The 122,745-nt window shown below is 50.5% G+C and overlaps 2 protein-coding genes across 8 annotated transcripts; one reads left to right on the top strand and one right to left on the bottom strand.

Annotated features, from left to right (window-relative positions):
- The first annotated feature begins 12,723 nt into the window (after nucleotides 1–12,723).
- RIMBP2 (RIMS binding protein 2) lies at nucleotides 12,724–72,961 on the top strand. Of its 7 annotated transcripts, none has more exons than XM_049769192.1 (22): nucleotides 12,724–12,799; nucleotides 30,708–30,823; nucleotides 39,870–39,983; nucleotides 40,700–40,804; nucleotides 46,024–46,074; nucleotides 48,936–49,119; nucleotides 49,330–49,472; nucleotides 50,017–50,093; nucleotides 51,497–51,606; nucleotides 52,817–53,626; nucleotides 53,873–54,024; nucleotides 54,214–54,663; nucleotides 54,924–55,067; nucleotides 56,605–56,760; nucleotides 58,082–58,642; nucleotides 59,807–59,921; nucleotides 60,631–60,806; nucleotides 61,593–61,761; nucleotides 61,861–61,961; nucleotides 62,528–62,599; nucleotides 65,859–65,993; nucleotides 67,946–68,503. In XM_049769192.1, the coding sequence occupies exons 4-22, from the start codon at nucleotides 40,703–40,705 to the stop codon at nucleotides 68,132–68,134; spliced, it is 3,897 nt and encodes a 1,298-aa protein (XP_049625149.1). In that variant the 5' UTR covers nucleotides 12,724–12,799; nucleotides 30,708–30,823; nucleotides 39,870–39,983; nucleotides 40,700–40,702; the 3' UTR covers nucleotides 68,135–68,503. The 7 variants fall into 7 exon arrangements, 6 of the variants coding, with proteins under 6 accessions (XP_049625149.1, XP_049625151.1, XP_049625148.1 ...); XM_049769194.1 differs by lacking the exon at nucleotides 67,946–68,503 and adding an exon at nucleotides 72,629–72,961 and having other exon boundaries at nucleotides 12,730–12,799; nucleotides 30,548–30,823; XM_049769191.1 differs by having other exon boundaries at nucleotides 12,730–12,799; nucleotides 30,548–30,823.
- An 845-nt stretch (nucleotides 72,962–73,806) lies between these two features.
- Nucleotides 73,807–97,239, bottom strand: PIWIL1 (piwi like RNA-mediated gene silencing 1). The gene is made up of 20 exons (XM_049768240.1): nucleotides 97,159–97,239; nucleotides 96,640–96,751; nucleotides 91,766–91,891; nucleotides 91,095–91,309; nucleotides 90,501–90,622; nucleotides 88,387–88,467; nucleotides 86,897–87,094; nucleotides 86,515–86,626; nucleotides 85,622–85,748; nucleotides 85,304–85,421; nucleotides 84,717–84,831; nucleotides 83,546–83,733; nucleotides 82,528–82,600; nucleotides 80,214–80,414; nucleotides 80,009–80,112; nucleotides 78,197–78,267; nucleotides 77,901–78,054; nucleotides 76,790–76,915; nucleotides 74,153–74,300; nucleotides 73,807–74,000 (listed from the first exon to the last, which is right to left on the bottom strand). Exons 1-20 carry the CDS (start codon nucleotides 97,237–97,239, stop codon nucleotides 73,884–73,886), a joined length of 2,589 nt encoding a protein of 862 aa, XP_049624197.1. The 3' UTR covers nucleotides 73,807–73,883.
- Between the last annotated feature and the right edge of the window lie 25,506 nt (nucleotides 97,240–122,745).

Raw genomic sequence — 122,745 nt, 5'->3', positions numbered from 1 at the left:
AACATTTTGTGGCCCGCGGCCAGCCTTCAAATATCGCAGTATTCGCGATTATTCACTTACCGAATAATCACAATAAAAATCGCATTAGTGGGGCCGGGCGGTGGCACTAACGGTAAGGTGCCTGCCTTGCCTGCGCTAGCCTTGGACGGACCGCGGTTCGATTCCCCGGTGTCCCATATGGTCCCCCAAGCCAGGAGCAACTTCTGAGCACATAGCCAGGAGTAGCCCCTGAGCATTACCGGGTATGGCCCCAAAAAAAAAATCACATTAGTAAGAAAAAAATTGCATTAAACATTCGCATACCCTGAGCAGTTCCGTTCGGGGTATGCAAATGTTTAATGCGATTTTTTGCAATTTTTTTCTTACTGATGCGATTTTTTTTTTTTTTTTGGTGTTTGGGCCACACCTGGCATTGCTCAGGGGTTACTCCTCGCTGTCTGCTCAGAAATAGCTCCTGGCAGGCACGGGGGACCATGTGGGACACTGGGATTCGAACCAATCACCTTTGGTCCTGGATTGGCTGCTTGCAAGGCAAATGCCGCTGTGCTATCTCTCCGGGCCCACTAATGCGATTTTTTTATTGCGAATATTCCGTAAGCGAATAATCACGAATACTTTGCGCCTAGTGCAGACGTCTTTTCCGTTGCTCCTGCCCGCTGTCCCTTGCATTATCGGAGGCCTAAGGGAGAGAAGTTTATTACAGAATTAGATTTTGTCATACCTTCATCATGACTTCATCAAAGCCTGCAGTGACAAGAAAGATTGATGATGAGCACAGACAATTTCAGGAAAAGTGGGAGATGCAGTATTTCTTTTTGAGCACAGGGGCATCCCCACATGTCTTATTTGCGCAGAGAAAGTTGCAGTGCACAAGGAATACAACTTGAAATGCCATTATTCAACTAAAGATGCTGAGGAATGTGCAAAATATCAAGGAAATGAGAGAGCCAAGTGGGTTGCCAGTCTTAAAGCATGTCTAATGAGGCAACAAGATTTCTTCAAGAAAGCAACCAAAGAGAATGTTTCATCAGTCGAAGCTAGTTACATGGTTAGTGAGATGATTGCTAAGGCAGGGAAACCATTCACAGAAGGAGAGTTTGTTAAAAATGCATGTTACAGGCTGCAAGTATTATCTGTCCGGAAAAGAGAGGTCAGTTTAGCAAAATCAGCCTTTCTGCCAACACTGTGGCAGAGCACATTTCTGACATGTCAAGTGACATTTATCATCAACTGTGTGAGAAAGCCAAATGTTTTGATGCATACTCAGTTGCTCTTGTCGAGGGAACAGATATAACAGACACTGCGCAGCTCACAATTTATGTCTGTGGTGTTGACTGCAATTTTGAATTGACAGAGGAGCTGCTCACAATAATTCCAATACATGGCCAGACCACTGCTAATGAGATATTTTGGCATCTGTGTGATGCCATTGAGAATGCAGGTTTGCCATGGAAGAGGTTTGTTGGAATAATAACCGATGGAGCGCCATCGATGACAGGGAGGAATAATGGACTAGTGGCACTTGTTCAAAAAAAAAAAAAACTTGAAGAGGAGGGTGTAGAGAAGGCCATTGCTCTTCACTGTATTATCCATCAGCAGGTCCTTTGCAGTAAATTCCTGCCGTGTGACAATGTGATGTCTGTTGTTATGAAATGCATCAACCAAATCAGATCCAGGGGCTTAAAGCACAGGAGGTTCCGTGCTTTTTTAGAGGAAATGGAGTCAGAATATGGAGATGTGCTCTATTTCACCAAGGTATGTTGGCTCAGCAGGGGAAATGTCCTCAAAAGATTTTTTGAGTTGAGAGAAGAAGTGAAAGCCTTCATGGAGAAGGATGGGAATGATGTTTCTGAGTTGAGTGATCACAAATGGCTCATGGACTTAGCTTTTCTTGTTGACATCACACATAAGCTGAATGTCCTAAACAAGATGTTACAAGGCCCGGGGCAGCTTATCAGTGCTGCCTATGACAACATGAGAGCATTCTCCACAAAACTTGTGTTATGGAAATCCCAGCTCTCTCAGACAAACCTTTGCCATTTCCCAGCATGCAAGGAATTTGTGGATGTAGGCATACGATTCAGTGGTGAGAAATATGTTGATGCTATTTTTAAGCTAGAGAAGGAATTTGATCACAGATTTGCAGACTTCAAAAAGCACAGAGCCACTTTCCAAATTTTTGTGGACCCCTTTTCCTTTGATGTGCAAGATGCCCCTTCTGTGCTTCAAATGGAGCTCGTTGACCTCCAATGCAACTCTGATCTCAAAGCCAAGTTCAGGGAGATTAGTGGAAAAGCAGACATGCATGGGCAATTTCTTTTTTTTTTTTTTTTTTTTTTTTTGGTTTTTGGGCCACACCCGGCGGTGCTCAGGGGTTTCTCCTGGCTGTCTGCTCAGAAATAGCTCCTGGCAGGCACGGGGGACCATGTGGGACACCGGGATTCGAACCAACCACCTTTGGTTCTAGATTGGCTGCTTGCAAGGCAAACACCGCTGTGCTATCTCTCCGGGCCCGCATGGGCAATTTCTGAGAGTATTGCTCCCCAGCTTCCCTGAGCTTTCCCGAATGTTCAAGCGCACTATGTGCCTTTTTGGGAGCACATATTTGTGTGAAAAGTTATTCTCCACATTGAACTTCAATAAGTCCAAATACAGATCTAGACTTAATGATGATCATCTTCAAGCCATACTGAGGGTCTCAACTGCCTCCTCTCTAAAGCTAAATGTGGTTCATATTTGTGAGAAGAAGCGCTGTCAAGTCTCTGGCAGCAAGGAATAGCAAAAGATGCCATGTTCAGAAGAACTGTTCATGATCTTCACTCAATGTTCTATTCATGTTCAGAAGAAATAATTAAAACTGTTAATAATGGGGCTGGGAAGGTGGCGCTAGAGGTAAGGTGACTGCCTTGCAAGCGCTAGCATAGGACAGACCATGGTTTGATCTCCCGGTGTCCCATATGGTCCCCCCAAGCCAGGAGTGATTTCTGAGCATATAGCCAGGAGTAACCCCTGAGCGTCAAACGAGTGTAGCCCCCCCCCCAAAAAAACCTGTTAATAATGACGTTTGAGGACTTTATTTTGTGAAATCCCTTATGCGGCCCTGCCTCACCCCTCTTTGCCTCCTGCAGCCCCAGGTAAATTGAGTTTGAGACCCCTGCTCTAAAGACTACCAAGACTTCTGTAAATCAAAACTGTTTCCTAGTTACTAATCAAAGTGCCGAGGTCTGGTTATTTCAGGTCTTCCTGATCAGTATAGGAATACTATAGGAGATAAGAATATGAAAATTACTGAAGAATCAGAGCATCTGGCCCTGAGCCGTGGCCACTTGGTTTTAAAAATAATCTTAGCATTGGGGGCCGGAGAGATAGCATGGAGGTAGGGCGTTTGCCTTGCATGAAGAAGGACGGTGGTTTGAATCCCAGCATCCCATAGGGTCCCCTGAGCCTGCCAGGAGAGATTTCTGAGTGTAGAGCCAGGAAGAACCCCTGTGCTGCCGAATGGGACCCTAAAACCCCCCAAAATAAAATAATCTTAGCATCAAGACAAAATCCAATTTAGACATGCAGTCGAAAGAAGGAAGGAAGGAAGGAAGGAAGGAAGGAAGGAAGGAAGGAAGGAAGGAAGGAAGGAAGGAAGGAAGGAAGGAAGCCACACAAAACACCCCCCCCCCCATAAAAAGGAATTGGGCATTCAAGCCACAAAGTTGATTTAGCAGACTTCGGAGACTTTGGGAAATTAGGGTATTGTTAAATCCTAGGCCCAAAGCAAGTGATTTCCTGGTAAAGATCAATAAGTATTGTAATCATTGTACTAAGGAGGATGTCAATGAATTCTATAGAATGTTTTGATGATTATCTATACATCACAGAAGCCACATGTTTTCCTGCTACGTAAACTATTGATCACCCCCGTCTTCCTTGCCAACTCAGAATGACTTGCTAAAGTAAATGTATAAAAACCCTGCTCTTTGAGTGAAGAAGAGGGCTAGATCCAAACTCATCTCCTGGTGTGTGGTTTAGGCCGACTCCACTGCCCATTCTCTTAGAAGACCCCACTGCTGTTCCTGTGTCCAGCCCTGAGCTCCTGCCCAGCCCTGAGCAGCCAGTGACAAGCCAGCTACCATTGCTGCAGACTCAAGAGTCTGAAAAATGGCTCAACCAGAGATTCCCCTGCACCTCAAGCCCTGAGTCAGGTGGACAAGCCAGTGCTGGCAGTCCAAGTTCTGGGCATTGTCAAATGGTTCAATGTCTGAAATGATTACAGATTTATCAACAGAAATGACACCAAAGAAGATGTCTTTCTTTATTGAACAACTATTAAGAGAAATAATCTAGTACTATCTCTCTCTAGTCCTCCAAATTCATCCTTCCTTCCTTCCTTCCTTCCTTCCTTCCTTCCTTCCTTCCTTCCTTCCTTCCTTCCTTCCTTCCTTCCTTCCTTCCTTCCTTCCTTCCTTCCTTCCTTCCTTCCTTCCTTCCTTCCTTCCTTCCTTCCTTCCTTCCTTCCTTCCTTCCTGCCTTCCTGCCTTCCTTCTCTCTCTCCCTCTCGCCCCCCTCTTTCTCTTTCCTATAAAAAAAAAAAGAGGGCCCGGAGAGATAGCACAGCGGCGTTTGCCTTGCAAGCAGCCGATCCAGGACCAAAGGTGGTTGGTTCGAATCCCGGTGTCCCATATGGTCCCCCGTGCCTGCCAGGAGCTATTTCTGAGCAGACAGCCAGAAGTAACCCCTGAGCACCACCGGCTGTGGCCCAAAAACCAAAAAAAAAAAAAAAAAAAAAAAAGAAACAATCCCAGGAAGATTCTGTGTAGTGTTGGCGATGGGGAGACTTCTGGAATTTGATGTCGTGAAATGAAAGGGGTCCAAAAGCTGCTAATGTATTCAGACCTTGTGGGGTGCCAGTGAAAGGTAGCAGATATTCTCCCAATTGACATAGGTTCTGTCAATTCCTTCCCCTGTCCTCGCTCAGCTGCTCCACCACCTATGGTGGCAGTGGCCCCAGTGGCGGGTCAGAAGCAGGCAGTGAAGGGGAGAGAGCTGGAGACTTTGGGCAGTGTCCCAGATGTTGACCTCTACCATCTTTCCTCTACTGGAGGTGCCTTTTGTGAGGACCTTGGCCCTCCAACCTGCAATAGCCTCTTGAGGAGACCCCAGGAGCCTAACATAGAAGGTGAAGATGGAGGATCCAAGCCCAGCTGAAAACCAACTGAGAAGTTGCTTTCAGAACCTCCTGCACCTGGGTTACCGCAAAAAAAAATTAACTTTCTTTTAGGTTAATCTCTTAATCTTATTTGCATCGGTCACTATAGTGCTGGTTAAATGTGTGTTCTTCCTATATTAGATTTTATAGCTACTGTTTAGTTCTATGCCCCACTCTAAAAAGAAAATTTTGTATCCAACTCTAGTGGTTTAATATTAGTTTGTACAGTTCTGGGGAAATCATAATGTTTTATATACATACATACATACATATATATACATACATACATATATATATATTGGTTTTTGGGTCACACCCGGCAGCACTCAGGAGTTACTCCTGGCTCCATGCTCAGAAATCACTCCTGGCAGGCTCAGGGGACCATATGGAATGCCGGGATTCGAACCACCAACCTTCTGCATGCAAGGCAAACTGCCTTACCTCCATGCTATCTCTCCAGCCATAATGTTAGATTTTTAATGGTTCTCAGCTAGTCTAGTGAACGTTTCCTAATTACTGTGATGTTTGATTTATATATTATTTAGTAACTTATTCTCAAAATTATGTTTGCAAAATATTCTTATGTTTTTGTCTGCAGAAATCGAAGGAAAAGAAACTTAGATACTATAGAATCTTATTACAGTGCTCATTATAAGAATGTTTTAGCAGGGGCTGGCGAGGTGGTGCTAGAGGTAAGGTGTCTGTCTTGTAAGCGCTAGCCAAGGATCAGAACCGTGGTTTGATCCCCCAGCGTCCCATATGGTCTTCCCAAGCCAGGGGCAATTTCTGAGCGCTTAGCCAGGAGTAACCCCTGAGCATCAAATGTGTGTGGCCCGAAAAACCAAAAAAAAAAATGTTTTAGCAAACTTATTTTCAAACTATACATATCTCCAGAAATGTTTTTGTGATTTTTCCCCCTAACTCCCCTGTTCATGTGATTTTTTTTTTAAAGGAAGTTTATGGAAAAGGAACTTAAATGTTCTAGATTTGTATTGCAGTGTTTGGTGTAAGAATGTTTAAGAAATTTCAAATTAAGTATATCTTCAGAAAGGTTCTGGGGGCCGGGCGGTGGCGCTGGAGGTAAGGTGCCTGCCTTGCCTGCACTAGCCTAGGACGGACCGCGGTTCGATCCCCTGGTGTCCCATATGGTCCCCCAAGAAGCCAGGAGCAACTTCTGAGCGCATAGCCAGGAGTAACCCCTGAGCGTCACAGGGTGTGGCCCAAAAAACAAAACAAAACAAAACAAAAAAAAACAAACAAACAAAAAAGAAAGGTTCTAATGTTTATGTTCAGAGAAGTCTATGAAAAAGTATTGTGAGATGTATAAGACAAAGATTCAAAAAAAGCTGATTGTTTTTAGAATGATGTATACTGGTTAAACTGATACTATTACAGCCAACTTTTACTGTGCATATGCAAAATAACAGCTACTTTTGTAAGTTCTGATCTGGGGTTCCCACCTCTTTCAGAGAACAACAGAACATGACTTATGTACCCCTCTCAATTTTGTGAACAAAAAGGGGCAGTTGTTAGGTTACACCTTCTTTTACCAAAAACAAAGATCATCCCTGGTTCCTTTGTATGTTTGTTTACAACTTGGATTTACTCCAAAACAGAGATTGTCTTCCTTATAAACCTGGGTGGGACTGGCTCAGGACAACCTGAGCTATCTGTCCTTATATTGTCCTTACTGCCCCACCCAGGGGTGGTCTCTGGACTCAATAAAAATGTAGTCTGGGGCCAGCGCAATAGCACAGCAGTGGGGGTGTTTGCCTTGTATGCAGCTGACCTGAGTTCTATTCCCAGCATTCCATATGCCCCCCCAATCTAGCTAGGAGTGATTTCTGAGTACAGAGCCAGGAGTGACCCCTGAGAGCCATTGGTTGTGGCTCTAAAACCAAAAATAAATAAATAAAAGATAGATAAACTTAAAAAAAAGATAGATAAAATTAAAAAAATGGCAGTGTTGGGGCCGGAGAGAGAGCATGGAGGTAGGGCATTTGCCTTGCAAGCAGAAGGACAGGGGTTCGAATTCCATCGGCATCCCATATGGTCCCCTGAGCCTGCCAGGAGCGATTTCTGAGCGTAGAGCCAGGACTGACCCTTGAGTGCCGCTGGGTGTGATCCAAAAAACAAAACAACAACAAAAAAAGTGGCAGTCTGGCAGGCAGGCATAAGATTGCCTGATTATACATGTTTTATAAATAGTTTCAGCTTGTTTCGATTCTTTCATGTGCAGCCTTGAGTTGGATTCATTCACCTGGGGTTGGAGATACAGGGCGTGGGGTGATTTTACACAGCATGAAAGTAGAAAGTCCACGTCGCAAGAGGGTTGATTCGGGCGACATGTACATGGGACCATGTGTATGAGTCAGCAGCATACACGTGTAGCATCTTCACAAGGGTCCAGGGACCAAAATGTGCCTTGTCTGAGCTTTTTGCAATGATCAATTTTTTTTTGTGCTATATCTTATGACACTCAGGGGCTACTCCTGACTCTGCTCAGGAATCACTCCTGGCAATGCTTGGGGGACCCTATGGGATAACAGGAATCAAACCTGGGTCAGCCATGTACAAAGCAAATGCCCTCTCGCTGTGCTATCACTTTGGCCTTGTAACCATCAAATCTTGACCCTGATGAAGCTCTTTCAGTGGCATTGCTGTGGCTACAGGCTTGAATTGGACAGACACGTTTGCACTTAGGTTTTGTCCCAGGGTCTGGAGACCCCGGGTTCCATTGGCCACGTCTGGGGCTTTGCCCTTGTGGGTGAGGTATCTGGTTCCTACCCTGAGCCACATCCCGTGCACTCTGTAGGCCCTGTGCTCCCTCTGCCCTGGCGAATCTGGCTGTCAGAGCTGTTTGGGGGATCCTCACCATGCCTTCTGGCTGGAAGGAGAGCATTCTCCCCTCTGCAGTCTGAGGCCTTCACTTACCTGTTCGAGCTTGACCCCAGCCCTGCTCCTGCAGCTGCTGCTCACAAGGTATGAGGCATAAGTCAGGCACGGGGGCAGGTGGGCATGGGTTGGCTGGTGGTTACTGTGGTTTTTGCCAGGTGGCAGCAAGCGGGTACCTGTGAATGTCCATAACCAAAGAACCCAACACTTGGATTCAAATGAATGTCAGAGGGGCCAGAGCGATAGCACAGTGGTAGGGAGTTTGCCTTGCACGTGGCCAACACAGGATGAACCCTGATTCGTTTCCTGGCATCCCATATGGTCCCCTGACCCTGCCAGGAGCAATTTCTGAATTCAGAGCCAGGAATAACACCAAAAACCAAACAGACAAATGCATGTCAGAACCATGAGGTCATGGGTTCATGGCAGTGCCCAATCCACCAGGAAGGAAGGTGCGAGTTCACCATTTAACCGATGATCAGGTTCTTATGGGAGGGAACCTAAGACAAAATGATGAGTATATTTTATTACAATTGTTCTCAAGTCTAAGAAAGAAAGAAAAGTTGTTATAAGTTTGAGGAAAAATGGACCTGATCAGCGCATCAGAACCATCCGTCATGAAGAGTGTCTAAACCCAAGTGGTCTCTGTCTTCTCTTGTGATAGGTGTGCACACAGCCACTGCTGACCATGACCCATTGGCTCAGGGACATCAGGGCTGACCTAGAGCTCTCTCGACTTCAGAGTGACTGCCACCGCTCCAACCGTCACAGCTGTGTGCATCTCCTTTTTAAGAGAATAGCAAACATTGCTCAAGAATCCTTCCCTCCAGACCCCATGAGATCCCAGCTCAGTCACTTGTCAGGATGGCGGGGAACAGCTCCACATGGGCTGTGGCTAGCTCTGGGCATGGCCAGCCTGAGCCATCAAGACTGCTGTTCTTCAGGGAAGTTGCAAACCTGCTTTGTGTGAGGAGAACTTCTCAGCCCGTGGCCCTCTGGGAAAGTGCACCTGCTGCCTCTGGCCATGCTATGAGCCCCTCCTAAGGTCACATGCCCATGGAGAAGCCCAGGCCCAGAGGCCAGGCTGGACATGGACAGACCTTGGAGAGGAAGTGGAGACCCCAGTGAGGGGCCGGTGTCTTGAGCCACTGCCGCTGCTATGCTGGTTTGGGAAGAAAACAGCGGGCAGAGAGGAGTCTCCCAGGGAGGACTCAGCCATAGCTCCACTGGTCTTGGCCTTGGAGAAACCCCCCACAGGCTAGCACTAGCCAAGAGTTTGATTTTGTTTGTTTGTTTTTTGTTTGTTTGTTTTTTTGTGGTGGCACTCGAGTTACTCCTGACTCTGTGTTCAGAAATCGCTCTTGGTGGGGTTGGAAAAATAGCATGGAGGTAAGGTGTTTGCCTTACATGCAGAAGGTCAGTTGTTCAAATCCTGGCATCCCATAGGGTACCCCGAGCCTGCGGGGGGCGATTTCTGAGCGTAGAGCCAGGAGTAGAGTCCATGAGCACTGCCAGGTGTGACCAAAAAACAAAAAGCAACAACAAAAAAGAAATTGCTCTTGGCAGGTTCAGGGAACCCTAGGGAATGCCGGGACTCGAACCACCGTCTGTCCTGGGTCGGCTGCTTGTAAGGCAAATGCCCTATCACTGTACTATCTCTCTGGCCCCTAGCCAAGAGTTTGAAACCCTTTTAGACTTTGGAAACTTGGACATGGACAGAAAAGCAGGCAGAATAGTATCGAAGTCCTCCATGTGGTCCAGACTGTCATCACCATCCTCCTTTTCTTTTTTTTTTTTTTTTTTTGGGCCACACCCGGTAATGCTCAGGGGTTACTCCTGGCTATGTGCTCAGAAGTTGCTCCTGGCTTGGGGGACCATATGGGACACCGGGGGATCGAACCGAGGTCCATCCAAGGCTAGCACAGGCAAGGCAGGCACCTTACCTTTAGCGCCACCGCCCGGCCCCACCATCCTCCTTTTCATCCTGTTTATGTTTTCATCTTGCCGTCTATCTGTTATCGATCATCTCCAAGAATCTCTCATTGAGATAGCACAGCAGCAGAAATTTACCTTGCATGTGGCCAACCCAGGATGGACTGGGTTCAATTCCTGGCATCCCATATGGGAGCCTGTCAGGAACGATTTCTGAGCACAGAGCCAGGAGGAACCCCTGAGTGCCTCTGGGTGTGGCCAAAAATCCCAACCAAACAAACAAACCAAGAATCTCTCATTGGGACCAGAGTAATACCATAGCAGAGAGTACCTATGCCTTGCACGTAGCAGACCCAGGTTTGATCTCTGGCATCCCATAGGTCCCCCCTCCCCACGAGCCTGCCAGGAATGATTTCTGAGCACAGAACTAGTAGTAACTCCTGAGCATGGCTGGATATGGCCCAAAAGCCAAACAAACAAACAAACAAACAAACAAAAAACCAAATCTGAAGTTGATCCTGCGTGTTCTGTTGCCTTCGCTGGTCTCGACCATGTGCTTTGGTCCCTCACTTTCTCTGGGGCCTCTCGCAGGCCTGCAGAGCTTTGGTTCCAGGTGGTGAAGAGACCTTGTCAGCCCTTTACAGGGCCACGTGGCAGTGAGGCCACAGTGGCCATATCCTGTCCTGCAGCTGCCACTCAAGGACCAGAGTCCACCGGGAGCATAGATGCATCTCCTGCAGTTGGAGCCTCAGCGACTTCCTGCTGGGTGGGGGCCCCTTGAGGACATGCACCTGCCCTGTGGAACCAGTGTGGCCCCTGCTATCCTCTGGGTGACCACGGCCTCTGTCATCAGTTCTGTGGGTTCCAGAATCTCTGCTGACCCCCAGCTCTGAGAGAAGAGCCTAGCACAGAGATATCCGCTTGCTGCTGCCTCCTCCTTTTCCTCCTCCTCACCGCTGGATGGCCCCAGGATGAGCTGGGTTGAACTGGGCCCCATGTGGGACTTTCTGCCCAAGGCTGATGCTGGTGGTGGTGGTGGTGGTGGGGTCACTGTGGCAGGAGACACCCAGCAACGTGCTTCCCAGGGCTGTTTGTGCTGATTTCAAAGAGCACCTCTGTTCCTGTCCCTCTGTGCCCATGTCATACCAGCAGGTGGGTTGGAGTCCCTGTCACACACTCAGGACAGTGGGTAGCTGGGGCCAGGCTCCTGGCTTTCACCCAAACTTTGCCAGCCCGGCCTTCCTTCTTGTTTGAGGGGCCCCGGCCTGCCCAGTTCCTCCAGGGCTCTTCCCTCTCCCCACATGGTACAAATTCCAGACAAACGCTCCTCTGCCTTCATAGCACCCGGTTAGATGCATGGCTGCCTCTACCCACTTCTCCCCCTTGACTCTTTTCCAGGACTGGTAGGTCCTTCAGTACAGGACTCGGGGGATGGCATGGGGGCAGATTCCCCCAGAACTCTAGTCTAGGATCGTTCCTGGAATCGCAGTCAGTCTCCACCAGTTGGAGAAGCCACTGGGGTTTCTCAGGGGTCTCTGCTGTTCACCCAGAGGACCCCCTCTGATGAGTCACCCTCAGCCCTGTGGGTCCCAGGGAGCCTGGTTGGGGCCTGCTGGAACCACCTTGTTGGATGAGCTGAGTGTCTGGGTGTGTTGGTTACAAACAGTGGGGAGGGAAGTGTGCGCCTTACACATTACATGTGATACACATGTAGGTAATTGCACACACACGTGCTGCCAGAGGACATGTGTAACCGAAAACACCTGTAATGTCTACACACATGGGCACAAGAGTACATGTGTCTGCTGTGGACACACATGTAGGTATCTGTACATGTGAACATTTGTGTGTATATCCAGGTACATTTATATAAATGTATAAGTGTGTACCTAGGTGAATATACATGTGATGCATGTCCAGGAGCGTACACATATGTTGGTATAGACATGTAGGTCCAGGTGTACAGATATGTAGGTATATGCAGGCATATCCATGTGTTCTCAGATGCATGTGTGTATATGTGTGTACCTGAGGGCATATATGTGGAGCCTCACTGCACGCACAGATGCGTATGTGTCTGAGGGCGTGTGTGTGCAGAGCCTCACTACATGTACAGCGACCCTGGCCCTGGCTCCTGCTCTTCGTTGCTAGGAGCTGGCACGTCTCTGCAGTTGCTGAACGGGCAGAGGGAGGCGCAGGGCACCGGCAGCCTCTCCCCTGCCTCCCTTCGGCAGGGGCTGGGCGAAGGTGGGTACAGGGAAGGGGTCCCCTCTCCTGGCATCTGGGCCCTGAACTGCAGGGGACCCCTCACCATCAGCAGGTGCATCAGCAGGCGAACCTCATGGGTCTGCTTTTCCCAGGGCTCCTGCCGCTATCCACAGCCCAGCAGAGCAGGGCCTGGCCGGCAGGCAGTCGCAGTGTGTGTGTGTGTGTGTGTGTGTGTGTGTGTGTGTGTGTGTGTGTGTGTGCGTGCGTGTGTGCGTGCGTGTGCGTGTTCCAACACCTGCTCGTCCTGTCTCTGGCCTGCTGCGTGGCGGCGACTCCCCTCCCCCGCCCCGCCGCCTCCCTCTCCTGCCTGCAGAAAACCGATGCATCATTTCCAGCCGAATCCAATCCGCCTCTCCAATGCCCTTTCGCTCCCTCCCTCTCGCCTGCCTCCCTCCCCGCCCTCCCTCCGCCCCCTGCTCTCCTTGAGCCTCCCTGGCCCGGCTGGTAATCCGACACAGACAGGGACAGGCACCAGCCACCAGCCAGCCGCCTGCGGTGTCTGCCGAGGTAGGTCTCAGCCTCCTCCGAATGCCCCTTCCCCTGGTCCCTGTGCCCCCAAGTGCCCTGCAAAGTTATTTTTGGGGTGGGTCGGCTGGAGGTCACTGGGTGGGTCTGCTGGGTGGTCAGAGCCAGGCTTCCTTTCACCAGGGGAGGTGGCCCGGTGGGTTGACAGGATGCCCCCAGCCCCCTGCTGCTCTTCCTCCTCCTTCTTTCTCTGCTTCCTCATCCTCCTGAGCTGGCTTGAGGGAGGCCCATTCCCTGCTCGGGTTCCTGTGGGAAGAAGAGATGGCCGCTTCTCTTGGGGTCCCTCCTGCATGCACCTGCTTTCCATATAGGCCTCTAGGGGAAGTTGGTCATCTGTGCCCCCCCAGGAGAGGGTTCCTGACTCTCCTCCGGGAGCTGGCTGAGCGGGGCTGGTGCTGCTCAGAACCTGTCAATTCACGTCTGGAACCGGACTTGAATAATTTGTGGGAGCAGATGTTACCAGCAGAACGGACGTGTGTGTGTGTGTGTGTGTGTGTGTGTTCATGTATGTGAGTGTGTGGGGGGGTGGGGACGGTGCCCGTGAGCAGGCAGCTGTCACTGGCTCTGTCAGAGGGTCGGGGGGCCAGGCGGGGTGCAGTGTGTGACTCCTGGAAGCCAAAGCTGTGTGTGGGGCCTTTTACTGGGGTCTCACCGGGCTGCACGTGGCCCTTGGCTTGCCGGTTCCTGTGGGTCTGTTTGCCTGTGGCAGGCTTGGAGGGCGATGGGGTGAGCGGGGTCCCGCCCTCGTCTGTCTGTCTCAGAGCCCCATTTCCTCCTACGGACCCATGAGACTCCCCATCCCTACCGGGAGCAGCTTGCGGAGGCGTTCGGAAGAGCTGCGGCAGCTGCTGGGCGGCAAGGAGCCCCCGGCTGAGCAGGGGTGACTGAGGGAGCCCCTGTGCCTGGCTCTGAGGCCCCTGGCCTCGCTGGAATGTTCTGGTGTCTCCCGGGCCCGAGTGTGGGGGGCCAGGTCTGGGTGTCTCGGGTGGGGGGGCTCATGGGAGACTGCAGTTAGGAGGATGGGTGCTCTGGGCCTCTCGTGTGGTGGCATGTGGAGTAGGGCAGCACCCCCAGACCTGGGCTTTGATGGGTGCTGGTGCCGGAGAAAGGCTGCAGGGGCCTCATACTGTGTGACATGGTGGTGTCTGTATGGGGACTCAATGCTGGCCTGGTGCATGCAAGATCAAGCCCGGAGCTGACCAAGCCCAATACTGGCCAAGTTCAGAGCTGATCAAGCCCGGTGCTGACCAAGCCCAGAGCTGACCATGCCGGGTGCATATAGGCCTCCTTTGGAGAGGCGGGACTGACCTGCCTAGCTGTCCCCTGTGAGGATGGACGGATGCTTCTTCTTGGAACCCAGAGGGGAGACACAGACTTCTAGAAAATTCTGCCCTTCCTCTGGCTCCTTTGGGATCAGATCTCTGCACCGTGAGCTCCTGGGTCAGTTGGGACCCACCTGTCTGTGTCCTCGTCTGAAAGGCAACCAGATCTGGACATGGGGATGAGGGTGTGTGGGCTCCTCCAGTTTCTCGGGGCTCCCTGAGCTCCTCAGTGCTACATAGGGCTCCCCTGGCTCCTTGGTGCTCTCCTGGGCTCCTCATTTTCCTCAGGAATCCTCAGGCTGCTACCTCAAATGAAGAGGCCAGAGGCCAGTCTCACACTCAACTATCATGCTGACTCCTTTCTCTCTCCATCCCTCCCTCCCTCCCCTTCCTTCCTTCCTCCCTCCCTCCCTCCTTTCCTTCCCTCCTCCCTTCCTTCCCTCCTTCCTTCCTTCCTTCCCTCCTTCCTTCCTCCCTTCCTCCCTCCCTCCCTCCCTCCCTTCCTCCCTCCCTCCCTTCCTCCCTCCCTCCCTCCCTCTTTCTTTCTTTCTTTCTTTCTTTCTTTCTTTCTTTCTTTCTTTCTTTCTTTCTTTCTTTCTTTCTTTCTTTCTTTCTTTCTTTCTTTCTTTCTTTCTTTCTTCCTTCCTTCCTTCCTTCCTTCCTTCCTTCCTTCCTTCCTTCCCTCTCTCTCTCTCTCTCTCTCTCTCTCTCTCTTTCTTTCTTTCTTTCTTTCTTTCTTTCTTTCTTTCTTTCTTTCTTTCTTTCTTTCTTTCTTTCTTTCTTTCTTTCTTTCTTTCTTTTTTTTCTTCTGTCCTTCCTTCACACTGATACGTACCTGCACTCACACACTCATAACTCAAATACACCTGAACACGCACATCTGTGCTCATTCTCACACATATGCCTGCACACTCACAAGTCTCACACACATCTGTACACTCCCACACTTTACACATGCCTCCACACTCACATGTTTACACTTTAAAACACACATATACCCATGCAGCACACTCATGCACACACTCAAATCATTCACACACATTCGTTCTCATACATACCTTCGCCCACATGCATACATTCCAATACACACATTCTCAAACTCACACATTTACATACTCGCACACTCCCATATTTTCAAACACACAACCCCAGAATACACATTTGCACACTCACATTTTCACATACACACGTATACTCAACCACTTGTTTATATACTTTCTTGCATACACACACACATTCTTGTTTTTTTTTGGGCCACACCCATTTGACGCTCAGGGGTTACTCCTGGCTATGCGCTCAGAAATTCCTCCTGGCTTGGGGACCATATGGGACGCCAGGGATAGAACCGTGGCCCATCCTAGGCTATACTTGCAAGGCCTTACCTCTAGTGCTACCACTCCAGCACACACATACACTCTTTTTGTTGTTGTTGTTTTGGTTTTTGGGTCACACCTAGCAGTGCTCTAGGCTCAGAAATCGCTCATGGCACGCAGAGGGGACCACATGGGATGCTGGGATTCGAACCACCATCCTTCTGCATGAAAGCCAAACACGCCTTACCTCCATGCTATCTCTCCGGCCCCACACATACACTCTTAAACACTGTACATACATAATCTCACACACTAATACACACATATATACTCACTAACACACTTTTACACTCACATAAACATACATACATGCTAACACACATACACTTCAGTGCACACAGTTGCACCTGCCCCCCCAGTGAAGTTGTTGAATCTTATTCTAAATGAGAGCCCTTGAGGTCCTGGGCAGGGTGAGGGCAGAGTTAGGGTCCTTTGAGGTCCTTTCATTACCACTGATAAAGCCTCCCGGGCAGACTTGTGGGACCCCCTTGAAAAGCTCGAGGCTCACTTGCTTCCTTAAGGCATTTCCTGACATGTACGTCATGGGCCTGGGATGAGATCAGAGGTGACAGGCAGGGAGGGGGGCCCCCTGTGAGGACACACCGGCATGAAGAGGGGCATTCTGGGGGTTTTCCCCTGAGCTGAGCTGGCGAAGGTCCTATACCCCACATTACCAGCTTCTAGGCTGGTGGGGAGACTTGTGCCACCCCCAGCAGCTCCAGGGATGTGGGCCCAAGTACTCACTACAGTCACAGTCACTGCCACGGCCAGTCATATCCACTGGGCGCTGGTCTAGGCCCCATGTCCCTCGTGGTCTCTGACCCAGGCACCTCCAGAGTGGCCGTGTCAGACGCCAGAGGCAGAGAGTCACTGAGCACCATCTGAGAAGCACGATAACAAAGTTATCGGGGCGAACTTGAGTGTTCACGGAGGGTCTCTGTTCAAATATGTCCGAGCTACTCAGCGTGGCTTTGGCTTTCCGTGTCCCTGCACCTAAAGCAGAGATGGTAGCTCCATGTGAGCCATTTTGTCTGTCACTGTCTCATCCACTCTCTTCTTTGTCTAAGAAGTAAAATTGAGACACGATGAACGGACTCCACACCCTGTTGGTCATGCCAGCTAGTTTGGAGTCCAAGTTTTAGGATCTTGGGGCAAATTGGGAATGGTTTGGACTGGGCATTGAGAAAGAAAGGAATAAAGCCCTTGAAAAGTGGGATAACACACCCCGAGATGGAGTGCTCGGCGAGACTAATTTCTGTGGAGTAGGGTTGGTGCTGCTAATAGTTTTTAATTAAAAATTAATAATAAAAAGGGGCCCAGAGAGACAGCACAGCGGTGTTTGCCTTGCAAGCAGCCGATCCAGGACCTAAGGTGGTTGGTTCGAATCCCGGTGTCCCATATGGTCCCCCGTGCCTGCCAGGAGCTATTTCTGAGCAGACAGCCAGGAGTAACCCCTGAGCACTGCCGGGTGTGGCCCAAAAACCAAAAAAAAAAATATTAATAATAAAAAAAAGGGGAGTGTGTTTGCCTTGTACCTGGCCTATCGGAGTTCAATCCCTGGCATCCCATGTGGTTCCCGTAGCCTGCTAAGAGTGATTCCTAAGTATAGAACCAGTAGTACCTCCTGAGCACTGTGAGGTGTGGCCCTCAAACAAAAACACACCAAAAAAGTTGATAAAGAGAACAAAGGACTCATAATATCTTCTTCATTCTTCTTTGCTCAATGCCGGGCAATTAAGATGCTGGATGCTCAATGGTCAGGCTGGGAAGGCACATGATACAGTAGGACCGTGTAGCTAGGCCCAGAGGGAAGCTTGTGTTGGAATGAATGATATTTTAGGGGTGCGAGTTGCCCAAGAACACTCAGAGGGTCCCGAGATCATGCTCAGGGAGATTGGCTAATCAGATCGGATGGTTCAGTACTCAGACCAGAGATGGGAGTCAGGCCACTGTTCCTCTGGCCCTGGGTTGCTCAGTGCTCAGATCCTGCAAGGTTATGTCTTGGGGGTATTTGAACTTGGGGCCTCACACACAGAAGACATGAGAGCCAACCTTAAGTTAGGTGGTGGTGATGTGGTGCGGTGTGGTGTGGCGGGGTCATGTGGTGTGGCATGTTTGTGTGTGTAGCTTCATTTTTCAGCCAATCATGAGATCCCTGACTGATGGGCATGTGCTAAGGGAGGAGGAGCTCCATTCTCTGTCTAATCATGAGGCCCCTGGCAGGTGGGCGTGACTGAGGGAGATCCAATCTGCGAGGCACAGGGATGCCCCAGGCCCTGATGTCTCAGACATGTTGTTCTCAGTAAAGGGCAGCAGAGGGGTGGCTGGTGAGTCTGGACAGCTTCATTCCTGATGTCCGGCTGTCCCCTCGTTTCCTGTCCCCAGTGCCTGGAACATCTCATTTTTTGGTGGAGGCTTCCCAAGAGGACATGGGGGCCTGTGACTCTAGTCGGCAATTCTCAGCCAACCGGGCAATCAGGGTGATGGTCACGCTCCAGCATTCAATGGGATCTGGGACCTATGGCACAGAGACCACCAGGGCCAGGCCAGGGTGCTCAAGGTTTCTGTGGCATGGGGGTTGGAGCCTGGATGGGCCAAGTACCTGGAAACTAGAGCCGCAGAAACTTCTCCTGCAAGGAACACCAGAGACAACGACCCCCTTCTACGTGTGGTCTCCAGTCCCTGGCTCTCCGTAAGCCTTGGAAGGCCGCAGCCCTGGGGAGGTGCCAGCCCCCGTCTGTGCTTCTTCCCTGAGGCCAGGAGCTGGAGGGCAGTCAGGCAGTGCCCATCTTGGCGTGGGCACCTGGGGAAGCTGGTCCAGGGCCACTCGACAGGGGAAGGAGCGCATGCCTGTCTCCACAGCCTACTTTATCCCGTCTATCCTTTCCCTGCACTGGCTCCACATTCTGTTCCTGACTCACAGAGCCATCTGGCACCCCAGCCCTGTCTTCCAAGCCCCCTTAGTGGTGATGTTCTAGCCCTTTGGGGTGCTGAAGTGGCGCCCCGTCAGCCTGGCTGCTGCCTGCATGCTAAAGGCTTTGGCCTGCATCCTTGGGCTCTGGCCAGCGCCCTGTATCAGCCGCCTGTTTCCTTGACTCTCTTACTGGGAGATACTCAGAGGCTCTGCAGGGGGCTAAGCCTTGACTCCTCCCATCGGACTTTCCTCTTACAGAGACCTGATATGGAGGTGACAGAGGACTGGAGAGGGGTCTGAGGGGGGATGGGTGCCCCTGCAGGGATGGTGGAGATGGTGCACAGAGCTGCAAGTGCTTTTATTTTTATGTATTTAATTTTTGTTTCTGAGTCACACCCGGTGGTGCGCAGGGGTTACTCCTGGTTCTGCACTCAGGCTTGGGATCCTAAGAGCTGCCAGGGATAGAGCCTGAGTCGGCCGCGTGCAAGGCAAATGCCCTCCCTGCTGTGCTAATTCTCTGGCCCCTGTAAATGCTTTTGGGGTCTGCAGTGATCCCAGGCTAGGATGTGCTGACCCCCTCTCCTCACCCTCACAGTCCTAGAATGTTCCTAATGACACATTTTCTGGCCTTTCGGGGATGTGTGTGGTCCTGCAGGATATTTCAGGGTGACTTACAGTGAGCATTGATCCTGATTTGACAGTAGTTGCCTGGTGATTGTGGACATGGGGATGGTGGCTGGGTGGCATATTAGCCTTGTCCTGGGCATCAGTTGGTAGCTCAGGTCCCAAGGGGGTCGTGCCCAGTTCACAGGCAATCATTTTCCCTGTGAATATGCCACTGGTGGCCACACCGCTGTGTGTAGCCCAGCTGCCTTTCCATCCCACCCGGCCTCGGTGGCACTGCATCCCACTGCTCAGCCTTTTGCAGCAGGAAGGCACAGAGGTCCAGCCTGTATTTAGGGTCCCTACAGTGGCCTCGGCTTCTCTGTCACAGAGCTGCTGTCTGTTATGAGGAGGCCCCTCCCTTGTGAGAGTCTCATGGCCCCCCAAGAGTGCCTGTGGGCTGGGTGCCCACCTCCCACCTGCCACAGGAGATCCTGCCAGACTGCCAAGGAAACGTCTGGAACAGACTAGAAAGTGCTTGGACAAGTCAGACACACCACACGCCATGTGAGGTTGGTCCTTCCAGATTCAGCGCCCCCGCTCGGCTCGTTGGAGGCAGCTTTCAGCCACCCTCAGACTGCTGATAGAAAACCATTTCTTCTCCCAGAAATAATCCTGCCAAGCAAATGACAGAATTAATTCCACGAGCCGTGTTGTGAGGTTGGGCCTGGCCGGGACACCTTTCTCTCTATCTCCCTGGAAATGTCCTTGGTAGCAGCTGGGAGGGTAGGAGCAGCTTCAGAGACAGGCCTCAAGGTCTAGGTCTGAGGGAATTTTGTGGAGCCAGGGTGTGGCTGGAGCCAGCACCATGCAGGGTTGAGGGAGGGGTGGGGAAGGAGTGTCCTGGGCCCACAGATCTCAGCTCAGTTCTCCATTTTATTTTAACTTTATTTATCGATTGGTTTTGGGGGCACACTCAGCAGTGCAAGGGGTTACTCCTAGCTCTGCACTCAGAAATTGTTCCTGGAAGACTTGGGGACCGTATGGGATGCCGGGAATCGAACCAGGTCCCTCCAGGGTTGGCCACATGCAAGGCAAGCGCCCTACTGCTGTGCTATCTCTCCGACCCCAGCTCAGCTCTCCTGACAGTCCATCTGGGACTCGCCTGTCCTGTGGCTTCTGCTCTGCCACCTTCCACATGGGGTCCTCGGGTGCCTCTCCCACTCACGTGTCTGGGTTTGCTCAACTGTTCAGAGTTCTGGAGAAGGTTCTGGGGGGCAGGAGAAGGGGGTGCTGCTCATCCCCCAAACTTCTAGTAGCTGGGCCTTCCTTCCCCTGGCAGAGACCGCGGCCTCAGTCCTCTCCCCATCCTGAAGGATCTGGGCTTCTGAGCTTTGGTCCCCAGAACTGGGGTAGGTGTGGACTGTCCTGCAGGGGAGTGACCCTCTTTTGTTTCCCGGGGAAGATGTCAGAGCTCTTTAGGGCGGATGTGATAGCATGCACAGGAGACTTTCCGCCAAGAAACCTTGTTTGGATCCTTGGGCTGAGACGTGATGCCAAGCTAGCAATGACAGGCGTGTGTGTGTGTGTGTGTGTGTGTGTGTGTGTGTGTGTGTGTGTGTGTGTGTGTGTGTAGCTGGGGCATGACTGGTGCCCCTGAAAGGCCAGGTGGGTCGAGGCTCACGTAGGAATTGCACTTAGGAATTCAGAATTGGGGAATTCCCAAAGCAGGCAGCCCTGCTCCCAGGCCTGGGGAGGCCCCACAGAGAAGCCTGGGACCTGCAGGAAGCACAGGGGTGCGGGCGCGTGCCTGGAGGGCGGGTGTGGTAATGGGGAGGGTCCTAGGGTAGCACGCGGCTGTGGGGGGGGCAGGACACGAGGAAGCACGAGGCTCTATGGGACGGGTCTGAAAGAATATTCACGTGGAGGGCCCTGAGGAAACTCATGTGACTATGGGGGGTGGGCCCTGAGGAAACATGTATGGATTGTTGGGGGGAGTGCTCTGAGGAAGCAAGTGACTTGGAGTGGCGGGCCTTGAGGAAACAAGTGACTACAGGGGGCGAGCTCTGAGGAAACGTGACCGTGGGGGCCGGCGCGCTTGTTGCAAGTCAGCCCCTGAAGAGGTTGACTGATGGAGGGATGGAGGATGAGGCCTTTCTCTTCCAGCTCAGAGCACGCGTCTGCCACCCTGTCCAGCCGATGGTTCTGAGGTGAAACGTGGGTAAACAGCTCGCAGACAGTCAGGCTTGTGGAAATATTAGCTTTTTTTTTTTTTTTTGGTTTTTGGTTTTTGGGCCACACCCGGCGGTGCTCAGGGGTTACTCCTAGCTGTCTGCTCAGAAATAGCTCCTGGCAGGCACGGGGGACCATATGGGACACCGGGATTCAAACCAACCACCTTTAGTCCTGGATCGGCTGCTTGCAAGGCAAACGCCGCTGTGCTATCTCTCCAGGCCCAGGAAATATTAGCTTTATTCGGTGGACAAGACTGAAGTCCAAAGACTCAGCCTCAGTTCCAGCCAAAAAGCCCCGGCCTTCCACAGACCCTTGTTTTTATCCCCCAGAATCAGGTACCACCCAATGGTGGGATCAGATACCACCCAATGGTGGAAGCAGAATCAGGTACCACCCTAGGGTGGGGGCAGAATGCCAGGTCACACCCTAGGGTAGGGCACAATCACCAATCAGGTTAGGGTGAGTAACATAGTAATCCCCTAAAATATTTACATACACAACAGGCGCTGAGGAAATGCGTGGCTGGACATGTGCCTTTGCCCCTGTGCTCTTACCTCGCTAAAACCGGGGGCTGGGGCTCTGCACCCTGACAAGGACCCTCTGGGGCCTTCCGCCCAACCCCTCGCTGTGCTGGGGTCAGTGTGAGTTTGAAAGCAGGAGCTTGCAGATGATGCCAGGGCCACAGAACCTTGGGGCAGGAGTGCTGCTGAGGCTGCTGTGTTGCACAGCTGTGGGTACGTGTTCATGGGCGCTGTGACCACACCCACACATGGACACAATCATGTATGGCAGGCCCGTGAGCACACACGTCCATGCAGGTATACACATGCCCGCTCATGTGTTTGCACCTGTGTGCAGATGCCTGCGTGTGTGTTCATGCATAATATCACTATCTTTGCATGTATTCATGTGCTAGCACATACACCTTTACACACCGTGCACATGTCCACCTTGTGTACAGGTGTGTCAACATGCCCGGTGCATCATATACATGTGTGTTATGTACATGTACACATGAGACATGAACTGGCCCACAGTCAGCCCCTGTCCTGGGCGTGCCAATGCCGCCTGCTTTTCCAAGTGAGGAAGACCCCATGAGCTTGGGTGGACGCTACAGTTGGTCAAAGGGTGGGTGTCCACCAGTGACACCCAGGGAACCTCTGCGTAGAGGGGAGACACATCCTTCCTGACCCACCAGTGTCGGGATGCAGACTAGTGACGCCCCCGGCAGCCAGGGAGGGAGGGTCCCGTCACACTGGCACAAAACCAGGACTGGCCTCGGATTCTAGACATGAGTCTTCCGGGCTCCAAGGCCACTGGGAAGGAGGTGTGGGTCTCAAGCCTATCCCCTTGGGCTCATTGGAAATGCTGGTTCCGCTTTCTCTAAGACCTTGTGGCGCTTTTCTGCCCTTTTCCTGATGGAAGGATCTATGGACTTCATTGTGGATCTTTTGAAAGTACGAAAATTAATTTAAGAAAAAGGAAATAATAGATGAGGCAAACTCACCAGGATTAAATATATTGATATTCATGGCTTTAGCCGATTTTACCTGGCTTTTTAGAAAGAAAGAATGGATGCATTGGGGGGGATATCAGGTAGTTAGTTGTAGGTAAGACATCTTTTTTTTTTGTTTCTTGTTTTTTTGTTTTGGGGTCACACCTGGTGACACTCAGGGTTACTCCTGGCTATGCACTCAGAAATCGCTCCTGGTTCAGGGGACCATATGGGACACTGGGGGATAGAACCACAGTCTGTCTTAGGCTAGTGCAGGCCTACCCTTGTGCCACAACTCCGGCCCCTTTGTAAGACATCTTTGTGTGCTTTTCACAGATGAGTCATCTGTGAAAAGGCCACCGTGGTTGCCCTGGTTAGGCTGTGTCGTCTTTCAGGTGAACTTGGAGAAGGGATGTGCTGGGTGCAGGGCAGGTGCGGGTGGCAGGCAGTGTGGACTGTCTGGCTTCTGCCCAGCCTTGCATGCTTTCCCTGTTTGGAAGGCCGCAGGCATTTCCATCAGTTCCTGTGTACTCTAGAAAAGTCAGACATGGAGGATGTGTGGACTAAGGATTAGGGTTCCCTGAACTTGGGGATGCTCAGGTTGAAAGGTGGCTTTGTGTGTGTGTGAGAGAGAAGAGAGAGTTTAGTGAGGCCAGGACGGTGGGCTGAGGTGGCTGCAGCAGGCATCTCTCCTCAGGGAGGTCCCATGTCCTGGCTGGAAGGCAAAGCCCCATTTGTCCAACTCTGTTGCGAGGGTGCTCACTTGGCCTCTGTAGCTCTGAGGCTGGGCTGTGGGGCTGGGCCCATGACAGAACCCTCTGCTTTTTGGCCTTCCTGCTTTGAGGCAGATGTTCTGGAGCTCAGCAGGCATCTGCTCCGACAACATCTCCACAGGACAGCAGGCCCCACAGCTCCCAACCCTGCCACACCCAAGGCAGGCTCTGTGTTTTCCTGACCTTTGATTGTGGCCAGAAAAGCTCTCTTCAAAGTCTGCCTGGAGACGGCAATGAGGAGAGAGTCTAGGAAAGGCTTGTTAAGAGCCTTGGAAAAACAAGCTAATCACCTCCACGTGAAGCCACTTCAGCGCTCACCTGGCATGCCTGGAAGGTATCCTGCTGCTGCTCTAGAAGCCCAGAAACACAAACAAGGAAATGACTGACTTGGTCATTTGAAGGATGTTTAATGAGTCCATTTGGTTAAGCCCAGAGGGTGCGGATGCAAGGGCTTGCTCTGAGGCTTTCTTTGGTTAGAGACCTCTGTGGTTGGTGCGCACGCCCACGTGTGTATGTGTGTGTGTGTGTGTGTGTGTGTGTGTGTGTGTGTGTGTGTGTGTATGGTGAGGTGGGGAAAAAAACCCCCAACATCCTCTAGTGGCTGTGTGTGTGTGTGTGTGGGGTGAGGTGGGGAAAAAAAACCACCAACATCCTCTAGTGGCTGCTTAGGACCAGGGAAGCTCAAGACTCACCACTGGGTGGTCCAGTACAGCTGTCTCCTGAGGGCTTTTTGGCTTCCAGCCTGAGATCACCCTAGGCTGCCTTGCCTGCTTTGGGGTGGGGACTCAAGAATGCAAACTGGGCATTTGCAACCATAGAAAAATCTTTCTCTTGTTTCTGGAGACCCAGTATGGTGAATTGCGTGCTGGTGAGAGCTGTATTCTGGTTCATTAAAGACCCTTTGAGCACCTTGTGGCCTTCCGTGGTGGAAGGTGTTAAATAACAGCCCTGGCTGGGGCTGGATGGTGAAGGGATGGTTGGAGGGGCCTTTTTCCTACAGCTCGGACTACGCGTCTGCCACCCCCTCCAGCCGACAGGTCTGCAGATCCAGGATAGCGGCGGGGAGAAAACTCACAGGCAGGTTTCAGGAGACATCAGCTTTATTCAAGGCTCTAGCCAACATGTGTGGCCCATCGTAACCTTTCAAACCATCTCCATTATTGTCCCTTCACATGTTTCAGCCATCTCCTCTCTTCCTGCTTTTCCTCGCTCACCCTCCCCCAATCTCTTTATTCTCCAACCATCCCATTATCATCCAGCTCCATCCAAGAACGTTATTCTACAGAAGGGACTAAGTGGGGCACAAGAGTCTCTTATAAAAGCATAAGGACTCTGATTTTATCTATCCACCCAGGGGACCTCAGTACTCAAGGGCCCGCCTGCCTCCTCCCACCGACACATGGGACTACGGGTTCCTTCTGTCCAGACTCCTAGCCACAGACTAATGATGCATCATATCAGCTCGCGGTGGAAAAGGGGCGAGGGGGCAGAGGGAGTCATTCGACAGTGTATGCGGAGCATGGCCCTCAACTCTCTGACTCGTTTTCTTGTTTGGGACAGGATGGTGGCCTTACAAAATGGCCTGTTCACTGGGTAGGGGAGAAGCACCCAAGCTTACTTAAATCATGGGGTGAGGTTTCCAGCTGAGGCTGAGTTTAGGCTGCAGGGGCTGGCTGACTGTGATTTAGTGCATCCCTGAAGATCTCAGAGTGGAGATGGGGGAGATGGTGGGGACAGTGTGGATGGTGGGGACAGAGGAGAGGACAATGGCTTGTCAGAGCTGCCCGAGACAGGCTGGGAATGGCTGAGACAGTGACTAGGAAGCCCGTAACTCGGATCTGTGAGGGGCTGGCTTGCCCTGGTTGGCAGTCCTGGTGGATAGAGCCTCTAGAACCAGATTCGGACTGAGCTGCACCTAAGGCCGCTTCTCAGGGGTCTGGGGATGGCCCTAGGTTGGGTGCAGCAGGAAGTGTGCAGACTCGAGAGTGTGGACCCTGGACAGCGAAGGCAGGAGTAAGTTGCACTTGTGCTCAGGTCCCTAGACTGACAGTTTGAACCTTCTCCCTTCTCCTTAACTGTCCGTTCACTGAGGAGTACCAAGTATAAAGAGTTGGGGTCCCATCACCTCCCTCCGGAGCAGATAGAATAGAGACTCAAAACGGGGGTGTGGGGGACCTGGGAGGGCTTGTGCACTGAGGCAGAAAGTGGCTCTAGGTTCTCAGCAGGGAGTTGCCCGAGCAGGAAGGAGTGCAGAGCCCAGTGCTCGCAGGTTCCTAATGCCAGGCCTTATGTCACTGGCGTGGGGCAGGCAGCTGTGTGTTGTGGATGTGCCACTGTGGGTGTCCTCCAAGTTCCTCTTGCTGAGACTCAGTCTGTTCAGCTCTGAGTGCCCCATCCCTGCTCCCAGAATAAGCCCCGTGCTGTTCTCTGAGGATGGAACAGGCAGCCCAGACAGACGGAGCAGGACTTACTCAGGTGTCCCATTAGGTCCGACAGCTGTGCTGTCCCTTGTGACTCACCAGGGTAGATGCAGCGAGTGTGTGCTCTACTGTCCTGGAGATCGAGTTCCTGTCCTGTTTAGCTGACACGGGGCATGAATAAATAAATAGGCTTCCTGATCTCTGAGTGTGGGGGAGAGACCGGGGCTGGGGGCGGGGGAAGTTTGGGTCCCTGTAAGGACCTTAGGGTTTGGGGACACTACACTCTGCAGTCAGGTGGGGGCAGAAGTGCAGTCTCTTGGGACACAGGTGGACTCTAAAATGAGGTTCTGTGCACCTTCCTGGGGCTGCCCCATGCCAGGCAGTTCCCAGGGAGCCCAGATCAGGGAGAAGCCTGTAGCCAGGCAGGATTCCTGGGGGAGAAGCTGAGGTCAGGAGCACCTGGGGTGAGGAGCTGAGGATGGGGGGTTTGGTGGGGAGGGGCTAAAGACGGGGAGCTGAGGACGTGAGGACCGGGGTGAGGAGCTGGGTAAGGGGAGGTCCTGGTGACACTTCAGCACCAAGGACAGCGCCAGAGCTCAGGCTACTGGTTCTGTGTGCGACCTTATCTCTGCACTGGACCCCGGAAAGCCCTTGTCCACTGTATCAGCTACCTTATCTCTACACTGGACTCCGGAAAGCCCTTGTCCACTGTATCAGTCAGTGCCCACTTGTCTGTGCATGAGCCTGTGTCCATGCCTTTTGCCTGTGTGCTTTCTTTTTTGCTTTATTTTATTGATTGGATTTTGGGCCACACCCAGCAGTGCTCAGGTCCTGGTTCTGTACTCAGAAATTGTCCCTGGGGGACAATATGAGGGACCATATTCCTATATGCTGGCAATCAAACCGGGTTCCTCCTGGGTTGGCCGCATGCAAGGAAAATGCCCTACCGCTGCACACTAGGATTCTTCAGAGGAACCAGGATGGCCGGTGGTGGCTATCTGGTTTCTGGTCTGTCAGAGAGAGGAGGTGCCCCTTCACCTGGGACCAGCTTTTGGAGTATTTGCTCCTCAGTCCTATTTCTTACTCCTGTGCCTCACCTTTGTGCCGCACCCTTGCCCCATACCCCTGTGCCTCACCACTGTGGCTCATCCCTCTCCTGTACCCCTGTGCCTCACCCCTCTTCTGTACCCCTGTGCCTCTCACTGCTGCCCCATACCCCTGTGCCTCACCCCTGCCCCACACCCCTGTGCCTCACTGCTGTGACTCATCCCTCTCCTGTATCCCTGCACTTCACCCCTGCCCTGTATCCTCTGAGCCTCACCCCTCTCCTGTACCCCTGTGCCTCATCCCTTTCACATACCCCTGTGCCTTACCTCTGAACCTCCCTTCTGCCCCATGCCCCTTTGCCTCACCATTGTGCCTCATCCCTGTACTGTACCCCTGTACCTCACCCCTGCTCCATTCCCCTGAGCCTCACCTCTTTGCCTCACCCCTGCCACTCACCCCAACTCTTCTCTGGCCTGGTGGTAGCACATGGTCTTTAAAGGACCACTCAGCGGCCATGTATCCTTTAAGTCTGAGGAAGGCACCATTGGGTGGCCCTGTAAAATGAGCAGCTAGAGTTGGAGATAGTCCAGTGATCAGGGCAGATCCCCAAACCTCACCAGGTATAGTGCAGGAGGGTCAGTGCAGCCAAGGGGGCTATTCCTGATTAGTGAAGCACAGTTGGGGGGCTGCCCCTGGCCTCACTGATATGGACAGAACCATGTCCTATGGCCCCTTATACCAAGCCACCAGCTCAGTGCCTAAGGATTACTGGGGAGCCCTGAGTCCTCCCCATAATATGACTGGGACTCACTCATGACTATGGGGAGGACCACAGGGACTCCCATAACTATGATGGAATCACATGTGACTATGCAGTGGACTGAGGGACTCCTGTGACTCTGGGGATGAGAGGACTGGGGCCACTGGGGGTCTCAGCCAGACTTCCTTGTCTGCTGGGTCCTGCCGAGCCCAGCTTGCAGGCATGTTTGCAGAAAGCAGACCCCGCTGCCAGTCTAGACATCCCTGCACAGGCCTTTGTGTGTCCCTGAAATCTCATTAGAGTCCAGCCTGAACCAGCATGAGCCAGACGCTCCTGGACAAGATGGCTCTGATTTCTTTAGGTCTGACAATGGACAGGAAGTTGATCTGTGGAGGCAAATTGAATCCTGGCCCCGTGGGCAGATAGATAAGGCTCCAGGCTAATACCCTGCTTGCTGCCTGCTCCCACCCCACACGCCTACGTCCAGCCTCCACACTTGCTTCCGGCTTTGGTTTTTATTTTTGGTAGGACCACACCCAGATTACTCCTGGCTCTGTGCCCAGGGTCACTTTGGTGAGGCTCGGGGGATTTTATGGGGTGTCAGAGATTGAACCTGTATTGGCCACAAGGCAAGTGCCCTATCTCTCTGCACCCTGTGCCCACAAATGTTCTATGCAAAGCTTTATTTAAACACTGTAATTTAGAAAATTGCTCATAGTACAGTTGTTTCAGGTATTCAATGTTCCAATACTGTTGTGTATGTAAATATTTTGGGGGATTACTATGTTGCTCACCCTAATCTGATTAGGTGATTGTGCCCTACCCTAGGGTGTGACCTGGCATTCTGCCCCCACCCCAGGGTAGGACCTGATTCTGCTTCCACCATTGGTTGGTATCTGATCCCACCATTGGGTGGGACCTGACTCTGGACTATAAGAGCAAGGGTCTGTGGAAGGCGAGAGGCTTTGGCTGGATGGAACTGAATCGGAGTCTTTGGACTTCAGTTTTGTCCATCCGAATAAAGCAAATATTTCCACAGACCCTTGCTCTTATAGTCCAGAGTCAGGTCCCACCCAATGGTGGGATCAGATACCAACCAATGGTGGAAGCAGAATCAGGTCCTACCCTGGGGTGGGGGCAGAATGCCAGGTCACACCCTAGGGTAGGGCACAATCACCTAATCAGATTAGGGTGAGCAACATAGTAATCCCCCAAAATATTTACATACACAACACAATACCAATCCCATCACCAGTGTCCTCAGGTTCCCAGTCACCTCCTAACCCCCAAAGCCCCTCTTAGCGGACCCAGGGATTGAACCTTGGCCTGTAATTTGTGAGGCAAGTGCCCTCCCTATGGAATCTTCCAGCCATATCATCTTTCTCATGAACCCTGAGGTGCTCCAGCTACTCTTTACTCTGAGTTGGTAGCTTAAACATATCATTCAGGGAGGAGCCATAGTGCTGGGGTGGCGAACAAGTTGGACACAAAGAGCCAAAATTTTAAACTGTGAGAGTCAGAGAGCCATACCACGCAGTGACCTGCCAAAACAGACAAACACACAAAACCATCTGATTTTAACAATAATAAATTAAACACATATTGCATTTTGCCATTTTGAGTGAGGGTCAAAATTCTGTTCGGCACCCCTGCCATAGTGCAACAGGGAGGGAGCTTGCCTTACAGGCACCTGACCCAGATTCAATCCCTGGTGCTCATGTGATCCCCAAACACACTAGGAATGATAAATTTCAGAACCAAGAATAATTCTTGAGCACTACTGAGTGTGTCCCCCTAAAAAAGGAAAAAGAAAAATGTTCAAAAACAGAAGTGAGGGCCCGGAGAGATAGCACAGTGGTGTTTGCCTTGCAAGCAGCCGATCCAGAACCTAAAGTGGTTGGTTCGAATCCCGGTGTCCCATATGGTCCCCCGTGCCTGCCAGGAGCTATTTCTGAGCAGACAGCCAGGAGTAACCCCTGAGCACCGCTGGGTGTGCCCCCCCCCAAAAAAAAAAAAACAGAAGTGAGGGGGTGGAGCCATAGCACAGTGGTAGGGGATTTGCCTTGCACTCGGCCAACCCGGTATCCCATATGAGCCCCCATGCCTGCCAGGAGTGATTTCTGAGTGCAGAGCCAGGAGTATCCCCTGAGCATAACCAGGTGTGTCCCCAAAACAAAACGAAACAAAGCAAAGAAACAAAACATAAGTAAAAGGCTGGGTGGAGAGATAGCATGGAGGTAAGGCGTTTGCCTTGCATGCAGAAGGACGGTGGTTTGAATCCCAGCATCCCATATGGTCCCCCGAGTCTGCCAGCAGTGATTTCTGAGCATAGAGCCAGGAGGAACCCCTGTGTGCTGCTAGGTGTGACCCAAAAACAAAAACAAAAAGAAAGAAATGAAAGGCTGCTGAGAGTTTGGTTGTATCAATTTGAAGGTCTACCAGAAGGAGGGAGTTTTCTTTCCTTGATGAGATTGTACACTAAATTTGGGAGTTTTCCTTTGGAGCTAGCAGCATAAAAGGACCTGAGTCTCGGAGACTCTGCTCTATTCTATGCTTTGCTTTACTAAACTGATTTACCCGAAGACAGTGTGTCTCCTAGACTGATGGCATCATTCCGGAAGGGAGGGACTTGTGTTTGCCAATCTGTCACCAGTAGGGGCCTTGATACTTGAGGAGTAATTTGTCCCCTTCACCCATTGTGGTCTCCGGCACATCTAGGCCTCTGCTTCTCCTCAGAGTCAAAGCAGGTTGTGCAGTGCCGGGTGTATTTCTGCCCTTTTCATACCAGACACTTGGGTGAGGGAAGGAGTGTGGCCCTGGGCAGCAGCAGGCTGTGCCTCTCACTCATTGGCTCTGGAGTTAGTTGGTGGCACAGCGGGGAAGGGGATAGCAGTGGATGGTCCGTGAGAGCCATTGTCTGCCAAGGACTGAGTGCTTCTCCTGCGCAGGATGGGCCTCCTCACCTGAACTGCGTGCCCTCCCACTGGCCTCACCCCATCGGCAGAAGACCCGATCCACAGCCTGGCCTCTTTCCGACACCAGGAACTCAGCAGCAGAAGCACTGGTGAGTCTGCAGGGGCCGTGTCCCTGTTCAACATGTGTTTAATGCCTGCTCCATGTGGGACTCCTTGGGAGGACGTGGTGATGGGCCTGTTCCTCCTGCAGGGGATAGTCTCGGGGCACAGCAAGGCAGGAGCCAGCTTGCGGCAGGAATCTGCCTGGCAGGGCTGGGGCTGAGGAGTCAGCAGGCTTTGAGACCGTGGGCCTGCCAGGGTGACAGCACCCAGCATGCTGCAACGCTGCCAGCCACATCCTGGCTGGAGAGAGATGGTTCGAACTGAGGCTGAACTGGGTGTTTGTGGTGGGAGCCTGGAGTGATTTGGGCTGAGGCACTGGATAGGAAAGAGCAGGCGTGAACAGGAGACTCAGAGGCATGTCCAGGGATTTGGGGGGAGGAGGTGTTGTCTGTGACATCAGCTCAGAGAAGTGCCACATGCCGAGATTCTGGGCCTTTGTGGCAGGAAATTCGGCTTAGGCTACACTGAGCATGGGGAGACGAGCTGTTACACGGCCAGTCCAGAGTTCAGCAGGGAAACCTGGGGTGCCCACTCAGGTCTTTATTTGGTGTTTGATTTGGGGGTGATGGTGGTGGAGCTGGGGGAGGAGATGACAGTGGGATGGTAGAGAAGACTGCAGAGATGGGAGAAGAGATGGAGGAGAAGGCGGGGTGATGGAGAACATGATGGCAGGGACAGTGATAGGGATGGGCTCCACCAGATGGCCTTCAGCTGCCTTTGGTTCTCCCCAATTTCCTAACTTCTCTTTTATGACTAAACTTTTCCTGAGATGATGCAGGAAGAATTTCTCTGTGAAACCCCACTGTGTGTACACTCGATTCCCTGCTTTTAAGGGGAGCTCGGGAATGGGGAGATGGCTGGAAAATATCTCCGATATTTAGCGCCGTTGTCAGCCCAAGTGCCGGTTTCCTCTGCGGCCCCCGTCTCTTCGGGCCTGTTTGCCAGCAGTCTCCCACAGGCAGATGGAGCTCCCGAGAACCTCAAAACGATCCCCTCTGAGTTGTGTCAGTCACGATCTGGGTGATTGTGTTTGGTGAGTTGGGAGTCCTTCTGGGCTTTTTTTGGGCAGATCTCTGCTTTTTGGCCTGGTTCTTTTTGTTTGGCTGTCCCGGAGCTGAGCTCTGAAGAACGGGGTGGATGCAAAGAATCTCCTGAATTTGGAAGGGTTGGATTTTTTTTAGGTTGTTGGCTGTTTGGCATTGCAGATAGCAATTAAGTGATAGCGTTTAAATTTAGCTCTTGTTCTCACTTTGAGAAGGAATGGATGTTAGAGTTACTTCACCAGAAAGGGAATTAGAAAACAAGTCCTCGTGACTGTGGGACAGATGGCTGCCGGGAGCGTGTGTGCGTGTCCTCCTCCTGGCCTTGGAGAGCACTGGGGGGGGGAGTTGTTCATGATTGTCAGTGTGATCTCAGTACAGTGTGGAGAGGCCTGATCATGCAGTCAGCAACTTCTCCTGGGCTACCTTGCTCGGGGCCTCTCTCGCTGTCCCACAGATGCTCACTGAAGAGCCATGTCTCAGACAGGACAGGGCCAAGCAGTCAGTGTCCTTGGGAATGTGCCCACATCTCCTTCCCATGGGCCACCCTGTGAGGTCTGGATTTTTTACTTAGACCTTCAGGTCCTGCTCCACGTCCTGTGCCCACCTGCGTGTGGTACCTGCCATGCTGCAAAGCAGGAGTTGGTGCCCAGTGGAAGTTGCACATATTCTCAAGAAAACCAAAATGACTTTCCTGCAAATTAGTGTCCCCTATTCCAGAATGTTCCTTAGACCCCTTACACTGGCTCACCTGCTGTCTGCCCACAGCCCAGTCTGCTCCACCCCGTTATTCCCCAGCATAGTAGGAGTGCTGGTCCCCAACCTTGTCTTGAGCCATCAGCCTGGTTGTCTGAGACCCACAAGGTGAGACCCTGGGTCTCCTGAGCACATTCGTGATCACCCACCAAAACCAGAAAAGTAACCTTTGCTATCTGTGTATCTTGGAATCCACAGAGCCTCCCACAGGGGCTGGACAGAGCCTTGGCAGGACCCGGGACTGTGGGTGTCTCTGTCTCTGGGGGAGAACCTGGGACAGGCAGGCTGGGGAAGCTTTTCTGAAACCTGGCAGCCAATCTAGGGTCTCTTGAGTGCCCACTCATAGCAAAACTGCCCATAAGAAAAAGATGTGGGGCCGGAGAGATAGCATGGAGGTAAAGCGTTTGCCTTGCATGCAGAAGTACGGTGGTTTGAATCCCCGCATCCCAGATGGTCCCCTGAGCCTGCCAGGAGCAATTTCTGAGTGTAGAGCCAGGAGTACTCCCTGAGTTCTGCCAGGTATGTCCCAAAAACCAACCCCCCCAAAAAATGTGCTGACGTGTCTATTGGGAAACCAGTCTTGATTGGAAACAAATGTTGCTGGCACTTGATGGCTTCGTAGTGGCCAGAAAACTCCTTTTCCAGCCTGTCACTCTCCTGACACCCATACTTGAGGAAAATGGGGGCAGTTAGATGTGAAGCAGGGGCTTTAGGGGGACACTTTTCCTTTGACCTCAGAAGGGGTCCTATGGCCGCCTCTAGACCGAGGTGATGTGATATGACGTTGCTGCAGAAATGTCTGGTTCAAAGGCTCAGAATGTCTTTGTTTCTCATGACTCAAGTGCTCACGTGATTTCAGTTCCATTTTGCTCCATCCTGCGTTGTTATTTGACTAGACAAATTGGGATAGATGGCTATGCAGAGTTTGAGGTCTTGCTACTACTCAGTGGTGTTCATGTCCCTGGACTCCTGCGGGGCTCCTGCCCTCGGCTCTCTGGCATGATCAGAAAGTGGCAAGCAGAGGGCTATGGTGGGCTCACTGAGGGATTTGGGAGCTGTTGGAGACCCACACCTGTGGCAGTGCCATCGGGACAGTAGCTGTGACTAATCTGTCTTCCAGCCCTGGAATGTAGGTGATCTGCCCTTTTGTTGTCTGGGATTCAGGAGAGGATGTAGAGGTTAGTGCATCTGTCAGGTTTCTTAGGGGCCAGAGAGATAACATAGTGGGTAGGGCTCTTGCCTTGCATGTAGCTGACTCAGATTTGATTCTCAGAATCCCATAAGGTCCTCCAAACTCAGGAGTAATTCTTGAGTGTAGAGCCAGGAGTAGCCACTGAGCACCGCCAGGTGTGGTCGCAAAACCACTCACCCTCAGACCAAAAAATAAGTCAACTTCTCACGTTAGCTGGAAGGAGAGTTAGTTATGGAATTGGAGAATGCCAGCAAGCATGGCTTCAGAATGGGCTTGATCTAGGAGCTGCATGTGTGTGTGACAAACGTGTCAGAAATATGTGCATGATTCAAGAATGTGGGCACAGGGCCCGGAGAGATAGCACAGCGGCGTTTGCCTTGCAAGCAGCCCATCCAGGACCTAAGGTGGTTGGTTCGAATCCCGGTGTCCCATATGGTCCCCCGTGCTTGCCAGGAGCTATTTCTGAGCAGACGGCCAGGAGTAACCCCTGAGCAATGCCAGGTGTGGCCCAAAAACCAAAAAAAAAAAAAAAAAAGAATGTGGGCACAGAGTCAAGACTCTGGTTAAGGGGCCCGGGCTCAGAACGACACCAAGAGGGCCAGGGAGAAGGGTCTGTGGTGGAGCACTTACCTCCCACCCGTGAGACCCTTCGTCCAATCCAATCCCTGGCACTCGGGGTGTGTGTGGGAAGACTGATGTCAGCCCAGCAGAGGTCGCCAGAAGAGCTCATACACTGCCTTGAGCAGCCTTGGACCCACTGAGCTGTGGGCATGAGAGCTGCTGCCAGGAAGGCTTGTCCTTGTCCTGGCCAGGTACCACACACAGCAGCTACTGAACAGCACCAGGCCAGTGCGTGTGGCCACTGTGTGGGGTCCCGGCTCACAGGGATTTGGCACTGAAGGACATCTTGACTCTATAGGGTGAAGAGGTGTCCTGAGCTTTCTATTTCCTGTGATCTTGGAGAGCCCTTATCCATGTTAGGGATGCCCCAGCTGTCTCCCCGGAATAAGCCAGCAGTGAGTGAGGGCAAAGGGCGTCTCCAAGTCTCCCGGGAGAGGCAGGGCCTAGTAAAAAGTGGCATTTCCAGCTGGCACAGGGCTAGCCCTGCTTGGCTATCTTGTGCCGGAGTGTCCATTTGTGTCCACATACTGTGAGTACCTGAGTCTGACCAGTAGGTGAAGGGATGGTGGCAGGAGCGCAGGAAGGAACGAGCTCCACAGATGGGGAGAAGTCGCCCAGTTCTGCCGATTAGGTGCCGTACTAGAGGAAAGTGTCCTGTAGAGGACTTTGTTGTGTGTTTTGGCCACACCCTGCAGTGCTCTTGGTGGTGCTTGAGGGAGCTGTGGGATGCCAGGGACTGAACCCCGGTCAGCTGTTGTGCAAGTCAAATACCCTCCCCTTATTATCATTCTGAGCCCCAACAGAGTAAAAAAATTTTGGGGGGTCAGACTGGGTGATGCTCAGAGGTTACTCTTGGCTCTGCTCTCAGAAATCGCTCCTGGCTCGGGAGACCAATTGGGATGCCAGGAATCCAACCCAGGTCTGTCCTGGGTCAGCTGTGTGCAAGGCAAACACCCTACCACTGTGCTATCGCTCTGGCCCCCAGAATAAAAGTTTTTAATGTGGGGATTCCTCAGCTAGAAGAGCATGAAATGGGGCCCTCAGAGGTGTCTGGGGAGGATGCGTGGATGCTTAGATAATCTCACCTTTCCCCCTGCATTTTGATTGCTATGCATGCCGGCTTCTAGGTGAGGTGGCATTTCTGGGAACAGCCCTGCAGCCCCCAAGAGCCAGTCTCAGCTGCCACGCCCTGGCCTGATCCTTTTCTGGGGCCGACTGTGTTCTTGCAGTTTGAGTTTGAGTTTGCTCCTTGTCTTGCTTTGCTTCTGTGTCCTCTGCCCCCAGGGACCTCTGCAGGGATCACCCTGGGCCTTGCCTCAGCTAGGGGCACCCTCCTCAGACTGGCTCAGGCTGCTGCAGGTGGGGTCCTTCCCTCTGTTCCTGGTGTGGGTGGCCACAGCCCTCACTCACCTTGTCTTTAGAACCCCTGGGATCTCCTGTGTTCAGTCTGTGCCATGGCACACAATGTCCAGGCTTCATCAATTTTATTTTTACTAGCACATGAGCATGTGATTTTCCTCTATTTGTCTTTTTTCATCTAGATTGGCCAGCTCTGGCCAATCTGTGAGGTAGGACTTCACCTTTCTGAGCCCAGTTTCATTTACTCAAAGCCAGAATCACCTCCTGGCCCAAGTGTCACCTTTTCTTAAACCTGACAAGGCTTTCCCTGGGCTTATTGCCAAGGTCTCAATCCATGCCTGCCGCCTTGGGCATTTGAGTTGTTTCCCTTGGGGAGTAAGGCTGGAGCTGGGAGAGAGGACGCCCCTTCTGCAGTAGACAGAGGGAGCAGCAGAGGGTCCTCAGGGCCTGTGACCATGGCCTGGCCACAAGGGGGATTGGACATTCTAGGACCCACCTGGGCTGTGTGTGTGTGTGTGTGTGTGTGAGAGAGAGAGAGAGAGAGCCCTCCTGATTTCTGAGTATGACTGAGAATGAGTGTGTGTGAAAATAAGTGTCAATGTGTAAGTATGGCTGTGTGTGAGACTGTGAGTCTATGAGTGAGTGTGTGTGAGTGTGTGAGTGTGAGCAGGACTCCTGAGCATTCCAGCTGTGTTGTGCAGGTCTCGGGTTTCAGGTCTCAGGTCACTGCTGTGACGAATTTGAGTGCCAGCGAAGTGGTTCCGCCCTATGACTTCAGGAGCTGCAGGTCAGGCAGGCCGGGGTGCTGGGAGTCTCTTCTGTCTTCCCCATCTCCTGACCCTTCCTCAGCTCCTGGGGCCCTGCTTCCCACTCCTGGTTATCAGCCCTGGGTGAGGCAAGAGGGAGGGGGTTATCAGCCCTGGGTGAGGCAAGAGGGAGGGGGTGCTGCAGGGTTTCTGACAGGCACAGCTCTGGGTCTGAGGCACCACCCAAACCTGGGCTGTGATTCCCACAGGCAGAGGACAAGGTCTCCCTGCAGGCATAGCCTGGGATGCAAAGATCCTGACACTCACCCTAGCGGGTCCAAGCCTGGGGCGGTGAGGCTGGCCTTGTCCTCCCTCTCACGAACAGGATGAGGCCACCTGGCAGCTGGCAGTTGCCGTGGAAATCCAGCTCTGCTGCATGTCTATGGGCTGTGCATGCTTGAGAGAGAGAGGAAGAGAGAAGAGAGAGGACAAAGAGAGAGAGACCCTGCAAGGTCAGAGTCACAAAAGCAGCCCAGTCCAACTCCAGTGCGGCTCCAACGCTGCCTTGTACAGGCCAGACTGAGGCTTCATCCCCTGGAACTGGGCAGTGCATGTGCTATGCATTTCCTGCAGGAAGACAATGTCCCTGACACTGGTGACATGATCGAAGGGGGCTTAGCTTTCTCAGTGGGTCCCTTCCATGCTGGGATGCCACTCTGGAGACCCCTCCCCGAACATGTCAGAGGGGCCCAGCTGTGGCCCCGCCCAGCATCTTCCAGGAGCTAAGGGGTCCTGGGCAGCAGACAGCTTCCCTGGGCCATGGGGGTATTTGCTGTGGGTTCTCTAGAGCACTGGACACCCCCACCTCCAGCAATCCCCATGATGCTGCCTGAACTAACCCACCTTCACAGGCTCTTCAGAATAGCATGTGGTAAATGAGTTTAGATATTTGTGAAGTAAATCAAAGAAAAAGCCACACTGTCACCAGTAGCTGTTCCTATTGCCTTTTGAGGGGTACCCAGAGGTGCTCAGGGGTGCTGCTGGCTCAGTGCTCAGGGCTTGCTCCTGGCTGTGCTGGACTGATTCCCATTTCACAGGTAGTCCTTTGGGTGGCTTCTCTTCCTGCTCTGACTGGAAGGGCAGCAGCTATGTGCCTCTCCCCAGGGATACAGGATATTCCAGGCAAATGGGGCCCAGGACCACACTAGGGCCCTAGTAGGATGGGGAGTTCCCTAGGAGTCATGGCTGGAGCAAGTCGGAGAGATGGGAAGTGTGATTTTCCCACAGGGTCACCCAAACCTGGGACCTCTCCAGCTTGTCCATGCTAGCTGGGCTGGTACCAGAGACATGGCCTGTAGTGGCATCATTCTGCCTTTAGTGCCAGGGGGCATTGCCAAGTGCCTTTACCACATGGGACTTGTCAGATAGGTGGCCCTTGGCCTCCCCTTTCTTCTTTCCTGGGCTACTGCAGAGGCTTGACCCATGCTGACGATCAGCACCCTGGACAGGGCTTGGGGACGGGCCATCCATCTCTGCTCATTTCCTTTTTCTTTTTCTTTTTTCTTTTTTTTTTTTTAGTTTTTGGGCCACACCCAGCAGTGTTCAGGGGTTACTCCTGGCTGTCTGCTCAGAAATAGCTCCTGGCAGGCACGGGGGACCATGTGGGACACCGGGATTCGAACCAACCACCTTTGGTCCTGGATCGGCTGCTTGCAAGGCAAACGCCGCTGTGCTATCTCTCCGGGCCCTGCTCATTTTCTTTTTTGTTTTTTGGGCCACACCAGGCGGCACTCAGGGCTTACTCCTGGCTCTGCACTGAGAAATCACTCCTGGTAGGCTTGGGAGACCATGTGGGATGCCGGGAACTGAACCTGGGTCCGTCCTAGGTCAGCCACATGCAAGGCAAACGCCCTCCCTGCTGCGCTATCACTCCAGTCTGCTCTTTTTCAATTAAACTGCGGCCTCAGTGGGCTGTGTGCCATTGAAACACTGCCCACTGGGTGATGCCAGACCCTTCTCCTCCCTCCTTAGTAGGGTGCTAAAGAAACTCTGCTTGTTTTGGCCAAGACCCATAACAACATGGCTGTTCCCCATCAGGCTGGAGCAGGGAGGGAATTTGCTTTGCATGCAGCTGACCCGGGTTTGATCCCTGGCATCCCATATGGTCTCTTGAACACTCAGGAGGAATTCCTGCATGCAATACCAAGCAGGGCCTAAAGCCAAAAATAATTACAATACTGTGATTTACCAAGTTATTCATAATATAGATGTTCCAACGTTCAAACACCAATCCCACCACCAGTAGAATCTTCCTTCTACCATCTGATCTTGCCCTATCTCTGGAATTGTACCTGGGAACGATATTCATTTCCTGATTTGATTTTACTGATTTATTTTCCTTTTATACAAGAGGGCATTTGTGTTAGAGAAAGTCTGCATGGAAGCACTTTGTCCCTGCCTCATCTTGGGAAAGTGGGCCTCAGCCTCTGTCTCTGTTGGTACCTCAGCATGGCCTGTGGCATCTTGCTTCTGCCACTGCCTTGGCAGGCTGCACAGACCTGGCTAATGGGTACAGCGACTCCCAGTCTCTCCCAGCTGCACCTCTGAGGCTCTGGCATGGCAGGATGCAGTGAAAGTTCTACAGCTGCCTGGTCTGGTTAATCCTGTCGGAAGCCTTGGGGCTTCCTGAGGGCTTGGAAAGATCAGAGCAGATCCAGAGTTCTGCCCTGCCGGCACATCCCCATATCCTGGACACAGACAACCAGCATGGGAAGACACAGCAGCAAAGGAGAGAGCTGATGTGGGTGACTGGAAGGACCGGCATGCTCGTCTTGTCATTCTTTGGAGTCAGCAGGACCAGCTAGCTACTTGCCCACGAATGTCGTTTTCCAAGCTGCATGCCTCTCCCAGTCAGAGGGAAAGGACAAGTTGGGACATATTTGCATAACTCCTTTGTGTCAGAATATTCACTCCAAGGGGACAGAAGATAGTTTAAATTAGGATAAAGAAAAGGAAATTTTGGGTTCAAGTAACGGAAAAGAAAACTCCCACCTTCAGGCAGGGCATGACCTAGGTGCTCAACTGCTAGCCCCAGGAGGCTCTTGAGCAAAGAGCCTATTTTCCCGGCTTTGTTCATGAGACCCTGCCCCGAACCCCCACCTTATGTGCTCTGCTTCCTAGCTAGTGTTCCGGCTTCCCCATGCCCCTTCTCAGTGGCTTTAAGGATGGGGCGAGGAGGGTGCTCTGGGTCTGGAGGCAATGCAGCGCAGACAGAGCCGGTTGGCACCTCTGAGCAGCCTGTCTGGCCTTCCTGCCATAGGTGAGAGCAGACGATGCCTGGCTTCACTCCATGCACCCCCTAGTCCTGCGAGCGCTCCGTGAGGAGAAACGTCGGGTCTGAGCCACGCTGGAGAACCTTGAACAGGTCCTCAAGGTAGGGCAGGTTCCTGCTCCCGGGGCCTTTGGGCTGGGGGGCTCCATGTCCAAGCTCCCAGACCCCAGGTAGACCGGCTACTTTCCTGTCCCTGAGCTTAGCTGGGAGATTAGGTTGCCAGGCTGGAACCACCCAAGGGGGTTCTCCTTTGCTGCAGTCCTGGTCTCCTCTTTCCCAGTGTCTGTGGTGTGTGTGGGTGCTGGAAAGTCAAGAATCACAGCAGGGAGCCTCTCGATGACCTATTGATGATCTGGTGCCCCTCTCAGGGGCTCTGCGGGGACTCAGGTGCAGGAGCATCAGGGCTGGGGTGACACAAAAGGGGGTTGTTGGGTTGGGCTCAACTCTGCGCCGGCACGGGCTGAGATCCTGTCCTAATGTCCGAGGGCTGCTCCTTGATTCTGCCAGCAGGGCCAGAGGTGAGTGTGTGTGTGTGTGTGTGTGTGTGTGTGTGTGTGTGTGTGTGTGTGTGTGTGTGAACGTATGAGTGTAATGTGTGTTCATCGCCTGTCCAGCTAACCCATGGTAGTCCTGTGATGGCGAGGAGAAGCCTCTCCACTGCTCTCTGCTCTGTGCTTACTCTGGGGCTCGGCTCTTCCTGTGGTTGCTCCGTGGGCAGAGAGCCGCAGCCCCAGAATCTCTGGGCCTGGGTTGCCCAGTAGCTGTCACAGGATGGCAGGAGGCCGGCACCCGCTGAGTCCGACTGTCTGTCCCCACAGCACATGCGAGAGGCCGCGGGGCGGCGGCAGCAGCTGGAATTGGAGCATGAGCAGGCCCTGGCCGTGCTCAGTGCTAAGCAGCAGGAGATCGACTTTCTGCAGAAGGTGAGCCAGGCCATGGGGGTGCTGGGGGCACAGCGGGGTGGGGGCTCCCACCCCCGGAGCAGGTCATTTGTTCCTTTGGGGCTCTCCTGGGTGGACACTGCAGTGGGGTCTCATTAGCAAAGGACCAGCACCTGGGCCCAGGAGGAGAGGGGTTGGGGCCAGAAATCCAGGGAGGGGTGCAGGCATGTGCCCTCATCTCTAGGGTGGGGGGCAGAGCAGCCTCCTTCCTTGTTCCTGGAGCAAATGAGCCTCAGCTTCACCAGGCCCTCCCAGAGCCAGAAGCTGGACAAGACTGGCAATGGTGGCAGTGGTGAACCCCCTCCCTGGGCTGGGGCTCCAAAACACCACCGCTGACCTCTGGAGCAGAACTCTGGCCCCCCAAGAGCTGAGTGCTATCTCCATTCACTTATCAGGCCAGGATTCAGGACAGGTTTCACAAAGCCAGTGCTTGTGACACAGAAGATATTGCTGGGCCACGATATGGGGTGTGTGTGTCGCTCTCCCCTTGGGTCTGTGACTCAAGCCACCAGCAAGTGCCCTTAGACCTGTCTTCTCTGGACTCGGGAGGCTGCAGAGATAGATCAGCCGAGGCACGCATGGAACTTCCTGTGAGACTTTGAGGATCCGGGGCCATGTCTGTGGAGCGGAGGGAGCAAGCTGTGAACCACCTCGCTCTCTCTCCTCAGCCCTGCAGCCTGCTGGCTCTGCATGACCTGCACCTCATGAGGGTGACAGGGAGAGGGACAGCGCTCAGCTGTGGCTTTTATGGGGGACCAAATGCCATGAGATGAAGGTTCTGCACCCATTTCTAGTGATTTCCGCAGACACCAGCATGCCGTCCTTGCTGGCTGCTTCAGTCATTCCCGGACGGATGGTCATTGACCTACTAGGAAGGGAAACAGGCTCTGATGGACCATTTGTTTAACTGAGGACTTCAAGCTGTCCACAGCTATTCTAATGGGACTGGGGTCAGGTCAGAGCCCTGGTGCTATGCGTGGGATGTGGGGTCATTTAAAAAAACACACACACAAAAAAAACACACACACGAAAAAGAAAGATTGAGAAGAAAACTATAGACCTGTATTCCAAATGAAGAGATCCTTAAGAAAATATCCGCCAATGGAATCCGGCAAGCCAGCTACTAGATCATCCACCACGATCAGGGAACATTTATCTGAAGGCTGCAGGGATTACACATAAGTAGACACATGTCTGTCAGCGCAAGACAGCACATCGGCACCAAAGAGAATAAATACCAGGCGGCTCAGCGTGAGGAAAGATAAAAATCATACGATCATATCACTAAAGGCAGAGAAAGCAGCTGACAAGACCCAATCCCATTCATGCTTAAAAACCCCTCAGTAAGTGGGGATAGAAAACTCTTCCTCAGTATAGTTAAAGCCATTTACCACAAACCTACAGCTAACTCCATACTCAGCAGTGAAAAGCTGAAGTCCTGCCCTCAGAGACCAGGCTCAAGGCAAGGCTGCCGCCCTCATCAGAGCTCATGGGAGAATTCCTGACTGCAGCAGTTCGTTAGGTAAGAAGGAGATTTATTTATTTATTTTTTTTTGGTTTTTGGGCCACACCCATTTGACGCTCAGGGGTTACTCCTGGCTATGCGCTCAGAAATCGCCCCTGGCTTGGGGGGACCATATGGGACGCCGGGGGATCGAACCGCGGTCCTTCCTTGGCTAGCGCTTGCAAGGCAGACACCTTACCTCCAGCGCCACCTACCCGGCCCCAAGAAGGAGATTTATAAAGGGATCCAGGTTGGACAAGATAAGGCCAAACTACCACTGTCGGCAGAGGTCCTGAGGCTAAGAAGTCCGAAGGCTACAAAGACCTCCTGACAGGAATGTGTCTAAAGCGGCGAGTTTTCACCTTTAAAATAATGTACTTTTGGGATTTATTTGGAAATTTGAGAAAACTGCCTTATGGATTGATGGTCTAATAAAATAAAGGAAAAATTAAAACCATTAAAATATTAAATTCTAAAATTCTGGAAACAAAAACTCATGCAGTGAAATGCCAGGTTACAAAATCAATACTCAGAAATTCATGGTAATTTATGCAAATCATGAGAAAGAAGAGAGAGAGAAAGAAAACAAACCCATTCATAAGTACCTGGGAATCAGCCTAACAAAAAAGGTGAAATATTTTTTATAAAGTTAACGATAGATCTCCACTGAGGGAAATAAAAGAAGACACAAAGGAAATGGAAAAATCCTTCTTAGTGGGTTGAAAGCATTTATTTGGTCCAGATGACTAGCCTACCCAAGACAGCATAGGTAACCAATGCTGTCCCTATAAAAATACCCATGATAGTGTTTAGACACATGGACAAAATGCAGTTGAAATCTACATGGAGTAATAATACCCCCAGAATAGTGAAAGCAATCTTAGGAAGGGTCCTCTTTCCCCGACTTCAGAGTTTCCCCTCTATAAAACTGCAGTAATGAAAACAGCGTAGTCCTGGAATAAAGACGAACTCAGACCAGAGGGTAGAACAGAGAGCCCAGAGACAGATTCTCAAGGATACAAATGGCTAATCTTGGACAGAGAAGCAGAATTTGAGTTGGAGCAAGGAAAAAGTCTTCAACAAATGCTACTGGGAAATCTGGTCAATGAAGTGTCAGAAGTGAAGTCAGACCCCTGTCTCAAAACATGCACAAAGGTCAACAAAAACGGATTAAAGTTATTGATAGCAGACATAAACCTAAGTCATGTTGAGGAAAACATAGGCAGAACCCTTCATGACATTAATCTAGAAGCTTCTTCAATTCAATGCTATTGGCAAACAAATGGAGATAAAATTAGACAAATGGGATTGCATGCGATTAAGAAGCTCCTGTGCTGCAAAAGAAATAATGGTGACCAGAATAAAAACACTCATAGGATGGGAAAGAAGATTCGCCACTCATCTGACAACGGTCGACATCCAAGGGATGGGAAGCACTTGTAGAACTTAAGCAAACAGTCCATCAAAAATGGGGAGAAGGGACCAGAGAGAGAGGATAGCAGGTAGGACTCTTGTCTTGGATGGGCTTGAGCAGATCCTCAGCACCCCATATGGTCCCCTGGAGAGGGACGTCAACTAGAGTGGCCCCAAGTACAGAGCCAGGAGTAAACCCTGAGCACCTCTGGGTATGGCCTAAAACAAAGCAAACAAACAAACAAAACAACAACAACAACAACAACAAAAACAAGAAGAATTGAATAGACACTTTCTTAAAGAGGACATAAGACAGCCAAGAGGTATTTAAAAAATTCTCAGCCTCACCTGACATGGGGAAATGCAAATCAAAACAACAAAGAGGTCTCCTCACAGCAAGATTTCACATCACCAGGAGCAGAACCGGGGAGAGATGGTGTAGGAAGGGATGCACTTGGCCTTGCGTGTAGCTATGGCAGCCGAGGAGACCCAGGGTCAAACTTCAGCACCGCATGTCACCCCCTGAGTCCCAGCAGATCAGCACTGAGCCAGGAACAGTCCCTGAGGACCTCTGGCTTCGACCACCCTTCCCCATGAAAAGAACAAAGTCACCAGTGTTGCAGGGATGTGGGGAAAGGGCCCTCACGGCAACTGCTGGGAATGTCAGCTGGTTCTTTGGAAAACATTGTGGATGCATCTCAAAACAAGAAGAACTTGTTGACATCTGGCCCCAAAACTCTCCCACAAAAACCTCTGTGCTCCCCTATTTGTTGCGACGCTGTTCACAGTAGCAACAGATTGCAAAACCCAAGTGCCCAAGGACAGAAGAAATAAACACAGCCTCGCCCAGCCTCACCCTGGCCCCCACCAGGCCCTGGGCGCCTGCATCCTGTCCTGTGCACTCCCCTCCACCTTGGCCCAGTTCAGCAGAGCTTCCTTTGGGCCTCACCCGAAGGTGGGTTTCACCCCTAGGACTGAAGGGCCCTGCTGCAGGCCCTGCTGGGGCTGGCCAGAACTGAGCCCTGCCACTTTTCACTGCTAATTCCAGCCATCTGTTCCCCTTGTCCAAGTTCGCGAGGATCCAGGGAAGCTAAAATCGCGGTTTTCGCTTGAAGCCCAACGCAGTGGTGGCTGCCAGCTTGGCTGCGTTTCTGCCTCCTGCCTGGCGCTGCAGCTTCTGTTTTGGATCCTGCCACTTGAAAACCCTCTTTGACTCGCCAGGCGGGATGGGCCGTTTATCTGCTCCCCTGTGCTCTTTGCCGCTCCCTCTTCCCCCTCCCCGTGCCGCTGTCGATTATTGCTCTTGTTTTTGCTTTGAAAGGAACAGTTTTAAGCCTGTGGAGATGGAGCGGAGTTTGAGAATGGGGTAATTAATTTACTGTGTTCTATTCTGGTCTCCGATGCTTCAGAGCATCCCTGGAAGTGCATGAGGAAAAATGCATATGAATGAAACCCTGTGAGCTCAGGCTCCTGCTTTTAGTCTGTGCTGGCAAGGGGAGATGATGAGGCTGGGAGGTGCCACCCGGCAGGGGAGGGGGGGGGACTGAGAGGGAAGAAGGGTGGGAGCCTTTGGGTCCCAGAACCAGCTCCCTAGAGACAGGCTGGGGATCAGTTTGGGTCTCTGGGTTCTCTGGGCTGAGTTCAGAGGCCAGAGCTCTCCAGACGGTGCAGCTTCCCCAACTGGGATCCGGATACACTGATATCAGCAGAGTAGTCCCCCAATACTGGCCAGAAAGGGGTTGTCATTTCCAGGGGACACAGAAGAGCCATCCCTCAGGGCTCAGGGGACCCCTGTGCTCACTTCTGCACCGGCCTGTGTGGCTCCTGGGTTCTGGGGGACCCACCCTCGGGAAATCTTCACGTACCTGTTTGGGGGGCACCAGGTACCTGCGTGGGGGCTCATGCTGGGGCCTCTTGGGCTAGGCATGGGGGCAGAGCCTTGAGTGAGGCCTGTGAGGATGAGTCCAGTCTGCAGCCCCGCTCGAGCAATGTCAGGGCCAGGGCAGGCACTTGCTCTGCTCCCTCCTTGGGGCAGCCCGAGAGTGGGGGCCTGGGAGGGATAGGTGCTCCTGGCAGTGCTCCTGGTGGTATCTAGAGGAAGCGACTGTCTGTGCCCTGAGCCAAAGCTTCTTCTCCTCCAGGAGCTGGGTCAGGCCTGTCTATGGCACCGGGGATCTCAGCAAAGCCCAAAAAGAAAGGACACTTGGGGTAGTCTGGGTGCGTGGAGGGGTGAGTGGAGAGGTGCAGCACGTTTCCCTCACCTTCCTGCCCTCTCCTCTCCAAGGCTCAGGTTGAAGCCAAGAGAGAACATGAAGGAGCTGTACAGCTGCTAGAGGTGAGTGGGGTCGGGGCATTGGTATAGGGCGGTATGGGTGGTTTGAGTTTCTGCTGCCTGTATGCATCCTGGGCCTGGGACATCTCAGGGTTCTGTGGCCCCTCTCCCCTGTTGATGCAGCCCTAGGGGCTGCATGGGGCCACCTGGGGCTGTACAGAGACGGGGCCCCAGGGTGTCCATCCTGCCCCTGGGAGCAGCGTGACCCTGGCAGTGTTGGTCATGACCCCCTCTGCTATTCCCATCTGCTGTGCAGTGGCTGCCCTCAGGGCCCCTCGGACCTTATCCTTGGGGATAGTTGCTGCACTCTATTTTGTACCATGGAGCAGGGGAGGCTGAGGAGGTACCCCAACCTCTCTTCTCTTGTGTCTTGTTTTGCTCGGCCGCCAGTGCACCTTGGACAGCCTACAGGTATTGGGGTGCCCGTGTGTGCTCAACAGCCAGATCCCAGGCTGATGCTCCCAATGTGGCCAGAGGCCTGCCGGGATTGGGGGCACCAGCAGGCTGGGTTCTGGCTGCCCACTTCCTGCCAGGCTGCAGGTGAATTCTGGTGGCGGGGGTGGGGCATGTGGGTGGGGGCCCTGTGCAGTCAGCAGGGGCTCTGGGCCACCGGAATTCACACTTTGCCTTGGACCTTGACCACCTCTTTTCTGTGTGTTTGGGGCAGCCCTGTTCTGGCCACTCCTTCCCCAGCTTTCGGGACATGGAGCCAAGCTTGATGCTGGCTTTTCCCACTGCCAGACCCACCTGCCATAGAGCTCAGACCCACCTTGCTAGGTCACTCTTGGGGATGGAAAGTCCAGGTAACTCTGGGTGACTGACCGGGATAGAGGAGGAGAAGGTTCTGGAAGGAGGCACCCCTGAAATATAGCTCCTGAGGAATCAGCCTCCTGGGCATGCTGCCTATGGTGCCCATTCTGACTTTCCCCACAGCAAAGGGTCCACAGCAGGTGCCTGCCCAGGGCCCACTACTCACCGCTGGGTACCCACTACTCACTCCCAGGGCTCGAGGTGTGGCCCACAGGGCCTTCTGCCGATGAAGAGCTCTTGTGTGAGAGACCCTTCACAACCCTATCTGCTAGCACAACCCTACAGTGTCTGAGCCCCTCTTTCTTCTTTTTCCCCTTGGGTCACATCTGGTGGTGCTCAAGGGTTACTCCTGGCTCTGTGCTCAGGAATCACTCCTGGTGGTGCTTGGAGGACCCTATGGAATGCCGGAGATCAAACCTGTGCAAGGCAAATGCCCTTTCTACTGTGCTATCACTCTAGCCCCATGAGCCCCATTTTCTGATGAACCAGTGCTTAGTGTTAGGGATGCAGAGGGAGGGGTGACTGCACATGGAAATAGAAGCAGGACTGCTCTGGTCAGCAGAGAGGCATCAAGAATATTCTGGAACTGGAGGAGCCTTTTCAGAACGAACAACCTGGGGTGGACAATCTGGGTTTTCTTAGTGAGATTCTCACTTGATTCTCGAGGTCTCTCTTGAGATGGAGAGGCTGGAAGGTCCTAGGAGGCTCTGAGGGTATCCTGAGGCTGTGAGGTACCATGAGGGTATGAAGATCTGTGAGGGTGTGATGGCTTATGAAGGTGTGAGGACCCAGGAGGCTGTGAAGGGCCCCTGAGGGTATTAGAACCATGAGGATATGAGGATATATGAAGGTATGCTGGCCCGTGAGGGCTGTGAGGGCCCACGAGGGCATATGACTGTGAGGGCCTGTGAAGGCCCGTGAGGGTATATGGCTCTGAGGGTTAGAGGGCATGAGGGCCTGTGAGGTTGTGAAGGTCTATGACTGTTGTGGGCCCTGGGCTTCCTACAAGAAGGCCAAGAAGAGAGTCCCTGCACCCGCCTGTGCACAGGACCCTGGTCTCGGGGACCTTTTTAGGGAGTACAGCTCAGTTGGCCTTTAAAAGGAGAATCTTGCAAAGATCCTCCCCCCCATTTTTTATGAATTGAAAAATTAACTCTCGGATTGGATCCACTTGGTCTAATTTTAGAATCTGTGGTCTCAGACACAAATAGCTTTGCCTTCCGGATGGAGCCAAATCGCTGAATGCCAGTAGGGGGATGGGTCTGATCAAGTTGTCAATCATGGGAAGGCACCCTGTCCTCTCTGCACCCTATGTCAAACCCTGCTATACTGACAGCGGAGCTCAGTGTCACTGCCTGGGGACCTGCTCAGAGCCTCACCAGGCTCCTCCTGAGGGAGCCAAGTGCATGCTGGTGTGTGTGTGTGTGTGTGTGTGTGTGTGTTTGTATGTGTCTGTGTGCATGCACACACACACACGTGAGACTCTTGTTCAGTGCCCCAGGGATCTGGAAGGAGTTTTGGGCCCCGAAAGCAAGGCCAGGAGGTGGTTGCACCTGGGGGGCGGGGACAGCACAGCCTGAAGCACTGGGGTTGAGGGTCACTCCTTGACTTGGTGTTTGGCCTGGCTGAGCACCCCAGGAGGGGAGGGTGGCATCAGGGCTGCCTCAGGGGCTGCTGCTCCAGGGTTGCCAGACAGTGTGTCTGGGTTCTCAGGCTGAGCAGGGATCCCAGAAAAGGCCTCAGAGTGGGCACATTCGAGCTGCCCTTTGCTTAGGCCAATCACAGCCTCCACCTCCCGCAGCCCCAGTGCTGTGTGCCAGTCACAGAGTGCCAGACTCAGGCTGTGTGGGTTGGTGCCAGCCACTCTCTGGCACGGCGGCTTTCCAGGCTTGCACCCTAGGCCCTGGCCTTCAGCCCAGTGCCAGGGGAGCGCTGCTGTCCCAGATGCCAGATTCCTCGGGGCACGACACAGGCCTCACGCCATGTCTATCCGTGACACAAGCATGCACACACATGCTCGCTCATCTGTGCTCGCTCACCCCACCCCTGTGCAGAACAAGGTACGGGAGCTGGAGGAGAGATGCCGGGCACAGAGTGAACAGTTCTGCCTGCTGTCTCGGGACCTGGAACAGTTTCGGCAGCAGGCGGGCAGGGTCGACCTGTTGGCCAGCAGCCCCACGCCCCCCGGCACACCTTTCCTGCCATTCATGAACGGACTCGCCACTTCTCGGGGCGCAGGTAGGTGCTGGTGGCAGCAGGCAAGGGCAGCCCCCTCCGTGGAGGAGATAGACGGAGTTGGGTCGCTCAAGGAGGGGAAGCAGGGTTTCCTGTGGGAGAACTTGTGAGGGGAGCAGAGCATATGCTTGGGGGCCCAGAGTGCAGTGTAGACCCAGGCAGGGAGTGGCAGGTTCCAGCTCACTCATCTTTGCTTTGTGTCTCCCCTGGCAGGGCCTGAGAGTCTCTTGGGGAGCCCCCCTGTGCTGGGTGAGTGCACCCGGCCACTCCTGCTGCCTGTCCCGGGAGGCAGCCCAGAGCCCCTGCCCATCACACCCGCCTTCCCGCACAGCCCACGATGCAGACCTGAGCCAGGCGTGAGTGCACGGGCCCTCACGCGTGTCCCCTCAGCAGGTCCTGACCACTGGCACAGTGTGGTCTTGAGACCTCCCTCCTATAGGAGGCTGACCCACACACAGACAGCCAGCACCAGAAAGGCCCCAGCCAGTGCCCACGAGGCTGACCCAGCAAAGAGCCTCCATGTTGCCACTATGTGGCTGGGGCATGACTGTTGCCTGAGTTCTACCATGACATGGAGGTGGGAGGTCCTTGAGCCTGGGCCCTCACACGCCCAACCTCTGCTGCCCCTGCCAGGGTGGACCTTGCTTCTCCTGACCCAAGACCCTGTTCGGAAGAGCCATGTGCCAAGGGAACGTGTCTGTGTGGCCTGGCCCGACACTATGGATGACCCCTGGCTCTGCTGCAGAGACAGTCTTTGGGCTGTCTCCGTGGTGTGGCCAGATCACCTCTTCTCTCATGCCCGAGGCTGGGAAAGGGGAGTCTTGGGGGTGGGGAACAGGGCATCTCGGGCATGGCCTCTGGCCTCTGCCTTCTGTCCCTGACACAGCATGTCCTGCACAGATGGAACATGATGAGAACTCCACTGCCCCCCGGCAGAGGTACTCGGGGAAGACTCGCCTCTGTGTCGCCCGCTACAGGTAGGGCATTGCCTTGTGCCAGGGGCAAGGCTATATCTACTGTCATTCCTGGTGGCCATTCTGTGGGGCTGTGGAACTGTGGGGTCACCCCGGGGCTGTGCAGTGGCTCCTTTCTGGGATCGTGTGTGGGAGCAGTATGCACCGGGTTGTGTGTCTGAATGGTTCCTTGGGATGAGCCTGGGGCCACCTGTCAGAGACCATCTCCCAGGGCATGTCACTAGGGTTAGGTAGGGGCGTCATTGTCAGGTGGATACATCTAAGCATGGGTTGGATCAAAAGAGGGCTTTCTGGGCCCGGAGAGATAGCACAGCGGCGTTTGCCTTGCAAGCAGCCGATCCAGGACCAAAGGTGGTTGGTTCGAATCCCGGTGTCCCATAGGGTCCCCCGTGCCTGCCAGGAGCTATTTCTGAGCAGACAGCCAGGAGTAACCCCTGAGCATCGCCGGGTGTGGCCCAAAAACCAAAAAAAAAAAAAAAAAAAAGAGGGCTTTCTGGTGCTCTGACTGCTGTGAGGTCCCAGCTCTAAACTACTAATCATCCCCTAACTGCAGCCCCGACCAGCTATCCACTCTCTAACCAGCTGTGCAGGGCCTGGCCCTTGGTGACCCCTTCCATCCTGTCTAAACCTTCTCTCGGCTGTATCAGTCCCTCTGGTTGTCGATTCCTCCCTGGCATCACACGATCTGTGTCTGGCGACTTGCCCTTTAGCACTGCAAGGCTTATGCTTGGAGTGTATCTGGGCATTACCTCATTTTTATTAGAGACCTTCCTTCCCTCCAGCTACCCTGCAGGGTGTGGTTGGGCAAGGTTTGAAGGTTTGTTTGCCTATTTGGGGAATTTTACCCACCCTGCAATTGAAGTTGGTAGAAAACCCAGAACTGGGGCCGGGCGGTGGCGCTAAAGGTAAGGTGCCTGCCTTGCCTGCGCTAGCCTTGGAAGGACCTCGGTTCGATCCCCCGGTGTCCCATATGGTCCCCCAAGCCAGGAGCAACTTCTGAGCACATAGCCAGGAGTAACCCCTGAGCGTTACCGGGTGTGGCCCAAAAACCTAAAAAAAAAAAAAAAAAAAAAAAAAAAAAGAAAGAAAACCCAGAACTGAAATGTGTCTGGAGACTGCAGTGGGGGTGAGAGGGGTCTTGTGTGCTGTCATTGCACAACTAGGCCACTGGTCCGCACCCTGCTGTCCACCGAACTGCATCCTCTAGGCATGTCGGCCCATGTGTTGCTGGCTTTGGGATTTTGACAGTCCACCTGGTCTCCAGGCATGTCTTGGTTTCAGATCTGGGAAGTGGGTGGGAGCCGGCAAAGGCCCAGATTCTGATGGCAACCTTGGGGATCTGAGCCGTGTCTGTCCTGGTGGCTGCAAATCCCCTGGACTGACTGGAATGCTCTTCTCTCCTCTAGCTACAATCCCTTTGATGGGCCCAATGAGAACCCGGAAGCGGAGCTGCCCCTTGTGGCAGGGAAATACCTCTACGTCTATGGAGACATGGACGAGGATGGGTTCTACGAAGGTCTGGGGAGCAGGCTTGGAGTTTGGGTGCTCAGTGGGTGCCTCAGACTGACCTGCTGGGTCCTTGTGGCTGTCTCAGCCCAGAGCTACTGCCACAGGAGTCACCTCTGCTTGGAGCCTCTAGTGTCTGGTGTCTCCCCTGAAGATCAGGGGCTCTGGACCCACCATCAACCCATCATCCCATTATTCTTCCATCATCCCTATCATTGATCATTCCCATCAAACTGTCATCCCATCATCCATCATTCATCCACCATTCCCATCATCTCCCATCACCCCATTATTTCCATCATCCATCCATAGTCTCCATCATCTCTATCATCCCATCACCCCTTTATCTTTCCATCATCCCCATCATCTCATCATCCCTCTATTATCCCCATTATTCCCCATCACCCCATTAAATCCATCACCCTATCATCCCCGTCATCCCATGATTCCCACCATGATCCACAGATTGTCATCTCCTGTCATCCTATCATCCATCATCTGCATCATTCCCCCCTTATCATCCCCATCACCTCCCTCATCCCCCTTATCATCCCATATCATCACCCGCATCATTTATTTATCTTCCTCTCTCCTGTTCCCTCTCCTCCCCAGCTCTGCATCGATCATGTTCTCTTGAGGCAATTTGCCTGTCCCAATGGCAGGAGCAGAAGCCCCTAATTGTTTGGGGATTGAGTGGCCTGTGCAGTCTCTGGTAGGCCATATTCCCTGGCCTCACAGGGCTCACACAGAGCCCCTCACAGTCCTTCATAGAGCTGACGGGGGCCCTGTGGCTCTCCCAGGATGCCAGACCTGATGGTGTCTCTGAGAGGGTGCTATTGCTCTTGAGCTCGCCCAGCCACTTGGCCCTAAAAGGGCGAAGGGTTCTCATTTCCCGGGGTTGTGCCCTCAGCAGGCCAGAACCTGCCCACAGAGCACACAGCAGGTGTCCTGAAGGCCCATCCTGAGCCCAAGTGGCACGAGGCCTGGCCCGTTCCAAGGGTCCACTTGGTTTCAGGTGGGCACTGGTTCTCTACTGATGGCCCCTTAGTTCTTAGTACCAGTGTCACTGGGACCAGCTGCCGTGACTAAGTCCCTGACCCTAGAGCCTTGTCTGGGAGGATTGATGGGGAGGCGGGGCTCAGCCTGGGTGAGTGGGTCCTGGGTCCTGAGGCAGCTCTGTGGGCCCTTTGCACACTGTGGCCCCACCCCTGTTCCCACAGGTGAACTCCTGGATGGGCAGCGGGGCCTGGTGCCCTCCAACTTCGTGGACTTTGTGCAGGACAGCGAGTCCCACCTGGCTGACTCTCTTGCCAGCGAGGTGGATCAGATCATCACCAACCACTCGGGCCTGGGCCTGGACGGGGAGCGCATCCTGGACCTGCGTTCCCCCACGCTCCTCGAGCCTGGCCTCCCGGACTACAGGGAGGTGCCGGATGCCAGCCCTGCCGACCTCGGAGAAGACACCGTGCCTTACCCTCGGAAAATCACCCTCATCAAGCAACTCGCCAAAAGTGTCATCGTGGGCTGGGAGCCGCCAGCCGTGCCGCCCGGTTGGGGCACCGTGAGCGGCTACACTGTGCTGGTGGACCAGGAGCCACGGCTCAGCCTGGTGCTGGGCAGCAGGACCAAAGCGCTGGTGGAGAAGCTCAGCGTGGCGACCTGCACCCACCGCGTGTCTGTGCAGTGCGTGACCAGCAGGGGCCGCTCCGACCAGCTGCAGTGCACCCTGCTGGTGGGCAAGGACGTGGTGGTGGCCCCTTCCCACCTGCGCGTGGACGGCATCACCCAGGTCTCCGCTCAGCTCTCCTGGGCACCCACCAACAGCAACTACAGCCACACGGTCTTCCTCAATGAGGAGGAGCTGGGCCTGGTGCCAGCCGCCCACTACAAGTACCAGCTCCTGAACCTTCAGCCCAACACGGCCTACACAGTGAAGGTGCTGGCCCGACCCCACCAGGTGCCGTGGCAGCTGCCCCTGGAGCAGCGGGAGAAAAAGGAGACGGCAGTGGAGTTCTGTACACTGCCGGCAGGTGGGCTGGGGTCCACGCTCCCCCGGGGAGGTCGGGGTGTGGGGCTGGTATGGCCTGTGGCCGGTATCCACACTGAGTCCTTCACATCCAGTGACAAGAAGGACAGGGAGGAGACCCTGCCCTGTGTGTCCCCCTCGACGCAGCTGCCTTCTGCTGTTTGCGTGTGGGTACTACCTGTCTGGGGACCGCCGAGTGGTCGCTCTCCTGCCTTGGGGTGACCCCTGACCTGGCTCTGTTCCCCGCCAGGGCCTCCGGCCCCTCCCCAAGATGTCACCGTCCAGGCCGGCCCCACCCCCACTAGCATCCTGGTGTCTTGGACGCCTCCGGCTCTGACTGCCACTGGCCTGTCCAACGGAGCCTCTGTCACCGGTTATGGCGTGTACGCCAAGGGCCAGCGGGTGAGTGAGCTGACTGGTGCCCCCATCATTGTCCCTCCAGCCCAGCAGGAGCTACGCTAGTCTTGGCACCCCCCTGTGCACTGTCACTGCCTGCCTGGCTGGGTGCTGGTCCTCAGGCCAGAGGTTGCCGTGGGTTTGGTGCGAGAGTGGAGTTGGCACCGCTGGGTCTGAGGCCACCCTCTCCGGCAGGTGGCCGAGCTCATCGCACCCACAGCGGGCACCCTGGCCGTGGAGCTGGTGCGTCTGCAGAGCCTGGATGCCAAGGCCGTGAGCGTGCGCACGCTGTCTGCACAGGGCGAGTCCGTGGACTCTGCCCCTGCCATCGTCCCCCCTAACCTCCTGGTGCCTCCGCCCCCACCCCCGAGACCCACTCCCCCACCGCAGCCACCAGCAAGTGCCACTGGAGCCCCCCACACCAAAGACGGGCCCCCGGGGGCCCCAGTCAAGGTGGGTGGGGCCTGGGAGCCAAGCCGGGCCCCTGCCCCAGCCCACGGCCACATGCTGGAGCTGCCCAGCCCTGGGCGGAGGTCGCCCTCGCCCAGCCGGATCCTGCCGCAGCCTCAGGGCACACCAGTGTCCTCCTCCGTCGCCAAGGCCATGGCCCGGGAAGCCGCTCAGAGGGTGGCGGAGAGTGGCAGGGTAAGGCTGGTCCTCCCGTCCCCAGACCATTCATCCTGGGCCTGTGTGGGTGTGACGCGTGTGACATGTGTGTGAGCTGTATGATTGCACGGGTGTTTTGTTCCAGACAAGGGCGCAGCCGTGTATGAGCGCATGGAAAACGCTCATCCAGGCGCAGGGAGGGGGCCTGGGGGACCAGGGTCTGTCAGGGCTGCTGAGGGGCTGTGACAGGCTGAGCCACTGCCAGTGCAGACACCGCACAGGCTCCTTTTCCTTCCAAGCTTGAGAAACGGAGCGTGTTCCTGGACAGGGGCTCTGGGCGCTATGCCACCTCGGACGAGGACGATGCCTTCGAGTCTCCGGGCACCCAGCGCAGGGCCGTGTCTGTAGATGAGTTCCTGAGAGGCTCTGAGCTGGGCAAGCAGGTGAGTGGGCAGCGCCTAGGGCCATGTGTCCCCCGCTTCACTCCTCACTGGCCCCGTCCACAGCGCAGGGCTCTGAGCTACCTGTAGTCAGGTGCTACCATTGATACATGGGTCAACACCCAGAGCAGACACAGACCACTCCTGCGTAAACACAGATTGGCACCTGGCGGATAAGGAGCAGCCCCTGATACATGATGGGTGCCTGCCTGGTGTAGACACAGCTCCTCACCCTGTGTAGACCAGATCCATACCAGTGTAGTGATCCACTTGCACAGCCACAGATGCTGGGTCTTCTGCCCTGACACCCATGGTCGAACCGTGTTTGGGTGGCTCAGCCCTGCCTCCTGCTGAGTCTGAGGGTGGAGGTGCTGGAAGTATCCCTGGTAGCAGCAGGGAGAACAAGAGGTCATATCTTGGGTCAAAGTGACCCGATATGGACTTCCCAGAATGGGAGAGGACTGGGCCTTGAAGCTACCCCACCTGCCTCTGCACGGTTAGCTGCCCCCCGGAAGGGCAATTCCTCCAGCTGTCAGGAATTCTGAGGAGCAAGGAGCTCTCTAGCCAGCCAGTGAGTAGCCCCTATGAACCTGTGGGCAAGAAGACCCAGCCAGCCACAAAGCTTGTCCACTCTTCTCACCTTTCTCTTATGGCCACAAACTGGCTGCGATAGCACCAACAATCATACCCTCCCATGACCTCAGAAAGGAGGCAAGAGCTGGATGGAAATGAGACGTGCTTTCCTCTTCACTGAGAGAACTTACAGGACTTCAGAAGAAAGAGCAAGCCTATTGGTGACTCGCTCACCCAACACCGGGGAAAGATGGGACTTGGGTACCTGCTGTCCTGGTCTGTCCTGACCCCACTCTGGCCCGGCTACCAAGCACAGCCTATGGGCTTGAGGTGGCTGCCACCCATGCATGCCACCTCTGCCTCTGTGACCAGGAGGGGCCTGTCCCACCTTCTCAGCCCAGTGGCTCTGTTAGGGCCAAAGCAGGGGACCCGGTGGAGGGGTCTGGGCCCAGTACTGTGATGACCTGATGGCTAGATCAGGACCCAGGGCCATCTTCTCTCCTGCAATGGAGGTTGACATGTGCACAATTACTCAGACACGTGCACACAGACACACACAATGACATGCACAAGACACCTATGAACACTTGTACGATTGCCCAGACATATGCACGCACAGATATACAAATGCTGAGACACATGTACGTTCGCACGAATGCCGAGATGCACAAACATGGACATGTACACATTTACACCAACACCCAGACGTGGACACGCATGCACCACACAATGAAATATGCATGCAACAAGGGCACATACGCACATATATGCACTGACTCATGGACTTGCACAAGACACCAGCATGGAAATAGGCACCTGCACACACCAAAGTGTATACCCACATGCACGCCAACACTCACGAACGCATGCACACATAGACAGGGGTACACACGGAGGACAGTGAGTGGCTGGAGGTAGGGCAGGCCCCACTGTGCTAGGAGCTGCAGCCGCCCTCTCTCGGCCTCAGCTGCACTGTTGCCACGGGGACGAGCAGCACACGGAGAGCAGCCGAGGGTCCGACCTGTCGGATATCATGGAGGAGGACGAGGAGGAGCTGTGCTCGGAGATGCAGCTGGAGGATGGCCGGCGGCGACCCAGCGGCACGTCCCACGGTGCCCTCAAGGTCAGTCACCATGCCTTGCACCGTAGCCAAGTTTGTTCTCGGACCCGTTTCCAGGACACTCTGCCAAGGACTCTGACAGGGCAGCCTGTCAGCAGTGTCTGAGAGTGATGGGGCAGAGAAGCTCCCTGGGCCTGGTGGGCTCCCATGGGTGCAGGCCTGACACTGCCTGGGTGCCCACACTGTCTTTGGCCGGCTCTGCTGGTGGTGCTGGTGGCTAAATGGAGCTGGGCCAGTGGGACTCAGGCAGCTCCTTTCCCTCCCTCCCTCCCTCCCTCCTTTCTTCTCTTTCTTTCAGTCTCCCTGTCTCCCGTCTCCTCTCTCTTCTCTAGCTTGTCTCTTCTCTCTCTCTCTCTGTCTCCCACTCCCCTCACTCAGGTGTTGCTGGGAGACCACCTGCATGCAGGCCGCCTGGGCATATGCAATAGGTGTGCGAGGCCTATGAAGGCAGTTAGTTCCCCTCAGATCTGCATATCAACACTGCCCTGATCCCCCTGAGGCCACTGACCTCTACCCAGCCCAGCTGGGCAGGTACCCCAGCCCTGACTCTCCACATCCGTGTCCTAGGAAGGGCTTCTGGGTGCTCCTGCTGAGCTGAGGCCTGTGGTAGCCCCATGGTGAATCTGTCAGCGGACAGAGGACCCCAGGCAGCCATGTGGTGAGGGTGGGGTCCCCAGGCCTGCGGGGGTCTGGCTCCACCAAACTGCGCTGATCAGCCTGTGGACGGTCCTGTCTATCCCCTCAAAGCGTCCTTGCTCAACTCCTCTGGGCTCCAGCACCCTTCAGAGCAAAGAGGGGTGGCAGTGGGCAGCGCGGCTAGGCCGGGTTAGGGTCTGCGTCCCCCTGTACATGTGGGCCCCACAGTTGGGACTGCAGGGTCAGCATGGGCTAGGGGCTGATGGGCAAGACAGTGAGTCTTGAGACTTCCCAGCAGTCACAGGGCACGTCCGGGAGAGCATGAGGGGAGCACTGTCCACAAGGCAGGACCCATGGAGCCAGCAGCCATGTCCCCAACGTGTCCCCGACCAGCAAGCAGAGCATGGCTAGGGTGAGGGAAGCAACCTGATATAAGCAGGGAAGTGGCTGTTCTTCCGTCCATCCATTCATCTGTCATAGCGCCCCAAGGTGTATAGGGCCACAGGGCAGCGGCTCTGAGCAGTGTGACAGTGCCTGTCCAGGCAGGGCTGAACCTCAGGTTATCGGGGGGCAGCGGCCATCCTGCCCCAGCCCCGTGGAGTGTAGGCCAGTGCCGGGAGACTAACTCTCTGCTTTCTCTCCTCCTGCCCCGCTCACTGACCGGCCCCTGACCGCACACACGTCCCAGGACAGCACCTCCCGGGACTGTGCCGCGCTGTCCAGCATCCCTGAGGTGGCCGAGGAGGACATGGAGCAGCGACAGGCTTGGTGCCCACGGGGTGCTGGCATCCGGTCCCGGTCCTGGCCTGCCAGGCCCTGCTGGGGAGGGGCAGCTGCCCATGGCTTCCAGCCCCCCGCCAGGTCCCGCGCCCCCGGCCCCTACGTCGAGGACTGCCCACTGGAGGACCGGGGTGGCCGCTGCAGCCGCTTGGCCACCCGGAGCCCAGACAGTGGCCTGGACTGTGGGAGTGAAGAGGAGGAAAGCCGGGTTGGTGGCAGGATCCGGGTCCTGCGGACTGCGTCTCCGTCCCTGACCGGTCCTCGACAGCCGGGACCATGCCCCTGCAGGCGGTGCCTCAGGCCCCTGTTGGCCCGGCGGCGCACACTGACCCGGCAGAACAGCGTGGAGGGGGACTTTGGGGAGTTCATGGACGCTCGCAATGGCGCCTGGAGCGACGAGCCCCTGCCAAGTCCCGAGAGGCCTGGGAAGTCCAGCTGGGAGCGCCACCCCGGGCAGGACTGTTCCGAGGTCTGGAGGAGAGGCACGGTGCCCCCCGGCCCCGCACAGCTGCCCCCCCCGGGCTGCAGGAAGCCCCTGGGTGTGTCCTGTCACCCCATCTGCTTGCCACGCCCCATCGCCACCCCGCTCCGCCGCCACCCCTGCCTGTTGGACGCAGCCCATGGCTCCCCCCTTTGCTTTAGGAGAATGACCCCGATCGGCGGTGGTTCTGGCTGCTTGGCCGAAGGACAACTGAATCTAAATTTTAATTAAGGGTTAGCTGAGCCCTGGCTCTTCAGACATTTGGGACACACGTTTATCTTTCAAAAAAACGAGCCTCAGGTCTTGAGTCCTTGCTCAGTGTTTCCCTCCGACGGGCGATGGTGGTGGCACCTTTCGGGGCCTGTCCCGCCTGGAAAGGGCAGAAGAAACCCAGCGTCAGAGATTGTCTCCAAACTCTGCCCCACACCCCGAACCTCATCCCAGTCTTAGGCGTTTTCATCATCAGCTCTAGAAGCACCTCCACCCTCTCTGGGTGCTGCGGGGTCCCAGACAGGAACGTGGGTCCCACTTATCTCTGGGTGTTGAAGGGCTCCAACAGCCCCCGCCTCCCGGCCCGTTTTGTGTCTGGGCACCTACTGAGATGGGGCTTATGTGCCTGGGCTGGTCAGGGGCTGTTCTGTGCACCTTTGCACGGATTCTGGACCCTGGGCCATGGCCCAGGACCACCTTTCCCACCCGCAGCAAGTGCCCCTGTCTGATAACTGAAAACATGCCGCATTTCCTCCCTCGTGCCCCCAGGAGCTCCTGAATTGAGTCCCTTACCTGAGAGCTGGCGCCTGGCTTTGGTTCTGGCACGCGCTGCTAATGTAGTGGAGAGCCTGGGGAGGGTCCAAGTTGCGGGTCCCGCCACCTTCCTTCTAAGCCGGGAACTGGGATGCTGTCTTGGGGCATCAGATGCTCCGGGCTGCTGCAGTCCTTGGTGCTCTGGGGGGCACCGGGCCTGGGGTTCCTAACTTGCGTTCCAAACTGACGCTTCCTGAGCCTGCCTGCTAGCCAGGCCCATCAGCTAACCTTTCAGTTAAAACCTAAGTTTGGTTGCCTTGGAGCTTCTGCTTTAGTTGGGCTGATTTGGTGCCAAGATGCCCTCCCCATGCCCACCGGCTCACACCTGTGCTCTTTGTTCCTCTCCAGATCCTTGGGGCCCGGACGGCGGGACGGGCTGACAGGGCAGAGCATGCAGGCCGGACGCTTCTCCGCAGCAGTGGGGGCCCCCAACGGGCGCGGCCAGGGAAGGGCCCGGCCATCGGTCAGTGACCTTGCAGCGCCCCTTTTTCTCTCAGCAGCAACCCCCTCCCCTGCCCTCAGTGTTTCAGGAACTCACAGGGGCTGTGGGCAGAGAGCAGAGGCACAGCCCGCAGATACTCGGCTGGGTCATCTCCTCCTTCCCATGTGCCCAGTAGAATGGCACAAGGGGGTTACCTCTGCGCAGTGCCCAGGTCTGGGTGGGGGACCAGCCACCCCAAGGCACTCACAGCTGGATTGTCCAAACATGTGCCTGGGGCACAGACTCCAGTGGTGAGGTGCTCATGGGCGAGGCGCCTCATAGAGCGCCGGTGCCCCCTTCAGCTCTCCAGGGTATCAGACAGGTCTATCTCCTTACACATGAGCACCAGGGGGAGCATGTTGTGGCACACACATGTACACGGCTGAACATATGTCCATGCCCACTCATGGTGCATGCACGGGTCTACACGAACTACTCACACACCACATGTCCACACGTAGCCACTCACATACACACGTCTATACCCATTCACGATACACACATCATAGCCACAGGAACATACATTTACATGCCCAAAAACCCTCTCATGGCACATATGTACACAGCCAACCAGACACACCCACTCAGGAACCCACCCACCTGCCCCTTGCTGGCATGTCTGATGGGCGCCTGAGGCCCTGTGTGGGGAGGGTCAGGGGGTGGCCTGACAGTGCTTTTGTCCCCCCTCCAGATGACTCTGGCCGGCGGGGGCTCTCGTCAGATTTCTATGAGGGCTCGGAGAATGGCCCCGAGGAGCTGCCGGCACGTGTCTTCGTGGCCCTTTTTGACTACGACCCCCTCACCATGTCCCCAAACCCCGACGCAGCGGAGGAGGAGCTTCCCTTTAAGGAGGGACAGATCATTAAGGTGGGGTGTGGGGCCAGTCAGGGAGCCGATATCCCAGGTCGGGATAGCCTAGTGATATCCTGCTGGTCAGCTCTCCGGGCTGGGAAATGCATTTGGCATGAGGCAGGTTGAGGGAACTGTCAGGTCTGCCAGGAAGGCGGGGGCGGGGGGTGGGAGGAAGAGGGGGCAAGGGGGTCATCTCTGGGGCCTGTCAGTCTGCAGGATGGCACAGACACACATATGTATACCTGCACCCATACAGGTACAGACATACCTACAGGTATACCCGTATTTATGTGTACATATCATCTTCATGTACCTACACACATGTACACTCTCTACAACACACCTACCCATGCATTCACAGTCAAATGCACCGGTACAGTCAATTCACCCATCCTCAGACAAATGCCTCAGATAGACACATGCAGGCCACATGGCCTCTTCTGCTCGCACACAGCACATACAGGTGACAAGGCTCACACGACTCCTGGAGCCCACGGGTGACCGACCACACTCCGCTTGGGTCTGTGAGAGGTCCGAGGTGTTGTGGGGGAGGGAAGGGCTGTGTCCCTCCAAGGCGGTTCTGGCGGGTTCCCTCGCTGGCCTCCGTGTGGACCTTGGGGCATCACTGAGTAGGACAGGACAGGACGGGGACGAGTCCTGAGGGTCGTTTCCCAGGGACTCTGTGGCAGCACTTGGGGACAGAGGCTGGGCTGTTGGCTGAGTGGAGCCTGCAGGGGCCTCGACTGTCTCCGCGGGGCGCCAGGGCAGGGCAGCCTGGACATAGCCCATCTGTGGACTCAGGTCTACGGCGACAAAGACGCCGATGGCTTCTACCGTGGGGAGACGTGTGCGCGCCTCGGACTCATCCCCTGCAACATGGTGTCGGAGATCCAGGCCGATGACGAGGAGATGGTGGAGCAGCTGCTGCGGCAGGGCTTTCTGCCGCTCAGCACGCCCGTGGACAAGCCGGGTGAGGCGTGGCGTGGCGTGGCATGGTAGGCCTGGAGGGAGGCATGGGCATGGGGCCAAGGGCCGCACCTGAAGTCCGGTTCTGCCCTGTGACGGGAAGAGAGAAGCAGAGGCGGCCGGAGACCCTCGGTGTCCACGCGGAGGATGGTGGCCTTGTATGACTATGACCCCCAGGAAAGTTCACCCAACGTGGATGTGGAGGTACTGACCCCTCCAGCCTGAGCCCTCCTGCTGGAGCCCCCGGGGGGATGCAGGTGGCTGGGAGCTGGTGGTGTGGCCGCCCTGGTGTGGCAGGACCCTGGAGTGGTTCGGGAGGGAAGGTCAGGGCCACTTTTGCCCCCTGGCCAGAGGGCAGCTCTCCATCCCTGGGCCCAGGCGGCATGCGCTTCCGAAGCTGCCAGAAGGTGGCGCACTCTGAGAGGAGCAAGTCTGCAGACCTGCCCATGCTGTCTTGGCTCCCGGCTCTGCTCTCCTGGGCAGTCAGGCCCTACCCAGCCCAGCCCTCACTTCCTGCCCCTCACAAGGACTCGGCTAAGACTAGGTTCACAGGGGAGTCCGCTAGCCAGTGGGAGGGATTTTCCAGCCCCCGCCCTGGGCTCTGCTGACCCCCTGTGCCACGGCCCAGGGCCTTGGGGTTTGGTGCTTTTCTTCCTTGCTGGGCTGAGCACAGGTTCAGACCCAGATGAACCAAGCAAGGGAGAGGCAGAAAGGCCCGAGGTCCTTGGAGTCTGTAACGGCCCGGTGTCGCCCTTGTGCTCTCCCCGCAGGCTGAGCTGACATTCTGCACGGGGGACATCATCACTGTGTTTGGGGAGCTCGATGAGGATGGCTTCTACTACGTGAGTCTGCAGCCCCTCTGCCTCTTCGAGTCTGGGGCCCTGGGCCTCCAGTGCTCTGGCCCCATGGCACCTGCCCTCCTGGGTCCCAACCAAGGTGACTTCCAGCCACTTCCATTGGGTTCCTGGTTGCTTCAGAGACTGCTCCATGGCAGGGAAATGTTAAAAGGGAAGAGTTGAGGTGGTGAGGGGAGCCAGAGTGATAGCACAAGTAGGGAGGACGTTTGCTTTGCAGGCAGCTGATCGACCCAGCGTTCAATCTCTGGCATCCCATATGTTCCCCCAAGATCCTGGCCAGGAGTGATCCCTGAACTCAGAGTCAGGAGTAACCTGAGCGCCGCTGGGTGTGGTCCCAAAACAAAACCAATCCAAAGAGTTGAGATGGCGAGTGGATGTACCGTGCTGGGGGACAGTTCGTCCTCCTAAGCTACTAACTGGTCCCCTTGTCTATATGGAATGTCCATTGTCTTACTAGTGTTCTTTCTTACTAGTGTGGCTTTCTTGAGTTCCTTGAGCTTGATAGTATTCCAGCTTCTACCCTGCTGTCCCGAAACTTCCTCCTACAGAGCACAGGTCACATTACTCGAAAGCAGCAGACTGAGCAGAGTCTGCTCCCGAACGTCAGTCTCTATGCCTTCTCAGAGCACAGTTGAGTCCACTGATGTTCAGAGAAATGCTTGGTAGAAATGTGTCAGTTTTTGACGAGGACTTTGCTCATTTTTGCTATTTGCCATTTGAGCTTTTCTAGCCCACCCAGTGTTTCTTGCAGAGTCGGTTTAGGTGAGTAGCTGTGATCAGCTGCCGGGTTTCTGAAAATGTTTGTAATCCTCCCTCAAATCTGAGTGTTAACGGAGCCTGCAGAGGATCCTTGGGTGCAACATCTTTTCCCTCTGCACTTCCCTTGGATCATTCCGTTCTCTTGCTTGCAGAGTTGAGTTGTCTGTTTCTGGTTCTTGCCATTTGGATTCCAGCCTGGCCTGGTGCTCATTTGAGTTTGTTTGGCATCTTTGGGCTCCCTGATCAGTCTCATGTCTCTCTCCTCAGACAAGGGAACCTCCCAGTATCAGTACTTCACGCACAGCTTTCCCCTCTTTTTTTCCCCTTCAGGGACTCTTATTTGGAAGTTTTTCTCCTGCTTTTGTCAGATAAATATCTTAAAACTTACCTGCTCCTTCTAAACCAGGGGTCTCAAACTCGCGGCCTGTGGGCTGTTTGCGGCCCTCCGTACAACATTTTGTGGCCCTGCCCTAGAAGAATCTTTTGTTTTGTTTTGTTTTGTTTTAGTTGTTTGGGTCACACCCCCCAATATTCAAGGCTTACTACTGACTTTGCACTCAAGGATCACCCCGACTTTGCCTCCTGCAGCCCCAGGTAAATTGAGTTTGAGACCCCTGTTCTACACCTTTTTCCCATGACTTCCTTTATTGATATCACATGCTTTGTCCTTGAGGTCACCAAGTTTACCCAGAAGTTCTGGCTATCATATTTTCTCAGACTCAGCTAATTGGAAAATTGCACATTGTGCGAATTTGTGTGTGTGCATGTCTGTGTGTAGTTTGTGTTTCCACAAAGTGTTTTATTTTGCAGATCAGCTGGTTCCCTTAGACCACTGTAGTATATGAAAAAGTTTCCGTAAGATTATTCTTGGAATTGTTGTATATAAAAATATTTCCTTAGGATTGTTCTGTGACTATTGCCCCACCCAGACCTTCCAGGTGGGGGCGCTGTGGAGTTGGCAATAAATAGCTTGATGGACAGGGGAGAGGGTCCTTTGGCAAAAGCTGTTTGCAGGCTGCAAGAGGATTCTTTCGCTCTCTCTCTTTGCCCAATCTTTTACACCCTATCCTTCTTGTCTGTGTAGATTATTATTTGCTGCGGATAAATATTACCAAGGTCTCCCCCCGAAAGGGGACAAGGGGATGGGAAGTAATTTCTCATTCTGGGGACTGTTCTTGGATTCACAAATACCCAACAAAGGATTTGACAGCACAGATAATGTACAGACCACAGCATTCATCATTGCAGCCTCTACTGTCCCATAGTGTCATTCAGGTGGTTCTGAACCAGAAGAGGTGGTCCCTGGAAGGTGCTAGCTGGGATACCACGGTGACTTTCTGGGACTGAGCACAAATCATGGTGCCTTGTCTCGGTCAGCCAAGATCACTTTGTAGCAGCTGTTGATCACAATGGGAAGTGGGAGCTTATAATCTTTAAAACAATGGACCTGCTTTTCTGACACCTTATCAGAGGATGAATCTGTATTCCAGGAATTATACTGATGTGTATTTCTTAGAATCTCTTTGGTTGTAGAATTTGCTTTCAGAAACTTTTAGTGAAAGTGGTGAGAATTAGTCTACGAATCTCTTAGGCTTAATGTCCTTGTTGGAAATTGTTGCACAAGTTATTTGCTTAGCTGACTTCTTGAGACTATTTTTAAAAGCCACATATAGAAAACCATATAGATTTTCCAAGTGGATGAGCAGTATTGGACGGAATATACTTTTATATTCCGCTAACTTAAAAGAATGTTGACTTCTTATTTATGGGCTCCCAGTCCCATGCTATGTTCATCTTTAGTACTTTCTTTTTTTTTTCCCTTTGGTACTTTCTTAATAAGCCTGAGTTGATGTTGGTGGAGTCTCATCTTCTATTTGTGAGCACTTTGTATTTCTGCTCCGAGAGAGAGTTTAGCATTGTTTGTCAACTCAGCCATATTCTTCATTTGTTGGCTTATTTGATTGAATGGAAACAGGAAACTGTGCTCAAAGGTTGTGTATGGCGTGGAGGACAGTTCACTTCTGGCTACTTCCTGGGCCGTGAAATTGTAATACTTTCCTGGTCACTTCCATCATATCTTCTAACAAGGCAGGCGGGCTGCTAGCAGTTCTCTAGGCCTTTTCTACTGCAGGCCACTATGGATTCGTGCCGTGGCTTGGGCTGTAAGTTCTCGAGCACCTGGGAGCCGTCTCTACACCAGTAAGCTTGCCTGTGGCCTTCTGGCTTCCACGCAGTCACTGCCGCCTTTCGGAAAAGCTATAAAGGGGAGGTTGCAAGTATGAGGGTGAAACTATCACCTGCAAGTTGGCATGTGGCTCCTCCTGTAGTCATTATGTACCTCCCTCTGCCTTGGGGGCTCTTTTCCCCCAGGTGCCCAACTGCCCATTGTGATCTGGGTGCCCAAGTGCTGGGCTTCAGTTCTTTTGGAAGCTTCAAGGGGCCTGATGAGGCGCCAACCGCTCTTCTGTGCTTCCTTGTGCTTCAGGGGGAGCTGAATGGGCAGAAAGGCCTTGTGCCATCCAACTTCCTCGAAGAAGTGCCTGACGACGTGGAAGTCTATCTCTCGGATGCGCCGGTCCACTATTCGCAGGACACGACACTGCGGCCAAAGGCCAAAAGGGTAAGTGATGACTTGGCTCGCTTTGTCCCGGCCTGCTTGGCCCCGCAAAGTTCATAGCTGGGTATGGAAGGAAAACACACACTGACGTTGTGTGTGTGTCCTTACATGGGGAATGCTTAAAAGTCCTCACTTCTAAATCCAAATTGGTTTCACCCCAAACGACCTTTCCCCTTCTAAGCAGTCTGCTTTATTCACCAAGAACCCTCCCACCCTACATTCCAGACACACCTTCCAGGCTGGTTATGAGAGGACAGAGGTGGCAATGTAGCCATCTGCCCTGGTAGGGCTGTAGCTGTTGTTCCTTTTTTTGTTTGTTTGTTAAAAAGAAATCAAAACAACAGATCAGAGACTTCCTGACATACTTAACTACTAGATCCCATTCATGTGTAGTGTCTCATTTTTATTTTTATTTCATCGCAGCAAATTTTTCGATATTCTATTTTTATATATATATTTTTATTTCTTTGCTCATCTGCTTGGAAACAGAAGAAGAGTGTTCATTTCACACCTTAATCAGGCAATGTAGCCTCCACGTAAGTGAGCAACTGAAGATACCTGTAAAGATACCGGCCCAAGTCTCCTTAGATGGACTAATGCGGTAGACTTAAGGTTCACTGTGGGGCTCAAAAAAAAGAAATATGTCTCAAAAATGTCATTGGACCCAAATTATTAGAGTTTTACTTAACCTCAGTTGTAAAGCAACTGACTTTGCAGTGAAAACAATGCTTCATGACCGTTTCCTTTTACCCTGAGAATATTTGAAAGGGAACATCATTGGGAACATATTTCTTAACAGGCTGTTTTGTTTACATGGAGAGTGTTCCAATGTCTACTCATAGCAAAAGCTGCACATTGCATTGTTAGCCACTCCTGGGTAAAGCACAACCTACCAGTTTACTGCTGTAGGCAATTCTACTCTCAGCACCAGAGCTCAAGGCCCGGTCCCTGAGCAGTGAGGCGAGTGATGGAGCTGTCTCTGGCGCCACACATGCTGGCTTGAATGCCAGGCGAACTTTCCTCCCCGTCCCATGCCTCTGTTTTATGAGCAGCTCACTTTCCTCCTCTAAGCACAGACCCGTGTTCTGCGCCTGCGGGCGCGTGGGGAGCCAGGCGTGTTGGTGTACCAATGCAATGCCAGGTCTTAAAGAGACGCAGCTCGTGACTGCTTAGATGGAGCCATGGTATCTTCAGGTGTCCTTTGGGATGCTTTGCTAGGGGTTCTCCATGAGAATGAGACCTTGATCTTAAATCCAAGCAAGCTTGAAGCCCCCTGGCTCATGGCACTTGCCTGCTGAGTGCTGAACACTCGGGGCTAGAAGAGGGGAGGGAAGAGGGGACACGAGCTGTCAGCTCAGGCACGAAGCCCCCTGTGGACGTGCGACCACAGACTGCTCTCAGCAGCGCCTGCTGACTCAGCCCCCTGGGAACCAGCACGCGGGGTACTGGGAGCAAGGGAAGCCAACCAGAAGGGCCTTGAAGCTTTCTTTGATTACAATTAAGGTTCATTTTAGTACCTTTTTTTTTCTCCTTTCAACCAGTGTGCCATCTCCAGTGTTTGAGAATACTAACCCAGGAATGCACTATCAGGCGTTTATAGACCCACCTAGTTTTCAAATACAACAAAATTCCCCTGCCAGAACTTTTCAGATCACTGATGGGCACTTGGCCAGTTTCACTCTTGACCCGATTGAAAACGTTTCCAAGCTCCTGGTCTGCATTCACAAATTGTCCCCTAGCTCTGCTTTGCCAAAGCGGCAGCCACCTTCCCCGCAGCTGAGTGGGGCCCTGGTGTGGACAGCGAGGTGGTGGGAGGGGGCTCGGCGGGCGAGGGGGGCATGCTGGCGGCATACGAACCCCTGGGGCCTTCCCTGGCCGGGGCGGGCAGCAGGGCGTGGCCGAGTCGGTGGGCCTTGCCGGGACGCGCACTCACACTGTCACGATGTACCTACTAGGTTCCTCCTGAGGGTTCAGGGACAGCAAGGAGAGCGCCATCCCCCACAGTCCATCTCCATTCGGGGTCACCTACGTCATCCTTGGGTACTGGTAGTCCTGGGCGAGGCAGGGCATTGTCCTCGAGAAAGAAAAAGGGGCTGCTTTCCAGAGGCAAGAACCTGCTGAAAAGGCTGGGGGCCGTGAAATGAGCCGCGTGCGCCGGACAGCCGCCCACTCTGTGGTTCTCTCTAACTAGGGCTCTCATGACTCGAGCACTTCCTAAACACACCTCCCTGACACGGGCGGGACGTGCGCTGGGCACCCCGGCCAGGACAGAGCGGGCGGCCCGGAGCTCCCGCCCTCCCTGTGACCCCGTCTCTGTGCACTTGTCATCTGCCATGCCCTTAAGGAATGATTTCCGCTCCCCTCCCGTTCCCAAATGCTTGCCTCTCTCTCTCGATGCATAACGCTCACTCCGACTCGGTCTGGAGATCCCTAGTTTTATCCGCCTTGATGTTCTGCCTTATCAAATGCACAAAGGTGTGTACTGTCTAATAAAACCCGCGGTGTGTACATTGTCTGTGTTGTGCATTCAGTACCCTTCATCCTCACACACACACACACAGTGATTTCAAGTCCAGTCTCACAGGCTGTGCATCTTAAGACAAAGCAAGCCAGACACCACCACACACACACACACACACACACACACACACACACACACGTTTAGTGCTCAAAGCATTCGAGAGGAGAGAAAGTAATGTTTGGGAAAGTACCTCTGCTCCCACTTGCCAGCTGCCAGCTGGTCATAGTCATTGCTTTTAGTGTTGTTTTGTGGCATATGGATTCGTTACTCTCATCATTTGTCAAGATGCCATCCAGATGAACAGCACACACACCAAGTCGCCCATATCATGCAGGAGCCACACTCAGAACACTTTCCACGCACACCAGTTCCAAGACAGTCCGCACACGCTCCCTCACTGACACCCGGAGAATGACCAACTTCCTGGAAGATGTATTTGACGTTCCTATTTTGTATTCTTGTTTGCTTGTAAATGGTTTTTACTCTTTATACCTACTTTTCAGACTGCCTTTCTTTTGTAATTTATGGAAGGTTTGTAAATGAATGAAGATGCTTTCCCCCTCTGTGAGCTGTAATGTGTATGTGGTACAATGATCAGGAGGAAATTGTTGCTTAAGTACTGTGTGGGCGTATGCACGTGTACAGTCAGTGGAAAGAATTTTATAGAAATAAAATTTGTTATTTTCTACAATGCTGTTTGTTCCTATCATTTTCAAGTCTTTTTAGATCAAAAACACTTTTTGTCATCCCAGTGAAACCAAACACTTTTCTTCTCTCTGTACAAGAAAAACTATCTTACCTGTCCTGGGACTACATTTTTTTCGAAAACAATTCTGACCTGTGATTGGGAGCCACTGACCAACGGTCACATTCGCATGTTTGGTGACAATCTACTCAGTGGAAACATTAGCAGCAGTGGATCAATATTTTTAATACTACGTGGAGAAACCCAACTAGCTTTACTTTCTTCTTGCAACTTTTGAATTAAAATGATCTGAACAAAGAGCTGTGCCAACTTAGAATGAGATGCAATTTGTTTTGGTATTTGGCGCACACCCAACAGTGCTCAGGGATTTCTCCTGGCTTTGTGCTCAGGAATCACTCCTGATGGGCTCAGGGAACCTTATGTGCTGCTGAGAATGGAACTGGACCAGCCACTTGAAGGCAAGAGAACTCACTTGCTGTAGTATCACTGGAACAAGAATATGATTCAACTTGACCTAAGAATTTTTCAAAATGACTTGCTTAAATTGTTCAAAATAAGTACAAAACTGAGTTCACACAGCTGGAGAGAGAACAAAGAGGAGGTGCCTGCCTCTAATGGGGCTGCAGCTGAGAACCTGGTTTGAATCTTGGTCTCAGAGTGACAGGTGTGGGCCTAAAACCAGCCAAACAACCCCTGCTTTGCTTACCCCCTCCCATTCTCGAAGAATACAGATGGCCAAAAGGCACATGAAACAGTGCTCTCCATCATTAACCATAGGGAGATGCAAAGCAAAACAGTGAGGTATCACCTGATGCCACAGAGACTGGCATACAACTCGCAGGGGTCCTCAAACTTTTTAAACAGGGGCCAGTTCACTGTCCCTCAGACCATTGGAGGGTCTGACTATAGTAAAAACAAAACTTATGAATTCTTATGCATACTGCATATATCTTATTTTGCAATGAAGAAACAAAACAGATACAAATACAATATGTGGCCCGTGGGCCATAGTTTGAGGACCACTGAATAGAGTAAGAACCACCAGTGCTGGTGTGGATGCGGGGAGAAAGGTGTGCTCATTCACTGCTGCTAGGAGTGTCAGTTGGTCCAGTCTTTCTGGAAAATAATATGAACATTCCTATAAATAAAACAAAACAGGGAACCAAGAAAGTTTGACTAGCGGGGCCGGGCGGTGGCGCAAAGAGGTAAGGTGCCTGCCTTGCCTGCGCTAGCCTTGGACGGACCTCGGTTCGATCCCCCGGCGTCCCATATGGTCCCCCAAGCCAGGAGCGACTTCTGAGCGCATAGCCAGGAGTAACCCCTGAGCGTTACCGGGTGTGGCCCAAAAACCAAAAAAAAAAAAAAAAAAAAAAAGAAAGTTTGACTAGCAATTTCACTTTTTGGAATATACTCCAAGGGCCCAAAGCAAAATGGAGAAAAGGCATTTGCACCTCTTGCAGCATTATTCTCAATAGTTAAAATCTGGAAACAACCCAAGTGTCCAAGAATAAAAGATCGGACAAAGAAACTACACTATGGGGCTGGAGCGATAGCATAGTGACAAGCGGCCAACAATAAACCCCGGTTCAAATCCTGGCAACCCATATGGTCCCCTGAGCCTGTCAAGGGCGACTTCTGAGCGCAGAGCCAGGAGTAGCTCAAGTGCCGCTGGGTATGACCCAAAAACCTTAAAAAAACAAAACCAAACCACAGTACATATACAAAATGGCATTCCTCAGTCATCAGAAGAGATAGTCTCGCACTTGCTGCTCCATGGAGCGAACTCTCCACGAAGAGTATCATATTGAGTGTACCTAGTCAGAGGCAGAGGGGCTAACAGGAGGATGTCGCTTGTTGAGTAATAGCCCTTGGATGGGGCTGGATGGTGATGGGATGGAGATGGAGGCCTTTCTCCTCCAGCTCGGACCGTGCATCTGCATTCCTCTCCAGCCGTGGGTCTGAGGGTTCAGGGTGGTGGCGAGGAGAAAACTCAGGCAGGTTCCAGGAGGTATTCGCTTTATTCAGGGCCCTAGCCACCACATGTGTGGCCTATCATCTTAAACCTATTTAAGCACGCTCTCTTCAGCTTGCCCTGCTTCTTCCTCCATCACTTTTGCTGAATCTCTTTCAATCCATCCTCCAAGTAATGATCTTCAGGTGATCTTCATATCTCCCAAAGACCCCTCCCAGAAATGGGCAGGTCTTACCCTAAGGCAAAGTTATGTAGAAAATGGGGAAAACCTAATGGTGGAACAATAAATACCCCAAAACATTGAGAACTGGTGTTCGGTAGGAGACATGCACCAGAGGGGGCTGGGGAAAAAGACAGGGATGTGACAACGATGGTGGAGAGAAGAGTTCCGGTGGAAGGGGGGTGCTGGATGGTGGTAAAGTGACAGGTATAAAAACCCTGTTAGCATCAGGGCTGGAAACCACAGAGCAGAAACACAGACAAGTGGCCCTCTCTTAGAGGCAAAATGGTGGGTGGGTGGGAAGCAAATGGGGGGAATTGGTGGAGGGGAGTGACAGGGAAGGGATTGATGTTGAAAAGATGTACGACTGAAAGTCATAAATAAAATGAATTTCATGGTGACTAAGTTGAAAAATAAAAAGTGCCACATTGACCATTTCCCCTAATGTTAAAGACAATAAAGTCAACTTTAAGGACTGTTAAAGTCTGTTAAAACTGAGTCTTAAGGGGTCTGGAGAGTACAGTAGGTACAGTGGAGTTGGCAAGGGGCTTGCTTACATGTGGTTGACCTGGGTTCAATCCCTGGCATATCATATGGTCTCCTGAGCAGTCAGGAGTAATTCCCAAGGGCAGAGCCAGGCGTAACCCCCTTAGAACCACCTGATATAGCCAAAACAGACATACTTAGATGACATAAATTACTTACGCACTGGTGAAGGGGGTGTTCTTTTACTACTAACATGTTTGTAATCATGGTGCTTAAATATATTATTAAAAACTAATAATAAAGAATCGCAAGCCAATCCACTGCAGTTTGAGTGATCACACATTCCATAAGCTCATTATGACAACCTTTAGCAACATTTATCATTGCTTTTGTTGACCTTTGGCATTTTTCTGGCATTTCTTCACAATCTTTAGGATTTAAAATTTTTTTTTTATAAATCAAGTAAGTAATGGGACCTGAACCAGTAACACTGTCAACAATAGTTACTAGACTAATAAAAAAGAAAGAAAAGAATCTGCATTTATTGATAGGGCTAATATCCCAAAGACAGTCATATCAAAGCACAATAGTGGCAAGACTAAGTAAAGTGCCATCAAGGAAGTTCCAGACTGTGTCGGTTCATTCGGTATGCTCAATAGTTTGTTTTAAGCTGTGCTCAAAGGTATTCTTCTCATTACTTACAGGAACTCACTAACTTCACTCCTCTTTGCAGAATGTCCTGTGAATGCTCACATGCTTGTCACCACGAAGAGTCTCAGTGATGGGCCTCACAGTGGCACTGGCGGCAGTCTGACCCCTTACGGGATCCAAGGACTGATTATGGCAGGTGTTGGCTATTTTTTAAACAAGACTTTATTCTGAAATTCTAAAGTAGTACCAATTTAGCTGTTTAAAATGGAATTGTATTATTTTGGCTGTGTACTCTCTAGCAGTTTAAAAGAGCATCAGGTGAAAGAAAATGGATATGCTTTTAGTAAAAACAAAAGCTGCACTGTTTTTCAAATAAGGTGACAATCACTTTAATTTTATTTATAAGATACACAATGATGTCCTAGTTGTGAAACAAAATAAACAATAATGTTGGACTATTGAGGCCTCTTTCCTTAAAGAATCCCAATATGTTTCTTTGGACAGAAATTTAAAACTTTTTAACTACCTTTCTTAAACACCAAACCACCCAAAAATTGAAATAAAAAAAGTAAGCACACTTTTCCATAGTCTAACTTTTCCTATACTTTGTAGTTTAATGGCAAATTTTATTTTTAAAATAGGAGATGTCAAGTATTGCCTTAGTGAGCTTCCACTTTATGATTTTTCTCTCCTTTAAATATTGGACCAGAAAAATAGTACGGGGTGGGGGGTTAGGTATTTTGCCTTGCACACAGTCAACTCTGGTTCAATCCTTAGCACTGCATATGAGGTCCCCCAGACACCAGACATTGCCAGGAGTGAGTGATCCGTGAGCACAGCTAGATGGTAGCCATGCCCCTCTCTCACCCCCCCACACAAAAAAAAAACAAAAGAAAAAACATTTCAAGAAAAAGGTTAATAGAGGTTTCATATTTTTTTTGGTTTTTGGGCCACACCCATTGACACTCAGCGGTTACTCCTGGATATGTGCTCAGAAATCGCTCCTGGCAGGCACAGGGGACCATATGGAACATTGGAGATTGAACCGCAGTTCATCATAGGTCAGCCACGTGTAAGGCAAACAAACACCCTACTGCTGTGCCACTGCTCCAACCCCCAGTTTCACATTTTTTCAAAAACAAAAATCCTTAAAACACGAGAAAAAAATAAGGTAAATTTTTACCTAATTTTTTTTTACCTAGAAGTCAGTTAATATCTTGTTAGAAATAAGACTAGATCTCCTAATTCCATTCCCAAATTTCTAGAAATGTAAAACTTAAAATTAATTTCAGTTATAAGCTAAAAGAGAAAGCAGCTTATGATGTGTCTTCTTGAGGTCAGAGGTAGTACAGGCGGTTTGACAAGGATAGGTTTGGTTCTCTGTGAATACTCTGGCCAACGAGGAACGCTAATTTGTGAGCATACTGACAAGGAGCCGGGACACGAATGACGCCCTTCAGTGGGAGGAGGAGGAGAAAAAAATAGGCTGTTATTCAAACCATATATCTTACTAGTTGCTAGAAGAACATCTGAAAATGCAGAGATTCCATTTTGAAAGTGTATTTCCCTGGTTATAAAATAGATGAAAAGATTCAAAAGTACTTACAGGCCAGTTATAATAGACGTGGCAGAGCTTATAAGTTAACCTCTGTATGTGGTCTGGTTTCAGGCCACTGCTGTCATAAATGACATTATAGTGTGTGGGAGAAACGCTGCCGCTTCGTACAGCTTGGCTCACAATAAAAAAGTCATACCTGAAATTACAAAGGGAAAGGCCGCACAGACGTAAGACACTTATCTTCTTGGAAGCTACAATTAAGGTGATTCAAGTTTTTCACAATGAAAGATCCCTTCTACTAATGTAACAATCTCTTTTAAGACATGGGGGCTGGATGGGGCCGGAGAGATAGCATGGAGGTAAGGTGTTTGCCTTTCATGCAGAAGGTCATCGGTTCGAATCCCGGCGTCCCATATGGTCCCCTGTGCCTGCCAGGAGCAATTTCTGAGCATGGAGCCAGGAGTAACCCCTGAGCACTGCCGGGTGTGACCCAAAAACCACAAAAAAAAAAAGACATGGGGGCTGGAGAGATAGCATGGACGTAGGGCATTTGCCTTGCATGCAGAAGGACAGTGGTTCGAATCCTGGCATCCCATATGGTCCCCTGAGCCTGCCAGCAGCGATTTCTGAATGTAGAGCCGGGAGTAACCCGAGTGCTAGCGGTGTGACCACCCCCCCCAAAAAAAAGACATAGGGGCTTTTTCTTGATTTCTAGAAGCTTCCTCTTTAATTAACCATTTCTGGAACACTTACACATAAAATATATTTAAGGTCTTACTGGGCCAGTGAACTAGTACCATGAGTAAGGTAAGGCACTTGCCTTAAACACAGCTGTCCTGCCAAAAGTGATCCCTGAGCACAGCCAGGAATACCTCAAAACTTCCAGGTGTATCCCCCCCAAAAGAATAGTTTCATTACTGATGTCTGTCATGCACTCCTCAGAGCATTAATGAACATTTGCTCTGGTTGCTTTATAATGACCTGAGTGTATACATGGCTTCCTACCTCCCTCCCATCTGACTGGAGAGTGAGCACTTCACTTCCAGGCTTGAAGGCAACAACTCTGGGAAGACAGGATGAGTCTGGGCCAGGTGCTGCCATTTTCTAAGCAGCCTTTCACCACAAAACTCTTCCTTACTGCTGCTGTTCCCGTGGTTATTTAGCCAGGATGTAATTAATTTTAATATTGTAATTTTTAGGAGGACTAAAGAGTGCAAAAGAATGTAAGCAGAATTAGCAGAGGGCCAATTGGTGAAATGGAAATCAAGTACTGCAAATCTATGTGTGAGCTCACACCTGGAGATGGGCTTCTGCCACCACCTTGTCCCCAGCAGCATCAGGGGCTGTTTTCTGTTCAGTTCTTTTTTTGTAGCTATGAAGCCTCAATCCAAAGATATTTTCAATTTGATCCAACAGGCAGAAACCACAATTTAAGCACTTGACAATTTAAGGTGCTGACAATTAAAAATGAACATGGTATGCACTGAAATGATACAGTGCTGACAATATAAGCAGCTGGTAAGTTTTAAATACCATTTTTACTTACAAAGGAAACATTTGGACTTGAATATTATACTCAATTTGCTTAGACCTAAGGCCAATACCACCAGGGAGCTTTGGCTCTAGACAGGTACCAGGGGTCATTCGGGAGAGCAGAAAGAAACCTGAAGGAAATGAATATGCTCCATCACTATCTTAACCCGCGAGTTCCTTGGCTGACTCTTCCTGGTACATGAGACCCGCTGTCTCATCGTCAAATGAGACACTCAAGAAGAAAACACACGTTAGATGAAAACTTTTCTACCTGTCACATACCAGAACTAAAATTGTGAGCACAGTAATGCCTCTCCAATTCAGGGTCCTAAAGGCATTCCACATATAAACCACACCTACTCTGAAACTCTCTCCCAAATCAAGTCCTTTTTTTTTTAGATCTTTTTTTGGGCCACAGCCGGCGGTGCTCAGGGGTTACTCCTGGTTGTCTGCTCAGAAATAGCTCCTGGCAGGCACGCCGGACCATATGGGACACTGGGATTCGAACCAACCACCTTAGGTCCTGGATTGGCTGCTTGCAAGGCAAACACCGCTATGCTATCTCTCCGGACCCTTTTTTAGATCTTTAAATGAGAAAAACGTACATATTAAAAGAGAAGTTCTCTAATCAATCTCAGAAGGATGACAAGATTTGGACTTCCACTGTGACTATGACTTACTAAAGTCCTGTCCACCCATCTTCATCCAAGAGATCCTCAGAGGCCAAATTCCCTGTTAGTGAACCTTGTGTGCTCTGTTATACACGATACCCTTGGAGAGCAGCTTCTGCAATTGTTCCATGTAAACTTTGATCTTTTTGATAATTAAGTGCATCGCAGCTACCATAGAGATAGCATATCGATTAGAAACAAACACGTATGGATGAGGCTCTATGTGTGGGAAAAGCCACGAACAACAGCAGCATTTAACCGGTTTAAGTTCCATAAATGTTCTCTTTCCCAAAGGAAAAGTGCTCACAGAACCCTCTCTCTTGACACTATGTTAGAAAATCATGGTGTTTCCTAATACCAGACTAATTTCAAACTTTAGTTCTTTACTATAAACAACTAAAGTGTTAAAATGATAAGCTAGAGAGGCAATGATCAGAAACACAAACCAACAGCCATTTTCATCAGCTCATACTGAACTTACCATTCAGGTCTGGTAACCTCTACATCAATGACTGTTCCAGGAAGAGGATTCTGAAGTCTTCCTCCAGACTGAGCAAAAAATCTGGCATTCACTCGCTTCTTTACCACGATCACTGTTAGTCTTGGGCTTAAAGATGATGATGAAAGTTACTACATAAGGTCAATCATAATTTCAGGGCAACCAATCATTAAGACATCCACAGACACCTTTGAAAAGGAATACTGAATGGTCCTCAAACTTTTTAATCAGGGACCTCAGACTGCTGGAAGGACAGACTATAGTAAAAACAAAAACTATGAACAAATTCCTATGCACACTGCACAGATCTTATTTTGAAGCGAAGCAACAAAACGGAAACAAGTATGTGGCCCGCGAGGACCACTCTAGAGTCGAGGTTAGGAGCTACCCAAACTAAGAAGGAACACCTGACAACACGCAAAGATCCAGGAATACTACTATGCAGGCAGGAAAACAAGATAGACGTGAGGTTCTGCAACCACTGAATGAGCAGTCCCAGCATCTTTTCTATCACACCAGAACATTCAATCCTGCATGTTTCAAAGTGCTGAGGCCAACACACTCCAAGCGCTGGGCACTAGAGAACACAGAAACCAGCAGATTAGGTGGGGAGTAGAAGCACTGGAAGTGACACAGGGGCACCTCTGGGGGCTTCTTGGGCACTTTGCTGATGGGATGCACCAATACCACAAACTCAACGCAATTTTAACCTTAGCTATAATAACATTTTTTCGAAAACACTCTTTCTATGATGCTGCTATATACTGACTGAAGAGGTCTGAAAAAAGGAAGGTGTTCAAAATACATAAAACCATCTTTCAACCGTTCTAGTAGCCTTAGAAATAAAATCCACACCTTTATCGGGCAGTTTGCTCTGCTTACAGGAGTCCCTTGACTTAGCCTGAGTACACTATGATAAACATCCTGGAAGTGAGTCTAACACTGAAACTCTTCTTTCGCTATAATATGCCCAACAAGCATACTAGTGGGGGGGGGGAACCAAGTGCACATGGAGGAGCAGCACTCAGATTTTATTCACTATAAAAAGATACGATTTTATAGAAAAGGAATTAGCCCATAATTTCATGCTTACTTGTAACCTCTACCAACGGATTTCAGGCAGTCCAGAAACTGTGGCACTTCGTAGTTGACTAGTGTCTTCAGCTGTCCATCACCCACACCATCCCGATACACAATGATCCGACTGGGCATGTATTCATTGCAGCTATTCCAAGCCCTCAGAGCAGCTGGAAGTCCAAGACAGAACAAAGAGATTATGTTTCTAAGTAAAATCTTGGCACTCTTTCAATAACCACGATCCTTTGGGAGAATTCCTTTAGGATCTGGTTCCAGACCCAAGACCCAAGATGAGACACTCAGAAGACTAACCTTGCAAGCAGACTTTGAGCCCATCTACCAGCTCTTGTCCTCGGTCTTGAAAGACACAGCGAGAGAACCAGCTATGCAGAAAAAAAAGCCAGGAAAATGACAAAGCAACTGTCTGCAAAGTTTTCCGTTCTGAATATTCTATATTTTTCTCTTAACAATGATAATGATCTTTACGTCTCTTTAGAATGTTGCTAACATCTCCAAATACTTTGGAATCTCACAGCATTAACAAGATTCAGTAAATCAAAATACATCAAAACTTATATCAAAATATGTCATTTCATTATCATTTTACTGTAATTATCATAGTAAAATCAATGAGAAAATGACTGAGCCATGCTAGCAAGACATGTCCCTGAGTCAACTCCCCAATGCAGATAGAAGTGCAGCTGGAGGGGCCGGAGAGACAGCATGGAGGTAGGCATTTGCCTTTCACGCAGAAGGACGGTGGTTCGAATCTCGGCATCCCATATGTCCCCTGAGCCTGCCAGGAGCGGTTTCTGAGCTCAGAGCCAGGAGCACTCAGAGCACCCCTGAGTGCTGCTGGGTGTGACCCCCCCGCAAAAAAAACACCAAAAATAACAACAACAACAACAACAACAAAAAGTGCAGCTGGAGGGGGGATTGGTGACTGAAACCCAAGTACAATTATGTTTGTGATCAATGTGTGTAAAGATGTTTATACACACACACACACACACACACACACACACACACACACACACACACACACACACTATATATATATATATAAAGAAGGGCCGGAGAGATAGCATAGAGGTAGAGGCATTTGCCTTGCATGCAGAAAGTTGGTGGTTGGAATTTTGGCATCCCATAGGGTCCCCCGAAGCTTGCCAAGAGTGATTTCTGAGCGTAGAGCCAGGAGGAACCCCTGAGCGCTGCCAGGTGTGACCCCAAAACCAAAAAAATTAAATTAAAAAAAGAAAAAAAAGAAGTGCATCTGGAAATGCTATACCTTTGAGAAACCACTGCTGTAGATTCTTTTCTAGAAATATCTTGAAAATTAATCCCATTAGCAATACTAACAAATCAATACAACTTTGATTTCCATCATTTATTATTCTTGGCAGATTCTCAATTTTACTCAGTTGAAACGGTAAGTAGTCGCATGAAGTATTCTTTCCAAAATAAAATCAAAGGGAAAATTTGAAATTTCAGTAATCAATAAATTAAAAATCAATTTTTGAGGCTGGAGAGATAGTCCAGTGACCTGCCTTGCACAGAGATAACCTGGAATTGATCCCCAGCACCACATATGACTTCTCAGATACCATTAGGAATGCTGCTGACCACAGAGTCAGAGGTAAGCCCTGTGAGCATGGCAGAGTGACTCAAAACCAAACCCAAATGCCCAAATTTTTAGAGATTATATGTTATGAGATATACCATCTACCTAAATATAAATAGCCTGAAATCATCTTGACTTCCACAGATTAAGGACGATAATTAAAAATGATAGAGTGATCGTTATTTTCTAACATCTTTTTTTTGGTTTTTGGGCCACACCCCGTGATGCTCAGGGGTTACTCCTGGCTATGCACTCAGAAATCACTCCTGACTTGGGAGGACCATATGGGATGCCGGGGAATCGAACCGTGGTCCATCCTAGGCTAGCGCATGCAAGGCACTTAAGGCACTTACCGCTTGCGTCATGGCTCTGGCCCCATTTTCTAACATCTTTGTAGATCAAATGTATGAGAACCAAGCTGATTCAGTAGTAGTCCCCTGGAGAAAGCAGCCCTGGACCCAAACTCTCGTTGTTAAGTGTACAGCGGCTGAGCGTGCACTCACCGGGTCATCCCCTCATTGATGCTCGCAACAAACCCTGCAATGGACCTCCGTCCCGCTGTGGTGTCATGGTAGCAGTCAATGCCAACGATCATTGCTAGTTTTAGCTTTAAGAAAAATGGAATTTTACATATAAAATATTAGCAATGTTTGGAATGAAAATCTATTAAGAAATAAAAAGTGTTTCCACCAGTTAAATCACACTTACTGGCATATCAACCCTCCAAAGTTCTCCTCCCATCTTGCAGTTCATCTGCAAGGCTATTTTTGTAGCAATGGCCATGATTGTCTGCTGTTTGCCTAATGTTCGCGCCACCACACACTGACTTGGGGTAGGGCAATCTGTACACAAGTATTTCTTAATAGCATCATATTTGTCCTTCCGATTACTTGACAACAGACAAACCACCTAAAACACAAAATACCTTCACTTGAAAACAGAGAAGCCAATGATTAATGTTAAGTTACGAGTCAAACACTTTATCTTCTCATTTATGCTGTATGACAACTATGTCATTAATTGCTCAATCATCACCAAAGTAGTAGATATTAATAAAGTGGGTAAACTCAAAAATCACTGTTCTCAAGAACATTGTTAATACATCATAGCTACACTCATGACCAATTTAGCAATTTAGAGAGGGGCTGTGGCAAAACAAGTTGGAGGTAACCTATGAAGGACCAATGAAGAAAGTCTTTAAACTATTCCGTTTTCCTTTACTCCTGCTCCATCCGACTTAATGGCATTTAAGCTTACAGTCTTGCTTGAGAATCTGATTCAACTATCAAGTCCCCTAAGGAGGATTCTATCAATTTTGAGAACAGAATGGAGGACCTGACCTCAATAGATCTAGCCCTAAAAGAGGCAGATGTAGACTAAAAGCAACAAACTCCCAGTTATAAGAGGACCAAGTCTTGGAACCACAGTCATCAACTTTACATTGTACATAGGAACATGCTGAGATATCTTACCTGAGCTCAGACACAGGAGAGCACACAAACTATAATTGTGTGAGGTGATGAAGGCTGTGCCCATCTGCCATGCTTACATGTATAGAAGAATCACATTACAAAGTAACAAGATCATGCTAATTACTTATCTAAAATACTTATCTAAAATACTTACTTATCTAAAATACTGACTAACCAACCAGTCTCTGTTCAAATTCGAAGAATTCAGGTTTAAGTTCTAGAATGGAATCCATTTTCTAGATTTACTGCTCTATTTTTTAACTTATCTTCCCAGATTCTTATCTTTGTTTTCTATAGCCTCCCACAAAATAACTTCCCCACTTTGGGTATCTCCATTAATCCAAAAAATGAAAACTGTAATTGCTCGTGCCATTTAAGGAGAAGATGAAGGGCTAAACAGATAAAAAGTTAATCCACATTTTAGGGTTGTATCAGCACAGATCTGTGAAAAGGATGATTTTCCTTACTGCATTAGAAGAGAACTTTGGATTGAGATGAGGGGCTCACTGGACTCTTGTATGACTGTAGTTACAAATATGTTGATCCACTAGAAAGATCTGTCTGATTTTACAATAACACTTAAACTTCAGAAGAGTGTGTCAAAGACTCTGATCACTGTTGGTGTGCAGATCAAGAAATATAGTAAGCACTTGCCCATGGTCGTCAGAATAGCTGATCGAGGATGAGTACAGGCTGTTTTCCATTTTCAGTGCTTCTACTCTGAAATTACTGTGCCATACACTTAAACATAGACTATTCAGCTTGCAGATAAAAATGGTAATTGGCCTTCTTCCCCCAATTATGCACTATGCACTAAGGTTCCACAAATATAAACAGATTCATTAGAATTTTCTTTTTGTTTCTTGTTCATTAGAATTTTCATTCCTCAAACTCAGTTGGAAGGATAGGTATACATAAGAACATTAAAAGTAAAGGTAGATATAAAATTGTTTTTATTTTCAAACACGGAGTTTACAAACTCCTGGATTTTAGGCAGGGGTTGTCTGCCCTCTCACCCTTTCACTCTTCCATTACCTTATGCCACATTGTCTATGAAGAACATGTACTCATTGCTACATCTGTGCCCATATTTACCACTTTTGTATAATATAGTCTTTGCATCAGAAGAGTTTGGTTTTCTCCTTTACTCTATCCTTCCATTCTTTACTACACACAATAAGAATTTGAAATAAATGAATGCTATCTTTAGTTGTGTGCTTGTTTTATTACAGGTTACACATGTCAATTTTTTTTTTTTTTGGTTTTTGGGCCACACCCTGTGACGCTCAGGGGTTACTCCTGGCTATGCGCTCAGAGGTTGCTCCTGGCTTCTTGGGGGACCATATGGGACGCCGGGGGATCGAACCGCGGTCCGTCCTAGGCTAGCGCAGGCAAGGCAGGCACCTTACCTCCAGCGCCACCGCCCGGCCCCACGTCAATTTTTGAATCTAACATTTGGAAAATAAAAGCCCAACTTCTACTTTTTAGACATACCCTTTTATAAACAGCATATTTCAAGCAACTGCTTAAAATACCAATTAGCTACTTACTATCTGGGTATCTGATGTTACTTTTTGCTGTAGAACTCTTAAATAGGCTTCTGTCCTATCATCCACTTCAATCCTAGAATTGAAAAATACCAAATATTAATAAAAAAGAATGTCCATGATATGTATATCAAATTTCCTATAGAGCACACACATAAAACATTTCAATACAAAACATGAGGGGGGGGCCGGGAAGGTGGCGCTAGAGGTAAGGTGTCTGCCTTGCAAGCGCTAGTGTAGGATGGACCGAGGTTCAATCCCCCGGCGTCCCATATGGTCCCCCAAGCCAGGAGCGATTTCTGAGCGCATAGCCAGGAGTAACCCCTGAGCGTCAAACGGGTGAGGCCCCAAAACAAAACAAAAAACAAAAACAAAACATGAGGGGGAACTCTGAGACATTTAGCTAAAGAAAAGACTCTTCCGAACATGTAACAAGAGCTTGAAAAAAATCCTGCATTTGTTCTTCTCTTCCTCATTTTCAGTGTCTAAAACCTATCCATTTAATTAAACCGTGAGAACTGTATCAGATCATTTTGGGGAAGCCCCTCAAGTCATGTGCAGAGGCCCTCTCTCAGAAATCCCTTGACTAACCAGGCTCAATGGTTCAATGCTAGTCTGGTGAGGCAGTGCTTTGGGGACCACAGAGCCACACCTGATGGAACTGGGACATACGTGTCAGAAAACAGCACCTGTGCAGGAAGAGTACGCACCCTGGTCCTTGAGCCATCTTCCTGAGCCTAGAGGAGATCTTCAGGAAATTGTTTTTCTTTTATTTTGAGGCAGAGGTGGTGGTGGGGGTGGGGGTCACACTTGGCAGTATTCAGAGCTTACTCCTGGCTCTGTGCTCAGGGGTTATTCCTGGCTGGGCTCAGAGGACCATATGGGGAGTCAGGGATTGAACTCATGTTGGCTACATACAAAGCAAGCGCCCTGTTCATAGCTGCATCACATTTCTGTTCCCACACCCTCCAAATGAAAAATTAACCAAACTTTCAGAATAGAAATGACTAGAGAAACTTACATTATTGCCTTTTTCATTTGTATGCCCATGGCTGGTGTAACTTTAAATAGATTCTGTATCAATGAATTGGCTGCTTCATAATTCCTTCGAGTATATATCAGCAGCCAGTTATCTAGTGGTTTAACACTAATTAATGGTGCACCTCTTGTTTCTTTTGACCAATCTGCAAACTGTGGATTGTAATCAAACTAGAAGAAAGTTCAGAGATACTATAAATTCCAAGGTAAATTCTCAGTGATAAATCCCCCAGTAAACAGTTCATAGTATATTCTGAATCTTATTAGTACTGCTTTTAAATTTGGACTATAAAGACAACTTTAGTGGGGGAAAGATAGCTGCAGAAATATATCCAGAATATGGCAATTTTATTAAAACTCTTATCATCTACTTCCATTCAAAGTGTTTACTTGTACCCAAAAACTCTCCCCTGTCTTAGTAGCCTTCTTAATTTTTTCTAAAATCTTAGGCTAGGTATTCACCTAACTCTGAGCATAGGGCGAGGGGTGTTCACGCACTGCCCAGCTCCGCAGCAGCTCTGACACGGGCCGTATATGTATACACTCTGATTATTTCTTGGGGGTCACAGAGAGAGTGGAAATAAAGATGGTAAACTGGATGACTGGATTGGTATTTATCCAACACTTAGAAGCCAGTGGCTTGACTTTTTATATAAGACATACAGTTTAAAGTTTTGGTACTTGCTGTGCTTCAAATGACAAAACAAACAAAACTTACACATTTTCAGACTACTGATTTTCCTTTTCCAAGATAAAATGTTGAGGGCATCACAACATTTTATCAGGTTCCCTACAGATACAAGTCACATAGAAGACCATTGTAGTGGTAGGCAAAGTCAACCCGGTCAGACACTTAAGACTACTCTCTTATTCCATAAGAAAGATTCAAGTCATCAAAAAGTCACTTTTAGCAAAATCTTACTGATAATTTTGAGAACCAAGTGATACGTTTCCATGTTCTCTATGCACATTTGCTGCTGCTTCCTTTATAAAGCACATAGCTGCTCAGTCTACATGATGCAGCAGAGGTAGCACATGGAGAAGTAGAAAGGTGAGTCAGAGCCGTGCAGCACTCAGGCATGATTGACTCCTACTTGTCTAGTGGCACTCTCATCCAACTCTCACAGGACTGATAATTTTAAGAACTGCCTTACTGTTTTTCCACCTTGGTGAATCTTTTCTGTTTGCAAAATTCTTCCTGAGAAGGACAGTAAATTGGAGTCAAAGCTCAAACCCCAGTCTCGAAGTTCCCTCTGAACATTGTCATCTCTGTAAATGTAACATATTACACTTGAAGAAACACAGAAAAACTAATGGTCTATGCAAATAGACCCCAATTTACAATATGTTCCAATACTTCTCACTGGATTAGAATCCTACAGGAAAAAAGCTAGGAAACACAGAGGACAATTTTTTTTAAAATAATTCCATGTTTTCATTCATGATATACTTTAAAACTCCAACATTTATCTCCTCAGTGTATCTGTTATAACAAGATTTTCCCATAATTCATTATTTTCTAAGATTTACACCACCGTTTAATATTTATTAATCCCTGTAGCCTCAGAATACCAAAAACAAAAACAAAACAAAAGCAAAAAACCTCACAAACACTGCAAAATATCAAAGGCAAACCAAAAAAGCAAAACTACTTTCTTACTTCCCCCATCAGATTTCCCTTAAACCCAAATAAAATCAAGCCAAATTGAAGTCATAGTGCAGGGAAATGTAGATGACTTACTTATGAATATAATCAATGAGTCTTCCTACTTCACGCTGCCTTTGCTCTGGAGTTAGTCTTGTATGAACAGCTAAGTCTTTCATCACATTAAAATCATTACGCATTTTATCAGTTAGGCCTTTAAATAAAAGTTATAGGTTATGGTTAAAGCAGCAATTATATCTAAATATTTGCACATAGTGTGATGAGTGAAAGAAGAGAGTTCCAATAAGAAAACATGACTTAAGGGCTGCTATTTTATTGAAGTGGAGAAGGAGAGGGTTAAAGAAATTTTAATGAGTCAAATGTGAGAATACCCTAGCAGACCCTTTACTGTACCTGTAAGGTAGCAGAGCTCAGGGATGAGCATGGCAGGGCCTGGCATAGAGCCTCCAGGGCCTCGCCTCCTCTTTGGCTGACTCACCAGGACTGGCTGCTTCAGGTCAGTTATGTCTTGGTTATATTGCTAGTTAAGAGACGAAAGGGGTTACTGGTCGTCAGAGGAAATTACTTCAGCAATTTCTTCCATGTCAGGAGGAAAAGACAGTGTGTTGTTTTTTTATGTTAAGAATTGATGAGGCAGGAGAGATAGAGGTAAGGCATTTGCCTTCCATGCAGAAGGACGGTAGTTCAAATCCCTGTATCCCATATGGTCCCCAGAGCCTGCCAGGAGCAATTTCTGAGTGTAGAGCTGGGAGTAATCCGAGTGCTGCCAGGTGTGACACCCTCCAAAAAAATTGATGTCAACTATGTGATGGGTCTCTGGTTAACAACATTTATATGCACCTTCAAGAGCAACTTCTAGGAGGGAGTGTTTGGGCCACATCCACAGATGGTCTATCCTGGAAGACTATGTAGTATAGGGGACCAAACTGCATGCCAAACAAGTGCTTAAACTTCTGTACTATCTCTTTCCAACCTTAAAAGCAACTTATTGCATCTGCCAAGCACTAGACAATTTAGTATTTCAGATTCCTCCCTATGCTTACTGATTTAACATAAATTAGTTGTCACCTTCATTTCTTTTTTTTTTTTTGGGGGGGGGGTTTGGGCCACACCCGGCGATGCTCAGGGGTTACTCCTGGCTGTCTGCTCAGAAATAGCTCCTGGAAGGCACGGGGGACCATATGGGACACCGGGATTCGAACCAACCACCTTTGGTCCTGGATCGGCTGCTTGCAAGGCAAACGCTGTTGTGCTATCTCTCCAGGCCCGTCACCTTCATTTCTTACCTTCCTATAGTAGTCTAAAAAGCTGACTTCAGAACCATCTGCTTTCTTAAAGGTACTTTTTGGATTCTGGTCCCAGTCAATATCGTCTACTCTGTATGTTTTGTTGTTATACCTAAGGAATGGTTGAGATTTCTTGTTGATAAAAATGCAGAGAAGCAGAACTGAGACAAGACAGATTTCTCAAAAACTTCAAATTATGTTAAAAATTAGATATTTTGCTCTTTTAGATATCCTCACCCTCTATAACTTTATTCTCACAAATTTCCTTCCATTTTCAGTTGACTGTCACTACTCAACTTTAAATGCGACTTTTTGATCTAGTTAAAAGCTCACAGAATCTTTAGACTTACAAAATGATCATAATTTTAAAAAGCATGCTTACTTGGTAAGCACAATTAATCCTATCAGTTCCTTAGAAACTTGTTCTTGAAATTTATGTTCTTCAGTCTGATGATACAAGTTCAGCATGAAATCTAGCACGGTTTCACTCCGAAGGACTTTATGACTGACATCGGTGCAAAGCATGATGTTATTTTCATACTGAAGAATAGAAGTAGTGAAACCTGGCCAAATTACCAACCTGTCAAAAAAAAAAAAACATGTCATAAAGCAACTACCAATATCCAAAAACCTTTTGAATATTTCAAAGGTTGTGGGTTTTATTTTTACCTTTATTAATTGAATTTAAAGAACAACATCATTGAACAAATTTACACAAGGTTTCAGATAATGTTCAAGATTTGTTTTTTGTTTTTTTTTTTGGACCACACCCAGTGATGCTCAGGCTTCTGGCTATGCACTCAGAAATTGCTCCTGGCTTGGGGGACCACATGGGACACCAGGGGGTCAAACCACGGTCTGTCCTAGGCTAGTGCGGGCAAGGCAGATGCCTTACAGCTTGCGCCACCGCTCTGGTCCCATGTTCAAGATTTTTTAACAATATTGTAAAAACAATGATTCTATCAGATGCTGCCATGTCAGCTCATTCACCCATCTAGAGCTCCTGGAATTCCTGTAGCATGTGCCACACATGTGGCTGGGAGACCTCCAAAGTTTTCAATATTGAAGTCTCAGTAGGAATGCACTACATTCTATGTAAAATTATTATAGAAGCCACCTAAGCTTGTCAAAACCAATGGCACAGAGTGCTCCATTAGCAGCAAACAACTTAGTCTAGTAAACTATTAGTCAATGACCCCATTTTAAAATATGAAATTTTTTATAAATTTTCTTTCAGTGAAGGCTTTAACAAACAATACTGAATAAATTATTCATACCTGCCAAGGTGGCAGGATTGGGAGAGAGGAGAAAACGGAACGATAGTGGAGGGACTGTTACGTTGGTTTGATGTTGGAACACTGGTGCTCACTTTGGCAGCACATACACTAAAACTGATGTTGGAACACTGAATGCCAGAAGTAGCTATGAACAAACTTTATAAACCAGTGTTTCAAGTAATAAAAATATCTTTAAACTATGCTATATATTACATTTGAAGTTAACATACTTTTATTATACTTTGATCAAGTTATGATTATTATTTGAAACCAAGTTGCCAATTTTAAGTGTCTAGCAAAAACACTGCAATCCTGACACACTACAGCAACTTTTGAATTAATCGCTATTAGATGATGGAGCTTAATTAATAAGAATTCAAATTTGGTGTTAGACAACTCTTTAATGCCTTTCATGACATTTCTATCATGTCATTAAATATCTATTCAGGAACATCTCCTTTCAATTTAATATATTTACTTTCTATGATTGATACCACTAATAGCCAGAGGAGCAATTCTAATCAGGCTAGAGCAGCACTTTCAGAGTTGATTATTAAGTGTAAATAAAATCTGAAGTTTTCCATTTTGTACACACCTATGATTTGGAATATCAATCGGGTCACTTGGGTTATAATAATTCCGTCCAATTTGTTGCAGATTCATGATCTTCAAGAGTCTAGAAACAGAAAGGTCAGAATAAAGTCAATATTAACAACTAGCTTTAATTTGGCGTTATAATCCAAATGGCCATGTTATTTACAGCCTAACTTCTTAAACTGCAGGTTGCTATACCCTGTAGAAGAATATGAGAGCCACAAAATATTTAGCACTAGTAAGAGGTATCTGAGCACAAAGCAACTAAAGGTTCTAAATCCACCATGAATGACTCCACTGTGTTTTTGGCAGCACTTGCCCATGTTGCATTTCTCAGGTGAAAAGGGTGTCAAGCAGAAGTTTCAATAGTCCTGTTTTAGATGGAGGAGAAATAGCAAATCTGTCATGGGAAGTCTTGACTGCCTGTTTTTTTTTTTTTTTTACTTTTATTTGACTTGGGATCTAACAATGGCTTTTTCTTTTTTAAAAATGTTTAGGGGGAACAAGCTTAATGAATGATGTATGAATTATGTGAAATTCAAACTTCACTGCCCAACAATGAAGTTTTATTGGAATACATAATGGCCTTTCAATTATGTACAGCCCCCTTTATGCTCTAGGAGTAGAGCTGAACAGTCAAGTCAGGGACCATGTGTGACCATATGTAATCAAAAATAAAAATACTACCTGGTCCAGTCTATCACTGAAAAAGTTTTCCAACCTCATTTAGGAAAAAAATTTGACACTGATTAGATAAAGATGAATATATCCACCAAAATGAGAGTCCTATAGTTAGTAACAGATACCTTAGGAAAACTCTACATCCTAGTATCTTATTATCCTTTTCTAACTTCTCTATAATCTGGAGGAATAAAACTTCTCTAAACTGACAGCCTAATACAAAAACAGAGCGATGTATGAATGGAGGAGGGATTTGCAAGTCCCAATTCAAATATTAAAAAAATAATACACTGCAAAACCACCCCCAATCAAAAAAAATGGGCAGATTTGAACAGACATTTCTCCAAAGAAGGCATACAGACTAGTTAAGAGGCACATGGAAAAACGCTCAGATATTCATTAGGGAGATACAAATTGAAACTGCATGAAGTCATCATCTCAGACCTGTGAGAACAGCCTACATGTTAAATACACATTAGCAATGGGTTACTAAACTGAAAAAGAGAAAATGAAACTTTGCCATTGGTGACAACAGAGAAGGAACCTGAGATGCTTAATTCTAGTGAAATAACTTGAAAAAAAAAAGACAGATATGATTTCACTCATGATTAGAATATATGAAAAAGAAAATGGTAAGACCAAGTCTAAGACTTAAGATAAAAACAGTGGTTTTCCAAAGGTAACAGGGTTGGGTGGGATGAATGGGGTAGTGGAGATTGCTTTCTGATGGAAGATTAAACCTTGATGATGGGTGGGTATTTATAAATATATCTGAAGAACTGTCAGATGCTCCATAGAACGTTTAGTGTTGTAGGGGAAAAATAAATCGTAGAACATGCTGAATATAGTTTATATGGAACAAATAAATCTGAATGTACCTAAATCCATTCTTGCTTCATGGTCCCCATTGCAGAGAGAAAGGAGGTAAAGTCACTAACTCTAATATATAACATTAAAATTAGAATACAAAGTCCATAGTAAATTCCAGAACTTGTACTCTAAAAATAAGTTCAAATAGTACTTGAAAGCTCAAATGTGGGGCTGGAGAGATCTAGCACAGGGGTAAGGTATTAACCTTGCAAGTGCTGTCCCAGGACCAATGGTGGTTCGAATCCCAGCATCCCATAGTCCCTGTGGCTGCCAGGAGTGATTTCTGAGCAGAGAGCTGGGAGTAACCCCTGAGCGCCTCCGGGTGTGACCCCACAAAAAAACAAAACAAAAGCTCAAATGTGAGCACACAATGGAAAGTCAAATACATAATACTTGTTTAAGGCAACTGACTTACAGTATATTCCTTTAAAGCAATTACATTTCAGAGTAACCCAATAATTTCAACAAGTCACCATTAAAATCTAAGTAGTATGTGTATTTTGTGTAGTTCTTTCACCTGTCTTCAAGTTTTCTTATTAAATGTAAAAAACCAAACTGACATACCTCCTGAAAATAATATTATAGAACTGCAAACAAGTTGGTGATGTAGGCGGAAGTTCATTTGTTAAAGTGATGGTTATCTTTACGTGCTCTCCATTTCGGGTCTGACTAAAAACTTCAGTAACCTGAATCCAGAACAGTGGGAAACCAAACTTTAAATTGTTGAAAGAAAAACCCAATATACATATTTCCTAGTCAATAAGGCAACAATGAAAACTATGGCAAAATTTTAGATACTAAGGACGGACTATGAGCAAACAAGATCATTAAGTCACTCAAATTTGACAATGATTACCATTATTTGGTTTCTGGGTCACACCAGGCAGTGCTCAGGGGTTACTTCTGGCTCTCTGCTCGGAAATCGCTCCTGACAGGGTTGGGGGACCATCTGGGATGCTGGGATTCGAACCTCCGTCCTTCTACATGCAAGGCAAATGCCTTACCCTCCATGCTACTTCTCAGGCCTCTACCCTTTGGGATTATTCACATCTTTGTCAGGCAAGTCTCAAGTCCTTCAGCTGCTCTACAAGCTCTCCTGGATTGTGGTCATTTTTGGAAATCTCCCTTGCCCCCACACATCCCAACAGTTTTAATAACCTTGTGCTGTAGTCTTTTGGGTAAAAATAATATCGTTCCATCAAAAGCGTGACACCTTCCAATTAAGTCTTCGTGTTGAAACAGAAGAGCTGACCGAAGTCTCCTGGCTTCCATCAGTGGGTTGTAATCAATGTGATACTGATACAAAGCCCACTGGGGACGGGAAGTCAGCCGGAAATGGTTGGTGCTTAATCTCACTATGATGCCTGAAGACCCTATGAAAGGAAACCAAATTCATCTCAAGTTACAAGTTTATTCTTCCCAGAGTCCTTGGCTAACAGGAGGAGGACTATACAGGTGTGCAAAAAAAGACTTAAGAGCATCCATCAGTCAACATCAAGTCCTCAGACATGCAGCTTTGGGGACTATTTAGGTAAATTCCTAAAACCAAATTTAGAAAAATATCCTTCTTAAATGAATTTATAAGAGCCAAACCACCTTCGTTCTAAAAGCGTGATCTATATAACATCTGATAAATTATTTCAGTGATGCTACAGACACCAATAATTGAACTTCATCAAAACGCAAAGAGGGAAAATGAAAAGGGCATCTGGGACTAGGACCAATGTGCTGTGTGCTTCTTGGTAATATAGCGTACAAGTAAACCGAGAAAGTGCTTCAATTGTGCTCTGCACGTGAAATCCCACGAGTCAGCATTCTTAATAACCCACCTGTCTTTGATTCTTTAACATGGTCTAGGTTCTGTCTTGTATTCACACCAAGATCATGGAAGTCTCGGCGGCGACCTCCTCTCTCTGCTAATGACAACTCCTGAAACCCAGCGGATACCTGGTGTTCTTTACAAAGAAAACAGCACACTTAATAGGAAACGTAAGTGACATCAATTCCCAAAGAACTACTAAGTGAAACACAAAGGCCCTTGACGACACTAAAGATGCTATTAAACCCTTCACTACAGTTTTAGGTATCTGCGGTCAAAGAATTGAGTCATTGCTTAGCTAATTTCTTTCACAAGCGGTTCCTGTGATTGCTCTAGTCTAGGCCAACCAAGGTGCATTCTTTTCAAGATGCATATTTTTGTCTTTATGAGCTGCCTGGCAGTGCGAAGAATCCTTCATGGTGGGACTCAGGAGACTATGTAGTGCCAGGGATGGAATCTGGGTCAGCCACATACAACGAACGTATGGACTCGACCCACTGTTATAGCTCCAGCCCCCAAGGACATAACTATTTGTTTTTAACTGTTAGGAAATTATTTTCTTGTTCTATTAATTCTGGTCACAACATACAAGCCTTAAATATTTTTAGTACTTTTCACAAATTTAAGAATTATAGCAGCAGGATTTGGTCATCTGTAAAGTCTTAATATGTAACCTAAATTAGGAGTCTAAAATGCAATTTACTAAATGTCTTCATCAGCAGAATGGACAGATAAGAAGGGCCTGTGAATCTTCCTTAAACATGATGCATGGCTACTGGGACACCTTTACACAGTTCATCCTTAGCTGCAAAAGTTGTGGTTTATCATACTAAATTACACCCTTCTAGCTAAGGAGACTACAAAAGAATCTTATAACAAAGGATGATGTTGGGGGACCAGAGAGATAGCACAGTGATAGGGTGTTGGCCTTGCACGCAGCCGATCCAGGACAGACTGGCTCGAATCCCAGCATCCCCTATGGTCTCCCATGCCTGCCACGAGCGATTTCTGAGTGCAGAGCCAGGAGTAACCCCTGAGCGCCACCGGGTATGATCCAAAAAACCAAAAACAAACAAAAAACCAATGGATGATGTGGACCAAGGAGTGAATGAATTTTGTAAGCAGTCATGTTTTAATAATTCATTTCCTGTAATGAGGATTAAAAAAAAAAAACAAAAAAGAGATCGGAGACTGTCAACTGGCGGTCTCTACTACTTCTCATTTTACAAAATAATTTGGAGAAATGTTCCCAAGGACTAAAATTTTTACCTTTTTTCCAGGTATGGATGGATGGCTGAAGAGATTCAAATAAAAAAATTACTGGGGAAGACATTTTGGAAAATAATCTTAGGAATATCTTTTATGGCTGGGTTTTATACTATGTTGGTTGGCGTTAGCACTGTAGACTCTAGATGTGATGGTAGAAGGGAGTTCCTATTTCTGAACCTAATATGTCTTAATGATAAAAATCAGATTCAGAATAAAGGAACAACAACACAGATAAAAGAGCCAAGTTCTGGGACTGGAGAGATAGCATGGAGGTAAGGTGTTTGCCTTTCATGCAGAAGGTCATCGGTTTGAATCCCAGCGTCCCATATGGTCTCCTGTGGCTGCCAGAAGCAATTTCTGAGCATGGAGCCAGGAGTAACCCCTGAGCACTGCTGGGTGTGACCCAACCCCCCCCCCCCCACACACACACAAAGAGCCAAGTTCTCTTGATTACAAATGCTAGAATCTGTCCCAGAACTGCCTATTTTTGAACCTCCACCAAACTAAAGTGGCCCCACAAAGTATGTTAGAATTCCAGATAAACATTGGAAAACATGTTATTTTAACGAGATTCAATTTTTTCACGAGAAATTGAGGGTTATAAACTTCATAGGCATGTATGCATGTTTTAAATGAGAATGTTTTAAAAAACACTGAATTTATGAAACCCTTTGTATAAATATATTTTATGTATTTATGAAACACTTTGAAGATGCTGCTAAGTATGTTTCTGTATCTCGTGAACTGAAAGGGCTCAAGTGAAAGTTCCTTTAAACATATATAGAAATGCTTCTAGTTATTGCATTAGTTGAATTTCTTATCCCAAGAGTTTCAGTGTGAAGTTAACTATGGCCTTGGGTAGGTAGTAAAACCGAAAGACCAACAATTTAAAACCATCATGTATCAATTTCAAATGTTACCAGAAAAAGTCTGGATAAAAAATTCATTATTTAATGCCAAATTTGATTGTATTTGTCATACTTTCTTATTAGCTTTTAGCAAAGGGTTTACAATGAAGTGAAATAACTTTACACAATATAGTTAGAAAGTATCTGTTGGATCTATTCCTGAAGACAATTGTTCTGAGTCACTTGCTACACTTTTCTACTCTGTTGGGGCACACATTCTAATAAAGTTGGAAATTTTGCAATTCCATTTCCATGCATCTATCAGATGAATTAAAATACAAATCATATCTTGTTATTTTTCTATTTGAATATTTAAATATACAGAAAACATCTACTTCACTTCATGAAAAACTAAGGTCCTAAATGAATTTCAACACTTGTTAAATTTGTCATCTACCTGCTGTAACGTATGTGCCTAGGCATGACAAGCACTACAAAGGAGCGTGAAAAAGTGGTGAAATAGACCTTGCATTCATTATTCCAAATATCACTTAAGCCTCATGAGGATTTTTACTTAGCTGATGAAGTAGATACGACAGCATTTTATAATGAGGCACTAAGTATAACAGAACTCAATCTGAATTATGAAGAACTTAAAATAGTGAAGACTGATGAGCATATTGAAAATGTATTAACTTGTATTTTCTACAAATTAACTGCATTCTAGGGTTGCTTATTAAAAAGAAAATGTTTATTGGCACAAACTTTTAAATGAGTGGAATCATGTATATTTACATACACACACATGTTGAACATGAATAAAAAACATTCTAAGTGAAAAAAAGGAACCAAGATTAGAGAAAGTTATTGGGTGAAATTCTGTTTTCTTAGATTAATGCTAGTAAGTGCAGCACCCAAACTTAAAAAAAAATCTGTTAACAGAAAAGTAATGTGTTGTAGGATATGTGTCTTCAATAGTAACTCTTCCAATGAAGCATTTATTAGTACCCTTTCTGCAAATTATCTACACAGAAAATATGCAGGTTTAAAATATGTAATTAGGGAGAAAGATGTTACTCAGCGGAAGATCACAGGTTTTTCATGTATGAGGCTCTGTGAACCCCACCACAGGATGCCTCAAAACAAAAAGAGGAAACAACTTTTACAACTTGTTTACATTTTACATAGTTCAGTGGGTTTCTGCATTCTTTACAATAGTTAAATGGTACCCACCCTGCTGTATCTGTTATTTGTAAAATTCACTTTTAGAAAAATTATATATTAAGGATAACTTTACACAGTGTCCTTAGCTGTTTAGTTTTACTTGCAAACACCCCCCTTCTCTTTCTCTCTCTCTCTCCTCTCCCCACCCTCTCTCTCTGTCAGTTTTGGTTTGACACTCTGGCTTTTTCCTCATGGTGTCTCACGAGGAAGAAGCCACAGAAGCCAGTGACTAACTCCTTGACTTTCCTGATTGGCTTGGCTTATTTCTTCCCCACTACCCTGCTTCCTTCTTCACACCTAGCTGCATGGGGTTCAGAATTAGAAATATGGTGCCTGGGATGATCTCACAACCAGTAAATTTTTATTATTGTTGTTTTTGGGTCACACCTGGTGGAGCTCAGGCGATACTCCTAGCTCTGTGCTCAGAAATCGCTCCCGACAGGCGCAAACCATTTGTGATACCCGGATTCGTGCCACCGTCTGTTCTGGATTGGCGGCGGCTTACAAGGCAAAAGCCCTACTGCTGTGCTATCTCTCCAGCCCAGCACCGGTGGATTTTTATTTTACACTTAGTGTCTGCTGGATATATTCCTGAGAACAATTGTTAGGAATCATTTGAATTACTACACTTTAATAAAGTGCCATGCAAAGTTACATACTTGGAAAAAGTGAAAATAAAGAAGTAACAAATGTCTTTAATGAGGCAGCTTACTGTTTTCATTGGCCTTCCCCCCAACTGCATTATAATTTCATTTCCTTTGTTCTCTTTCCAGCCTTTTAATTAGCAAGAATTTGTAAGAATGCTGTGTCAGAAAAATCATCTTAATCATTTCAATGTTTCCTGGCAGTCAGATTCTGACATTGATAGTATTTGTCACAATTTATACTTTACATTTGACATTGTACTTCAAAGATATTTGAGTCACATTTTCTTCAAATGTTGATGGATTTCACTGGCTACAGTCAAATGTCTGGAATACCTGGGAATTTAAGGAATCACCTTTGTTTTCTAGTTGTCCTCTTGTCGCCATTTCCAAAGCTCATCTAGAGTTAAAGTGCTAACTTGGTTAAATTGATTGCCCATGTGCAAATGAGTCTGTTTTCATAACCCTCAAATAAAACTATATTACACGAACCATCCAAATATTGTTTGAATTGAAAGTGAAAAAAAGCGGAGTTTTCAAATCAGAGCTGGTGTATTTACCACACTGACATCAGTTTCCACATGAGCAATGGCTAACTCATACTCGTGGAACTGTGGTCTTTAGATCACATTTACTAATGTTAAAGTTGGTCCAGCTTCTGATGAAGACACCGGACACCAAGAGAACGTTCTAAGATGGTTTACTAAGCATACCATCTATTTGTCCACAGCCGATCGGGGGCCCTGGCTGGGATTTCCAGGGAGAAAAGAAATCCTGTGGTACTTAACTCAACAGGAGGTGGCAGCTTGAGACTGATTCTATTACCACTCATGAAATCTGTCCACTACTAGTCCTTATCCCCCCCACATCACACAGTTTCTTAACCCTGCCTTCCTCACCTTGTGCCTTGGTGGTTGCTCCCACAGTTCCTCTCTGTCGTCCACGGCCAACTAATTCCCCCTCCGTGGGTGGCTGCTGAGGCCTCGGCTGCATATAACCTGGCTGCTGACTCTACGGTTACATGGAATGGCATACTTTTCGCATCAAGTGGTCACAGACATCAGAGAAAACAGTGACTTGCCTCAAACAGGTGCGAGGAAGCCCACCAACATAAGTCAGCAATGACATTTTATTAGAGACAACCCCCCTCGACCCAAGACCACCAACTGAAGCACAAGATCAGCTTCTGGCAGCCTCTGGAAACAAGAGACCATCATGATTTTTATCCTTGCTCGGTGTCTATCTTCTTCAGACCCGTCCTTATCCAACAGGCTGAGCCAACAGGCCCTGGACAGGTTTCTTCTGGTTGTTGCTTTGCATTTGGGCAACACCCCAGGCGCCCTCCGGAGTGGTGACTCCCGCGGAAGCAGAGGGGGGCCCTCTGGGGTGCCCGGCCCTGCAAGCAGCGCAGCACTCACCGGTGCGGCGGCTCCCACATTCGGCAGCGCCTCCTGGCCGCGGGCCCTGCCGCGGGCCCGGGCGCGGGCTCGGCCAGTCATCGCGGCCTGGACGGGAGAGAAGCCTGCTCACTGACCGGCCCCTTCTGCACGCCCCACATGCGCGGCTCACCCACACAGGCTCACCCACACCAGCTCGCGTGCACTGGCGCTCACACGCACTCATGGTCCCTCACACACGCTCAATGCACCAGGGCGCCCTCGCACATGCGCACACGCGCTGACACGCTGACATGTGCACCAGGGTGCCCTCGCACATGCGCACACGCGCTGACACTCTCAAACGCGCACCAGGGGGCCCTCGCACATGCGCACACGCGCTGACAACATTCACACGTGCACCAGGGCGCCCTGGCACATGCGCACACGCGCTGACACACTCACGCGCACCAGGGCGCCCTCGCAATGCTCACACGCGCGAATGCAGTGTCTCACACAGGCTCCCAGGCACTAATGTTTGCTCGCACAGGCTCCCAGGCGCCAAGGCCTCCTCACACACGCTCTGCACACGCGCGCACAAGCACCAAGACGGCTTCACACGCGCTTCGCACGCTCACGCCACACCACGCTCCCGCGAGCGCCGGCGACCCTCGCCCGGAGGCCACTTGGGGCCCGCTCGCTCCTCCGGGCCTCACCGGGCCGCCGGGTCGGGTCGAGAAGGAGCGCTCGGCGGCGATGGCGAGCGATGGCGCCTCGTCCGTGCCCAGCGACCAACTGTTGCTTCCACGCGGCAGCAGTTGGCCTTAGGCGGATCCCTCCGTGCCGCGCCGGGACTCGTTCCCGCTCGCCCCGCCCCGCCCCGCCCACCTCGCGCACGACGCCGCCGACCCGACGCCTGAGTCGACGCAGGCAGGCTGCTCTCATTGCCCGCCAGCGGAGGGACACGCTCTCGGGCGGGGCGTGAGGCGGCCCGCACACGTGACTCCGGGCCAACGGCGGGGCGGGCACGTGCCCCCTGGGCGCGTAGAAGGCGGGGCCGCGGGCACGTGCAAGCCCAGCGATTGGTCGAACTGTCCTGTCCTGTCGCTGTGCTGGCTCTGAGCCTCCAAGCGCAGGTCGGCCCCGCCCACCACAGGCCCCGCCCACGGCTTACCTTGCCCACGTAGGGTCCGCACGCTCACCACAGACCACGCCCACAAACAGCATCCTTGCAGGCCACGCCCACAAACAGCATCCATGCAGGCCACGCCCACCACGGACCACGCCAGCCACCTGGTGACTGTTCCTTCCATCCACGGAGTGCAGTGGTTCTCAAATACTGGGGCCTCGAGGCTCCATAAAGGGGGCCACGTTTGACCTCGGCAAACACCGTCCTAACCAGCTAAGCCCCATGTTTAGGTGTCTGTGTGTCTCTGGAGCCGAGAGTTGCTGTGTCCTGCTTCAAACCCCGCATGGAAAAGCTATGCGTCGCAAAACGTGCTCATTGGAGCCATTCATTAATCCAGACATCACCTCTGATGAAAAAATCAGCTCAAACTATTTGATATAGTTTTGTTTTGCAGGTTAAAGATTTCTTTTTATGGCAGAAAATAATTGAGAAGCGCTGACGTAGGGTTTCTCCCTCCCTTTCTAGGTGCTACCCCAGCCCCCTGGATACACCTGTTGGCCCTTGGAAGTTGCAAACAGGTGAGCGCCAGGAAAATCCATCTTGGATTGGCCCTGAAAGACTCAGGTCTTTCAGGCAGAGCCGTCTGTTTTGCAATCTTTTTCTTTTTTTGGGTTTTAGGCCACACCTGATGACACTCAGGGGTTCCTCCTGGCTCTGCGTTCAGAAATCGCTCCTGGCTTGATGAGTTCCCTATGGGAACATCGGGGGATCGAACCATGGTCCATCCTAGGCTAGTGCGGGCAAGGCAGAAGCTTTACCCCTTTGTGCCACCGCTCTGGTCCCTTGCAACCTATTCTGGCTTTGGGTCCCCTATCCTACTGGGTGAACCCCTAAGTCATGTTCTCACCCATTTATACAATTTCCCCTCCCCTCCTTTGATTCCATTTGATTACCCCGGAGGTGGGGTGTATGCCCAAGGGGACATAAGGCTTCAGAAAGTGAAAAGTTAAAATAGGGAAATGGGATCTCAGGGTTTACCTACCTACCCTCCCCCCCAAATACTAAATTGCATTGGAAGACCAACGGGAGATGTGTGTGTGTGTGTGTGTGTGTGTGTGTGTGTGTGAATCATGCACAATTCTCCAAACTGACAAGAGCTTTTGAGAAATGCCACCTGCGTGAAGCCCTCCTGCAGGGCTGATTAAGTGCCTGTGACTCTGCCGACACCCCAGCCCCATCATCTCTGACTCACAGGTATGGTGGTTGGTGACCCTCAAGTCCCAGATGAGGTGGGTACGGTTTAGCTGTGCCCGATGCCTGATGCACGGTGCACGGCCTGCTCTATGGTGCCAGTGGCAGGCTTTCATCTCCTGCTGAGAAACAACCCAATCAAACTGTAAATGCGTTGTGCTCGCAGAGCAAAGGGAGTCATGGAGCTGCTGTAGAAATTCCTGTCACGCTGGGCGGTGATAATCCTCTGACTAGTTATATCTGGCCACAATGCAGTAACTCTTCTGAAGGCAGTATAGACTGTGGTCCTTAGCTGGCAGTGTGCTGGCCAGTGGAGGCTGCAGAAGTGTCCCTCCTGTCCTTGAGAAACTCATGGTTTGTTCTTTATAACATTTTGTAAAATGACATGATTTGCATTTTATAATATTTTATAAACCTACTTGATTTGCATTTTATAATATTCTATTTTAAAGTGGATACAATTGGGCCTGGAGTAATAGATAGTACAGCATGTAGGGAGTTTGCCCAGCACCCTACAGGGTCCCCTGAGCCCACCAGGAGTGATCCCTAATTACAGAGGCAAGAGTCAGCCCTAAACACCATCAGGTGTGGCTTTATTTTATTTTATTTATTTTTGGGCCACACCCAGCAGCACTCAGGGGTTATTCCTGGCAGTCTCAGGGACCCAATGGGATGCTAGGAATCGAACCAGGGTTTGTTTAGGGTTGGCTGAGAGCAAGGCAAACGCTCTACCACTGTGCTATTATTGCTCCAGCCCAAGTGTGTAAACAGGCTAGCCTAAGTAATGTAAAAAATTATTTTCTTCAGCCAGAAGTCAGGTTCGGGGGACCATGTGGGAGGTCGGTGTTCGAGGTTAGCTGCACTCAAGGCAGTTGCCATATCCCTTACACCATACTCATTCTTAAAAAATTATTATTATTATTATTATTTTGGTTTTTGGGTCACACCTGGCAGTGCTCAAGGGTTCCTCCTGGCTCTATGCTCAGAAATCGCCCCTGGCAGGCAGAGGGATGCTGGGATTTGAACCACCGACCTTCTGCATGAGAGGCAAACGCCTTACCTCCATGCTATCTCTCCAGCCCCTAAAAAATTATTTTCTTGCCTTAGGAGTTGATGAAATATTTTCCTGATTTTCACAGGTCTGCAAGCATAAAAGGTGGGCAGGGGGTTGTGGTCGGAGCTAGGGGCTTGTTTACATGCTGCCTTTGTCTAGCAAACACCTGGATTTTCAGGCCTTGCAGGGGTGAGAGTGAAGAATATTAAAGTCTCCTGGACCTGCTTACGTGGTGGGAAAGCCACACACCCAGGTCAGGGCAGACTTCCCTCAGGAGTTGCTGGGCTGCCCACATCTGCTAGGCTGGTGGTGCCCCCGAAAACCCCCCAGGCCCAGAGAATACTCGCTCTGGAAACTGGAGTTTGGAATCTTCCACTACCTAGAGAGAGACTCTAACTCAGTGCTTCTGACTCTCTGAGAAATCTGAGAAGCTGGAGACCAGAACTGATCCGAGGAGAGTTGGGGCTTAAGGCATTTAAGGGACTGGAGGGTTTGTTTGGAAGGGTTCCACAATGATATGGAAGCTGTTCCATAGTTTGGCCAGCAGATGGGGCACTAATACCAGAAAGATATTCAGAGACTCCCTGCACCTGGGAAGAACTGGGGTGTGCGCCACAGGCTGCCCCAGGTCCTCGCAACAAACACTTCTCAGGCAATTTCCACCCAACTGCTTGGCACAGGATGATAATAAGGTGATTCCAAAACTTAGGTGAAGATGCAAGAGGCCCAGAATAATCAAATCAGTCTGGAAAAGTCCACGTTTTCTAATTCCCTTGAGTGTAAAGCTGTGGTCACCTGGACACTGGGCAGACCCCCTAGTTCAAGGGCACTGTCTTAGTGTCATGGGAATCCACAGAAGCAGCTGACAATTCATGGTGGAGGGAGGAAAAGTTTTTTTCAACACATGGTGTTGGAGATTTATGTTTAAAAGAATAAAACAGGGAACTGCAGAGATGATAGATAGTACAGCAGGTAAGGTACATGTCTTGGGTTTGCTTCCCAGGCCTATATGGCCCCCAAGTCCTGTAGGAGTGATCCCCGAGGAGAGCCAATAGCAGTAAGCTCTGAGTACTGCTGGTTTAATCCTTGGCTCTGTAGCCAGGAGTGATCCTGCCAGGCATGGTCCAAAATGAAAAACAGTGTGGTCCGAGTGATAGCACAGTGGGGAGGTCATTTGCCTTGCATGTAGTCGACTCAGGTTTGATCCCTGGCATCCCATGTGGTCCCCTGAGCCTGCCAGGAGTGACCCCAAGCACTGTTGCATGTGGCCTGATCCACTCACCCCCCGTAAAGTGAACTCCCAGATGTAAATGATTTACATCCCAGAGCTTAAACAACTACGAAGACTTTTCAGGCCCAAGTAAGGAGCAGTTTCTTAGATATGAGCCTAAAATACAGAGAAGTAACTAATTGCTCTTTATCCAAGTCCAAATTCCCTGCTTTGCCCCTGATGTTCCTGCTCTGTCCACAGCCTCAGTGCTCGTGGTCCCTGCTCCACCTTGCCTCGGAGCTGCTCACCCCATGGCTGGAGCAGGCTTATCCTGCTGGGGCCCTGGATGTCCCATCAATGTGGGATGGGGTGGACAGAAAACCCCTGGTTTCCTAGGGAGATTAGGGCCCAGTGTGTTGGGGAAGGGTGCCTCATTGTTCCAATATTGAGGCTTTGGGCATTAATTCTGGGCTCATCAGGGTGCTTTGGTGAGGACCGGCACCACCTCTTGGTGGAAGTCAGCGTCCAGAAGCACAGAAGTTTCCAGAAGCTACTTTCACCCACGAGTCTGTCCCCTATGCCCTCCAGAAAACTCACATTTCTCCCACAGGCACAAGGCTCAGGGACAGTAGCCACTCGGGGTGGAGGGATTTTAAAAAATATTTGGAATTTTATTATTTATTTATTTGCTTTTTGGGCCACACCCTGTGATCTCAGGGGTTACTCCAGGCTCTGTGCTCAGAAATCACTCCTGGCTCGGGGGGTCATATGGGACGCTGGGGATCGAACCCAGGTCCGTCCTGAATCGGCTGCGTGCAAGGCAAACACCCTACCACTGTGCTATCACTCCATTCCCTGGAAATTTTTATTTAAAAAAAATGTAGGCACAGTGACTTTATAAGTACAGTGTTCCAGCTCCAGCCTCACCACCAGCCACCTTCCCTCCCAAGCACCCTCACCACCTACCTCCTCATTGCTTCTACCAAAATGTGGAGTTTCTGATATGAATGTGTGGCTATGGCTGTATGTATCTCTGATATGACTTGTGTGTCCGTGAGTCTCTGATGTGACTTTGTGTGACTGTGTTTTTGATATGACTGTGTGTCTATGTGTCTGATTTGAGTGTGTGTGACTATATCTCTGTTGTGACTGTGTTTCTGACGTGACTTGTGTGTCTGTTTGTTTCTGATGTGTCTGTGTATCTGATGAACATGTGACTGTGTGTGTGTGTGTGTGTGTGTGTGTGTGTCTGGGCCTGTTTTCTTTTCACAGTTTGTTTCCTTTCTATCTCCCATGTTGAGTCAAAGCCATTTCCTTTCCGATGAAGCACAGGACAGAAGGGAACGTCCCAGGCGCTGCATTTGATGTCCCAGAGTAAACAGGAAGTCGAGGTTCTCTGGAGGGGGCACTCCTGCTGTAAAGGCAAATGTGGGGGGGGGGGTTCCTGGGATAGGGGGTGGGGAGGAAGGACCTGAGGAAAAGGCTTCTTCCCTGCCTGCCAGAGCCCTTCCCTGGCAGAAGTGTGCTTCCTGTTTCCGTGGGCACCAGCTGACCCTGGGGAGTCCCTCTGCCATGGGCATGCCATGGGGGCAGGGCTGTGTGGGCACCTTGATTGGGCACCTTGATCTGCCCTTGAGAGGCCTGAGACAGACAAGGGGCCAGTCATGGGGTTGCTCCATCCAGCGACCATGGCCCTTCATTGGAAGCTTTGTTCAGGCTCCAGAAGACAAAAGCAAGAGACGGGGACAAAAAAAAAAAAAAAAAAAAAAAAAAAAAAAAAACTGGAAAAGGGGATAGGGAGAGAAAGGAAGAATGGAAGAGAGAAGGAGAGAGAAGAGGGAAGGGGAGAGAGAAGGAGGAGAGACAAGAGAGAGTGGGAAAGAGAGGAGGAAAGAGAAGGAAAGAGACGGGAAGAGAAGGGAAAGGCAACATTTTGAAGCAGAAATAAATACTTTTGAGGAGAAAGAGATAGATAGGTAGATAGATAGACAGAGAGAGATATGGAGGGAGAGAGGAGAGATAAAAGATGGGTTAACTGGCCTCAGCAGCTGGGACTGAAGTTATTTCCCTGCAGGCCCATGCACCCCGCAGCCCTGTCCCTGCAGCCACCTGAGAACCCTTCCGCCCTGTCCCTATGGGCACGGGGTACTTCCCAGCTTGTCTCTGCAGCAGCTAGACAGCAGCCCCGAGCCAAAACGAGCAGCGCCTGACCAGCAAACACACTTCCTGCTGACCCCAGAGCTGCCCCGAGCCAAGTTCACAGTCCTGCAGCTCCTGTGTCTTCTTCATGAGTCTGGCTTATGAGAGAACAGAGGGAAAGGTGTTTGCTTTGCCTGAGGCCGACCCGGATTTATCCCTGGTACCCCATGTGGTCCCCAAATCCCACCAGGAGAAATCTCTGAGAACAGAGCCAGGGGTCAGGCCCGAAAACCACTGGGTGGGGCTAGAAACACAAAATCAAGCAAAAAAAAAAAAAAAAAAAAAAAAGCCATCATGGACTCTTTCCCATCTACAGAACTCTCTTTTGCTCCTTCTCCCTCTGTCTGTCTCTCTCTGTTTCTGTTTTTCTTTGTCTCTGTTTCTGTCTGTCTGTCTGTCTCTATCTCTATATTTCTATTTCTATCTATCTCTGTCTCTTTCTCTGTTTCTTTGTCTCTGTTTCTCCCTGTCTGTCTCTGTCTCTTTCTCTGTCTCTCTCTATTTCTGTTTTTCTTTGTCTCTGTCTCTGTTTCTGTCTGTCTGTCTCTCTATCTCTGTCTGTATCTCTATTTCTTTCTCTGTCTCTCTCTTCAAAGCAGCTGCTGGCCTGGGGCCCTTCCCATCAGGAGCAGGAAGGCCCCGTAGCCACAGGCAGGATTAAAGAGCTGATGTAACCCTCAGATCTCTGCTTTAAAGCCCTAATGTGCAGTGAATTTGGTTGCGCTGGGAAGGAAGCAGTAATTGCTGAAGTCTGTTTTCTTAAGCTTAGAATCATTTCTGAAATGCTGGCCCTTAATCCGCAGACAGGCTCGTGGCTGAGCCAGGATTTCCTGGTTGCCCTGAAGATTCCAGGAGCTGAGCTGGTCTCTGAGCTACTCCTGCCCCCCAAAAGCAAAGGAGGGTCTGAAAGCTCCCCTTTTCCCAGCTCCCAAGGCCGGTGCTTTGAGCCTGAGCCACTGAAGTGTCACCCATCCTGCTACTCACTCCGAGCCTGAAGCCTCGCCCTGGCTTGGGCAGAGGCCTTTGAAAGGCACCGGGACAGGTAGGGGAAGCCACTGGGCTGGGCCCCAGGACCGGGACTGGTGGGGCACCAGGCTCTGTTCATCAGCCTCTGACCTAGACCCCCATCCTGCGCCACATCCACCTTCCTGCTATGAGAGCAACATAACCCCCAACAGTGAAGGTCCTGAGTTGTCAATTGGTCTTCAAGGGCCAGGGAGAAAGTACAGTGGGTAGAACGCTTAACTTGTATGCTGCTGACCCAAGTTCAATCCCCACTATGCCATAGAGTCCACTGAACCCTGCCAGGAGTGATCCCTGACAACATAGCTAGGAGTGACTCCCGTCTGAAAAATTGATTGCTAAGTTAATTAAATTAAAAACGAAGGGCGTTCACTGCACTGACTTATAGTTCCACAAAGGTATTTATAAAACCCCAGGCTCTCAGGGTCCTTCTGAGAGCTGTGTAAAAAGAAGCAAATAAATAAATACTCTATGTTAAAAATAATATGGAAGTGGAGACATTTTCCATGAGAATCAGCCCATATTTCTGTCACTAACGATCACAATTTATATCCTGCTAAATTGGGTCACTTGTGTTTATTTACTGGCAGGGTTCCTCTGCAGGGGAAGAAACTCCCCCTTTTTTAAAAAAAAATTGTACTAGGGTCAAATTCCTTCATGTGACGTTTGTAGAAACATATCAAAGTCTTCTTAAGGGAACAGTATTTGTTGCTATATTTCAGGTCTGTCTTGGCACTTCTCTCTGTTTTTTGAAACAAATCATCTTTCCGCAATGAAAATCAAGTGTTTTTGGGGAATAAACATCACAGACACTACGAGATTTATGCTGCTTACCTATGAGCAATTAATCAACCCCAGGAGATGATCTATGAGGGTGCAACATATAAAACACCTCCTCTCTGGGGCACGGAGAAACACTATGTATTTGTCACTGTCTGTGGCTGTCTCTTAGAGGAGTAAAACTGAAAATACAAATGCTGCATGTTTGGTAAAAGCGCGACTCATTTCCAAGCTGGAAGAGGCTGTGTGAGGGAGCAGCTGCAATTTTTGCCCACAGCCCTGTCTGGAGGGACGTGCATTTTGGGGGTCTTCGGGTGCCCTGTGCTCAGGAAGCCTCGATGGGCTGCAGCAGTCGCTCACCAGGCCCAGAGCCAACATTGCTGGAGTTGTACCTCAGAGCACTGTGGTGGAAACCCAGAAACAGAAACAGATGCCCTCCAAAGCCCCAGCTGTTCTCTGCAGGGACAGCTGCCATGGTACCAGAAACACAGCGGGCACTTGGGGACTGTGGGGCTGGCACAATTCTTGTATTAATGGCACCTGGTGGCAGGTACCCATGGCCCTGTGTGTCCCGATGTCAGGACAGAGCTCAAATGCCGCTGCTTCCCACCTTGCCATCGAAATCCAGCTAGAAAGACCCAGAAGTGATGCTTGAGCGAGGGGGGAAATTGAGTGTGGAGGTTGCGATGGGCCGAGTGGCAGTGAGGCAGGCTCTGACAGGGCAAAGTAGCCTGTGTCCCTTTTTGGCTCATCTGCCTCATCCCAGCTCAGAGCCTTGTCCTGAGAGGTGCCATTAGCCTCGTGCACGGGTGCCCAGACTTCTGGCCAAAGGGGGTCAGAAGGCACCTCAGTGGTCCCCATTTCTCTTTGATCCCCTGGTACGTGAATTTCATTACTTGCCTGCTGGGTTGTCCACATGGTTGTGGGCCTGGAGGTTAGGGGGTGCAGGCAAGGAGGAAGCACCTGGGTGTGAATTTAGTCCCTGCACTAGCCTCTTAGGGCTCCCCCAGACCCGCCCAAGCTCCATAGTCAAAGGAGCATCCCAAGAAGGAAGGACTTGGGGTTCAGAGGGAGGAAAGAAGGTGAGACTGGGGACTCATGTGGCAGCTGATCTGGGACTGGGGTCCTGGCCCCCCAGGCACGAGACTTCATGTTACAGATGATTACAGATGTGCAGATATTGGAAAATGAAGATGGGTCAGGGAACAGTCTTTCAAAGCTGAGGCACCCCACAAAGACATTGAGGGAAGTTCATCTCCTGCTCCCATGAACGGCTCGAATGAGGTGGATGCCCAGGATCACAGGAAGCTCATAGAGGGGATATAAAACAGATGTGGGTGCTCATGGGAGCAGAGATGGGTTTTACCTGCTGCATCTACCCCATGTGTGGTCCATGGTTGCCCCACTGGAAGGGATCCCCCTGACTTCCAGGCTGCATGCTAAGGAGAGTGAATAACTTTGAGGGCTGGGCCAGAACAGGCTGTTCTGGGAAGCACAGCACTGCCCAAACCAGGGCCTCTGTGGACAGGCTAGAACCCTCCCTTCTCTGTCCCTGTCCCCGCAGAGGCCACTGTGTTGGCCTCGTTCCTCCATGCCACTCCAGGATGAGTCCATGCTGACCCCTGAGCCCTATGCACCTTGCTAGGGCTGCCAGAGGTGAGAGGACAGCAGAGGTGAGAGGGCAGCAGGGCTAGGCCAGTAGAAGCTGGAAAAACTGGCAGAGTGGACGCCCATAGGCTATATCTGCCCAGGGCCCTGTTAAGGATAAAACATGCAGGCCCCAGAAACCTACCTTCTCTGGGCCAGCAGACAGGAAGCAGCCCCTGTTTGCAGCCGAGGTTCCTCTGTCCACCCCACCCCCAGCCCCCTGTCTGATCATTTCAGAGATCCCAGGGCAGAATTGGCCATGCAGGGTGGCACTGAGGTCAGGGCACATTTCAATTGTGGGCAAATGCCCTGCATGGTGCCACAGCTGCGACAGGTTCTGGAACAAGGACAGGCTGATTCTCATGGGCATCTGCCCAGAATCCAGCTAAGTCAAGGGCAGCACTGAACCTGTTGAACATAGTTGATAAAGAATAGGGCTTGAGAGCAAACACCCTGGATCCCAATCAGTGTGCAGGGGACCCAGGGCCTATCCAGCAATTCTGGTTCCACGAGGTAGCAGGGCTCATGTGATGTTACTGACGCCATACCCAGCAGTTTTGGGGAACTAGGTACTAGGTACTAAGTCCTGGGTTCTGCATGCTTGTTCTCCAAGCCCTATCAGCTATCTCCCCTGCTCTAAGTGGGGTATTTTTTTGTTTGTTTTTTGAGCCACACCCGATGACGCTCAGGTGTTAGTCCTGGTTCAGTGGACCATAAGGGACACTGGAAATCGAACCCAGGTCCATCCAGGGTCAGCCGCTCACAAGGCAAGGCAAATACTCTCCCCTCCCGATGTGCTATCTTTCCGGTCCCTAGGTGGGGTATTTTCAAAGGCACTCAAGTTGTTGATGAAAGTAAAAATTCTAACAGGTGTGGTAGTTGAATTCTCAGGAGGTGCTGTGCTGTGCTGTGCTGTGCGGGAAGAAGCCATTTACTATTTTGTTGTTTTGCTTTGCCTTTTTTGGGGGGTGTGTGCCACACCCAGCAGTACTCAGGGGTTACTTCTGGCTCTGTGCACAGAAATACTACTGACAGGCTCGGGAACCATATGAGATGTCGGGAGGATCAACCCGGGTAAGAAGTAAGTGCCCTCCTTGCTGTGCTATCGCTCCAACCTAAGCTGTTTACTCTTTTCTCTTTTACAGCTTTTCTCTGCATCAGGCTTTACTGTCACTGGAGATAGGTGTCTGGTCTGGGGAATTAATGCCCCCACTAATTAACCAGTTAACCAATCAATCAATTAATTAAGGTCCCCAAGTCTGGGGTATGAATGTTCCGGCGAACTCAGGTCACGCTGTTCTTTCACCGGGTCAACCGACTCTTTCTCCCCACCTCATAATGCCGTGAGCAATCCCAGATCCGCCTGTTCCCCGGTTGGGCATTGGGTGAGTGCTGGTGGGCAGGTTGATGAGCAGGATCTCTGTGAGGTCAGCTAGTTTGTAGGTGATGAGTAGGCTGGCCCATGGGTGTGGATTTGCGTTGGTGATCGAATGCATCAGGTTGAGTCTGCTCCAGTTTGTGTGGCTGAAGCCAAAGTTTTTTATTTGTTTATTTGTTTTTGGCCTCACCCCGTAATGCTCAAGGGTTACTCCCAGCTCTGCATTCAAAAATTACTCCTGGCCTGTATTTCTTAGCCCAATGGAATTTTCTTTTCAATTTCCCCAACATCACTGCGCCTATGCAAAAAAAAAAAAAAAAAAAAGCCACATCTGCCCCTCCCCCTTTTTTCTTTTTTCTTTTCTTTTCTTCTTTTTATTTTATTTTATTTTTGGGGGTGGGGTTTGGGCCACACCCCGTGACGCTCAGGGATTACTCCCGGCTAGGCGTTCAGAAATTGCTCCTGCCTTGGGGGACCATATGAGACACCAGGGATCTAACTGATGTCCGTCTTAGGTCAGCTACGTGCAGTCAAACACCTTACCACTGTGCTATCTCTCCAGCCTCTCTTTTTCTTCTTTTAATTTTAGTTATATTCTAGATAGGGGCTCTGTCTTTTACATAGAACCATAGAACTTGCATTATTTTGTTCTGTCTCATATTTCTATGTCTTCCTACAAATTGAGGAGAAAAGAAAAAAAAAGTGGATGGGGCCTAAGGGCCAAGTAGTCTCAGGAACATTGAGTAGGGAAAAAAAAAAAAAAGATTAGATCTAAATACCCAAGCCAAAGTCAATGACAATAAAATCAAGGGACCCAAACTATTACAAGCTAAACACAAAATGGACCTGTTACACTGGTAGTCCTGAGGGCTAGGGGTGGAGGTAAAGGATGTGTGCAGGGAACTCTGGTGAAGGGAGGTCAACACTAGTGGGGGAATGGCCCTAATTCACTGTCACTAAACGCCTGAAATTCAGCTGTGAAAGACTTGTAATTCACAATGGTCTCAACAAACATAAAAATTACTCCTGGCAGGCTCAGGAGTTCATACGTGATATCGGGAATCGAACCTGAGTCAGCCCCGTGCAAGGTAAACACCCTCCCTGCTGTGCTATCTTTCTGGCCCATGAAGCCAGATTTTGCCTCTAAAGCTTTGAGTTTGCAGAGTGGGGAGAATGACATGCATGCCTGTGCATGTGGACGGGAGAGTTCAAGGAATCCACTTTCCAAAGTTCCCGCATCGGTCAGGATAAGGCCAGGTGACCTCCCTCTCCACCCTCCCTATCTTTCACACAGCGGACCCAAAGGCCATCTTGAAAAGCCCAGGGAGCTGCCACAGCCACAGAGAGTTGATTATTAGAAAGACATAGAAATCATTCAAAGTGACATGGAGAATCCATCTCTACAAAGGGATTTAAAAATTAAAAAAAAATTTCTTTTTCAGCCTGACTTTGAAAAGAAAAGGGGGTGGGTGGGGGGTAGAAATCTATCAATTCAATTAAGCTGCTTAGCAGGACTGGGCCTGTGACCCGAGCTGGCGGGCGCGTCTGCTCATCGGAGGGGCCAGTTCAGAGCCTTTTTGGACGCTGGTTCCCTCTCGGGACAAAGCCGAGGAGCGTGGCTGCTCTGAGCGCCTGAGAGGGGAAACTGGCACCGGGTTACGCCAATAATTGCCACCCCCCAGGATTCCTGCTTAGAAATGTCTGTAGGGTCTCGGGGGACAAAAATGAGTGATCATCAAAGGCAGAGGAGCACAGCAGGATTGTCATGAGCCCGGAGTTACAACTTAGATGCGCAGTAGAAAATCCTGCCCGCGCCCACACTGCCTCTCCGCAGTAATTAAAAGCCCCAATCCCTGCTGCTCCATCATCTCATTAGCACGGGGGGCCCAGGACTTTTATCCTTGTTTGTCAGGAATCAAACATTCCTGAGGAGCCCTGATTATAAATGGATGAAAGTAAAGTTAAGTGTGTGTGTGTGTGTGTGTGTGTGTGTGTGTGTGTGTGTGTGTGTGTGTGTGTGTGTATAGTTTTGGGGTCACATCTGGCAGTGTTCAGGGGTTACTGATTCCTGGTTCTGGGCTCAGAATCACTTCGGGCAGGTTTGGAGGACTATATAGGATGCTGGGGATCAAACCCAGGTTGGCCACATGCAAGTCAAACACCTTCCGGCTGTGCTATCACTCTGGCCCCAAAATTAAACTTTTGTTTTTGTTTTTGGGCCACACTTGGCAGCACAAAGGGGTTAAACCTGGCTCTGTGCTCAGAAATTGCCCCTGGCAGGCTGGGGGACCACATGAGATGCTGGGAATCAAACCGGGCCCCTCCTGGGTTGGCCGCATGCAAGGCAAACGCCCTATCACTGTGCTATCTCTCCGGCCCCTAACTTTTAAATAAGGGAAGGGACTGTTCCCACTGTTTTATTTTTTAACACCCTATTAAAGAGGCCTGATTTCCCCTCTGACGGTGATATCTTCATCCTGCCTGTAATGGGAGAGGGCATTGACCGGGGACGGTGCCCCAGTTCAAAGGCAGCCACCCTCAGCCCCTCCTGAGAGCACGAGGCCTCTCCTGCACCCACCCTACACCTTGCCATCCTTTCTCAAGAGCCTCCAGCCTTGCTCTGCACCACTGTGTGGGGCACAGGATCAGGGGTTCCCTTGTGGGCTTCAACTTCCTCAGAGATGAAGGGACCAGGGCTCCTGCTTCTGGGTCAGTAACCCCCAGCCAGGCCATATGCCAGCTCTATGAGACTCCCTGTCCCCCATGTGGGCTCTTGATTCCTCCCCGAGGCTGCTGGGTCATAGTGGGGGTATCCTGCAGAGCTTCTGGGGGCACAGTGGAGCCCTGTCTCTGTGCTCTCTGTCCCCCATACCTTCTGTCTCTTCTCTCCTACCCCTTGTCTCGCCTGCCGCCATCCCTTCTGTCCCCTTGGTCCCCTGTCTCTCCCTTCTGTTCCCTCTGCTACTATCTATTCTGTCCCCTTGTGAAGTGGAAGCCTCATGTTCCAATTTCAGGGGCTGGAAGCAAAAGCCAACACAGAAAATAATCCACACATGATTAAGGAGATAAAACAGGTTCAGGAACTTCCACAAGCAAGCCTTCCTCTCCTAAGAAGCAGATAGCTCAGCTGTGGAAACCGCAAGTGGTTTCTCCCTGAGACAGAGTGGTGGTGGTGGTGGTGGTGTCTTTATTGGGGAGTACAAGACCACACCCTGGGGTGGAGAAAAGGTAGGGGAAGGGACCAATTCAAAGGATGTTTCCATCCAATGAGTGACAAGTACCAACAGAAAGAGTTATACTGAATAGGATGAAGACCAGTTATTCCAACACCCTTGGTCCCCTGTCCCTGCTCTCTCTGTCCCCTCTGCTCCATCTCTTCTGTACCCTTTGTCTGCTGTCTGTTGCCTCCTGTTCCCTCTCTCTCTGGTGTTCTCCCCACCCCACCATTTGCACCTGCCCTGCCCTTGAGCTGTGCCATACACCCTGCAGCTGCTGTCAGGTCTCCCCAATGCCCCCACTCACTCTTCTTAACTGTTTGCCCAGTGGACAGCAGGTGGCTCAATGCCAGCACCCCCAGCCTGCAGGTGAGGGTCTCCAGTGGGCCTGACCCATCCCTGAAATGTCCCCACTCCTGCCAGAGTGGAGCCAGAAGACCTGGGGGTGGAGGGGATAAGCAGCGGGTGGGCATGGCCCCCGCTTTCTGGACCTTGCACATGCTGGGGAATGGTCCCTAAGGCAGCTGCCAAGGCTGTCCCTGCCCCCACATGCATCTGGGACAGTCCTCGGTGCTCTTTGTTTCGAAGGAAACCAAGACGGTGCCAGAGCCTGGCCTGACGGTGCCAGGCCTCCCCTCGCTGCCTTTGAAGTCAGCGGGGTGGGGCGGGGGGTAACAGGCCGTGGGGCAAGGAAGGAGGGGACTTAAGTGATTCCTTTTCATCCCTTTAACTTAATGAAAGATTAATGGCCTTGTTAGTGTTGTTTCTGCGCCTTCCGCTGCCTCCTGCCTCCTGTCGGCTGGTGACTGGCCTGTCAGAGGGACAAGTGGCCCTGGCCCTGCCTGGTGTCCTGAGCCTCCCCTGGCCCCAAGACAAAGCTCAGTATAGGAACAGAGTGGGGTAGGGCTCCACTCCGAGTCACCCACTGATGCCTCAGCCCTGCAGTGCCTGGGCAGCCAACATGTGTGTGTCTGCCCTGGAGATCAGGGGACACATTTTGGAGGTCTTGGGGAGGAGGACAAGGGGAAGAAGGGACCTTACCGCTAAGAGATACAGGAACCCTTTGGAGAGCAGACATGGGGCTTTCAGCCGAGCAGACATTGGGCTCTAGCTGGGCAAACATGGGACCCCCAATTCCATAGACATGGGCTCCCCAGTAATGAAGACACAGCCCCCAGCCAGGCAGACATGTGCTGACTCTCATGGGGCCCCCTTCTTCATGAGAAACTCCTGAGTTTCTCAGGGAGGAATCCAAAGTGCAGGGACCCCCAGTCTACTGGTGGGGATGAGGGTTCTGGGCCTGGGGTTATCTATCTATCTATCTATCTATCTATCTATCTATCTATCTATCATCTATATGTATAACTGGTCTTCACTCTATTCAGTATAACCCTTTTTGCTGGTGCCTTCCACTCATTGGATGGAATATGAATTGAAGCATCCTTTGGACTGATTCCTTACCCTACCTGTTCTCCACCAGGGGTGGTCTTGTGCTTCCCAATCAAGATCCCAGGACTTGGAAAAAGACTGCTTGCTGTTTTGGTTTTCTACAACTGAGCTGTCTGCTCCTTAGGAGAGGAAGGCTTACTTGTGGAAGTTGCTGAACTTGTCTCATCCCCTTAACCATGTGTGGATTATTTCCTGTGTCAGCGTTTGCTTCCAGACCCGAATCTTCCCAGTACCCTGGGATTGGGACATGAGGCTTCCTCTTCACCCATTGAATGGACTCAAAACCGTGGTCTGGCACACTCAGTGGAACAAAACTCATTGTTGTCATTGTGGTTTGGACTTGGGGCCCCATGGGGGGTCTCAGGCCTATGTCTACCTCCTGGGGCTGGGACGAGTCCCAAACTCTTGCATTGACCCCTTGCTCCCAAAAGCGACTGACTGACCACCCTCCCCTCCCAATTTCCTCAGGCACCAGACCTGAGCTTTGGAGATCCCTGCAGGCTCGGGGGAGGATGTCCCATGTGTGTTTGAAAAGTTTGCATGGAAAAGGCCACATCCCAGCAGTTTCAATGACAATATTAGTGCTAGAAACAAGCATTCCTACATCTAGAGCAAGAAGTGGCAGAACAGTTCCCAACACTCCCTGTTCGCCCTTCTCAGAGAGAGCCCTGCTCCCTCAAATATCAAGGGGGAGCCGAGTGTGTCACCCCAGATCCACGGCCAAAAGATGCAGAAGGTCCGTATAGACGGCTACGCCAGTGGCTGGGGTGTTCCCCACACCCCATCACAATGCAGGGATAAATGTTGCTTACATAATGAAAATCAAGAATGTCATGGAAAGTTCTCTGGAACAGGCTGCCACCCCTGTCCGTCCGTCCCCTGCCCTTCTGCTCCAGTCACAGTAACGACCCTGAAATTCCTGTCAGTGTTCCTGCTCACCATGGTAAAAAAAAAAACACACCAGAAAAAAACATGGATTGGAATTCTTCAGCCTGGGAGTTCCAAAACACAGTTGCTGTTTCACAGCTGATATGTCTGTTGGGCACCAGGACCCCGGCACCAGGTTCATCCCAGTCCCCCCCAACCCAGGGACACCCCAAGGAGAGAAAATTGGTACCTGATTTTTCCATGCACAGCGGTGCCTCTGGGAAACATGGGAACCATGTTGCTATGCAGAATGACATAGGCAAGCCAGTATGAGTTTGTGAGATCTTCTCCCTTTCCCCTGACCATGTGACCTGAGGTGTGGTCCAGAACCACAGCTAGTCTAGGACGTACAAATTCACAGGAAACTCCACCATGGCGCCAAGCACCCCACTTGAGAAATCAGTGATGAAAATGAAGAATTGGTTACGGTATATGAATTTGGGCTGCTCTGAAAAGATGCCCTTATTTTGCCCTCCGCCAAGAGACAAAAGGGAATTATTTGTTTGTTTGTTTTGGGTCACACCAGCAGTGCTCAGGGGTTACTCCTGGCTCTGTGCTCAGAAATCACTCCTGGCAGGCTCAGGAGACCATATGGGATGCCGGGATTTGAGTCAGGGTCCATTCTGGGTTGGCTGTGTGCAAGGCAAACGCCCTACCACTGTGCTATGGCTCTGGCCCCCCAACACCTGGTCTTAAGTGAGCCCTTTTTGTGGGTCATTTGTCGGTTTGTCCCGGGATGGCAAAGCTTTTGTGGTGGGCACTTACATTTAGACCAGTGTTTGTGCTTCTGCGAGAGGAGCCGGCTGGGATTCTGGGTTCTGTTTCTGAGACAGCGAGAAAATGGAAGTGGCTCCGGGGAGTCTCTGGGGGGCTTCTGAGTTCTGTGGAGCTCAGTCTGGCTAGTGAGTGACCTACAGTCATTGCCTCTACACTGCTGGATACCCCCGTACTTCCCTGGGGGTACATGTAGGAACCCCCTCTCTGTCCTCTACACAGTTCTTCCTTCATTCCTAGGCTGATATGCTTTGGAGTTCATCCATGAATTAACACTAGAATTTTTCTGCACTTGCTTTGTGAAAAAAAATTTTTTTTTTATTTTTGGGCCACACCTGGTGACGCTCAGGGGTTACTCCTGGCTATATGCTCAGAAATTGCCCCTGGCTTGGGGGACCATATGGGACTTTGGGGGATCAAACCGTCCTAGGCTAGCGCATGGAAAGCAGATACCTTACACCCTGCTCCACCGCTCTGGCCTCATGCTTTGAGAATCTTTTACGTCTTGGGAACAGCGTCCTATGTATTTGCTTACAGTTTCTTTGGACTTCTGCGATGGTTTTAAATACTTCAGAAATCGATTCAACTGAGTTATATTTCATGGAGGAATCGGCGTGTGGTCACGGCTGCTGGACTGGCTCATGGTTTGCCAGAGATCCAAATAGCAGCAAGTCCTTCTTAGGCCTCCCCCGTGAAACCTTAGTTTGCTTAAAAAAGGGGCTGCCTCCTTATGTCCTTCATTTCCAGATGTGCCAGGGCCCTGACGTGTCTGCTGGAGGCAGCGCTGAGCTGGGCCCTGCTGTGGCTCTCCCTGTTCTCCTGGGACTCCCAGAGAGAAAGACTCACCGTCTCAAGCTTTCCTCACACACGTACAGGCTCGTATCTGTGTGTTTTCCCCGACTTCTTTTCCACTGGTCTATTTTAACTTGGGCCAAGCAGATGCTTTAAATTCTGTGGAGAGTGGGGGGAGTCAGACCACACTCAGTGGTGCTCAAGACTTACTCTGTGTTCAGGGCCTGTCCCCCACTCCCTGGAGACCCTCTCCTGCCAGCTCACCTTCCAGAAAGAAGCAGCTGTCCCAGGCACAGGCTCCAGGCTATACAAAGTGCTGGCGAGTGTGGCCCCTCACACGCAGCCTCTCTCTCTCTCTCTCTCTCTCTCTCTCTCTCTCTCTCTCTCTCTCTCTCTCACACACACACACACACACACACACACACACACACACACACACACACACACACACACACCCATGGCAGGAAGCAGGAGGTGGCGCCGGGGTCTGCAGCTGAGTAAGCATTGCCTGTCCCATCCATGCCACTCCTCACATGCACATGCTTGCGTCTACGTCAACCCCTAAAGCTGTACGCATTGATTTAAGTTGAGTTCTTCCTGGAGCCACGGAAGCAGCTTCCTTTTTGCTCACTCACGTTAGCTCTCTCAGCCTCTTAAACGCGCTCCTGCCAGGAACCTTTTCATGGCAAAGCCTTTACTGTCAATCTTGAGATTCAGAATGTGCGCAGCAGCTTCCCTCGTGACATTCTCTCCACTTCTCCGTTCTCAGGGTGAGCACTTGCCGTCCCAGGACATACATGGCAATGCCCAATGCACACATTGGCACACAGATTCAAACTCATTCACACATAGATTCACACGGAAGCGCACACACATTCATCACGTCCACACACATTCACACAGGGTCACAGAGATTCACGTAACACAGTCACACACAACCCACACGTAGAGTCACATACACCTTCATATGGATTCACACACATTTACAAACACGCACAGATTTACACACACGCTCACACACATTCAGACAGAGATCTGCACACGTGGACACACAGCACTGGCCATCCTCTATAGCCAGGCCCTGAGCCCTGTGAGCTGCTGTAGAATTAAATAATTAAAGATGGATCTGGATGGAGGAGGATAGAGGTGGATGGATTTTTCTCTGCCATCCCAGGCCACGTGGCTCTTCGATCCCCATTCAGCTGGCGGGTCCCAGGTTTAGGTGAATGGCGGAATCACTCATCCAGAGACAGGCATTAGGAAGCATCAACTTTATTCATCCCTATTCACCACATGTGTCGCATATATCATAACCTTTTAAGCATTTGCTATTCTTAGCTAGCCCTGCATCTTAACTCCTTTCAGCCATCTTCCCTTTGACCTCCATGCTGGCCAAAGACCAAAAGGCAAAAGGGGACCAGAGCCCCAATCCCCTCTGGTCAAAAGCTTATCTACCTTTTCCAAGACCCCTCCCAGGAATGGGCGGGGTCTTGCAGGTAAGGTCAAGTTACCTAGGGAGTAAGGGTGGGGGATGAGGCTTCAGCTGCAACACTCAGCCATGCCCCTGTCCTTGGCCTGGCTCAGTCCTAAGCATATGACATACATGACAATACATAATCAGGCACACATTTACACAGACTCATACACATCCACACGTAGGCTCACACATACACTCAAACATGCTCACACCGTCCTAGGCTCAGTTCTGAATACAGTCCCTACAGGGCCCTGTGAGGACCACCAGGCCTTTCCGGGGAGACTCTGGCACTACGGGCCACAGAGGTTGTGCTTGGTGGGCTATTGGGGACTGTATCATGCTTCGGGGTGCTGTGTGTAGATAGCAGCATGTGCCCCAAGCTTGCACTGGAGGTTTGGGGGAGGTGGAGGTCCACCAGGCGGCCTTGCTGCGGCGTGTGCCGGCCACTGCTCCCTCCTGCCTGCCAGGAGATGGCCCTGCCTGGGTGCTGCCTCCCAGAATGTGGGGTCTGGGCTGGGCGCAGGGTGTGAAGCAGCTGTCCATAGTGCCCAGCTCCTCTGCCCAGAGTCTCAGAGTATGCTGAGCCTCTTCTGGCCCTCCAGGAAATGGGCACTGGCAAGGGATCAAGCACCATTGCCAGAAACTGTGCATCTCATGGTGAATGCATTTACAAGTTTATTAAAAAAGAATACAAGGACATTAGCTGCATAAACTGAAGCATAAATCTTTTTTTGGGGGGGGCAGGAGCACACCCAATGACAACGCTCAGGGGTTTCTCCTGGCTGTGCACTCAGAAATCGCTCCTGGCAGGCTTGGGGTCCATATGGGATGCCCGGGATCCATCCCAGGACCGTCCCAGGTCAGTTGTGTGCAAGGCAAAAGCCCTACCGCTGTGCTATCACTCCAGCCCCAAAGCAGGAATCTTGAGCCCTGCACTCTCTGCCTCTGCGTGATTTCTCCTGCTTTATTCAAAGAAAACAAACAGAACCCCAGCGGTCACTCATGGCATTTGCCTGTGCCTCTCCCCGCCCACCCCCAACCCCCATTCTGGTAGAGCCGGGAAGGGGCTGGTTTCATCACAGAAGTTAAGGCCAGGATAGGCAGCCCTGCTGGGCTCTGTCTGGCCTCCATGAGATCTTTGTTCTCGTGACCACCTGCATGGAGCCGAGCCCTGGGGAAGCCTGAAGATCCCAAGGTTGGGGGCAGGACCCCAGCGGGCAGCGGCTCTGGCAGGCTTGTGGTCCGACTCTGAGTCCTCTACTAGAGTTGAACCCTGAAGCGTGGCCCGAGCCAGGGCAGAAGGTGCCTCAGTCCCAGCACCAGGCTTTAAGCAGGCTCCGTGTGTGCCGGCCCTGCCCTCAGAAACAAGCTCATTTTCCGGGGCGATGCAGAGCTCAGATGGCGCCTGCAGCCCCCGCTGAGAACCAGCAATTAGCCCCTCTCCTGCCTGGGGGTGGGGGTGCAGCCTCGGCCTTTGTTCTGTTGAACTCATTTTCTTCCGCAGGAAACCCAGATGACGGCTGCCCGTGTCCGTCTGTCCATCCGTCTCTCGAGCCACAAACGCTTATCAACCTGGAACCCGCTTCACAGACTGTCCCTGGCAGCACAGGAAATGGGGTTACTTGACGGGATGCCTGCTGGGCCAAGTGCTAGAGGAGCCCCATCCTCCTGGTCAGACAGACATGAGGGCCGTGGTGGCTATGGGGGGGGGGCTGCTGATCTGGGTACGGCCCCCATTCCTGCATCAGAATCCAGCAGAAAGTTGCGGAGTAGGATGGAAGGCCTGGAAAGGTGAAAGGTGAGGGGCTGAAACAGGCCATGGGCCACTTCAGGGGCTGCCATCCGGGGCTACCTCAGCTGGTGGGTGCCAGGGGACATGTGTGAGGATGAGTCGGTCCCCGGATGGCCAGTGTTCAACTCTCAGACTCCCCTAGGACAGGTCTGGCAGCTGAGTTGGTCCTGGGCACGCGGGCAGGACCCAGCAAAGCACAGGCCATGTCCCTGCGATGCCTCTGGATGTTTCTGGAAGCTTCTGATCTTAGGATTAACCTGTTTCTGTGTCACAGTGATTGGCAGGCTCAGAGAGGATCCATATGCAAACTCTGATGACCGGTTTGAAACGTATTCAAACTCTGATGAGCAAGGCCGAGCTCTCCTGGCCCAAATCTGGAAGGGTTCTCTGCAGGGCCTTGATTAACAGTCTTGTTGCTGAAAGACCCATGAGGTCCCTCCTTTTCTGGTTTTTGGGAAGGCCACAGGCAGGGTCGGGGGATAGGTTGGCTCACATGGAAGCTCCTAGACTAATACGCACACCACACCATCGCCAACTCTGGCACTGGGGCTCAAAAGACAGTCCCCCAGAGTTTTGCTGCTGAAAAACAGAGAGGGGGTTTCCGTGCCTCCCGACGGGTATTCTGGGATTCAATATGGGGGGTAGGGTGGGCAAAGCACAGCTTGAACGAGGCTGTCCAGGGAAGACCCCCCCCCCCGCCACACACACACCTGACCTCCTGATTTCAGAAATGTCCTTGGGGTCAGATGTCGCAGGTAGGGGCTCCCTTCCTCCATCCATGGGGATAGTCCTACTCCCTCTATAGGAGATAGGGGCTCAGAGGTGTGAGCAGAAAGACTTGGGCAGTGTTTGGGGGTATATTCTGGTGCAGGGCCTGGGGGCACATTCTGCTTGTCCTCACCCACCACATACCGCCTCTCCGGGGGCTTCTGTTCTGCCATGTAAGCTACAGGACAGGGGCCAGACAAGACAGAAGGCCAGTCAGTGTGTGTTTACGTGTTCATGTGAGTCTATGTGTGCACTTGAATATGAATATGTGTGTGCCTGGGAGTGTTTGCATGTGAGTCTATGTGCCCCAGTGTGAATCTGGTTGAGTGTGTGTGTGTGTGTGTGTGTGTATGTGAGTCTGTGTGCATGTCTGTGCACGCATCTATCCCGAGAGTCCCCAGAACCTCCTGCCCCTCTTCACACACCCTCCTGGGTGGGGCTGGGGTGTCTCCTTTTTCTGGAAAGTTCTGGAAAGTTCCTCGGAGGCTGCCTCAGTCACTTGCTGAGCTGTGTGTGTATACTGCCTAGACCTGCCTGCTACTTGCTGTTTCCTCCAGGGAGGGGCTCACGCAGGCACCCCCTGTTTTCTGAGTGCAGCTCAAGGCTGTGTTTGCATCCCAGGGACTCTACAGAATCCTGCAGCCTGGGGGACCATGGCAGCTGCACAGGAAAGGAGGATGGTGGACATGGAAGAGTGGCGTCCTGCAGACAGATGGACAGGGAGGTTCAAGCACCCAGTGCAGGGGAAGTTTGCTGCTGGAATGAAGAGGGGTGAGGAGGAGCCACGGGTCCTGGCCCAGGTGCAGGCAGCAGGGGCTGCCCCAGGGAACCTGCTCACATTCAGACTTGCCGGCTGCCGTGGGGCCTGCAGGTGGAGGTGCAGCTCGGAGGGGGACCAGGGAACGAGCCAGGAGCTGAGCGGGTGCCCTGGGGACAGCTTGGAGAGCGGCTGCTGAGACACCTCAGCACTCCACCTGCTGGGACACCCTCAGGCCCTACTTGCGCCACACCCACTGGGCACCAGGTTGGGTGGGATCCACTGTCCCTGTGGATGGAGAGTGACATCCCCATGTGTTTTGACCAGACAAAACCCCACCAAAAGAGGGTTAGGGGGCTGGAGAGATAGCACAGCGGTAGAGTTTGCCTTGCATGCAGCTGATCCGGGACTGATGGTGGTTTGACTCCTGCATCCCATGTGGTCCCCCGAGCCTGCCAGGAGTGATTTCTGAGAGCAGAGCAGGGAGTGGCCCCTGGGCACTGCCAGGTGTGACCCCTTACACCTCAAAAAAAGGTTAGGAGCAGGATTTAATTGAGGGAGAGGCAAAGCAGGGAGGCCAGGGCCTTGCAGCCAGCCCTCTTGGCAGAGAGAGGGAGGAAGAGGGCCAAGGTTGGGACCAGGGAAAGGAGTCAGACCAGAGGAAAGGAAACAGTAGGAGAGGCAGAAAAAGGCAGCAGGAATGGAGTCCTTAAATAGCTTCTCCAGCAGTTTGGCAGTGGCCATCCAGCAGGAGCAAATGAGTCGACCCCTAGCACTCAGCCCTGGCTTTATATTCCCCCCCCCAACTGCCATCCTGTGGCAGTTAAGAGGGCCTCTGGTAACTGACCTCTTTACCCTTAATGTAGGGGTCTCAAACTCGAGGCCCGCAGGCCGTTTGCGGCCCTCCGTACAACATTTTGTGGCCCTGCCCTAGAGAAATCTTTTTTTGTTTTGTTTTGTTTTAGTTGTTTGGGTCACACCCCCCAATGTTCAAGGCTTACTACTGACTTTGCACTCAAGGATCACCCCGACTTTGCCTCCTGCAGCCCCCAGGTAAATTGAGTTTGAGACCCCTGCCTTAAAGGGATAGTAGCAACTTGTGGCTAACCTGGGGCCATAAGTCTCTGTTTCCTTATTCCAAGATGGAGGGAGAGTGGACAGAGGAGAGTGACCATCCCCATAGATAGAGGAGGAGAGTGACTGTCCCTGGGGATGGAGGAGAATGACCATTTCCATGGCCACCCAGTCAGCTTAGCCAGTTCAGTTCTGGTTGCTCTGTGTCCACAGTCCTGTCCCCAGCACCCCCCTATCTCCCACCCACAGGGTCCTTCTAGGAACAACCAGTGTCTGGAGGCTGGGCTGAGCGGGTTTTTCAGGCCCTGGGACCCGCTGGTCTGGTCTGGCCTGAGGCGGGACCTGAATAGTGAGGAGGTGAGAATGTTCCTGCTTCCAGCTTGTGGGTTCCCAGCCCACATCCTGGAGTGACCCCAGAAGAGCTGCCAGAACCAGATTCTGCAGAGCTGTGGCTGGTTCCTAACTGTTGAATGGTGGGTTGTGTGTTCTACAATCCCCAGACAGGGAGCGGGGTCCCCATGCCCCAAGTCTGGGTAGGACAAGAGATGCAGGACTGGCAGCAACTCTGACTCAGAAAATAATTTATGCAGGCTCCCTGATGGCTCTGGCACCCAGTGTGCGGCCCACGGGGTGCAGAGGGGATGCTCAGAGTGGGGGGATGCTCCCTCTGAGGACACGGTTGTCCTGTCAGATGATGCAGAAAACCTGTCACACTCCCATGTCCATTTTGGGAACGTGGCCCGGTGGGAGACACTAATGTTCTAAAGCATCACCACTGAGGCAGAGGGGTCGAGGGGCTGAGGAGCTGAGAGGACTGAGGGAACTGAGGGGATTGAGGGGCTGAGGAACTGAAAGCTGAGAGGCTGATGGGCTGAGGGGCTTGAGTGATTGAGGGGCTGAGAGGCTGGGGGGTTTAAGAAGACTGAGGGGCTG

The sequence above is a fragment of the Suncus etruscus genome, chromosome 2 (assembly GCF_024139225.1).
Source record: "Suncus etruscus isolate mSunEtr1 chromosome 2, mSunEtr1.pri.cur, whole genome shotgun sequence".
Taxonomy (NCBI): Eukaryota; Metazoa; Chordata; class Mammalia; order Eulipotyphla; family Soricidae; genus Suncus; species Suncus etruscus.
The sequence above is the reverse complement of the archived record's forward strand: the minus strand, read 5'-3'. Positions and strand labels throughout refer to the sequence as shown.

Bases quoted from the DNA above. Each gene is read 5' to 3' on its own strand.
- RIMBP2 (XM_049769192.1), top strand. From the start codon at position 40,703: ATGCGAGAGGCCGCGGGGCGGCGGCAGCAGCTGGAATTGGAGCATGAG. The intron at 53,627-53,872 runs GTGGGCTGGGGT...GTTCCCCGCCAG, and splicing joins GTTCTGTACACTGCCGGCAG to GGCCTCCGGCCCCTCCCCAA. The intron at 54,664-54,923 runs GTAAGGCTGGTC...TTTCCTTCCAAG, and splicing joins GGGTGGCGGAGAGTGGCAGG to CTTGAGAAACGGAGCGTGTT.
- PIWIL1 (XM_049768240.1), bottom strand. From the start codon at position 97,239: ATGACTGGCCGAGCCCGCGCCCGGGCCCGCGGCAGGGCCCGCGGCCAG. The intron at 84,832-85,303 runs GTAAGTCATCTA...TTACATTTACAG, and splicing joins CTCATTGATTATATTCATAA to AGATGACAATGTTCAGAGGG. The intron at 74,301-76,789 runs GTAAGTTCAGTA...TTGTAATTTCAG, and splicing joins GAGGTTACCAGACCTGAATG to GTATGACTTTTTTATTGTGA.